Source organism: Gossypium hirsutum, chromosome A06 (genome assembly GCF_007990345.1).
Source record: "Gossypium hirsutum isolate 1008001.06 chromosome A06, Gossypium_hirsutum_v2.1, whole genome shotgun sequence".
Classification (NCBI taxonomy): Eukaryota; Viridiplantae; Streptophyta; class Magnoliopsida; order Malvales; family Malvaceae; genus Gossypium; species Gossypium hirsutum.
This window is the reverse complement of record NC_053429.1, coordinates 2,247,272-2,349,549: the sequence shown is the minus strand read 5'-3', so window position 1 is coordinate 2,349,549 and position 102,278 is coordinate 2,247,272. Positions and strand designations below refer to the sequence as shown.

Here is a 102,278-nt window from a genome sequence, read left to right as displayed (position 1 = left end):
ACTTTTTGTATATGTAGAAAATTGATTCCATAAATTTATTAATTTTTTTAATTAAATCAAATTCTTGTTAATATCTTATTACTTTTTTATAAGAACTCCAACATAAATCAAGCTTAATTAAAAAAATCGAAAATTATTTTCATTTACAGAGCAAAATGCCTGCTAACAAATGTCAACGGATTATTTAATTAATTGATGTGAAGTTTAGATGATACTATCAATATGGAAGACACCATTAAAACTGGACTTTTATAGTATTAATTTGTAAATATGGGTATGTGTGAGAGGGTTTGGTAAAAATATAGGTCTAAAAATTTAGGTTAGGTAAAAAAAGACCCGTTTAGAAAATAGGCCGAGCCTCGGATAAGACTTTTTTGTCCTCTAATCTGGCCTGGCCGGAATATGCAAAAAAGAAAACGATTGTTTTTTTTATTGTCTTATCGCTATTTTCTTGTTGTTTTTCACTATTTTACTATCATTTTACTATTATGTTGCTACTATTTTGTTGTTATTGTATAACTCTTGTTTTATTGTTAATTTTGTTACTATTTTATAGACACCTATCTTAGTGTTATTTAGGTATATATATTTTTTAAATTTATTTTTAATTTGTTAGAAAACATTTATTTTAATGTTTTTAGTATTTTCGATGTATTATATATTTTTAAAAAAATTATATAAAAATAATAAAAAATTAATACAGGCGAGCCAAACTGGATTTGGGTTTTAGCATTTTTATCCGAGTCAGGCTTGGATAAAAATTTTAGGCCCATTTTTTAGGCTAAGCCTTGTAAACGGGCCTAAAATTTTATTTGGGCTTGGCCCGGCCCATGAGCACTTCCACTTTAGACCATTTGAAGCTAATTTCTTTATAGCATTAAGTGCTTGCAATTACTCCAATTACGTTGTGCTTGAGTTGTGACAAAGCTAATTGTCAACGTGTCATAATGTTCTATTGATACTGATACTGATGCTGATGCTAAAACTTTTATTGTGTTGATTGAGCTTACATTTCACACATGAATTATATGATACTATACATGAAATGAATTGATAAATTTTCCTTAAAAAAATTCTATAGAATTAAAGCAATTCCATAAGAGAGTTGTTTGGTAGAGATTTAGTGGGACTTTAATTGTTTGATTCCATTCATTATTTTATTTTATTATTTTGAGTATTTAAATCCACCTTTTAATTAAATACATATAGATGAGTCTTTTTGGAACAATATAAAATTGGTAGAACCGTTATACAGAATTGCTTACTTTTATTTTATTTTTATTTAATAATTCGTCTTTTAAAGAATTAATTTCTCTTTAATTTTCTAATTAAATATCACCAAAAAATTTTCTTTTAATTTTTTCTCTCCCTCTACAGATTTCTCCTCATCTTACCATTTACCCCAAAAATTGACACCAAATTACCATGCAGGCCACTGTCAGCACTGGTCGATGAACTTCAAAATAGTGGTAAAATTAGGAACTGACAGGCCCCGATCCCCTTTATAATTTATAATATTTTAAATTAATAAAGTTAAAATTATACTTTAACCTCCCAAAATAATAAAATTTTGATTTAATCCTTTAAAAACATACAATTTAATTCCGATTCCTCAAAAAAAATTTCCGACTTTGCCTTACTTCAAAACTCTTACCCAATCTCTTTTTGACCTTTTGAACATAGATGCAGAGTTGAATTCTCAAAAAATTGCCCCGAAATAGACGAATGCTTGAACATTCAAACTTATCATTGCCCGATATCAAGAGAGTTTGATGAGGGGTGGTTAAGAGAAGAGCAAGCTTTTTGTTTCTAGAAAAAAGGATGAGTTAAAAAATATATATTAATAATGCTTTTAAAAACTATTAAAAATTAAAATTTTAAGAAATTTTTTTTAAAAAAAAACTCTATACAACAATTAAAAACCTATACAACAATGCTGTATAGATTTTTTTAAAAATAATTTTCTTAAAATTTTAATTTTAATAGTTTTTAGAAGTATTATTAATTTTATTGATTGAGTCTTAACTCGATTGGTATGGGTATTATTGCTAATGCAGGAGGACGTAGGTTTAAACGTGCTGAAGCACATTATCCTTCTATTTATGAGTTGGGGAGAGATTATGGGTAGTTCTAAGTATTGTGTAAAAAAAAAGATATGATCAAAACTTATAATCAGATTATTAAAAAAAAGGTATTATTATTTTTTCTTATTTTTTTAATTTTTAATTAATTTTAATTGTTTGTTAACTTGGTATATAAGGCAAAATAGTACCACGTTAGTAATAATGTACATATGTTGTGCCACATCACTGAACGTTGTCAACCGTTAGTCAACTAACAACCGCGCCAATAATTTTGTACAAAAAAAAATCAATTTGACCAAAATTGAAACAATGAGGGTTAAAATACTTAAAAAAAAAAGAATAAGGGCCTAAGTGATTAATTATGCAAATGTTAGGGATGATTTTTGGCATTATGCCTAAATTGAAACTATACGAGTCTTAATGACTTAAAGAGCTTTGACCCTTGGTCATTGGTTTTCTAAGTTTGCCCAGTGACCCAACATAGCCCAATCCAAATCCACACATTGAATCCGAAGTTTTCAATTTTTTCCTTTATATACCTTTTTTTTTTACTAATATATGTTTGTTTCTCTAATAATATACATATATGAGCTCTCCTATTTGGTCTGATATTCAAGGATTATTCGTACTTAGAATTCACGAGGGTTTAAGCTTGCGATAAAATAAATGATAGGTCTTTATTTGAGCAGTTTCCTTTACTCACTTGATTAACAAAAAATTTTATCGTTGTCAATTGTACTTAAATTATTAAATCAAAAAAGAAGGAAAATGCAAATCTTAAAATTAAAAATAAGACTAAATTTTAAATATACAAAGAGTATAAGGGTTGAAAGTAGAAATAATCTGCTTAATTATAATAAAATAATGCATTGAATAAATTTGTATGCTTTTTTTTTCTAAAAGGCTTACAACTACAATCTCTATGTATTAATTATAATTTTTTTAACATTAATTTTATTATACGTTTTTATCATTTTTTTATGTAATGTGTAGAATTTCCCATAACCCCTCCTCAACCCTAAAATAGGAGGATAATGTATTTTAGCACACTCGAACTCACATCCTCCTACATTAGCAACAATATCAATATTAATCGGTATCGAGCTAAGATTCAGTTGACTAATTAATTATAAGTTGGTATATCTGTTAGTCAATCTGTTAAGTTTATTTTTTTTTAAAAAACCCCACAAATTTGTACTTAAACTATGTCTTTGTTCTTTTTTTTTCCATTTTGGTACCTAAACTATTTTTTTCTAAGTTGGCCTTTGTTAATTCAATTGTTAGTTAAATCATTAATTTTATTTTTAAAAAAAGATGACCAATTAAAAGTTGATATATGACCCAAAAAAATATTATTTCTTCTTAAATATATTTTTCTTTTTTTGTTTGTTTTATGTCTTTCTTCAAAACTAGGCCAATAGTCAAACTAGTTAGGCCATCAGTTCCCAGTTTGATCAATTTATCCGGTTCAATCAAATAAATTATTTAAAAAATTCATAAAATTAAAAATAAAAAATAAAGAAAAGAAAATCGGTTCAATTATTTTTTTAGATTGGTTCAATTGATCTGTATTGGTTCACAGGTCAAACATCTCAACCCATCTTTAGACTAGTACTAGATCAGCTCCTGGTCCAATCGATTCGACTAACTAATCTAGTTCTGAAAATACAAGTTTTGGTTGATAAAGTAGCATTTTCGGTCCCATCAAATAGAGCAAAAAGGTAATGAAGTTCGAAAACATAATTAATTACTAATGTCTCAATCTTAGGAAGGCAAATTTAGCTGGTATTACCGAACATTATAAATGAAGAAAAAAATTCAAAAAAAAAAGATGGAGAGAAATAATGCAAAAGGAAGAAAAATAGAAATTAAAAGAATTAAAAATTATATTCTTAGGTTTAAATGATGTCGCGATATTGGTTAAAATTTTTTAATAATATAACATTTCGGTATAAATGGGTAACAAAAGAATAGTTTGAATATGTCTTATGAAAAAAAATTAGTATCAACTTGAAAAGGATGAAATAGTTTAAATACTAAGGTATTTTAAAATTGACTTAACAAATTGACTATTAGCTATACCAGCTTGAAAAAAATATAATTTAGGTATCAACAAAAAAAGAAGTTAAGTACCAAAATGAAAAAATTGGTATAAATTAGATACCAATTTGTGAATTAAACCCAACGCATTACCAAGAGTAGGAATTTAATTATAGAGTAAACTAGACTCTATGTCACTAGATTTTTAGTAAGTTCATATTTTGGTCACTTAACTTTATAAAACTATAAAATAAGTTTATATTTTAGTCACTTAACTTCATAAAGCTATAAAATGATTATTGTATTATTTAAAATTTTTAATTTAAGTTATTAAATTATTCAAAAAAATATTTAAATTATTAGACTATTAAATATTTATTTTCATTAAATTTAACTATCAAGTGATGATTCGACGATGTTATACAATTTTCTTCGATGTGTCTGAAAAAAAAACGAAATAAATTTTAAATGAATTAACAAATTCATTATATTCAAATTTATTTATTCAAAAAAAATAAACAATAACATTTATTTGAATTATTTTTTAATTCAAATAGGGATACTAATTAAGTCCATAATCTCTTATTTTTCTCTTCCATAATATGAGGGATTGTGTCCCAATAATATCGCCTATCTAACTATAACTAACCTCAACTTAAATATTATTGATATCTTTTGTCTTCCTTATAAAACCCAAAATTATAATTTAAATTCCAAATTAATCCTTAAAACTTTAAAAGCTTCTAATTAAACCCTCCTTTACCATTACTTCAGAAAAAAAAATGAATACTTGCAATATCAGTTCATGGAAAATTTGAGCCTTTCTTTCTTCAACCTTTTTCATTCTCATTTCCATTTTATATTTATTTTCCCTTTTTTTTAACTCCTAATATTTCCCCTGTACACTACCAAAATGATTATTTCTATAACCAAAATAACTCAACACCAATTTAAAAAAAGAAAGAAAAAGAAAAAGACAATTTTTTTCTCTTCTTCCCCTACTCGATTTTGCTAATTCCAATACGCTTAACAACAGCGTTTCTAATAGCTTCCGTTTGTAAACAAAGCTCATTTTGCTCAATCCCCGCCATGTAACTCCTCACTTCTTTTCTTATCATCTCTTTCATTACTGCAAAAAACTCGGCACTGAAAAACTGCTTCTCCACCGGAGCTGGGACCGGTGCCGAAGCCTGTGTGGTCACTTGGGTCGGGTTGAATCCGGGTGGAGAAACAGGTTCGGTAAAGTCAGAACCGGGTAACGAGAGGCTGAGTAAAGTAGGTGGGTCCGTTGCCGATGAAGCTGTTTCAACATGTTGACTCAAAGGGACTAAAGAACCCGTTTTGAAAGCCGGTGAGGGAGCTGGTAAACTCGAGTCACTCAAATCGGACCCCGATGGACTACTTGGATTGCCGGTTCCGAGACTGGCGGATCGTTTAAGCGGCTGAGGGGAATCGTCGTTAAAACCTTCGGTCATCGACAAGCACTTTCGCTTTAACGTCGAGTTCCAGTGATTTTTAATGGCGTTATCGGTACGGCCGTTGAGTAAACGAGCTATGGTAGCCCATTTGTTACCGACTCGAGCATGGGCTCGGATTATAGTATCATCTTCTTCGGGGGTAAAAGGCCGGTGTTCAACTTCCGGTGAAAGCTGGTTACACCATCGTAACCGACATGATTTCCCGGATCGACCCGGAATTGATTTGCTTATCAAAGTCCAATTCCTTGGTCCGTACGTTTGTACTAAACGTTGTAAAGCTTCATCTTCTTCTGGACTCCATGGACCTTTGATCCGATCCATATCTTTCCTCGTAGAAGCCATCGGAAAATTTAAAAGGAAAAAAAAGAACTGATCACAAAGACGAAAACCCCAAAACCCCCCAAAGAAATTTTAATCTAAGCTAATTTCATATCTGTACAGAGGAGAATGCTGCGGCGGAGGAGGGGGGGGAAGGTTACAACGGGGGTTGAGGCGGAAGAGTGGGGAAGACAATAAGTAAGAGAAGAGGAGAAGGATAAATATATATATATGGAAAGGGATAAGCATGACTGGTTGAACCGGTGGAAGAGGATTCTTACAGGGAAGACAGTTACTAGTATACAGCTGTCATGGGACACGCGTCAGTTTCTAAGTTTATATAACTTACACGTATATAATTGTAAATGTCAGCTCCTAAAATATCAAAATATATTGATTACGTGCTGTTCCCACCTAACTGACTCCGTCAAGTTAACGCTCCCTAATGGCTAATTATGTTACGGAAGTTTAACTGTCAAAATTCCTAATCCTCAATTAATTTTTTCAAAATATATAATAAATTGATTTAATTCGATAATTATTAAATATTAAAAAAATAATTTAATCGCCAATATAATTAAAATATTTTAAAATAAATCGGAGTTGAATTATAAATATTTTAGAAGTTAAAATATTATTATGTATTAATTTATGATTACATTATTTTTGAAGGGGTTTAATAGAATATTTTTATTTTTGTGACTAAAGTACAATTTGTTCATATATTAATTTGTTCTCGATCAAATCAGTCGGTCTGATCTTAAAAATATTGATTTTGGTTATCGGTTCGTTCAATTCAATTGAATAAGTTATTAGAAAATTCAAAAAGAATTTGGGTTAGACAATTTTTTGTTTAGTCCGCATCGATGCTTAAATTAATCAACTTAATAACTTTCTATAAACCGATACCCTAATCAATTTCTAGTCTAATCAACCCGAAACAGTTTTAAAAGTTAAAATTTGAAAGAATTAATTTGATCTTATCCGATAAAATAAAAAGGGGGAAAAACTTAATTATGAAAGAAATAAATGTACGGTTGGGAAAGGGATGACTTTGACTATAGCCAGGCTGGAGAGCATATTTAATTACATTAAAATTTTATTTTAATTTTATAAATTTATAAAAAGAAAATATCATATGCGAAATCCACACGACACGCGGGAGTGCTGAGCTGGCGCAGAACACGACAAAGTTTTGTATCAGAATCGAGGGTCCTTCACTTGATTTTTCTTTCTCTTTCTTTTAGGTTCAGTTGAGAAAAATATTGAAAAGTAAATAAAATAAAATTCGATTTTAATTTTAATTTTTTTATTCTTTTAGAATTTATTGTAATAAATAAAATTAAAAAATAAATTGATCATTTTTTATAAATTTTTTTATCTATTTCTACTATTAAAACTGACGTAGTTAACAGAATAATCAGACAATTACATATAATATATGATATGTATCTCATGTTTATTTATACAAGAACTAACTTTTACGAGTCAATATAGATAAATTTTTTAAAAAAATAATCAGTTTGTCTTTAATTTAATAATATAATTAATTTATTATTTTTTTAATATATAAAGTAATATATAATTCAACTTCTAGCATCATAGTTTGCATCGTAATTTTACCAAATTATTGGGTTTATATAAGAATTTAACAAATCTAACGAAACGTTATAAAAATAATCAGGTACGAATGAGACTACAATTGTGTCTGTCCAGCTTGTCATGAAAACCCAAACCGGACCCCCCACGCTTAAAGAGTAAAATTTCTACCCTTAACCGACAACTCCAAAATGACCGACACGTGGCCATAACGCTCCGGTTTGCACCCTCGTTTTCTAATACGTTCCGTAACTGCCAAATGGTCCCGTAACCGACTCCACCGACTTTCCAGCTTAATTTAATAATTTTTTCATTAGTTTTTTTTAATATTTCCTAATTATATTTTTTTTTCTCAACACTTATCGAAATTAGGTACGACTATATTTCTTGCCAAAATATCTGAATTAAGTTTGGATTTACATAAAGATTTTGTTGAAAATATAGTTAAATTAATTATAATATTTAAAAGATTTATATTTTTATCGAATTTTTATTTTAGTTACTCAATTATCGTCAAATTTAGAAATTATTTCCATATAATTTAATCATTTACTTTTATAATATTATTAATTAATTTAAATAATTTCAGTTAAAATGTTGATGACCATTAATTCTAAACATAAAACATGAAACATATACGAACAATACCAAATTTTTTTTTATTTTAACATAATGAGATACAATTTTTAAGAAAGATTCATGTTTGTAGTTTAATATGAATTAGATTATGTGATACTTACGTTGAGAGTGAAATCTTTTTTATTTATAAAAATCAACACTAATACCAAGAATCAAACTCACACCAATTTTTTTTTCTTTTAAAAAAATTAATTTTTTAACTAAATTGATGTCTGATTAACTCGTAACACTAACTTCTGATTAACTCGTAACACTAACTTAATTAGAGACTTTATAAATGATAAGAATAGTTAATTAGTAGCTAATAATATTATAAAAGTATAATAGTTGCCGATGATGCTCTTGTTATGTCGGCAAGGTTGAGTCCCTAATATCTTGAACGTTCAGGTTTCAAGTCTCATTGTGTGCAAATTATATGTTTACATAAAAATTTAAAAAAGTACAGGTTTAAATTGTGTCAAATTAAAATATAAGAGTTACAATCTAAACTTGAACATATTAGAGGGACTACAATCAGAATTTAACCTAAAATTTGAAGTTATAATATTTCCAGTTCCAATAAATTGCAAGTGGCCGATACCGTGGGGTCTGATGTATTTTTTATTTGCATCGACAACCAACAACTCTACAATAATAAAAACATTTGTGGCCGAAAGATTACGTGCCTTGAATTCCGTTATAGAGACAAAGTATAAATTATTGAAGGATTAAAGTGTAAATTGTAATTTTATAAAAAAAATTAAAGAGTTAAATGATAAATTTATCATTTTTGGAAGACCAATGGCACTACCTATCCTCTTTGCCTTTGTCCCTGACCTCATGTCGTCTTACACGTTTTGTAGATAAACACCAAAAGCAGTTACCACATTAAATCTAATTTAAGTAGGAATAAATATTAAATGTATATATGAATTTTGGTTTAATGTGTAATTTGATATATGAACTTTGATGTGGTGCAATTACATAAATAAAATTTGAATTGCGGTTTATATATATACATGAAACTTTGATTTTGATTCAACTGTACACATTTAAAAAAAAAATTCATATTGAATTAATATAATTTTTTATGCATGCAATATATTAATGGAAAATGATGATAATTTAATAATATTGTTAATGGTTTGTGAAAAATGAATCAAATCAAAATTTCATGTAGGGTTGAGCAAAACGCAATTCGATTTGAAAAAATTGAAAAAAGTTTCGAATTTCAAGTTATTCGAGTCAACTCGAATAAGTAATTAAAGTTTCGAGGTCGAATTAAGTTAAAATTTATAATTCGAATAACTCGAATATTTTGAATAATAGATTACTGTAAATTGGTCTTTCTCAACAAAAATTACAAAAAAAAATCAGTATACTTTTTAATATTCCAAAATCTATATTTAAAAAAATTTATAATAGTTTTTAAAAAAATTCTAGAGAATATATAAAGAAAGTTAAAATTTTAAAATTTTCTAAATAATAATTTCGGTATTTAAATAAGTTAATTAATGATTGAAATTTATCATATTAAAGTATCTTATTTATTATTTTTTTTCTTTGAAAAAGTTTTCAAATATATATGGTTTTAAATTTACGTGCTCCAATGTGGAATTAGTTATATTGTAATAAGATTTTAATTCGACATGTTTAATGTTTTAATTTAACTTGAATAATTTCATTCGATTCGATTCAACCCATTTTACTCGACTTGATTTGAAAATTTTCAAATTGAGTTAGATGATAAAATAAGACTCGCCAACTCAAATAACTCGAAATTTTTTCACTTAATTAGACTTGATTTGATCGAACACTCACCCCTAATTTCTATATATAAAATTATATAAACTTAAAAGTTACGTGTAACATTACACATTGGATTAAATTGAGTTTAAATTGGACTTTACCAAAGATGCGGTCTTGGAGATAAAGAACCATTTCAAACTATTCTTCATCTACAAATATTGCAATATCTTCTAAGACGGACATGGATACATTATAAACTATATGCCAACACTCTGTTCAAACACCTTCTGAATTTAAATAAACCATTATTTTCAATGTCTTTCCGCATCATCTTCAATGTGAATTACTGTTATTATCAATCTCAACACTTTATATTGCATGAGAGGTGAAAAAGATTAATGTTATAATGTTAAAAATGAAAAAAAAAATCATATTTTAATATTTTTAAGAGATAAATATCAAAATTATACATGAATTATGATTCAATATGTAATTTGATGGTTAACTTTGATTTGATGTAATTATACACGTGAAAATTAGATTGTCGTTCAAACGTATATATAATACTTTAATTTTGATTCAATTGTACATATTTACAAAAATAAAACATCAATTTATTTTTTATATTAGATAAATTTAATTATTTTTGTATGCAATATGTAAATGTAAAATGATGTAATTTTGATAATTGTATTAGCAGTTTGTGAAAATTTAATCAAATTTAAATTTTATGTATGAACTTGCATAAAATTAAAATTTATATATGACATTGCACGATATTAAATCAAAATTCATATATATTTTAAAGATTTATCCATGCTTTTGAAATTATAAAGTTGTAATTTATTAATAATCTCTAAAAAAGAATACCCAAAATTTATACCCTTAAAAGAAAATCAATGGCAAAGCTAGCAAACAGACAAAGAGCTTCACCCTTTGGTTAAATAGAATAATTTCAATTTAAGCCCCTTACAATAATTTATCATTCAATTTAATCCATTCTAGTACTTTGATTACTAAAAAAATACACTTTTAGCCCTTCCAAAAAATTATTAATTCAATTCAATACATTTTAACGAAAAATTAATTTTAACCCCTTAGAATTTCATAATTTTCTATAGACCACTAAAAAAAATTTCTGAACAAGAATGTAAGACAATAGAGTTGAAGCAAAATGTTGCAGCAAAAGCAAATAGCAATCATCATTCATCAAGATCAACATGTTCCTTTTGGTATTCTGTATAGAACAAATTTAAATAAATAAAATGAAAAGAAGCCAAATTTTTGTTTGGTATTCCATGCTTTGATATTTTGCATGATGCAAGCAATTATCATAAGTTGGAACTTTAACAGACAAGACTAGTATTTAAAGAAAAAAGGCAAATTATGGACCATAAAGTTTCAACCTAATAAAAAGATGAAGGGTTAGGCCACCAATCACGTAAAAGCATGCATATAATAAAACCCTAATAAAGTTGCCCACCTCTGAATTTGAGAGACCTAAAAGACTACATCATTGGCCTTATGTTAATTAACCCTAAGACTTAGGAATTGATGTGGTTAATCTAAGTTAATAATCTATTGCCAAAAAGAACATTTATACAGTAAAAATAAATAAAGGGGAACGTGTCTTTTGACCGAAAAATGATTGAGCTTTGTTTGTGAGCTAATGAGCTGAAATATGTGTGTCTCTCTCTTGAATTATTGGTGTGGGGGCAGATAAGGAGGAAACGTGATGAAAATCAAGCACCATCCGCTACGGGCATGGCTAGTTCCTTTGTCGACAAGCTTGGGACGTTGGTGGAAAAAGGATGGACCGAACAACTTTCACGTGGACTAAGTAATGATCACGGTAAATTGTCGACTTGTCCATTCGAATTTTAACTTGAATTTAAGATTGATTAAATGAGAGATAGTAATCTTTAATTATCTGTGCTTTGTTATACTTACACCTCGTAAACTTGTTAATCTCGTAGAGTACCTTGTAAGTTAAAAACCCATAAGAACCAAATCCTTCCAGCCAAAACTCAGGGCCCTCCACCTCACGAAGCCACAGCAAGACAAGCACATATTATAAGGACCACACTTCTGATAGATGCGACATATTTGTCTTTTGTATTTACCCGTTGCAGTTGACGTAGAAGTCAAAAAATTGTTTTAGCGAGATTAAAATATAAATTATAATTTTTTTTAGTATATGACACATTGAGATGGACCTATGATATCTTTTATAAGATCCTTCTCATCACCCTCCTTCCTCCTAAGCACTTGTTTCACTTTCTATAGCTCTTCACCTATGGAGTAAACCATCATCAACCACTACGATGCCAACAATTTTTAGAAAGATAAAAAATCAAAACAATTCAAATACAAAATGACGCAAACTCGAAATAAACAAGAAAGAGCAGATTGTGCCACGTATGAAGAGCTAAAGAGGTGGGTTTTGTCAGGTTTTAAAAGATGACATGGCAAGCGTGGTTTTCAGGGATATTTGTGTTTATGTAATAAAAATCAAAGGGAAGGAGGTTACCGAATGAAAAGGATGGGTAAATTGCCAGCTATAAAGCACCAAGGTAACTCCCGAGTTCCAAAGGGAATCATAATCTAGGGATTCGAGGGGGGATGCAGGTCCCATTTCAGCCCCATGATTTTTTATTTTTTTATATTTTAATCCTTTGCATGCATCCATCGTACGACGTGATTACCTGACGTGAGAAAAAAAAAAGGCTGGGGCTGGCTACTGTTTTTGTTCATTTCTTGCTGCAGTTTAGTGGAATCATAATTAATACCAACCATATTTGATTTTTGAGGTTTTTCTTATTATTTAAAATTAAAAGGTCTAATGTTGCTTATAGTCCCCATCTTATTATATATTTTACATTTAGTCCCCATCATACTTTTTAAACTCTTAAATGATAGTATAGATTTTTCTAGATTTCATATAAAGAAATAAAAAGATAAAAATACCATCAAAACAATATTTATTGCTTTATAAAAATAATGATTTTTGGGTCATTTTATAACCGAATTAAGACCTATTTGATGAGTGAAATCAACTCATTCAAACTCTTAAATAACAATAGAATTATGGCACACACGATATGAGTGAAATATAGAATTGTGTAACAAATATATTTACAAAAATTGATATAAAGAACAAATGAGGCTTTGGTTGAATGGTAATAAAATATAAATATTAAAAAGACATAATGATAAATTTAACTCTTAACATATATACTTTTTGTCAATTTGGCTCTTATTTTTGTAAAGCTAGTTTTGATCCTCAGCATGTTAAAAAGAGTCAAATTTGACAATCAACCTTTTAGAAAGAGTCGAAAAATCTTTTTTTTTAACAAAAAAATGACTAAAATATTAAATTTTTAAACATGATAGCTTGTATGACAATTCACGTGTAGTTCATACTAATATTTTAATTTTTATGAACTTTTTTGGATTTGTTTTTATTTTTCTCAATACTTTTATAAATTTTAAATTATTTGTTAACGTGACATATAAGACAAATGGTGCTATGTCGGCATGAAATACACGTGAATTGTCACACGGGTTACCACGTCAACATTGTTAGAAATTAATATTTTACTTTTCATTTTCGTTAAAAAAAGCGATTTAACTCTTTTTAAAAGGTTATAGTCAAATTTAGCTCAAATAAAGAATAAGACCTAAATTGACAAAAAGTGTAAAGGTTGGGGCTAAATTTGTTATTATGTTTATTAAAAATTATGGAAGCTTGGATAAAATCTTATTATATATATTTTTCTGTATAAAAGATATAAAATAACGCCTTCAAAAGAATACAATTTACTTTGTAAAGTAAGGGTTAATGTTCGGTTGATTTGTGATGTCAATTCATGTATAATTTTTTTTATACGATTACTACTATTGTTACTAAACATAAACCACTTAATAGCTCTTAAATCGGAAGATAATACATCCTTAAGTAAATTTAAACTCATCTTTTCTTAATTATTACAATCAGCAACAATTCTATTTGAACTAAGATTGTCTGTTAACATCAATACAAACGAGGGATGCAAGTGGATGAAATACTCGTCAACCTCGTTTAGGTCCATTACCATCCAACCGCTAACGAAAAATCAACTGTTTTGGAATTGGGTTATGGGGGGGTTCCCGGTTTGGCATGGGATGTTTCCGTTGTTTCCAAAGCCACCTGTTAAATGGTCCCAAACCAAGCATGAGATGAACTGAACTCAACTTCAACCCAACTAATCTTCTTCAGTTATAGGCCCCCTAATCACAAAGAATACCATTCCTCTTCTTCTTTTCTTAATGGTGGTATTCGGTCTCAAACTTATATATGGTAAGGTAACAATTTATAAGGGGATTCATATATTTCAACATTTGTTTGTGTATGGTAAATTTTGAATTTGGATATTTAAGACCAAAGATTTTTGTCTTTACCAATTGTGTTCAGGGAAGATGGAATGGGGCTTATAGGGGTCCAACCCTCTAAAACAGTAAAAATATGTTTTGACTATTTAAATTTTATAAAATTTCAAGTTAGTAAATAATAAAATTGTACTTTAATCTTTCAAAATAATAAAATTTTGATTTGTTCTTTTAAAAAATTATAAAAATATAAACTATTAAATTGATGATATTGAATTTAAACTCTTATAAAATTATACAACTTAATTTTAACCTTTCATAGAATTTTTTTTCCGTAGGCTCTAATTGCGTGAACCTACTATCTATATTAAACTAACATAATAAAAATTAGTTGTCTTATCAATCTCAAGAACAGGTAATAGATCTTTAGGTATATCTTCAAACATCTGTATATTTATACTCTTTGTCGTAATTATCTTTACAATACGATCCGCGACTTAATTTTTCTCTCTAAGAATATGTTTTATCTTAACGTATTTTTCAGAAATACAATTTAGAGACTAATATTTTAACAAATGGTTGAAAAGAGATTGGAACCCAAAAACACGAATTTCATTCTTTATATAAAGTTAGTTTAGGAGTTGAAGCACTTTCATTTTCATTCTCGATGTCCCATTCAGGTAGATTGAAGGATGTGTTGTTGAATTTAGCAATAACGTAGTATAATAATGGGTAGAAAAGCAGCTTGTATATGCTCTTTTTTTTTATTTTTTTCTTTTGGTCCTCATTATGTAATCCCACCGTTTTTGGAAGACAAATTCTAATAAACTTCTCTAAGACGGCCATCCACCCCCCACCTAACAACTTTCCTATCACAATCATTCTTTAACACACCCCACTTTCAAATAAAATACATAGAAATTAATATAAAATTTTGTTGTTGTGATGGGCTAGGGTAGGAGACGGCTGGAAAAGGACGAGGGTTGTGCTTGTCGGATGGATTTTTTTCAAAGGAAAAAATGAAATTGAGATAGAAAGCAAAATAACTCCGAGTGGCAAAAAAGTAGGCATAGGTTGATAGAAAGGAAGCCATTGATAACTACTTCTTATGGTAGATGATTTGATTCCACTTAATATTTTTAGATGATTTATTTGTTAGTTTTATAATTAATGTTCTTGAAATTAAATTGAATTAATTGATTCGATAGATTAAATTGATAATTAATATGTGTATCGATCAGAAAAATCCTGCACTGGCAACAACGCCAATGCCAACCCATAAATAGGAGGATAATACATTTCAGTGCACTTGAACCCATGTCCTCCTGCATTAACAACAATACTCATGTCAATAGAGCTAAGACTCAACCTACATGTTAATGTTTTAATTGAATATGGAATGTTTAATTGATTTTTATATCATGATTGTTATTTATATTTTTTAAAATTTTTTTGTTAGCAATTGAAACGGTTGGACGAGGAACTAATGGCCTAATTTTTCTAATTTAGTTTAAAATATAGTATAACAAATATGATCAAAATATGAATACATCTAAATTTTTTTATAACATTAATTATTAAAGAAAACATTACTAGCATGCAATATTTTAAATACCATTATAATAAATTGAGTATACAGATTTGAGTCTCACCACGTGTAATTATCATTTGTGAATCTTCAGTCCCATCATGATTAATTATCCTCTTTAATAAAATAAAGAGAATGCGTTAATCCCAAATAAAAAAAAAAGAATTTTTAGATAAACAAAATCGTACACATCTTGTCAAATATATTTTTTTAAAATAGAGTAATGATTTCGTAACAAGTAATATGAGAGCAATTTTGATTGGCGGATTCCATTTTGAACTCCTGAACAAATGAAGTAAACAAAATAGACCAACCGTGACCGAAGAACCTATGATGAGGGTTTAAAATATTAGGTAGAGAAAAATAACACGTCAAACACTCTTAAAAAGTAAACAAAATGCATTAATTCTATATTGACAAGGAAATAGAAGGTTTTTGAACATATACGGGAATGCACCATAAATTTTATTAATGTAATTAGAAAAAAAGGATAATAACGACATGACACCATTGCCATGTGTTAAACTTCAAACAAAGATGAATTATGTTGGACGATGCTGTATTCCCTTTGGAATGAATCAATGGCAAAGCACCAGGTAGATAGAAGAAAGGTCAAAATTTCCAACATTAGAACCGCCCCCAAATCTTTTATAAGAAAAACAACACCTTAAATGTTGGTCATTGACATGATTGACATATCCACAACTTCACCCTTTTTTTCATTTTCAATCATAGCATAATTTAATAATATAAATTCCATTCCATGCCCTAAATTTTTCTCATTTTCTATTGTGGGTTTTGGCAATACATGTCGACACACACCTACCTATTAATAAATAAATATTTAGTGAAAATCTAATGATTATTTTATTGATGAAATGATATCATATAAAAGGTAAGATTGCATACATAACGTGGTTCTCGTGTTGTGTTGATTAATCCCAATAATTAAAAAAATATGAGAAGATGAAAGGGACCCAATTGAGAAATTGACCACTCAACAAAGTCAAAACTTGCCCAAGGATGGAACCATATTATTAATTATGTATACAATAATGAGACATTTTTCTCCACTTAATTGTACAAAGGAACGTCTTTTATTAAGCAAGTGGAATACATCTAAAAGGAAATTTATATTATTATAAGTTGGGATGATTTGCTGATTTTGCTCCTATTAAAGGCAAAAATAACACACTATATATAATATTTGGCATTGCCAATTGCTTGCCAAAATAGAAGAAGGTATATATGTGATCTTTTAGGTTACGTATTGGGATGTTAATCCAATAACGCAATCATGCAAAATGGGTCATGTCGATTTTAATCATGATTGTTGATATTATATCGATATAAGTTTTATTGATAGATAAATAATGTTTTAGTTTTGAGATTTTAATGGGTTGCTTATGCTTATTTATAAATGATTAATCAACTCATTTAGAATCATTCATATTTTTTAAAAAAATTTTATTTAATATTTAATAATTTTATATATACATTCCTTCTATTACCTTTAATTTCTGTGGCTGGTTAAAGTTCTAGATATAAATAACTTAACACATTTTTTTAATAATTACATTATAGTATAACTTATTTAATTTTGATATGATTTACACTACATATTAAATAAAAGAAAAGAAAAACACTGCATTATAAACTTGAAAACAAGCTTAACTGGGTTGAGTTTGAGCTTTGAATATTGAAATGCAAACTCGAGTCATTTTTTTAAAAGGATTTAATTTTTAGTCAATCCCTCCTAAATATGGGGCCGACCTTCGTGCATGAGTGGGTAGCTCGGTCTTCGAATACGTTCGGTGGTGAGAATAATTCCAGTGAGATTGAAAACATCAGTGTTGGAGTGATTAGTTACTATAATAATTAAATTAAAATTAATGGTGAGATGTTTGTTTGGATTCAAACATAGAAATGGTAACGAGGTGAAACATAGTGAAAAAGTGAAATGACTAATAAGGACATTAAATCAAGGTTCACGTATGACATTACACATTGGACTAAATTAGGTCTAAATTGAACTCTATCAAGGATGCAATCATGCCAATAAAGACCTATTTTAGACCAATCCACATGTACTTCATGCTAATTTTTTAAATTTTTATAAAATTTTTATATTTTGAATATTTTTATAAATTTTAAATTATTTATTAATATGGAATATAAGACAAATAGTGTCATGTAAGCACACATGGATTGCCACACGTGTTGCCACGCTAACATCATTAAAAAAAATATTTTAGTTAGCATTTCAATTAAAAAAGTTATTTTAATTTTTTTAAAAGTTAATGATCAATTTTAGCTAAAAAGGGAATAAAGACCAAATTGAAAAAAGATATAAATCAAGGGTGAAGCCAAAATCTTTTTTGGGTAAAATTAAATTGTATATTTTTACGATAGAAAAAGTGTAACTTTACCATTTTAATAACCTATATTTTTATAATTTTAAAAGATTAAATCAAATTTTTATCATTTTAAAGAGTTAATATATAATTTTACCATTACTAATTTAAAATTTTATAAAATTATTGAAAAAGTTTAAATAAACCTGCGAAGCCAAAATTTTCATTATACCTTATTTATAATTTTGGGGTCTGAGTTTTAAAATTGGGCCTCAATCAGGCCTGATTACTTGAGTTTCACAGTTAGTTTTGTACCAAAGCAAAAGTTGGGTAAGAAATATGTAAAGGCAAAGGAAATTATAATTTATGTGTTATAATAAATTTCTTAATAATTTATTTGGGTAAATAATCTCGTTAATTATTTTAAAATAGTGTCGTTTTTTATTTTTTTAAAAATAATTTGTGTTTAAATTACGTAGAAAATAAGTGAAAAAAATTATTGATATAACATACCCAGTTAGTTTTTTATTTTGGAGATAACAATTGAGTGTTCATTCTGAATATTTTTTTTAACTGTAGTGACTAAATTGGCAAAACAATTAAAATAACTAAAAAAAGGGACAACGTTATTTTAAAATGACTAACGAGATAATTTATCTATTTATTTTATATATTTTGACAAGGGTGATTCACACATATTCACACCTTCACAATATTTTATATATTTTAGCTCCTCTAATATTAAATTATTGGCTCAATTTTGTCGATTAATCGATATATTTTTAATTATGTATTATACATATTATATTATAAATTTATTTGAGATAATTTAAAAATAATATATACTAAGTTGATTAAATCGGTCAATTCATTTACAAAGTTAAATAATTGATAATAGATTGACAAAACCATTGTAACCAAGACCAAAACTAAATTAATCAAAATTGACTTAATTGAATGAGTTGGTTAAGTTTATTTTAAAAGAATTATGTACTCCCCTAGCAACAAACTAGCAAAAATAAGTGTTTCAAGTTCATTCGTTCACCAACAACTATACTAGCTTCTTAGTTTATAAAATACATAAAAGACAAAATTTTAATAAAGAAATTAATTTTCGTAAAATTGAGAGAAAAAATATAGAATTAGACTTATTATTTAGAAATACATATATTTGATGAAATATGGTTTCTATCTTTAAATTACGAAAAATGAAAAATGAAAATAAGGTAAAAGTATCATGGAGGCTTCTTATTAAGAGTTAAATTACATTTTGTCATATTTACTTAGAAAATAGGTAAATTAATGTCAAATTTAAGAGCAAATGTGTTATTTCTGTTAAAAATTCCATTCATTTTTACTATTAAAAATTGATGTTGCTGACGAAATAACCATACAGTTACACATGTTATCCTACGTATAGCTCATGCTGATGTATATGGACCAACTTTAAAAAAAAATGAGTGAAATTTTGAACGAAATGATCAATTTATTTTTTAATCTACCATACCAATTTACTAATTTTTTTGAATAAAAAAAAGTAAAATGTAATATCAGATTGAGTACAAGGGACTCAACAACACTTTTAACTTAAAATAATCACATTGAATATAAGAACAAAAAACAAGAAAGTCGACATAAAAAGCCATAGACAAACCAAGCACCTTTGCTTTCAACATGGTTCAAGTTCCTCGGAGATTTAACAGATTGAAAAGACTGAAACTTCAAATTCTCCTTTTGAGTCAATACGGGGCACTGAAGTCCTTTCCCTCGATGCTTTCCTTCATTCTCTTGGCTCTTCTGGCTCACGCCTCACCAATCCAATGTAAACACCCACACCCAAAAATAAACATAATCATCTTAGCCGGGCAAAGCAACATGGCCGGTCGTGGAGGAGTGTTCAACGACACCATAACCGAGACACTAACTTGGGACGGCATAGTTCCACCTGAATGCCAACCAAACCCTTCGATCCTCAGGCTAACCGCAAACCTAACATGGGTTGAAGCCCATGAACCACTCCATGCAGACATTGATTACAACAAGACAAATGGGGTTGGACCTGGAATGCCATTTGCCAGCACTGTGTTGAACAAGGACCCTAACTTTGGGGTGATAGGGTTGGTGCCTTGTGCCATCGGAGGGACTAATATAAGCCAATGGCAGAAAGGAGAGTTTTTGTATGAGCAATTGGTGAAAAGGTCTCAATTTGCAATGCAAAGTGGCGTGTATAGAGCTATGCTTTGGTATCAAGGGGAAAGTGATACAGAAAATCAACAGGATGCAGAATTGTATAAAGATAATTTGAAGAGGTTTTTCAATGATTTACGTTTTGATCTGAAAACACCTAAGCTACCAATAATCCAGGTACTATCTGTTTTTTACTGTTTTTTTTCTTCATTGATTTGATCTTTCTTAACTGGGTAAACTACATCCAAGGTCACTAAATTATTAGTAAATTTACGTTTTGATCATTCAACTTCAAAAAGTTACAAAATGATCACTAAACTATTCAAAAGTTTCAATTTAAGTCACTAGGTTGTTATATTTTTATTTAAAAAAAGTCCGGCTAGTGAATTCTAAGCGACAATTTAACAATCAGTACGATGAATTAGTACCCATCAACGAGTAGAAAAATATATATGTAGATTCATGACATTCATAGTTGTTTTATGAAAAAAATGAATTGTTGAGGAGAAAGAAATAAAGGGTTTCTGATGCAAACGGTGTGAACAGAGAAAGCCATACAATAATAATTTTAACAGTTTAGTGACTTAAATAAATTTTTTTAAATAATTTAATAATCATTTTATAACTTTTTAAAATTAAAAAACTAAAACATAAAATCATCAACAGCTTACTCTCTTAAATTTCAATTTCAACTTTGTTTTTTTTTTTTTGGTTGTTGAATAGTCAGTTCTATAAGTTGATTTAAGGAAGCAATTAATTTATTAAGCCATGAAAAACACTGTCCAATTGCTTTCATATTGTTTAAAAGACTGAAGAGAAGACAGTTGGGGGGCACATGCAATTGGTTAAGGCATCACATTTCCACATGTAGGTGGAGATTAATATATTTTAATACAAGTTGGCCAAAATTATGAATTTATTCTTACTTGCGCCACAAACAAGCAACATTTACGGGTTAAATTATATTTTCGGATAAACTAATATTTAATTTTTGAATTTCTTCATATTTTTTATTTTGATTCTTATTTTTTTTAACTACGTTAGTTTTGAAATTTATAGTATTTTCTCAATTTATCTTTTATATTTGGATTTTATTAAAGTACGATAATATGATATTTTGAAAAAGTACTATTTCATCACTTGAATTTTTTTAAAAAAAATTAAATTAATTATTTTTTTATTTTTATATTCTATATAATTTTTATAAAAAAATTTATCAAGTCATGATGTGATACAATATCAAAGTGTTACGTTATCACACCTTAATGAAATTCAAGTTCAATATTGACCAAATTAAGAAAAGTTGCTAAATTTTGCGATAAATGAGGACAAAAAAAAGTTGATGGATCAAGTTATGAAAAGTCGCCAAGTTTATATTTTTTGTGAATTTAATTTTTTTATAATTTAATTATTTTGAATTCTTTATTTTTTAAAATATGTATCTTTAGTTAAGAGGATAACTTCCCTTTAATTCCATTAAATAATTTGGTGTAGTTTACTTTTTTTTAATAATTAGGAGAGAGGGATGGAGTTGCTTGGGATTAGAGATAAGCATTCGACCGAATCGAGTGAAAAATTTTGAGTTAATCGAGTTGACGAGTCCTATTTTATCATCCTAATTTGATTTAGAATTTTTTTAATCGAATCGAGTGAAATGAAATTCGAGTTGAGTCAAATCAAGTGAAATTGTTCGAGTTAAAAATTAAATATGTCAAATTAAAATCTTATTATAATATAACTAATTTTATGTTAGATCACATAAATTTAAAACCGTATATATTTGAAAACCTTTTAAAAGTAAAATAATAATAATAATACTTTAGTATGATAAACTTGAATAATTAATTAACTTATGTAGGTCCCAAAATTATTATTCTAGATTTTTTTTTAAAAAAATTTTAACTTTCTTTTATATTTTTTAGAATTTATTTCTGAAATTTTTATAAATATTTTAAATTTTAAAAATTATTTTAATTTTTTTTGTAATTTTTGTTGAGAGAGAGACCAATTTGCTCATTTTCAAACTTGAAAGGGATCACAAGGGTATTTATACCAATATGTTATTCGAACTGTAAAATTTAACTCAATTCGAACTCGAAACTCAAATTACTTATTCGAGTTGACTCGAATAATTCGACTAACTTAAAATTCAAATTTTTTTCAATTTTTTTAAAATTGAATCTAGTTTTGCTCTTCTCTACTCGGGGATCAAACCCAAGTTCTCATACCTATAACGTAATTTTATTGTCATTGTACCAAAAGGTGACGTAATTTACTCTTTTTAAACATGAGATGATATGACATATCCACCTTAATAATTTTTTTTATAGTTAGACAAATATTATACAAATTTTTCTTTATTTTTTTAAATGTGTAAAAAAAATTATTCAATTATACAAAAAATACTTAAGTGTATATGACAGGTTATCACATATTTTATATAAAAAAAACTAAATTATTTGATGGAATTTATATAAAAAAGTTAATCTCAAAATTCAACTTCATTTTGAAAAATAAAGAAAGTAAGAAACTACAATAAAAATGAATTATATTTAAAAAAACCCAAATTTATGCTTTTATTTTGTAAAAACTTGCAAGCTAGGCTATAAAGTGGGTGGTTGTGTTGGATAGGTAGCGTTAGCTTCAGGGCCAGGGGCTTATATAGAGGAAGTGAGAGAAGCTCAGTTAAAGACAGACATGCCGTATGTGAAATGTGTGGACGGCAAGGGTCTCCCACTCGGACCAGATGGGTTGCACCTCACCACTCCAGCCCAAGTCACACTCGGCCGAATGTTGGCTCATGCTTTCCTTGGGTATTGAATGATACACCCTACTTTTCTACTTCATTTCCTTAATTGGTTTATGAGAATATTTGCTTCAAAATTTCAGATGTCTACATTTTGTAATTTCTTTTACCCTTCTGTATTCATGGTAAGTATTGATAGAGGCAATGAAATGGAATTTGTATGTCTGTTGGAATATTATCAATCGATGGCAATGAAATGGGCAGTTTGCTTATTAACATCAAAGAATCCATTAACAACTGGTTATTGACAACTAGCAATCAAGTCGTTTTTCGATCTTGTTCAATCGAAAAAAGTAGGTTAAAACTTGTTTTTGAAGAAAGTTGCCTTCTAGTCTTGTTTAATTGAAGAAAGGAGGTCAAAACTTGTTTCAAAAGTAAGTCACCACGACAGTTAAAGCAATCTGAATTCATCCAAGATCAAGTATCAAGTTTAAACAACTATTGGATCAAAATTCTTCCAAATTTGGTTGCACGGACACAAAAAATATAAAACCTGTTATTCAAGATCAAGTCTAAAGGACTCTTGAAGTAAAACCATCTATCCAAAATAAGTCTCAAAGACTCTCGGATCCGAACTCTCTCCAAACTCGTTTTCAAGATCAAGTCTTGAAGACTCTTAAAGTGGACATCATTGATTGAAAATCAAGTCTCAAATACCCTTGAATCCAATTAAATTAAATTCTCAAGCAATCATCTCATTAAACCCAATTTCAAGATCAAGTCTTGACACCTTTTGAAACGATTTAGATCCATCCAAGATTAAGTCTAGACAACCCTCAATGTTTACATGTTTTGCTAATTTGGCCCTTACTCATTTTTTGAGTTAAATTTAGCGATTAACAGTTAAAAAGAGTTAAATTATTTTTTTAATGATATTAACGTGACAACCTACGTGGTAGTCCACATGTACTTTGTATTTATATGATATTATTTGTCTTATATGTCATGTCAACAAATAATTTAAAAATTACAAAAATATTTAAATATAAAAAAATCAAAATTCAAAAAATGTATATTTCATGAAAAATAAAAAAATAATGTGAAGTACAAGCGAATTGCCATGTGGGCTGCCAGATTTAAAAAATTAACATTAGTCAATATTTTCATTAAAAAAAATCAATCCGACTCTTTTATAAAGATTGATAATCAAATTCAACTCTTGTTATAAGATTAGGGCTGTAACATCCTCAAAACCCCCTTTGTAGTAAATGATATGGGATAAAATCTTAGCGAAAAAATGCATAAGATCAAAGAAAATGAAAGTTGTAAGATATAAAAAAAAAGTTAAATCAAGAAGCAAGACATAATATATTAAATTAAGGAATGGACTAAATTGTAAATATGTGAAAAGTTTTGTGGTATAAATATAAATATGGAAAAGTTTAAGTGAAAGGACAATAGTGAAAATATCTTAAAGGTAGAAGGATGTAGAAATTAAGGAAAATGGATTAAGAAGGACCAAATTAAATAAGCAGAAAAAGTATAAGGGACTAAAATATAATTTTACCAAATTAAGTGATAATTTAAGGATAAAATTTTAAAAGATCATAAAGGGAAAAATGATCAATTATTTAATTAGATATTTTGATGATATTTTATAATTATTTAATTAGATAAATATTACTTTATTAATATTTTAATGAGATATTTTATTAATATTTTATTATAAATAACTAGTATAAAAGGAGAGAAAGATGAAGAAGAAAAAGGAGGAGGACCCTCCCATCTTTCCAACGTGAGTGAGGGAGAGAGAAGAAGAAAACTTTGCTTTCTTTACAATTTGGTCCTTCCACAAAAATTCCACCATTTTCACCTAGAATTTCAAGGAATTTTCATAACCATCAAGAGAGAAAAGTGATAAGGAGACTATGGAGAACAAGAATATCACCTTGGATTCAAGAAAATAGAAGTTTGAGGAGAGAGAAAATCAAGTTAAAGTTTGAAATCAATAGAACGAGGTAAGATTTCAATATATTTTAAGTTTGATATTATTGAAAAAGTATGAAAATGTTGTTAAAGTAAAGTTTTCTTATATAAAGTTTTATGTTCTTAATATGTTAGTGAAGAGAAATAAGAGGAATTGATGGGAAATATTGTAGAGAAAGGAAATGAGGGTGTTATAAACTTGATTATCAACATTTTGCACTAAAACAGTTTTGGACAATAGCAGTAGACTTTGAAAAATCACCAAAATTTTTATAAATCATATTAGAGGTTAATTAAACTATGAAATTAAATTATATTAAGTCTATTTTTACATAGAAGAAACGGTGTATGCAAAAAAAAATTATATTATTAGATATATGAATTTTTGTGAAACAAGATCAGATTGATTTCGGATCCCCTGTTCTGACTTTGAAATATCATTATAAATTGTACAAAAAATTTTAGGTGATGAATTTTACATTATTAAAATCTTAATGAGTCTATTTTCAAGGGAAACAAATGGTAACATGATACGAAATTTGTACTAAAAGAAATTTAATTTTTAGTGAAGAAGGGTTAGAGTTGTCAAGCAGAAGAATAGGGAAAATTTTAAAGAATTTAATGTATTAATTGGAATAAGTAAAAATTCTAAAATTTTTATGGTAAATATTTCATCGAGTCTAGTTTCAAGAATAAACAACAGATCCTAATTTTGAATTGTGTAGGCCGAGATATAAATAATTTAGTGATTGGCACTCAAATGGACAACTTTGATAAGAGTATTGTATAATTAGAAAAAAAAACCCTTAATTAATGTCACACATAGGCATGATATGTGTAGCGACGTAAAAATTTAGATTCGGTCGCTAATCGTGGCGATTTATTGAAAATTTGAAAATGGAAGTTTGATTTTGAAATAAGAAGGGAGTCGCCACCGATCCTTTTTCCTAGGTGTGATCGGGCACCTATTAGATGATTTCCTTTTTTAAAACAAAAAGAAGGCCAAGTTTAGGTCTACGTGAAAGTCCAGAGGAAAATTAAGGTTCGGGAGTCGGTTACGCTCGAGGAAGGTATTAGCACCCTCGCGACGCCCAAAATTGGTATCTTATAAACACGTGTTACCTTGATTTTCAAAAATACGAGCTCAATGTAACATTTAGCCGTGATCAGGTTAAAACACAAGAATTTTCAATTCTTTCGATTTTTTTGAGAAGGACATACCATTTTAACAAGAGCCGACAAATTCCATCCAACATAGCGATGAAATTCGATGACTTAATGTTAAATCGGTACATTGCCTTGATTATTGAAATTAATTAGAAAACAAGAATATGATTTTCGAGATAATGCAAAGCAAACTGATATGGAATAAAAATAAATAAGAGAGCCAGAAATATATTGAAGCAAATAATAAATATGACAATAATATTAAAAAAATAATAACGGTTCATGCGAGATTAAATGTAATAATAGTATCAAATACTAGAAAACAATGAATATATATACATAAAAATGATATTAAGAACATGTACGTCAAAACACACACACATATATATATAAAAGTAGTGATAATGTTAGAAATACACTATATATATTATTTGAACTATACATGAAGTGATAAAAATATATATAACTAGTAATGTTAAAGTATATACATAATAATAAATATTGAAAGATGTACGTACATAGCGTATATAAAAAAATATATATACATGATATAATATGTAAAAAGATAACATAATATTCGAAATATATGCACGATGAAAATACAATATTAAAAAGTATATACACGAAAAAATGCGAATGTAATATAATATTTAAATATTGACATAATATATACATATTGGGAATAATGATATATATAAAAAAATCCTATTACGTAAATATACACCTATATATATCAAATATATACATATATAATAAAACAGGTACTAAGATTAAGGACAATAAATAAGGATAAAAATATATACATGAAGTAGTGTGAGAAATATACACATAAATTGGTATATAAAACTAACTAATAGAGTATAGACATATACATATATATAATATAAAAAATGTATGCACATAATGTATAAAAGGGAATATATGCGTGTAAATATATATACATAAGATCGTATAAAAATATATAACAATGATACTAAAGTGTAGATGTAATATATATCAAAACATAACATAATATTAGAAATATACATGCATAATATGGGATTATTTACATAATATAAAAACATATATAATGTAGTATTAAAATATATGCGCAATATATATACATATTAAAGATAAAAAGAACTATCGATACTACTTCACAAATATATACACATATACTAAAATATACATAATAATATATAAAGTATAATATTAAAAAAACATGTATATGATATATGAATAATATATATATAATATAATATTAATAAAAATACATATATATGTAATACATATTAAAAGAATACATATAATATACATATATTTCAAAAAAGATAATAATAATATTAAAGAGTAACTATTAATTATGTTACATAAAGTATATATATAAATAATAATGGTGCTAGGAATATACTATAATAATATAAAGATACATAAATATTAATGCATGTTCATAATAATAAAATACGGTATTAAAAGCTTATATACATAATAGTATATATACATACATATAATATAGTGGTAAAATAGCTATGTAATATATACATAATAATAAAAATATATACTTAACATAATATAAAAATTTGTATATATACAATATATATATTATGAATAAGAGTGTTATTAAAAAAAACTATAAATATATAAAAGTGTGCATATATATATGTGAATATTAATTGAAACTAAAATAATGTTAATTATAGTAGAAATATACTTAATAATAATAAGAATAATAGTAATAATATAATAATAAATATATATAAAAATAGAATGATGAAATTAATTATTAAAGTACCAAAATAATAAAAAAGGACTAAATCGAAAACAAAATATAAAGCACAGGATAGATTCTAAAATAAAAATAAAAGAGAAGGACTTATTTGAACATGCGTGAAACAAAGGGGGATCAAAAGCGTAATATTCCCAGTTATTAAAACGCTGCGCATTGAAAGGGACCAATTTGTAAAATCGATTAAATTTTAGGGTCGATCTGTAATCCAAAGATAACTTGATTGCGAAAGATAAAATTGCGGAAGGACCAATTGCATAAATATACCATTGAGTTAAAAACACGCGGATCCTGAGGAGGGTTCGGGTTGAACGGGCCGGGCATGGTGAAACGACGTCGTTTTGGGGCTTAAGTACAGCCCCCAAAACGACGTCGTTTCGGAGGGCTATAAATAGGCCCATTTTCAGAAAAAAAAATTCATTTGTGAAGGGGGGAAAGAAAAAAAGAAAAGAAGGGAGAGAAAGAGAGAGGAGGGAGAAGGGAGGGAAATCTGGCCAGGGGGCCGGTCACCGGCCGATCATCGGCTGCCGTCTGTCGCTAGCACCGGCCACCGTACACGGTGGTCGGAAAGGTAAAAATTCGCCTCTTTTTTTTTATTTTTTTACGTTTTATAATATTATTTTTATTTATATTTATGTATTTAGATATGGAAAAAAATCGAAAATGAACAGAAAATAAAAAAGGAGATTCACCTTAGGATTTGGTCTGATTCGATGATGTTCCACTGTTTTGATATTTTGGAATTGTTTTTGTGTTTAATTCACTAGTATTGATTAGAGGTGTGCATGGGCCGGGCGGCCCGGCTCGGCCCAAAAGCCCGCCGGAAAAATGGGAGGGTTTGAGTAAAAATATAGGCCCAAAAAATGGGCTTGGACAAAAAACGAGGCCTGTTTAGAAAATGGGCCGGGCCTCAGGTAGGATTTTTTTGGCCCGGGCCCGGCCCGATTTTAATATTAAATTATTTTTTAAAAAAATTATTTTTAATTTTAAGTAACTTTAGTATTTTACTTTACTCTTTTTCTTGTTTTTAATGTTATTTTAATATTGTAAAACTTTTGTTATTAATATAATTTAGTTCTTAATTTAATTTTAATTTGTTTCAATTTTTCAATTTTAATATAATTACTTTTTATTTTATTTTTAATTTATGTATTATTTTAAGAATTATTTTAGTCTTATTTTTTATTTGTTTTTTGCTTTAATATTTATTTTTATGTTTTAAATGTATTTGATTTATTATATTTTAAAGTTTTTTATTTAATAAAAAAAAGCAATTTTTTTAAATATGGCCGGGCCGGGCCGGGCCGGGCTCGGGCCTATCATTTTTTCCCGGGCCGGGCATGGAAAAATTTCTAGGCCCATATTGCGGGCCGGGCCCGAGCCTTGAAAACGGGCTGAAATTTTTTTATGGGCCCGGCCCATGCACACCTCTAGTATTGATGCAAAAAATAAAGAAAAATCCCTTTTTGTCTTGATAGCCAAAATCCCTTTATTTTTTACAGCCTTTTATTCGGGTTTTATAACCCTTTTACAAATATTTTTTTATTATTTCTGTCTCTTCTTGCAGGTATTGGGGCGGTGGAGCAGAGCTGGTGGCACCAGGGGATGGTGACCGGTGCTGGTGTCAGAGGGCAGGTGGGGGTAAGTTCAGCTAAGGGGTGATTAGGGTTAGGTGTTTTTTTGTTTCTGATTTGGGCTTTTGGGTTTTGGGTTAGGTTGGGTTAGCTTAGGTGGGCTCGGGTAGGTTCGGTTATTGGGTCGTATTTGGGTTTGGTTGTTGGGCTCCGGGTTTTGATGGGTTTAGGGATTGGGTTTAATGGGTTTAAGTGGGTCTGATGAGTTTGTAAGGGGTTGAGGGTGTAAAATGGGCTATTCGGGTTTGGGTAATTGGGCTAATGTTGTAAACGGGCTTGTAAAATGTAAATGGGTCATGGGGTTAAATTGGCCTACAACAATATGTTAAGAGAAAAAGATTTATGTATATATAAAAAATATATTAAGGATATGGAATGGAGAGGAGGAGGCAAAATAATAGAAGAGTGATATAATAAGAAATTGTTGTAAATAATGGACTTGAAAATACATAAAATAAATTCAAATGCTTTGTTAGGTACTAAGTATGTTGTCCTAATTAATAAATTAATAGGTATATATATATTGACATTAGTCATGGTATGTAGAAAAAATAAATTATATTTGTAAGCGTGAATCCTCTAATAGACTTATTTGTAAAACTTTGATAATTGTGTCAATTTTATACGCCTTGTTATTTTTGATTGAATATCATGTTATATTATGTGGACTTGAAACTATAAATACTTAAATGTGAATGATTTGCCATGTGAAATGAGTTGGATTGATTGAATTTTGAGCTTTGAAAAAGGACTTGGATGTTAAAAACTTAAAATATGGTAAAACATGGGAAATAGAATTCTTGACGTGATGACGGAGGAACCACGTCACGACGACATAAGTCAATTTGTAAAGTCGTAATGAGGAATCCTCTGATGTCGCGATGTCACCCTTAAATTTTGAAAGCCTTTCACTCTAGTTCATATTTCTCTTTAGACTATTTTAAAAGCTGTAATAAACCCGTATAAGACTCGAAAATAATACTAAGGCATATTAAAAGCTTAAATTGATCAAGGTGATTAAATAAGTATTCAGAATGAAACAAAATTGACTATTGTTGCTTCAGCAACAAATATAGCATTTCGATATATTGACCTGACAGTCAGGTTGGGTACAGAGGGTGTTACAAGGGCCAAATTTAACTTAAAAAAAAAGATTTAAATAGACAAAAGGATGTAAATATTAAAGGTTAAATTTATTATTTTTGGTAAGGGGATTAAATTTATTATTATTCCTTGATTTAAAAGCATATTACAAAGGTGAATTTTAAAGTTTGTTGGCCATTTAATATGCTTTTTCCTTTACACCCATGATTAAAATTTCTAATTTTAATTCTTTCCAAAAAAAAAAAGAAGAAGAAAATTCCAATTTTAATTTGTCAAAATAATAAATACCCTTATTGAAATCCCTTGCCTAAATAAGGCAAATCACATCTGTCTTTTTAATTGTTAAAAATCCTATCAAATTTATTATTCCTATAAAAGAACAAACAAAGCTTTACTCTTTTTTTTTCAGTATCTTCACTTACAACATGTCCAACATGTTCAAGTTGATGACATGGTTCTCTATGTTGTGTGTTACCGGTTCAACTTTAGTTTTAGGGCGAAATAACACCGCAAAGGACATATTTATCCTAGCAGGACAAAGTAACATGGCCGGCCGGGGTGGTGTCAATCATGGGAAGTGGGACGGTAACATCCCGCCTGAATGCAAACCAAAGCGGTCCATCCTCCGCTTCACCGCGAACCTTGATTGGGAAGTAGCAAGGGAACCCCTACATGTAGACATTGATATAGGAAAGGTTTGTGGGGTTGGACCTGGGATGGCATTCGCTAACGAGATCATTCGATCACACAGGTCCAGAACCGGCATCATCGGCTTGGTCCCTTGTGCTGTTGGTGGGACTTCCATAAACAAATGGGGAAAAGGAAGCCGTTTGTATGATCAATTGGTGAAACGAGCCAATGAGGCATTGAAGGATGGTGGTGGAACCATAAGGGCCATATTGTGGTTTCAAGGTGAGAGTGATACAGTTAATAAAGATGATGCTGAGACATATAAAGGGAAGATGGTGATGCTCATTGAGGACTTGTGTTTGGATCTTAATCTCCCCTCTCTACCTTTTATCCAGGTCTTTGTCTCTCTTCAATTGTTTACTTATGCTTGATTTAAGGTCAAATTCTTGTTTTGGTCCCTCTATTATGTTAATTGGAGATTTAATCCCTATACTTAAATTTAGCATAATTAGGTCATTCTATTTTTATAATGTTATTATTAGTTAGTTCAAACTGTTAACAACTGCGAATTCAAGGGGCATACATGGGTCTTGGCTCCCAAAAATGGAAACTTGGTTTTTAATACTTCTATAAATGATGAAATTAAAAGTTTATATAGGTAAAATTGCACTTTGGTCTAAAAATGAAAAGGTTTCTATTTAATCCCTTCAAAAATGAAGAAATCATAAGGTAATACATGATAAAATTACATTTTGTTCTCTCTAAAACTTTATAATTCAATTCCGACTACACTAAATGAATTTCTAGATTTGCCCCTAACACTATTAATTATTTCCATTAAAGTTCTAGCGTGATGTCCAATTGACATGTAAATTGTTTTTAGAAAAATTGCGCGCAAACAATTTAACGGGAACAGTCAAAGTTGGTAAAAATTTGAATTAACAAAAAACATCATAAAAGTAGAACGATAAAATTATGCTAAAATAAAGAGTTATATCTTTCAGTTTAAATATAGTAGAGCTACCAAAGTCAGAATGAATCGGATTATTGATTGGTTGAAGTTAATATCAGGTCGTACTTGCCTCCGGAGAAGGTACAATTACAAATATAGAGATGGTGAGAAAAGCTCAAATGGGGATAAAGATGAAGAATGTAAAGTGTGTGGATGCCAAGGGGTTGCCTCTAAATGCAGATAATCTTCACCTTACTACCATGTCAGAGGTCAAGCTTGGTCTCAAATTGGCTTATGCTTTTCTCCTTTCTTTTTCCCATTTTCATTGATCAAATCACTTTGTCAAATTACTACTAACACTAGTAATTAAAGAAGAAAAGATCAATCTCCATTTTGCATGCATGTTGAATAAGTTCACTGTTTGGTGGAAGTCCCAATCAATCCAATACATATCCTTGACTACAAGGGAAGAATCAAAACTGGATTTTGGCACAACTTGTTAAACGATTTCTTTCCTTGCCTCGTTTCACTTTTTCAAAAGAAAAACACATTTCATTTCACATTAAAAAACTTTAAATAACCCAAAATTTGTACAAATCCATGCACTCACATTAAAAAAATTATATATTGATAGTAGATTGGGTTTTGATATAAATTTGTAAATCCGATTTAATTAATTTGAATATAAATTTAATAATCTGATTTAATAACGAAAATCGCTATCCCGTATTCCCTTAACTCAAACTTAAAAAATGATTCGAAAATGTAATCCAAAATGGTACAAATTAAAAGTGTCAAATTTGAATGAAAAAATCCAAAACTGATCAAGACTTAGAAATGTCCTGGCAAAAAACTTAAGTAATTCAAATAAAAAAATACCCTAAATTCAGAACAATTCAAACTGAAATTAACTCGAATTTAAAATGATTTAAACTCTCGTATGATATGAAATTGAAATAACTTGATTAAAAATGCTCGGCTGACAAACTTGAGTGACACAAATTAAAAATAACCCGAATTCAAAATCATCAAAATTAAAATTAACTCAAACGCAGGACGATGTGTAACTCAAAAAAATTAAAATTAACTCTCAACTTGAAGCCAACCCTATCTTTCAATTGACAAACGTAATAACAAGACGTTGGCATTTCACTAAAAGTCCTTAAAAAATAAACAAAAATATAAGATAAATTACTTTTAAGGTCATTAAACTATTAATAAAATTATATTTTGGTCACGAAATTTTAAAAAATTATAGAACAATTATTTAATTATTCAAAAATTTTCATTTTAATCACTAAAATTTGAGATAGTTGAGCTAAAAAGTTTTATTTTAAAAATCAAAATAACATACTTAGAAACTAGTAATACAAAAAAAATTAATGCAAAACTAAAACAATTTGACGGCTTGTTGGTTTGACTCGTTGGATTAAAAATTATTAAAAATTTTAAAAACTTAATTCAACCTATTTTTTGACATATTCAACTATTTTAATTCAACCGGTTTAATAATAATTTTTGGACCGATACTCGACAGGTTTTATCCCATTCAAACATCATTGAATTTATTTAATTAAACCGAATTCACATGTGATAACAGAAGTAACGAACTGAAACAGCTGTTGGTTATTAGAACATTGCTAATTTTAGAACCTCAAATTCTTTTTTTTTTCTTTTTAAATTTATCCATCTGAAAAGGGGGTCAACGTGTCGTGAATACAACACTGGTACACACTGAGAGAAAGTGAGGGGAGAGCCAATAAGCAATGTCTGTAATATCTTCATCGAACCTGACGATCTCCCTCAACACAACTATCTCTCTGTCATGGCGCTCTTCTCTTCCTTCTCGAGCCATCTTTCCCCGCCCCAAAAAACCCAAAACCCTCGTAGTCCTAGCCACCGCTTTGGGCGCAAAACCCACCGTCCTCGTGGCTGAAAAGATCGGTGACGCCGGTATCCAACTGCTCAAAACTTTCGCCAACGTCGACTGCTCTTACAACTTAAGTCCCGAAGAGCTTTGTACCAAGATTTCACTTTGTGATGCTCTGATAGTGAGGAGTGGAACCAAGGTGACCCGAGAAGTGTTTGAATCGGCTATGGGTAGGCTAAAGGTTGTGGGCAGAGCTGGTGTTGGGATTGATAATGTGGATATATCGGCTGCTACGGAACATGGGTGCCTCGTTGTTAATGCGCCTACAGCCAATACTATTGCTGCTGCGGAACATGGGATTGCTTTGCTTACTGCTGTTTCCAGGAATGTTGCCCAGGCTGATGCTTCTGTCAAAGCCGGTTTGTTTTGTTACTCATTTAATTTCATTCAGGCATTTCTTCAAACAGTTTGTGTGCTATTCTTTGTTTGTGTGTGTTTTAAAATTTAGAATTTGTTCTATAGTTATAAATTGTTACTTGTTTATTGTATTAGTATGACTGTTGGTATTTCATAAAGAAGCTTAAAACTTGAAAGTTAATATTTTGTCAATGGTTTTAAATTGTACAGGGAAATGGGAGAGAAACAAGTATGTAGGGGTATCTCTTGTGGGGAAAACACTTGCTGTAATGGGGTTTGGGAAAGTTGGTTCTGAAGTAGCCAGGCGTGCTAAGGGACTTGGAATGCAAGTAATTGCACATGATCCTTATGCACCAGCAGACCGTGCTCGTGCCATTGGTGTGGAGCTAGTGTCATTTGGAGAAGCATTAACAACTGCTGATTTCATCTCCTTGCACATGCCTCTCACTCCTGCTACATCCAAAATGTTCAATGATGAAACTTTTTCTCGAGTGAAGAAAGGGGTTCGTATCATCAACGTCGCCCGTGGTGGTGTTATTGATGAGGAAGCTTTACTACGAGCCTTAGATTCCGGGGTTGTTGCTCAGGTATGTGTACATTTTCAAGTAAGTACTACATAATTGGAGAGTTGGTAATGTTTGGTTCTTTTTGCAGGCAGCACTTGATGTATTCACTGAAGAACCTCCTCCACAAGAGAATAAGTTAGTGAGGCATGAAAATGTGACTGTAACTCCTCATCTTGGTGCTAGTACCACTGAGGCTCAGGTACTTGTTTGAGGTGGAGTCCCTTGTACTAAAGTCAAGATACATTTTTGTACTTTTTCTCAAAAAATGGGTAAATTAATATTTGAACGTTAGATGAAAAAATAAACTACTCCTTTTTGTTAAAAATTTTATTTATTTTTACTGTTAAAAATGATTATTGTACACTAGCATACGTATAGATAAAATTTTTAATAAAAAGACCAGTTTACTAATTTGCCCATTTTTTAAATATAGAGAGTAAAATACAATCCGACTAATATAAAGACTTTATGGTAATTATACCACCTGCTTGACTATTTAATTTGGCTTCTACCCTTTTCTTTACCTCTTCCTTCTATTGGTTTTATTGCCTTATATTATGACCAGGAAGGTGTGGCCCTTGAAATTGCTGAAGCAGTTGTTGGGGCTTTGAGAGGGGAACTTGCTGCCACTGCTGTAAATGCCCCAATGGTTCCTGCTGAGGTACCATTTCTCAATTGTCTTTTGAGTAACCATACTAGTATTTACCTAACAATTAATAAATTTCTTTTTAGTAACTTAATTATGAAAAGTTACAAAATGGTCACTCAACTATTATTAAATTCTTTTTGAGTCATTCAACTATGAAAAGTTACAAAATAATTACCCAACTATTCAATTTGTCTTTTTTTGTCATCAGTAGGCTAACTGTGATAACTTTTAAAATTGATATAATAGCAACTTTAACCTTTAACATTTATACATTGTGTCAATTTAGTCTTGATTCTAAAAATCTAAACCTTCAACATTTGCACATTGTGCAATTTGATCTTTTTTGCAGTTTAGCTTTTCTTTGTAACCCTTTCACTTAAAAAGCTAAAAAAATAAATTTAACAGCTAATTTGATTAAAAATATATATAAAAAAGAAAACACTCAAAAATCCAAGATAATATTTTTATCTATTCTCATTCTTTTAAAATTAACCCTCATCGTTACAAAGAAAAATAAAACTGCAAAAAAAAGATTAAGTTACACTTTGTGGGAATGATGTGGGTTAACTGATTATAGAATCAAGATTAAATTAGCATAATTTTTGAATGTCAAGGGTTAAAGTTACTATAATGCCAATTTTAAAAATTGCCCTCGTTAGTTACGGGTGATTAAAAAAAAGAGACAAAATTGAATAATTGAGTGATCATTTCGTAACATTTCATAGTTGAGTAATAAAAATTGAAATGGTAACTACTAGTGTAGTTTACCCTTGTCGTTTCTAGGGAATCATATGTTGCATTTCAACTTTTCTTGTGCCAATATTACAGGTCCTGTTAGAACTTTCACCATATGTTGCACTCACTGAGAAGCTAGGTAGATTGGCAGTGCAATTGGTTGCTGGTGGAAGTGGTGTGAAGTTTGTAAAGGTGACTTATGCCTCAACTAGAGGTCCAGATGATCTTGATACTCGGTTGCTCCGAGCTATGGTTACCAAGGGTTTAATTGAGCCTGTATCTAGTGTTTTTGTCAACTTAGTGAATGCAGACTTCATAGCTAAACAAAGAGGACTTCGGCTAACTGAAGAGCGTATAGTATTAGACGGTTCACCCGAGAAACCACTCGAGTTCATCCAGGTTCGAATAGCCAATGTCGAATCTAAATTCGTTAGTGCCATTTCAAACTCGGGTGAGATCACAGTTGAAGGAAGGGTGAAAGATGGGAAACCCCATTTGACCAAAGTTGGATCCTTTGGTGTTGATGTAAGCCTTGAAGGAAGTATTGTACTTTGTAGGCAAAGTGATCAACCTGGGATCATTGGAAAAGTGGGGAATATTATAAGTGAAGAAAATGTAAATGTAAATTTCATGAGTGTTGGTAGGATTGCACCAGGAAAACAAGCTGTAATGACAATTGGTCTGGATGAGGAACCTAGTAGAGATGCATTAAAGAAAATAGGAGAAATTACAGCTGTGGAAGAGTTTGTCTTCCTAAAGTTGTAAATACATGGGTCACACATCATGATGGGTTTTTGACAGCCATAAATCTCAAAAGAATTAGTGTGTAATTATCTTCCGGTAAAATGAATATGAAGATATCTCGATTCCGTACCATCATCATGTTGAGATCTTCGTTACTAATACTGTTTAGATAATGTAGTGTAAGATTGTAGTTGACATAATTCAAATATCACCTTTCATGTAAATTATATTACGGGTGCATTTGTTTCACATAAAATATTTTTTGTATTTTTTCGAGTTTCTTTAAAATTGATTTTTTTTAAATCAGTTTACTCTTATAAAAAGCACAAGTCATTTAAAAAAAAATCTTTTACGAGGAATTTTATTTTTATATAAAAATTAGTTTGAATTAAACATAATATTATTATATTAATAATAAATTTTTAATTTTAATTTTTTTAATATTTAAAATATTAAAATATTAAAATCACATATTATAATGTTGAATATCATTAAACATATATTTTTAATAATATAATAAATTATTTAATATTATAATTTTATTTTAATAATATTTTTAAATTTTAAATAATATTCTTAATATATTATACCATTTATAAATATTTAATAATAAATGTTGTATAGTATAAAATATGAATATTTTAATTATATAAATATGAGTATTTGTTTAAATTAAGCTTTGCTTTGTTCAACTCTTTAAACTCTAATGTGTCACTGTCCACTCTCGTATATGTAATATATATAATTTAAATTAGGTTTTGATTAACTATTGTTTATTATTAATTTTGCATATAATATTATTTATTATAAAATATTATCTTATTTTAAAATAAATTTCTATTGTAAAAAAAATGCTATTATAATCTTTTGCAACAAATATATTTATGTTAGATTTGTTTCACTAACAATAACTTTTTAAAAATTATTTTAGAAAAATTTGTCAAATAACAAAAAATATTCTATGAGCTTTTTTAAAACATATTAATCTTTTCTTTAAAAATCATTTTTTCAAAATTATTTTCAATGAAACAAATGCAGAAGTAATACTTCTGCTAATCTTATGTCTCACATTTAGTATATCATGGATGTTTCTACTTCATCAACATACATGCATATTAACATTTAGGGTAAATTATACCTAATGTCATTAAATTATTACTAAGTTTATGTTTTGGCCATTTAATTTTAAAAATTTATAAAATGAGCACTTAATTATTTGAAAATTTTCATTTAAGTCATTGGACTGTTAAAATCGCTATTATATGGCCTCTTCTATTCACACCGTTTGCACCAATCAAAAGCCTTTATTCTATTTCTCTCCTACAGTTCAATTTTTTCATGAAATAGCTTTGAACGTCACAAATGTACAAATCAAAACTTAAACAACTTTATTCTTCGATTTCCATCACTAATTGTCAGATCGGCTTGGATCTAAGGTATATTTTTCTACTTTAAATGTCACGCATTTGTGAACTAAAATATGAATAACTTTGTTCTCCAATCTTTGATACTAACTATCATATCAATTTGGATCTAAAGTGTGCTTTTCTGTTTATCAATAGGTACTTATTTATCATAACAATCGTTGAATCGTCGCTTGAAACTCACTAACTAAACTTTTTAAAAAAACTTAATAGTTTAATAATTAAAATAAAATTTTTTGAATAATTCAGCTGTTTAAATTTTTTAAATAATTTATTTAATAATTTTTTAAAACTGAATTACCAAAACGCTGAATAAGTTTATTTGTAGTTTTATCTTTTCCGAGTCACTGGAATCAAATAAGTTCAGCAATTGGTAGCTGTCCTTTCAGCCAACAAGGGGTGAAACAAATAGGCACCCAAGAGGCACGTGTTTGCCTCACTCACAGCAATATTGCAAGCTGGTACTGCCACCACATGCCAGACATGAAACGTGTCCCAACTCAGTCTCTCTCTTTGCCACTAGTGCCAACCAAATCCAATATTTGAAACCCAAGTTACCATTAATACCAATAAATATCCCTATACCTTTGTTGTAGTACCACCAAATACCTCGAATTTACATACTTCGATTATTGCAACATGAACACCAAGGTAAAAAGTTCACCTTCTTTGATATCTTCCCTTCAATTTTTATTAACTCCATGGCTGTTAAATGTAGGGAACTGAAAGGGTAAATGAAGAGGGAGCAATTGAAACCAAGGTGGATACTATAGATATACAATCACCACCGGGGGAAAACAAAGAACCCAAGGTGGAGAACGTGGGAGTGGTCCATTTGACTCATGATAGGCCCAATACTGGCAACAAAGGTGGTGTTTTAGCTGGTGCAGCTGAGGCTGCAACTAAGGCTGCTCAGGCTGTCAAGGACTCCATGTCAGGCAGCAACAAATGAAAAACTATATACGCATATATGTGTATTCTCTATGCCTTTTATGTTAAAAAATAATAAAAACAAGGTTCATTAGGTGATGTGTTTTTTAATTTTATCTCCATGTTCTTGGTTTGAGTTCCCTTTCTTTGGAGTATAATGTGTCTGTCTTCGTTGCGAATTTGTATTCTCTTTATCATCATCGTGATCGGTGCGATGGGTCTTTTCGTAAGGGCAGTTTGAGTGCTTTTCCCTGGGCCATAACAGACAGAAGCCTGAAAATGATGACATGTTCGGCTGTCCCATTCAAGATTCTCTTCAAGATTTAGTTCCATTCAAGCAATGATTCTCTTTAAGATTTACTTCCATTGAAGTGTTCCATTTTTTTTAAATTCATTTTTTAAAGCTAAATTTCATTAAAAAATATATTGCTACTTTAAAGGTCACATGAGAGAAAGAAAGTGTGAAGACAAAAGTGTTAAAAAGAACATCAAACTTGTCATGATTCATTGATATTGTAGAAACTTAGACCTTAGAAGACACTCAAGATCTTAACATGCAATTATTACATTTATTGCTTCACTTAAATATAAACCCAGCATCTAAACCAAACACAAATTTACCAGACACCAACTTCCAAAAACCCATCTTCAGTAGCACAACCCCTAAACATACCAGTAGTATTAAACCCACAAGCCACTTCCCCATTCTTTGACACAGCAATAAGACCAGCTTTGCCTTCATCTAATCTAGTTTTAATCACATAATCCACCGCTTCATGAAGATTCAACCCTTTATATTCCATCACCGCCGCTACTTCCCTAGCCAAAGTGCTTCGTATAATGGCTTCACCTTCACCGGTACATGAAACAGCCACTAAGTCACAAGCATAAGTCCCTGAACCAATCAGCGGTGAGTCACCAATCCTTCCGGTCATCTTGTTCATTAATCCACCGGTGGAAGTAGCGGCAGCGCAATGACCTTGTTTGTCAACTACAACGCAGCCTACTGTTTCTGGGACGTAGAGACTGATTGGTAAGCCGTTCATTTGTAATTGATTTTCCATGGCTGCGCCGCCACCGCAGGTGGTGAGGGTTGGGATACGGTAATCGAACTGGTCAAATGATACAAAAGTGGGAAAAATGAATATTGTCAGGTATGGGGTACGAAAGACCATGTGAGTTGCCCAATCAATGTTTTTAGGGAAAATTAATGGAGGAATATAAATGTACCAGGATTGAGTTTGCTTCTTTTGCTAACTTAAGCATCCCCACATTGTCTTCTGTAATGAAATATTCATTGTCCACCAACTCCACACCCTGCCAAAAATTTCCACGTACAAATATAATCCCATATTAATCATTTCCAAACACATTTCTCAAAATTAAATATCTCAAATTTCTGAGTAAATTTTTAAACTTAATCTCGTATTAATCATTTAAACTCAATGTGAGTTTAGATAAGCAGTACGTTTACATACTATTAGTGTAAAAAAATATATACGATTAGTGTAAAAATAATGAATAGGATGAGACAAAAAAATAAATTAAATACATACTACAGCCAATTCAAACTCACCCTCAATTCCTATCTTTTTAAAGTACAAATAACATGAATGGCAAATTATCAATTTAATCCCTTAAAATTTTTAAAATTATATATTAGTTTTATCATAAAAATGCTCTCAAAGATAAAAGGAAAATTCAATTTAAACCCTTTCGAAAATATACTTTAATCTCTTAAAAAATTATAATTTAAATTTGAGTCCAAATAAAAAATTAAGAAAAATGACGTGACCAAAATCAACTCAAAAGTCACGTGTCAGAAACCATGCAAGTGTGTAACAAATCTATTCAACACGTGACAAACCAGAATCGAAGATTCCAAAGAAACAACAAAAAACCCGAACCTGTTTCCTCGCAAACTCTTCGGCGCCGGCAAAACCCAAATACGAATGTGGTGTTTTATCCATAACAAGTCGAGCAAGAGATATCGGATTCTTCACCGTCGTTAAACCCGAAACAGCACCGCATCGTCTCTTCGGTCCATCCATAATACTAGCTTCCATTTCCACCGTCCCTTTCTCCGTAAGTGCTGATCCACGCCCGGAATTAAACAAAGGATCCGTTTCCAATTCCCTCACCTATATATATAAACCAAAACCCATATTCATAATTTAAAAAAAAACCATTTTTGACCCATTTTTTTCCGGTTAGAGTTTACGTACGACAAGTTCAACGACGTCAATGGCGGAGAGGTTAGAACGAAGAGCAGAGATTCCAATATCAAGGCAACGAGTGAGGAGTCTTTTAGCTTCCTCTTGCCTTTCATTAGGGAGATTTGGGTCTACACCAGCACCACCATGCACTGCGATTGCCCAGCCTCCCATTTTTATTTCTCTGCCGGTCGTTTCTGCCTCTGTTTTGCTACTGCGGTGAAGAACTGAAACCTTGGGGGCCTCTTTATATAGAGGGTGACGGACTTGAAATTGAATTGTGAAGTGGATTGTAATGTGGGTTTTAATTTCGGTAGAATCAGGGTAGGCTATTTACTACGGCTAAGAATCTTTTTTCCTTTATGATCTCTTAATTGGAGGATGGTAATGTGAATTAAACACCCTTTTGTTTTGTAATGGAAAGTTGGGAAACATTATGGGGCACGACAGCCTTTTATAGAGTGGTTTGATCTTCTTCGAGTTTTTGGTTTAATTTTTTTTGGTCCTTTTTGTTATGCTAAAATTTCAGATTTGACTTAGTTTGGTGTCCAAATTGATAATACCATTAGTTGTGGTCATGAAAATGATGATGTGAGGGTGAGGGGTGAGGGGGGATTCACATGTAAAATTTATTATTGGCCTTGATAAGGAAATACAGGTTGAATGCAGGTTGGCGGGATTTTTCATATAGCCTTGATAAGGAAATACAGATTGAATACACTTGACTGGATTCTGAGAATTTGAATGAGATTATGGAAATGTAGTCCTTCGCTCGATAAGGAAATTGATGCAGCTCTACTAGGAAGTACATGCCAATAGAGAAGGCAACCTTGTACCCGACGCCATGGCTGCTTGGGCTATGAAAAACAACAGTTTAGGGTTTAGGGATTACATATCTGTGACTCTCCACCAGATGAAGTCCATCATGTTCTGCATGCTAATCTGTATTTGCTTACAAAGTAGATGCTCTACCATTAATCTCTATTACCTCTCTAACGGCAGTCTTATGTAAATATTAATTTAGATGTCCTATGTGATAATTCAAATTAAATTTATTTAATTAAAAATTTGTTTTCATCCCAGCAACTGGACATTCAAGTTGGCATTTAAAACCAAATTTGGACTGCCACGTAGTATTTCCGTTAGGGAGGTAACAGTAAAATGGCCACTTCGTAACAAAACGATAACGTAAGTGATTAAAACGTAACATTTTAAAAATAAGTGACTAAAATATAATCTGAGGTAAACAAAACTGACTACTTTTATAGTTTACCCCTAATAGTAACGGTTACGATTAATTTGAACTTACTAATAACATTATAAAAATAATAAGTATGACAGTAAAGGATTGGATCTCAAATTTAGCATAGTAAAAGGACTAAAACCAAATTAGACCTTAAACTTTTATCAAGTTTCACGTCTCACGTTTTCCGATAGGTGGAACACGATTAAACCAAAACCATGAATTAATTAAATTATCAAATTGTCAAATATTTGGAGTCAATTCCCCTTTTTCTTTGTTTGTATTCAAAGTAGATACGACAACATAATAACATAACGTAATATTAAATTTAATAGATTTATTCCAAAGTTGGGGTCTTGGAAATTCTCCATTAATGATTTGGTTTTTCTAAAAATTAATTATTTTTAGCCATTGATTCAAACTCTCAACTTAATTTTTTTTATAATTATCTTTAAGAAATTGTTATCCTAATCAATTACTTTTTTATAATATTTGATAAATTATTCGTATATAATTTTATGCATGATAAATAAATCAAATAATAACACCTTATTTAATTTTTTTAATACAAATTACTTTATTTTTATTTCAAATAACATATCTTCATCGATTCATAATATTTTATGTAGTACCATTACATTGAATATAAATATTTTTTTTGTTACAAAAAGAAAATTGAATTGCAGTATTCAACAGAAAAAAAATTAAAAGTAGACTTACTTAATATTTATCTTGTAAGATCGCATCATACATTATCGGGGGTGGTTGAGTAAATACAAACAGCCCCATTATATCAATTACTATTTTTACTATTTTTGGCATAAATCAAAGCTTAACATACCGGTTCTCCGTCATCCAATTACAGGCATACAAATTCCATAAAATTATAATGATGAAATAAGCGTGGTACATTTTTTTTTTATAAGAAAGGACATTTTACGATTTTTCATGAGGCAAAATTTGAAAAGCCTCAAGAGGATGCTTAATTATTAATATAAAGTGGGTGCTTAATTAAGCTGGCATTTGCTTAAGCAAGTTTGCCTCTTCTACCATTTTCTTCTCTCCACTCATTTTTTCCTATTCTAATTGAACAAAGTTTGACAATTTTTTATTAGGGATGCAAAAAACATGAAAAATACTAAAAGGGTAAAGCTTTGTCTTGAGAATAGGGATGATAAAAAAAAACTCGATAAAATGGAACAGTTATGGTAAATGTTTGATTCATCTCGCTTAAATTTTAAAAATATTATCTTACTACTGATTGAATATTAATTTAGTTAGAACTATTGTTGTTGCAATAAATAAAAAGATTTGGGCTTAAGTACACTTAATTACATATTATCTTCTAATTTAAGGATTTAAGAGTTATGGGTAGTAGTAATTATATAAAAATAAAATTATCATTTTACCTATTTTCAACATTCTATGTATCATTTTTATTTTCTTATTATATGTACTAAAATAATATATTTGTGAACTAACAAGTGTTAGATGGAGCAGTAGAGATAAGTATAGTTTTAAACATTAGAAATGACATTATTAGAAGCGACAATTATAAATTTCTCGAACATAAATTTTAAAAGATAATAATAAAATTGTGAATATGTTATAAATACTATATATTAAATATTAAAGAATTATATTACCAAAATTATGTTCATAAAAAAACTTAAAAATATATTATTAAATTAAAAAAATCATTAAAAAATAAATTGAATGAAGTGGTGCGAAGGAGTAACTAGTGATAATTATGAATATAATCGAAATTCACGTACAAATAGAACACAAATAAATAGGATAATGATTCTTTCATCTCATTTCATTACCATCCCATTAAAAGAAAAAGACTAATTATTTGGTCTTCGCATAGACACAGATCAAATAATTTTTAAGTTTAAAATAGAATTATTAAAATCGAATCAAATTAATCGATTAAATTGGAAATTAATCATACACTAATCTGATCATTGGTTTGAAAAACACACCAACGACAAACACCATAAAAACCGCCCTGGGTTAAGGCTCAAATGAACTTTAAAGTTGGTGTAGTTGACCGACCACCTTACCACCTTGAATACATCTTCAATCAACATTATATTTATCATAAATATATATTAAAAAAACAAAACATATATCAAAATCTATTTATAACATCACAATCTCTGTTCAAATCTATGTTCCACTTACTATACTAATTATATTTTAACCCAATCTTCAATGTTCCAAGAAGCTGGTTTATAGGCGGCGCACAGCCAAAAATGGAAACCAAAAATGGCTGCCGGTCAAAAGGTTCACCTGTTCCTAGAACTAAGGGTACCTTCCAAGCAGCATCATCATAATAATATCTTTTAGGATAAATTATACCTAGCTCACTAAATTATTAGCAAATTTATATTTTGATCACTTAACTTTAAAAAGTTACAAAATAGTCATTGAACTATTAGAAAGTTTTTATTTAAAAAGTCCGGCAATGAGTCGGCGGTTGGTATGATGGATTAGTACCCATTGATGAGTAGAAGAACATACCTTAGATACAAATCGATCCGACGATCAGTGTCAAATAGTAAAGAAAAAAGCTATTTGGAGATGTTTAAAGCTATTTCATGAAAAAAAATTGAATTGTAGAAGAGAATAGAACAGAGATAGGCCATACAACAACAAATTTAACAGCACAACAACTTAAATAAAAACTTTTGCATAGTTCAATTACTATTTAGTAACGTTTTGAAGTTGAGTGATCAGAATGTAAACATAGTAATAGTTTAGTGACTTTAAATGTAGTTTATCCTATATTTTAATCTGAAATGGAGATAAGGCTGGTGATTGGTTAGATTTGCATGAAAGTTGATGACTAAGTTATTGTATCATCAGATATATATGTGCCAAATAGACCTTGTTTAGATATACCTATTAAATTCGATTCAAACTTAGCTTGAAATTAAATTAATATACGTAGAAAAATCTTTTAGTGTATATATTTGACAGCCCTGAACATTTAAAATAAAACTGATACAGAAAGGGACGGCACGTCAGCTACACGATATTGCTTCACTGTACATTTATATATATTTGCAAGATTTCCCCACTAACTAAACGTGATTTATGATACACAAATCAAATGTTAGACTTGGTTTGATTTCATAAAAATTGAATTGAATTCTCTGTAGAGTGGTAAAATACTTTATATTAAGGCTTCGTTTGTTTCACTGAAAATGACTTCCGAAAAATAATTTCTGGAAAATGATTTACTTTTCTGGAAAAGTTAATATTTTCTAGTGTTTGGATGAATCTGTGTAAAATATTTTCTGTTGTTTGGTAGATTTCTTAAAAATATTTCATAAAAGTTGTTTTCAATTAAACAAACATACATTTGAGATTTTCTTATTTTTTCATTGTTTCATCGAATTTATTTTTATCTATAATTTTATATTTTGCATTGTTTTTGCATATATTAAAAATATAAATTCAGATTCATTATAACGTTATTTTTAAATTACATGACTACTAAGTGAGTATTTTTTATTTAAAAATGTGACGTCAACAAAATTGACAAAAAATAATTAACGATGTCAACAATTGGACTTGATTTTCAAATTTGAAAAGTAAAGGGACTAAATTCTTGAAAATAAAAGTACAAAGACTAAATTACAAATCTATGAAGCGTACATAGACTTATGACATATTTTAACATTTATACTACAAAGCATTTATTATTAATATGTTTATAATTGTAATAAACATATATTATTAAAATATTAATATTGAATATTTTCAATAATATGTGAATAATATTATTTAAAATTATTATTTTTAAAATTTATTATTAAAATAAAATTAAAATATTAAATAATTTAATAAAATAATAAATTATATTTATTATATTAATAATTTATTATATGACTAAATATAAATAATTAAATATGTATGTTTAATAATATTGAAAAATATAATATTTTAAATATTTTTAAAAATAAAAATAAAAATTATTATCAATATAATAATATTAAGCTTGATTTAAGTTGATTTTTATATAAAAATAAAATTATCTATAGGTGAGCTCTTTTCCGGAAAATGACTTACGCTTTTCAAAAGGGTAAGTCATTTTACAGGAAAAAATGGCCTATTTTACCTTGACATGTAAGTCGTTGACCAAACTATTTTCTATGAAACAAACACAGGAAAATATAGAAAACATTTTCCGTAAAACCTTTTACATGTAAACAAACGGACCATAAATCTTCGGTTGATATTTGTTTGAGGCAGTGGTGAAGTTAGAAAATTGTTTTAGGGAGGGTTAGAGATGAATCATATTTGAAGTGAGAGGGGTAAAATGCAATTTTAATGTTATACTAACTTATAATTTCATAAATTCAGTTGAGATAGTTCTAGGCAGGGGCAAAATTGGGAAATTACTTTAGGGGCTAGAGATGAATCATAATTTTTTTGGAGGAGTTACTTCATAAATTTTGAAGGGATTAAATAACAGATTTATCATTTTTGAGGAGCCAAAGTCACTACCTACTTCTCGTTTATGCGCGTGGTTCTAGGTTCAACAATGAAGCCCGGAACTTTTGTTAGAGTTCGGATAATATTACAAAATTTGAGGGGACAGAACTCAAAATCTTATGTTAAAATTACTTAAATTGAATTATTAATTTTTTAAAAGAATAAAAAATACGGAATTTATATTTAATAATGAGCTAGAATGAATTAAATTAAATTGTTTACGTTTAAGAGAGACTAAAAATGCAATTAAATCATTTAACCACGCCTTAACTTTGTATCTAGGTTCCATCCCTAGACAAACCCTACCCCTTCCTTTATTTAGTGCCAAGGTTGAAGGAAGGCACTAGGGAGATAGGCAGGGAAACTTTTCTCCCTAAAATAAAATTTATAAAATTTTAAGTTGATATATGATAAAATTATCGATCCCACATATGTAAATGATTTTTCCAAAATTGCAATTACGTGACAATATTAACATAAACATAAATTACTTGATTCCACCCCTCCTTTCTTGAATTTTGCATGTAAAACAAGCTTTCTAATTATGTGAAAATTACAATTCAAAAGAATAAATTTTATATATTTTATATATACAAAGGAATCATAAAAATATACGAGAAACTTTTTTGGGTTTTAAAGATTCTATTTGTGACCACCTATTTATTTGACAATCAAACAAATTAAGGCCCCCTTGAAAGATCAGTTTCACATACCTCTTTTCTGTAAGCAATTTCAGCAATTTTTGTTTTTTTATTTTTGTTTTCCACTTCCGATGGAATATGCATCATGAATATAGGTGCTAACCCTTTTAAACCAAAAGTATTTCATCTTTCATGGATTATGGATGGAAGAAATTTGATAATAACTTTGTGGTGTGTAAATGAAAAGCAATCTACAAAATCTACTTTATGTATGAGGTTGTAATTTGTGCATTCATCTTCCTTATCCAAATTAGAATAAGAAGAAGAAAACTATTATCCCAATTGTTATAAAAAAAAAAGTTAAGTATATCTTAATTAACATATAAGGCCTTGTTTCAAGTGTAACGGGAGATTCCAGATTCAAGTCCTAATATGTGTAAATACGTGGATAAGTATATAAGATATGTGCTTAAGTATGCTTAAACCCACGTCTTGTATATTTTGCAGCAACAATAATGCTAGCTAAATTAAGACTCAAATGATAATTAATTTAATTTTTTTAGTTTTATTTTCTATCCTAATTTATAATTTTTTATTAAAAAAATTTTACTCTTCACCATCTACCTTTCCAATATAAGAAGTCTCGCAATACTGGTAAGATACTGGTTGAAACGGCAACAGTCGTGCTCTTGTAAGAATAAAATACATTTTATATTTAGATTATCTCTTAAATGCGCCCACAAATATGATCTCATTGGAAACCTACTCACTGCCACAATTCATTTGTTGGAATAATTTTCACCAAAATGTTCATTTTGGGATGAATATTATTCAAAGTGGCATATAGCTAAAACCATGCATATCATTTCACTATAATTAATGTGGCATGAAAATTGAGTACCTATGGTAGTAGTGTAATGTTCATTGGACTATTCAGGTGAGTGACTCAAAGCACGTTCAAGGTTCTTGGATGTTTGCACTTCATGCGGGCCACAACTCAACAACATTAGGACCACAAAATAACTAAAGCTTAAATTCTCTCGCTCTAATGCTTCACATTATCGTTGAATTTTTAAATCATGCAAAAGAAATTTGGAATCGAGCCTCGAAAAAGAAATTTGGAATCAAGCCTCGGCCCAGTCATGGACAACTCTAGTTTAGACATTAAACATCAATTTTTTGCAATAGAATGCATAAACTAGGCCCCATAAACTTCCTTTACTCGTAAATCGAAGAATAAAACACGCTTAAATATGCTTGAACTCATGTTTTTCTTGCTGTTGCAACAACAATAATACCAATTGAGCTGAGGCTTAATCAACCTATGTCACTAAAAGGAGGTTCAATCTTCTTTTTTTCTTTTTTAGTTTATGCTGTATATATTCACATGTTTACAATTTTACCCATATGTTTTAAGCATGCTTCACATCAAGTTTGAGCTAACATTTAATCTTTAAGCTAATTTAATGGTGAGGCTAGAGGAAGGAACTTGATTAATATGATATTGATACTTTGGCAACTCAACTAAAATATTTTGAACTTTAAAGATCAATTCAAAATCTCACAATAATTTAGTAACATATGGTATAATTAACCTAAATAACTATGTCAACCTACCAAGTTTTGCTTCTAAAAAAAAAGAGATAAAAGTACCACGGAGGTCCTTGTAGTAGGAGTCAATTTGCTTTTTACCCCCTACTCAAAAATGGGCAAATTAGTCCTTGTACATTAGATAAAAAAGCAAACCGATCATTCTTTTAAAAAATCTATTCATTTTTACTATTAAAAATTAGTCCATGTATATTAGAATAAGGTGCACGTGGCACGCCATATATAACTATTTTATTATTTTGTTAGTCATACCAATTTTCAATAATAGAAATGGATAAAACTTTTAACAAAAAGAACCAGCTTGCTATTTGATTTAACGTACAAAAACTAAATTACTTTTTTTTAATCAAAAGGATAAAATGCAATCTAACTGCTAGTAAGTACCTCTACCGTACTTTTACAAAAACAAAAAGTAAGTATTTGTAAAGCTATGTATTGGAACCCACCCATTGTTTGAAAAGTCAAAAAGGGTGGGCACCGAAAGTAGAAAGTAAAATTGGTTGGCAAGTTGGGTTAAAAGTTGGCATGGGATAATTGCAATTTTGGTCCCTAATTGTATAGGGACATTGCAAGTTGATCCTTGAACCTCAACTATAAATAGGCCTAACCATTTCTTACTTTCTTCATCCCACACTTGTCATTCTCTACTTAAGGCAATTGTTCTCTCTCCCTATTTGTAAACTTTCACTTGTATTTTTGGAGTGAAATATATTTGGTAGTGCCCGAGGACGTAGGCAAAATTTGCTGAACCTCGTTAAAATTCTAGTGTTCTTTATTTTTTGTTCTGCATATTTTGCAAATGTCATTGTAGTGATTTATTGTGCTATTAAATTACGATAGAGGGATATTCTGGCTAGGAAAGATCTGGTATGTAAGCGATCCTCGTGATCCACCTCTCTTTCCTGGGAATTGAACTTAGTGTGATTTTGCAGTACAATAATTTTACTCTTTCACACGCTTCCGCGCAACAATTGGTATCAGAGCCAGGTTCGTACTTGGGGAATACGACCGTTTACGGTACTATTCATGTATACGGCACGATTCACGTATACAGTACTATTCACGTATACGGCACTATTCACGTATACGGTACTGTTCACGTATACAGTAGTTGGGATTGAGGAGAAAAATGGCAGCAGCATCGTCATCAGCAAGGACTACTGTGACAAATGCAAAATTTGAAGTAGAGAAATTTGACGGTACCAATAATTTTGGTATGTGGCAGTGTGAGATCCTGGATGTCTTATGTCAGCAAGAGCTGGATATAGCCCTTGAAGAAAAACCTGACAAGATGGATGACAAGGAGTGGGCCAAGATCAATAGACAGGCGTGTGGTACAATCCGCCTATGTTTGGCCAAAGAGCAGAAGTACTCCGTCATGAGGGAGACATCAGCGAAGAAGCTGTGGGATACATTGGAAGAAAAGTTTCTAACGAAAAGTCTTGAAAATAGGCTTTATATGAAAACGAAACTTTTTCGGTTCACGTATGCACCCGGTATGTCGATGAATGACCATGTGAACTCATTCAATAAAATTTTAGCAGACTTGCTAAATTTGGATGAGAAATTTGAAGATGAAGACAAGGCATTATTGTTGTTGAATTCCCTTCCTGATGAATATGATCATCTTACCACCACATTGCTTTATGGGAAAGATTCAATCACATTTGATGCAGTCTGTAGTGCGTTGTATAGATCTGAGACTCGAAAGAAAGATAAAAGAGATCACAGAGATACAACTGCAGAAGTCTTAACAGTAAGAGGTCGTTCACACAGCAGCAAATCTGGTAGAAGGGGTAAGTCCAAAGGGAGACCCGCCAAAGATGAATGTGCCTTTTGTCGTGAGAAAGGGCATTGGAAAAAGAATTGTCCTAAGTTACAAAAGGGCAAGTCTATTTCTAATGCATGTGTAGCAGAGCATGATGAGGAGTCAGACTTTAGCTTGGTTGGCATGGCAATGGCATGTCAAACGGATGAGTGGATATTGGATTCGGGATGTACTTACCATATGTGTCCTAATAAGGACTGGTTTTCTAGTCTTGAAGAACTAGAAGGTGGAGTTGTTTTTATGGGCAATGATAGTGCCTGTAAGACAATGGGTGTAGGTACAATCAAATTGAAGAACCATGACGGCTCAATCCAAGTTCTGACAGATGTTCGCTATGTACCCAGCTTGAAGAAAAATCTCATCTCATTAGGGGCCCTAGAATCTAAAGGGCTCACAATCACTTTGAGAGATGGATTACTAAAAGTAGTAGCTGGGGTATTGACGGTGATGAAAGGCACTAGAAGAAATAACTTGTACTATTTAAATGGAAGTACAGTTATTGGATCAACATCAACAGCTTCTGCGAAAGATGCAGATTCAGAGGCTACCAGGTTATGGCATAGGCGATTGGGACATGCTGGTGAAAAAGCTTTGCAGACTTTGGCGAAGCAAGGCTTGTTGAAAGGTGCAAATTCTTGCAAATTGGAATTCTGTGAACATTGTGTTCTGGGCAAGCAGACGAGGGTAAAATTTGGTTCAGCAATTCACAATACAAAAGGAATTCTTGACTATGTTCACAGTGATGTGTGGGGACCTACCAAAGTGGCTTCTTTGGGAGGTATTCACTATTTTGTCACTTTTCTTGATGATTATTCAAGAAAAGTATGGGTGTATCTAATGAAAAGAAAAAATGAAGTTTTGGATGCATTTCTGAAGTGGAAGAAGATGGTGGAGACTCAGACAGGTCGAAAGGTCAAACGACTTCGATCAGATAATGGTACTGAGTACAAAAATGATCCATTTCTACAAGTATGTCAAGATGAGGGCATTGTGCGACACTTCACTGTTCGAGATACACCACAGCAGAATGGGGTGGCAGAACGCATGAATCGGACTATACTGGAGAAAGTTCGATGTATGTTGTCCAATGCTGGATTGGGCAAGGAATTTTGGGCTGAGGCAGTTACATATGCGTGCCATCTAATTAACCGATTGCCATCAGCTGCAATAAATGGAAAAACTCCTATGGAGATGTGGACTGGTAAACCTGCTACTGGTTATGATTCTTTACATGTTTTTGGTTCCACTGCATATTATCATGTAAAAGAATCTAAGTTAGACCCAAGAGCAAAGAAAGCATTATTCATGGGTATAACTGGTGGTGTAAAAGGATACCGTCTCTGGTGTCCTGATACAAGGAAGATTGTTTTCAGTAGAGATGTAACTTTTGATGAATCAACCATGATGAAGAACGAGGATTCACAAAAGGATGACAAAACCAGTAGTACTTTGCAGCAGGTGGAGTTTGAAAAGGTTAATGATGATCCAGCTAATATTGAAAGAACAAATGATGAAGAAGTTTCGACCCAAGAACTTCTATAGCAACAAGATTCAATTGCATATAGGAGGCCAAGAAGAGAGATTCGTAAGCCTGCTCGCTTTGACGATATGGTGGCCTATGCACTTCCAATTGCAGATGATGATGTTCCTTCCACTTACACAGAAGCAATAAGTAACTCTGATGGTGTAAAGTGGAAGCAAGCTATGAATGAAGAAATGCAGTCTCTTCATAAAAATAGGACTTGGGAGTTGGTGAGACTGCCCAAGGGAAAGATGGCAATTGGATGCAAATGGGTATATGCAAAGAAGGAAGGATTTCATGGTAAAAATGAAATTCGATACAAGGCTAGATTGGTAGCAAAGGGTTACGCTCAGAAAGAAGGAATAGACTACAATGAAGTGTTTTCTCCAGTTGTGAAGCATTCGTCTATTCAGATTTTGCTAGCCTTGGTTGCGCAATATGATCTTGAACTAGTTCAGCTTGATGTGAAGACAGTATTTTACACGGTGATTTGGAAGAGGAAATCTATATGACTCAGCCTGATGGATTCAATGTTGCTGATAAAGAAAATTGGGTTTGCAAACTGACAAAGTCGCTTTATGGATTGAAACAATCTCCGAGGCAGTGGTACAAGCGATTTGATCAGTTCATGAAAGGGCAAAGGTACACAAGAAGTAAATTTGATCATTGCGTATATTTTCAGAAGCTACAAGAAGGAACTTTCATATACTTGCTCTTATATGTTGATGATATGCTGATAGCATCTAAGAGCAAAGTTGAGATTGAGAGATTGAAGACTCAACTCAATCTCGAGTTTGAGATGAAAGATCTAGGTGAAGCTAAGAAGATTCTTGGCATGGAAATATGTAGAGATAGAGCTCATGGCAGAGTTAGCTTGTCTCAGAAGCAGTATTTGAAGAAAGTACTACAGCAGTTTGGCATGAACGAGCAGACCAAACCTGTAAGTACCCCGTTGGCTTCTCATTTCAAGCTTTCTGCACAACTATCTCCTTCGACGAATACGGAACGAGAATACATGTTGCAAGTTCCGTATTCTAATGCAGTGGGTAGCTTGATGTATGCAATGGTGTGTACAAGACCCGACATTTCACAGGCAGTTAGTATAGTGAGCAGGTATATGCATAATCCTGGAAAAGGACATTGGCAAGCTGTGAAATGGATTCTACGGTATATTCAGAAGACCGTGGATGTTGGATTACTGTTCAAGCAGGATAATACACTTGGTAAAGGTGTTATTGGGTACGTTGATTCTGACTATGCCGGTGATTTGGACAAGCGAAGATCAACCACCGGTTATGTGTTTACACTTGCTGGAGGACCAATAAGTTGGAAGTCTACACTACAGTCTACAGTTGCATTGTCAACCACAGAAGCCGAGTACATGGCTGTAACAGAGGCTGTAAAGGAGGCTATTTGGTTACAAGGTATGGCTAAAACCTTGGGGTTGGTTCAGGAGCATATTAACGTGTATTGTGATAGTCAAAGTGCTATTCATTTAGCAAAGAATCAAGTCTATCATGCACGTACAAAATATATCGACGTACGATTCCATTTTGTGCGGGAAATTATTGAAGAGGGGAAAATTTGTCTTCAGAAGATCAAGACTGCAAATAATCCCGCAGATATGATGACCAAGGTGGTAACAGCAACCAAGTTCGAACATTGTTTGAACTTGATTAATATCCTGCAAGTTTAACAGTTGAAGAAGGCACTATCAAGTATTGTTGTCAAAGGCAGAAAGAATTGTGTGAAGATAAGATTATCCTAATCAAATCTTCAAGGTGGAGATTATTGGAACCCACCCATTGTTTGAAAAGTCAAAAAGGGTGGGCACCGAAAGTAGAAAGTAAAATTGGTTGGCAAGTTGGGTTAAAAGTTGGCATGGGATAATTGCAATTTTGGTCCCTAATTGTATAGGGACATTGCAAGTTGATCCTTGAACCTCAACTATAAATAGGCCTAACCATTTCTTACTTTCTTCATCCCACACTTGCCATTCTCTACTTAAGGCAATTGTTCTCTCTCCCTATTTGTAAACTTTCACTTGTATTTTTGGAGTGAAATATATTTGGTAGTGCCCGAGGACGTAGGCAAAATTTGCTGAACCTCGTTAAAATTCTAGTGTTCTTTATTTTTTGTTCTGCATATTTTGCAAGTGTCATTGTAGTGATTTATTATGCTATTAAATTACGATAGAGGGATATTCTGGCTAGGAAAGATCTGGTATGTAAGCGATCCTCGTGATCCACCTCTCTTTCCTGGGAATTGAACTTAGTGTGATTTTGCAGTACAATAATTTTACTCTTTCACACGCTTCCGCGCAACACTATGTCAAGATAAAATTACCTAGTAGGAAAGCTGTAATTACACCACATTTCAAAATTTAACCACTCAGTCGATTTCTCTCGAAGGTCTTTAGGCTAAAACCTTAATGCAAAGGCCATTTGTCTGGAGTGATGAGGCGAACCATGGCACAGAAAAAGGAAATTTTACCAAGAAAACGAGAAAGAATTAAATGCATTGAAATTGAAATAAAGAAAAAATATATATAGTGACTGGCAACCACAAGTAAAAAAAAAAATCGTGCAGAGGCACAACTGTAAAGTTTGATGGCGATGTATACTAAACATTTTCTTGGTCCACCCTTGGACTCAAGGCCTCGTAGAGAACGACCATTTTAATATTTCTTTTTGGTATAATAGTTGTACCCTATACTAACTTTCGAGTACATGTCCTTTTTAATGTATCCCACATTAAAATTTAGATTTGTAAAAAATAATTTATAGGCATCAACTTTCACCGACGACTTCATGTAATTCGGAAGATGCATGAAAGATTAGCAAAACAAAAATCAGCATAAATAATGATTTCATTGAAACTCACTCTCTAAACGAGTCTAACATATTTGCACATCGATTGTTTTCTCGATAAATATGTTTGAGTGAGGCAAGTTGGAGTCTATACATGAGCAACCATTAGTCATTAACAAGCACAACAACAGCCTCTGATCCAATTATTCATTAGTATTCAGTTTTTGAAAAAGACATGGAGTTGGTGATTTTCATTTAAACCCCAAGCATTTGAGGGAGGGGTCTTTGTTTTTTATTACATGTCCTTTCCTTTATGGAAAACCCACAAATAATGGAGTTAGTAACCAATTCAAGAAACCCCAAGATTTTAAGAGAGAAAGTTATGAAATTCCAAATAGATACTAATATAGTGAAAGAGATTCCCTCACTATGTTGGAACTTGGAATCCATAAAAGATTCTTGAAAGTTGCTTTTAATAATCTAATCGGTTAGATAGTTGATTTTATAGCATGGACAATTCAATTAAATAAATTATTAAAAATTAATTAAATTAAAAAAATATTAAAATCAATTTAATCACCTATTCAACTGGTTTTTTAATTCGATTGAATTAATCTATATTAATTTCCGACTCAATTAATTTAAAGCCTTTTCATGTTGTTAATCTTTTTTACGATTGAATGAAATTAGATCAAGTCTAAGTTAAATTAATATGATTAAAAATTTAAGTTCAATTAACAAGAATAAACCCGGAAAATTGTACGATTTGATGGCCATCACATGTTGGTCATCTGCAAGGCAGGAACCCATGGAATCTACAAGATGCTTTGATTCAGTCTCTCTCTTCTTTTAACACTCCAATAGGACAGAGACAGACGTTGTGCAGTTCAAAAGATTCAAATCATACATTGGACGTCAGTCGGAATCTCCCCCCTTCTCATGCTTATACCCACTCTGCAACTTTGCCAGCAATACTCAAATTTCAAACAATAATTTGAGTTAAATAATTGAGAGTTCTCGTAAACTATTGAGCTGAAACTTTCTCACTGTTTAAATTTGATTCGACTCGATTATAATTCTAGAGTAGTCTAATTGAACTCATTCTATCCGTCGTTTTGAATCCTGTCTAATTCTCTTTGTATGTTACATATTATTTTTCTTTTTTGATACAATTTTAAAATTACCCATAAATTTATCTACATTTAAATTGAAGATTTAAACATGCTTAAACCTATGTTATTTTAATTATTATGATAATAACGATGTTAGTTGAATTAAGACCTAATCGATTTTTGAGTTTAATAATATTTTGTGGGCATGATAATGTGTTGGTACGTTGGAAAAATCTAAAATAAATAAATTAATGTCCTATGATATGGGAACAAACAATTTGTGATTGAGATGAATCCACATTTTTTAAATGTCATCATTGTGGATGTTGGGATGTTTTAATCAATGTGTTTTATGATTAGAAGTTTGTGCAAACAACTATAGAGAAATTCATCGTTTACTTACATATGTTCTTGATTGGAAAATTGTAACTAACCTTATATTCCAATTTTTTTATAAACGAAATTTATAACAATCTGATTGGAAAGTCGGTTTCTAATTGAATTTTCATAAAATTACGTGTGATATATTTGGATAAACATTATAAAATGTAACTAAATATAAATTAAAATCATAGTTTTTAATTGTCTTGTTGATGGTAAAAATATTATAGAGACTCTTATACTAGGAGTCATTATATTTTGTCAGTTTTACTAAAAAAATAAGCAAATTAGTCCATGTATGTTAGATCAAATAGCAAATTGGTTCTCTCTATTAGAAATTTCATCCATTTCTATTATAAAAACTTAGCGTGACAGTTATACGTGATGTGCCACATGTACCTCATGTTTACATACAAAAACTATTTTTTAACAGTATAAATTGATGAAATTTTTAATAAGAGGATTAATTTACTCTTTAATTTAATGTATACAGACTAATTTTTCTAATTTTTTAATAAAATAGTAAAATAAAATCTTATCGTACAAAAGCCTTTATGGTACTTTTACCTATTGTTGACTCTCGACAACAAACTTATGAGGTTAGTTTTGAATTAGAAAGGTTTTTTTTTTTTAAAGTTATTGGAAGGTTTGGAAATTAAGTTTTTTTCTTATTGATACATAATTTCAACATTGAATTATTATTTTTTATTTTAATAATTACACATGTGGATTAAAATATGCCATGTGTCATGTTTTAATGTGGCATGGTTAATTTCAGTCCTTAAATTAGGAGATTTTTTTTTCTTATGTTAGATTAAAAAATAAATTAGTTATTTCTGTTAAAAATTTTATCAATTTTTATTATTTAAAACTAGCACGACTGACGAAATAATCAGACAATTATATGTGATATGCCACATATACTTCATGCTTACATACAAAAACCAGTTTTTAACAGTATAAATAGATGGAATTTTTAATAAGAATATAAATTTGTTCTTTAATTTAATGTACACGAACTAATTTTTCTTTTTTCAATAAAAGAGGCAAAATATAATTTAACTCTTCATATAAAGGCCTCCGTAATACTTTCGTCTTTTGTTTACTCTCAACAACAAACTTAAAAAATGTAACCTTTTTTTAATTGGAATTTTTTTAAATTAATGAAAAGTTTAAAAATTAATTTTTTTATTAATTGATAATTTCATCATTGAATTATACTTTTGTTTACTTTAATAATTCCACATGTGGATTAAAATATATCATGTGTCATGTTTTAATTTTCAATGTTACATTAATAAGTCTATGTTTTATGCTTTTAAATTACCACATGTGTTTTCTTTGCTAAAAAAAAATTAAGAAATGTTTTTTTTTATTGTTGAATTATAAGAGGAAGACAATATTCTAATAGTAATGTGATTTGCATAACTCGACTCTAGGTCACATCTGGACGATAAATTCCCTAACCATCAAGGAAAAGTAATTTGAAAGAAAATTTTATTCCATAAAATTTGTTATTATATTTATATGATTAATTAGGATAGAGTATTAGATTATTTTTCTTAATCTACTTATAGGATTTACAAAACTATTAGTTTTTAGTTCAATAAGTTTAATTGTCTCGTTCAATTTAATTCTAATTATAATGTATTCGAATTTAAATTAAATAAATTATAGATTGGGTTTAATTTGGTCAATGAATTTTAAAAGGATAATCTTGGAGTCAGATATTCTAGATGCTGTCAGGGCGTTGCAAGAAACTTGAAGAGGCACCAATTAGTGCACTTGTTCGAACAGCTCAAGACATGCTAAGTCATCAAAGGCGAGTGCAGGTAGCTCATACACATATCGAGGGGGAAATCATGCGTCAAACCCCACCGAGCAGGGAATGGAATTTCAGATGATCAACATCCGCCGAAGGAAATCTTATGGATACTATAGGGAAGGTCGTTCAATGACCAGAACAGTCTTAATGTAATATTTGTGTCTATTTGAAGTCTTTTACTTTTTTATTTGTCAAAAAAAATTAAAAATTAAAGTGAATAATAAATTTTGATATTCAAGTTTGAATCAATTATCTACAATATAAAGTGGATTCAAATAATGTATATCAAATCTAAATTTATAATGAATAGTGATTAGAATATTTGAATTTAAATATTAATATCAGGATTTGAAGAATGGGAGATAGAGGTTGCATCCGATTGCATTTATATTTGTCCATAGGTTGAGTTACGTCTCTAGGTTTAAAGGCCAGCTTGAAATTTTGGAGGGTTTAGGCAAAAAAAGTTAGGCTCGTTTAATATATGGATCGGGCTCGTGCTTGAACATTCAAGGCCCGAGCCAGGTTTGACCCGACCCATTTTTTATGTTTGTTATTTTTATTTATAACAAATAAAATTAAATCTATAGTAATATATAAAACTATAAGCATTAAAAATTGTTAAGATAATTATATATAAAATTTTAGTAAATAAAAAAATATATGAAATTATAAGATATTAAATTAAAATAATATCTTTGGCAGAGTTGTACTTCCGCAGTTGGCATGATAAAATGTTTGAATAAGTGGTTCTTGGGCTGCTCGGTGAGGCCCTTCAAGGAAAATTGTTGGGCTGGACCCCAGTGAGGGATTACTGTGGCTTTAGCCTTCACAAAATATGGGCTGGTCTGGGTCAGAAAATCTTTCAAGTACCTTAAAATGGCTAAATAGGTGGAGTAACAAAAAGAAATTGTGTTCAAGTCCTCAATTAAGGCGAATGTTTTGAGTTTTGAGTATCTAAGTTTGAGATCTATCATATACAATTATGCTTGTAGATCTTCAAGTCTCACTATATGCGATTGTCATATGTGGGTTTTAGTCAAGTTAGTTCAGTTTATTAGCTTTAGTCTAAAGTGTACCAATTCTTATTCTGGTTGTGCTTTAACGATTGATCTACTTTGTGATTCTTCGGATAGTCCATGCTATAATAATTTGATACTTTTAGTTCCACGAACATGTGTAGGTTTTAGTCAAGTTAGTTCAGTTTGTTGGCCTTAATCTAAACTGTACCGATTCTTATTTCAATTATACTTTAATGTTTGATCTATTTTGTGATTCTTCGAACAATCTATGTTGTAATAATTTGATACTTATAACTCCTCGCGTTATATTTATATTTTTATTGTACTTATAATTCTTTTAAAAAATTCAATTAATACTCGTTATGAACTCAATCTTTAAAACACCTTTGACCTACCTTTTAACTAAAAAAAAACTAGATACACATCAATGTTAAGGTTTTGTTGTATTTATTGCATGTATCAAAGTCGATCACATTTATTCTTTTTGAAACAATTCTTATAGCCCCCTAACCCTTAAATAGGAGGATGATGCGTTCAGCATACTTGAACCCACATCCTCTTACATTAATAACAATACCTATGCCAATCGAGTTAAAAATTATCTAAAGAAAATATCAAAGATATTTTATGATGGAGATGTACTTATTACAACATGTCATGAGAGAAAGAAAAGGAAACTTTTCTTTTTCTTTGAATTAGAAAAAGGTAAGTGTTGCGCCGTGAAGGAAGGTCTGGTTTGAATGATAATTTAAAATGATATATTTAATTTATTTGTGATGTAAAAATTATTTTATATTTTTTAAAAAATAAACTTTATAATCTTTTATCTATGATAATATATATAAAAAATGCTAATTTTTTTTGGATCAATCTCATTATAGGTTTTGATCATATCTGTGTTTTTTCTGATACAATATCTAAAACTATCAATAGTCACTCCTCAACTCATAAATAATAGGAGGATAATGAATTTCAATCCATTCGACTCCTTATTTTACTATATTTGTAACAATGGCCATACCAATCAAGCTAAAACTAATCGACAAAACATATCAGTTTTTTAAAACTACTTACAAAACAAAAATCATATATTGCAAATTTACCAAATACAAAATCGTATATATTATACAATAAGATAGTTCGCATGGATGAACTCTTTGAATAACAAATGGATAGGGTATTTAAATGTAACGTGATGAAAATCAAAATTCCTTTTAAGTTAAAAAGAAAGGGTAAATTATTAAAATAGTCACTTTTATTTCCTTTAAGTTATATTTTAATCATTTATGTTTAAAATATTACGTTTTAATCATGTTAACGTGCTATAACATTTTAGTCATTAAGCCGTTAATTGTTGTTAATGATGTAACAGTAAGCTGACTGGCACGTTAAATTATTATTTCAAACAAAAAAAATGTTAAACTATACAATTGATTCCTATATTTTTTCGTTTTGAATACTTTTTTTATGTTCTTTAACTTTCTTTTTTTTCTTTATTTTCTATTCTATTCTGCTTTTCCCTCTATTTTCCTCCCTTCTCCATTTCTTTTAATGTAAAAGAAAAAAATAAATTGTTCAAAACGAAAAAATAGGGACCAATTGTATAATTTAATCTAAAATTTGTATTTGAAATGATAATTTAACATGACACATCAGTTTACCATTACACTGTTAGCAGTAATTAACAGTCAGTGACTAAGATATAACATTTCAAATATAAGTGGCTAAAATGTAATCTGGGAAAAATAAAAGTGACTATTTTAGTAGTTTACCCTAAAAGAAATTAATAAAAAAGCAAAATATATAGTTGGCTGACTATTGAAGTTTGCCGTTAAATAAAAAATAAAAAGTAGAGAGATTAAATTTAAAATTTTATGAAAATATAGGGACTTACAGCGCATTTTAAGGAAATCAGAAAGATAAGATTGGAGCGCATTTAAGCTCCTATTATTCTCAAATTTAATGGAATTTAATTAAAAATTATGATTTCAGAATTTTCATTTTCTAGAACTCTGACTTCGAAGACTTATTAGGAAGCAATAGATCAACAGAATTAATAAAAGCCAAATGAAATTTGACATTGACAATTCCAAGAAGAGCAAAATTGAATTGAAGAAGATGATGAAGAGAGCTTAAGAACATGTTAATGGTAAATCTCTCCTTTTGCATTTCTCTACGGTTTTGCCCAGGATAATTTCCTGTGGCTGTTTTTTTTTTCAATTTTAGGTTTAGTTAGTTGCCGTGGATGGGACAGTCAGTTTCGTCGGCGAAACTCACGACTCGTCGGGATTGTTATCATAGTCAACGGTCTTACTCCAGATCAACGGTTCTGATCTCTCCGATGAAAACCGAGGAAGCTGAAGTGATTGATGAATTATCCGATTTCATATCGGATCTACCGGACGAGTGTTTAGCTTGTGTTTTTCAGTGTCTTACTCCGGCTGATAGGAAACGGTGTTCCCTTGTTTGCCGGCGGTGGTTGAGGATTGAAGGTCAGAATCGTCACCGGCTTTCTCTCAACGCTCAATCAGATCTACATCCTTTGATTCCTTCAATCTTCTCTCGTTTCGATGCTGTCACGAAATTGGCTTTGAAATGTGATCGTAGATCTGTCGGCATAGGTGACGAAGCACTTGCTTCGATCTCGGAACGTTGCCCGAATTTGACTCGTCTTAAGCTCCGAGCTTGCCGTGACTTAACTGATGCAGGTATGTTGGCTTTCGCTAAAAACTGTAGAGGTCTAAAGAAGCTTTCGTGTGGATCTTGTACTTTTGGAGCTAAAGGCATGAACGCCGTGCTCGACAACTGTCCGGCTCTTGAGGAGCTTTCTGTGAAACGACTTCGTGGCATCATCGACGGAGCTGCAGCTGAGCCGATAGGGCCAGGGCTGGCGGCGGCATCGTTGAAAACGATTTGCTTAAAGGAGCTTTATAACGGACAATGTTTTGGTCCGCTTATTATTGGTGCAAGGAATCTGAGATCTTTGAAACTTTTTAGATGCTCTGGTGATTGGGATAAGCTTTTCCCTCTTATAATGGATCAGGTCACGAGTATTATAGAGATCCATATGGAGAGGATTCAGGTCAGCGATGTCGGTCTTGAGGCTATATCGAACAGTTTAAACCTAGAAATTCTTCACCTTGTTAAGACTCCGGAGTGTACAAATGCCGGACTAGGAGCTGTTGCAGAGAAATGCAAATTGTTAAGGAAGCTTCATATTGATGGATGGAAAGCAAATCGAATAGGTGACCATGGATTAATCGCTGTTGCGAAATCTTGTTCTAATTTACAAGAATTAGTTCTTATTGGTGTTAATCCGACAAAACTGAGTTTGGAAATGTTAGCTTCGAATTGTCAGAATTTGGAACGGTTAGCTCTATGTGGTAGTGATACAGTTGGTGATGCCGAGATTTGTTGTATTGCTTTGAAATGTATAGCTTTAAAGAAGCTTTGTATTAAGAGTTGCCCCATATCAGATCATGGAATGGAAGCCCTTGCTAGTGGTTGCCCTAATTTGGTTAAAGTGAAGGTGAAGAAATGTAGAGGAGTAACTCCGGAAGGGGCTGATTGGTTAAGAGCAAATAGAGGTTCACTCTCGGTTAATTTGGATATGGGGGAACATTTAGATGTGACTGCCAATGATGGTGTAGTACAAGATAATGGAGATGGAATTCCTCCTGTTGTGGCTGGTCAAATTGGAGCTCCAGGCATTGCTTCAAGCAGCACCGCTCGTTCAACATCCTTTAAGCTTTCAGGGCTTTTGGGTGGGAGGAGTTTCATGGCTTGCACTTTGAGGAGGTTGGCAAGTAGTAACGGCAGTTCCCGGAGTTAACTTGGATGGACGACATGAAGTTGCAATGAAAATAGTGGGAAAAAACACTCTGGGTCTTGAACTGGTTACATTATATTGTATTGTAGTATCTGATTCTGTTTCTGTGTATTTTTTTAAAATACGTTGTGCTGTTGATGGCCTTTAGAATTGAATCTTCATCTTCGTAAGTGATAGGTTCTCTTTTATTTTCCTATATTTCTGTTATTTAGCAAGCTCGCACAAATCTTTTTTCTCCGTATATGATCAATTATCGATACATTAGTTGGATTTGTGCAGTATATTGCTTCCTGTTCTTTTTATGCATACTGAATAGGATACATTTGCTCATTAGGTAGGATGTTTGTTCGTATTGGAACCACTCGACTGCAGTTTTCTGCATCAAATAGTTAAATATGAGATGAATCCAGATATATCTATGACATGTTGAATCATTCAAACATGATAACTGCTATTAGTTTTTTTTGTGGGGCATTTTTTCAGGGTTTATGTTTGTGAATTCTTTCTATCTGATTGTAATTGGTTAGAAACTGCATTAGTATCATTCGTTGAGCTGTCTGTGAATCTTTGAATAGTTAACTCATCCATCTTTTTCCTAGAACTTCTTTTATCAATTCTATAAGCATGTAATATATTTATATTTTGTTTCTATTGATCGGGACACGTACTTGGTTTCTGAAATTGTTGACAGTTTCTGGTTTTAGCTGTGCTTGTATAAATCTAGCTTGGACATATTGCAATTATCTTGATTTTTGTCTGGGTTATATTGTATCTCTGTCTTCTCACCTACAGGAAAAATTACACATCAAAAGCAAAGCAAAGCATGCCAATCGTAACTTCAAAATTGAAGTTCCAATTTAACCAGGTGGAGAGGTCTTCAACTCCTTACGTGGTGCTTGTTTTAGTTGTTTTGTTGCCGTTTCCACCACTGAATCCGAGGTACGTTTAACTAGTTATCCATTTGTATATTATAGCTAAATCAGAATGTCAGTTTAGCATTTTGCCCCATAACTTGCTTGCTTCATGACGATATTTTTAGTATTTGCTGTAACATTATCCTTCAGGCTGCAACAGGGTATAAGGGAATAATAACTAATATATCAGTGGCAAATTTGTTATATATCTTTGTTTGTATATGAATGTCTGCGTGCATGTGGGGCTCTCATACTAGAATCAAATTGCATTTTACCCGCTGTACGGGCAAATTAGCTATTGTGTATTATATCAAAGTGTAAATTGATTTTTTTTTTTGTTAAAAATTCATCTATTTCCTAACTAGACAGTTACACCTGATGTGTTACGTCTACATATAGAGATCAAATTTTAACAGTAAAAAATTAGATGGAATTTTTAACAAAAAGATTAATTTGTTTTTTGATTTAAGATACAAGAGTTAATTTGCCTATTTTTTGACGAGAGAGGGTAAAATACGACCCTACTCTTAATACAAAGTTCTCGATACTTTTACCCGTGATTATACTTCTGTATATTTCCAAATTGATGGAAAATTTTGGGGAATTTCCCAAAGTGTTAATTGTGATCACAGATTTCAGGCCTTGTTTCCATTTTCCACCATTGTTGACTTCCTTGCCTTCATGCCATAGTCATTGAAGCTTTGCCCCACTTGAGTTATTAGCTTTTCAGATGAATTTATTATGTAGCCCTTTTTCTGCAACTTTTTCAAACTTTTTTTATGTCACTTGTATAGTGGATCCCAGCCAGGCTTGTTTTCTCTTTTAGCAAATTGCACTTTTGCTTTTGCTTTCTTTAATATGCATGAGCTCATAATTATCTCAAACTAGTATCCTTCTCTATCCACTCTTTGTGTTGGGATAATTACCTATGGAATTTAATCACTCTTATTTTTAATCTTCTATTAAATTATTGGGTAAATTAGATAGTCAATTGAATATTTTATCAATTTGATCCTAATTTTAATACCCTTCACATTTATAAATTTTATCAATTTGATTCTTAAATTTTCCAACAAAAATTTTCAGCTACCTATAAATTTGTAAAATCCCCCCCCCCAAATTCTCCAATTGTTAATAAATAACACGAGCAAAGCTTAGAAATCAAATAGTAGGATCACCGCTGAACATTCAAATCTAAAGAACTAAGCTAATTAATTCAATAAAATCCAGAATAATTGACATAAAAAGTGCGGTTCTTCTTTATAGATGATTTGGCATATAAAATAAAATCAATTAACAAAAAAAAAATTCTATTTTTCATTTTTTTCCAACAACAAAGAACCTATCTTTGAGCTGTGGATTAAATTGGATAACTGAGCTGTGGATTAAATTAGATAACTGTTAAATACAATAAAAAGTAGAAATTTAAATGACCCAAAAACTAAAATCCTGTAAAGTTTAATTCTCAAGAAATCCTGTAAAGTATGTTATATTTGCACAATTGGAGAAGTTTTTTCCCCCTTTTTGGGGTTTGGAATGCCTATGTTGTCAAAGCTTTCTATCGGTTAGGAAATATGAGTATCAAATTGATCGAAATTGTATATGTGAATGGTTAAATTTATTAAATTATTTAAAATTAGGATCAAATTGATAGAATATATAAGTATTGATGATTAAATGTGTTATTATACTAGTTAGAAAAATGCTATGTCATTATTTCCATTATCAATTGAATGATGGTTTATCAAAATAGGAACGAATACAAAGTTTAGTGCCTAAATTAAAATTTTTTAAAGTTAAGTGACTAAAATGGGAACGCAAGAATAGTTGAGTGACTATTTGTATAATTCACCCTAAATTATTTGATGTGATATTTTGAAATTAAAAAAAAACTACTTGATAGTCATGTAAGTAAAAATAACATTGAAACTACTTATTAGGATTTTTCTTAAAAACAACCATTCAAAATCATCTATTGGAATAGTATTCTTAGGAAAAATTGACGTCAATATTTTGATTGAAATAGTTAACAATATTAACTATTTAGATTAACTAATAACATTATAAAATTATAGGGATCTAATTATGTTAAAATTTAAATTATATCAGTTAAATCTCAAATTTTAACATAGTCTAGAGATCAAAATTGAAATTTGATCATTGTTTTATAACGTATAAAAAGATGATGCACGTATTAGTCTTTAATATTTAGGATATTCAAATTATATATAACCACGTAACGTTTTAATTGAAAAGTTAATGATATTAATTATTTTACTAACTAATAATATTATAAAACTATAAAGATGAAATTATGTTAGAAATTAAAGTATATAAACTAAAACTCAAATTTAAGTATATTATAGAGGCCAAAATTAAAATTTAGCCATTTTAAAAAAGTGGTGGGTGTGTCACTTGTCCTTTTATATATGGTTATATGGATATTGTCGAAGTTTTAAAAGAGTGGCAAAATTAAACTAGAGTTATTAGAATTATATTTAAAAGTTATGGGATTGATTGAGTTTTACCTTGATTGACATAGGCATTGTTGCTAATGTAGAAGGATATGGTACGAGTGTGCTAAAGCGCATTATCCTCCTATTTATGGGTTGGGGATAGGCTACGTTGTTAAAAAAAAATTTGATGAATTAAACTTAAAGATTATTAAATTTTGGTTTAACTCACAAATAGTACTAATCTTTTTTTTTCATAAATGGTACCCAAACTACTTTGCTTTTCCAAGTTGGCACCTAAACTAATTAGGTCATTAGTTCCTGATTTGATTGGTTTGTCTAGTTCGACCAAATAAATTTATAAAAATAAAAAATATTTTAAAAATAGAGAAAATCAATTCAGCTGATTTTTTAACTCAATTCGACCAATATGTATCGGTTCTCGAGTCAATCAATACAACCCCTATTTTTGGACTAATATTTCAACCGACATGACCACCCAATTTGGTTCAATATGTATCGAATTTTATCTATTTAATTTTTTGTTTTAATATAATAAAATAATTTTCTTATGTTTGAGTAAAAAAAGTGTAAAATAACTAGAAATTGTATCACATGCATATGTGTGTGAAAATTAGCATTGATGTTAGTTTAAAAGTAACATACAATAAATAATGAAACTAATGACATATGAATGAAATATGTACAATATTAAAATAAAAAATAGATTAAACACCTAAATACATCATATTAAGAATACCAAATGTACTACAATTGTGTATCATGGTGCTGTCATTAATCTTAATTTAGTGTCAAGTCAACTTGTGACACCAACTTGATCAACAACATTACTAATTATGGAAATACATTTCCGTAATTTTTTAATCGAGTTGGTATTTGGTTGACTCGAGCACCAACTCAATCAGGAGCTTAAATAAGAGTATAATATACAATTGATAGAGGTAATAAAGTTTACATAATAAAATTAAAATGTAAATATTATATTAAAATAAAGTTTTAATTTAATAATAAAATTAATATTTTATTGATGTAAATAGTACAGTCAAATCTAATCACATGAAAAGTTTTTATTGGGTTTTGTTAAAAATTAAAAAACTAAAATACTTTCAAATAATATAATTTATTTTTCGGAATGGCATTTTCATAATTTTTCTAATCGAGTTTGTGTCTGCTTGACTCGTGACACCATTAGTCAAGGACTTAAAAATAGTCTAGATAAAATATTATTTATTTATAAATTTGGTGTATTTCAAAATGAATATAAAGTGCAATTTAATATTTTATTGGATTTTATTTATTGAATTTTTTATTTTTTTAATTTAATACTAAAATTATTGCAAGTAAAAAAAATTTAAAATAACAAAATATTACTTATATATAAATTTGAATAGTTTAAATTACAATAAAAATGTAATTCAACATGAATATGAAGTGTTTTCAATATTTATCAGACTTTAATTAATTAAATATTTTATTTAATTTAAGTATAATAATATTTTCTTATATTTAAATTTAAATGCTTGTTGAAAAATAAAAATTAATTTTTTATTACTCTAAATTTATTTATTTTTAACATAATAATATTTTTTTTAGGTAAATAAGTTTTTGATTCATAACCGATAATAAGTGCCCTAATATTTGTTTTGTTAAGGCACTCTTTTTCTATAAGCCTTTAAAATATCATCCATTCAAAGTCAATAATTTTTTTAATGGGTCGATATTATTTCCGAATCGAATCAAAATTTTATCTCTTCATTTTCAACAAATTTAAAACTCCATTAATATTATTGCTCTTCACAAGAAATTTGGAAATGTTCCTTTATGAAGCATTAATTAATTAATTAATTGAGCTAAGAAAAAGGCATATTTGACCAATAAATACATTCCCTAGAAATCTTAATCACATCTTGCATATATAATAAGATAAATTATTTGTTCACCATTGATCTCCCACTAGTTGGTCACCATTATTGATACTTGGTCAAAATGCTACAAATACCTACTTGAGAGAACCACCATTTTTTATTATATAGAAATCGCAGAGAAGAGTAGATTACAAGAAACCAATTCATCAAGAAAAAAGGACATAATGTTGTTTGAAATACGGATCAAAAATCCAATGTAATGAAAATTTCTTCTATTGATGGCTCAGACAATGAATTGTTGCACCTTCTATTGATGTAGTAATTTTATGTGCTTGAAATAGCTCAATAGGGTGGTGAAGGATAGATTCCGGTCGGAGCTGCACCAACAATCAGAAAAGTTCAGATCAAGCAATTGATAAACATGGACTATATATATGTGTGTGTATAAATGCAGCAATAAGAATGTACCTGGTGGATAATAAATTGAGGCCTGTGGGGGTGGTGGTGGGTATGCTTGTGGTGGATAAGGTGCAAGAGGGGCCTGGTGAGGGTAACCTACAGCAGCAGGGGCTGCTGTAGGACATGACTTGTAATGAGATGGAGCTGCATATGACATTGTTGGGTAAGGAGCTGCTGATGGTGCTGGTGGGTAACCATATGGTGAGACTTGGCTGAAAGGTGCAGATGGTACATATGCTTCAATTGATTTTGTCTTGCATTTTGATTTTTGTGGTTGCTACATTTGAATACCATGGTTACTTGGTCAGCTATGCATGTATTTATATATATAAATATATAAGGTCAATTGCACAAGATGTTCCAAACTATGATACATATTCTAAATTGGTACCTAATTTTCAAAACATTCTATTGAGTCCTTATAGTATCATTATAATATCAATTAGATCTTTCTTTCAACATAGCAGTAAATTTGGACATCTAGAACATATTTAAAACGTATTGATCAAATTTTAAACACGTTGCATGGACAACATAATCTAACGTATTAGAAAAAAAAATTGTGTCATTCAAATTTATGAGAGCAATTTTTTTTCCTTTTAACATGTCAGATCCAATTTGTCTATATTATAGGTTCACACCTGTTTAAAATTTGATCCACGTGTTTTAAATATACTTCATATTATATCAAAGCTAATATCTAACGCCTAAAGTAGTAGAAAAGATCTAATTGATATGATACCCATATATTAAGGACTCAATTAAAACGTTTTGGAGTTTGGGACCAATTTAAAATCCTTATCATACAATTAACCCATATAACATAATATACATAATATATATGTATGTATTCTACATTCAGGATTGATGGAATTTTACAAATATGTGGAACTTGGTAAGTGGGTAATTAACTTACTGGGGCCTTGGCATTGGAGTAGTGCAATATGAGCCTTACTTCCCCAGCATGCCTGTTTTGAAATAAATTTATCGTAGATTAGGTTTAAATTGTAAAACAGATAAATACACAAGTGATTATACTAAAAAAGAGAATTATACAAGCTTTCCTATTTAGCTAACCTGCCATATTTGCTTTGAAGTGGCCAAGTACAATCATCAAAACCTTGGGAAAGGACTTTATGGAGTTGAACCCTGCAACACAAGCAAGACAAACTCAGTTCCTTGAACCTTAAGTTAATGTTTTTTTCTTGGGGATTGTAGATTTAGATCATTTACCTTCCAGTTCCGATATGATCGTCCGCGACGATCGTGTTGCTGTTCCAAACGACCACATTTAGTTCCTTTAGGCCTTCGATAAGCGTAAATACGAATTTCTCCTAAAAAGTAGGATTCTTCCCTCCATCTAAACCAAAAAAAAAAATTTAAAAATGAAATCCGAACATAAATTTAAAAAATCGGTTTCGTAAATAGAGAAAAGAAAGATACCAGTGCAGGTTCTAGTCCTATACTTAGCACTTCCATATTCAACACAAACATAAGGATCTTGTTTTGATATCCATTCCTTGTCCTCCAAGTTATAGCATCCAACAACTGCAAAAATGGATAGATATGATCAAAACATAGCAATGACAACTAGGAATTAGGTCAGTCATATATCTCTATACATACAATGTATATAGATATGTCGTACCTGTAACCTCGAACGGAAGGCCTTGGATCGACATGAATGCGAGTATAGAACAACTTTATAGCTTGATGAGAAAAATGCTGTTCTTAGTATGACAATATAGAAGCTGCTGCAACTAGTATTTATAGGAAATGAAGGGAATATAATTATCTCTCCTTAATTGCTAAGGGTTGACAGAGCCTGTTTTAGTCATCTTCTTAGCTGTATCAATCATGGGGTGGTTTTGAATTGTTTATGAGAGAAAACCCATCAACTTGCTTTATCTCCAACACATCAACCTGTTTGAATTGCCATATGTGACTGAAATGTTCTACTACATAGAGTATATTGTTAATGGAAATTTCATTGAAACTTGCTCACCTAAATATCAATAGAATTTTATTTTTATATTTATTTGGTCTAGTTATGATTTTAAGTCCCTCTACTATCTTGAAATTTAGTAAAGTTGGAAATTTGTTTAATTTGACATAATTTAGTTTTATGCATTTTGTTATACCGGTTCAAGAGAATATACCTTAAGTCTAGATAAATTGGTACTTGCCAAACGCCAGAGGGTAAGATCAAAAAAGGGCCTGAGGCATAGTCCTATTGGATCAAATATACTAGCTTTAGCCAATTACATGGAAGGAACAGTTTTATCTATCATTATTCTGCAAAAATATTCCCTTTAGCTTTCATTACCTTTCCCTCACTGGCTTAAGCATCGAAAAACGTCCCGAATCTCAACTTTTGGTGGCCCTATAATTATTCCTATATCTTGTAGGATTGAAGATGTCACGAACCCAAAACCAACCTTTGACCCATTTTCTTCTCAAGAAGACTTTTAACACATTTGTAATAATACTAATAGATGTAAATTGATAACATTGTTAGTGTTATTAAAGTGATGATGTGAATTAAATAAAAAAAAATTTTGAGCATTCAAATGACATAAATTCATTATCGATTGTAGATATAATTAATTAGATTTTTATGCGATTTTGATTATATGACTAAAAGACAAAACAAAAATCATGTTATCACTTTAACAACAACAATTAAAGTTGTTATTAATTTGGATCTATTGATAATATTATAAAAATATATAAACTAAATTATATAAAATTAAATTATAATAATTAAATTCCAAATTTCTAATTAAAAACTCAATTAAACCTATCTATTTTATATGTTTTTAGTTGGAGAATTATGGGTTTAAAATTTAACTGACACTCTTGGAATTTCGTCGTATTTGGTTCCCTTCATGCTGTGTTCACATATACAGTCATTTAAGCCTATAATCAAATGCAGTTTCATGTGCAGAAATAGGTAAAGTCAATGGCTAAAATTTCAAAGACTTTGGATCTAACCACAGATTAAAAGGGGGTTCATTGCTTAATAAACTTCCATTAAAGTTGACGTTGAACTCATTGGGGGGGGGGAGGGGGAAGTCAAAGGCCACATTGTCAACGTGCTGACTCAGTTTTGTTTGTCGATTTTGGTTTTGTTTGTGCTTTGACTTGAGTGATGTTCGTGGCAAATACCTGGTTCAAATGGACTGTTTCAAAAATCAAATTGGCTTTTCATTGGGCAACGAAAGAGCTTGAAATAGAAAATTTGGCAAACAAGCCTTTTATGGATGCATGTTTTCATTTCTGCTGCATTTAATTTAAATGTTATAAGTAAATGCCTCATTGAAGTTCTCGAAGAAATAAAATAAAATTTGATTGGTGAATAAGTTTTTGGATTAAATTGATAGAATTTGTAAATATGGAAGATTAAATTTGTTAAATTATTTAATATTAGGACCAAAATGATAGAACGAGTGAGTATTTAGACTGAATATATTATTATACCAATTAAAAAAAGTCGCATCTTTATTTCCATTAACAATTTAACAGGTGATCAAAAAGTGACTAAATTAAAAATTTTCTTTGTTGATTGACCAAAACAAAAACGCATTAATAATTAAGTGATTAATTGTAAAATTTACCTTATTTTTTTGTTTTATTATTGGAACCCACCATTGTTTGAAAAGTCAAATGGGGTGGGCACCGAAAGTAGAAAGTAATATTGGTTGGCAAGTTGGGTTAAAAGTTGGCATGGGATAATTACAATTTTGGTCCCTAATTGTATAGGGACATTGCAAGTTGATCCTTGAACCTCAACTATAAATAGGCCTAACCATTGCTTACTTTCTTCATCCCATAATTGCCATTCTCTACTTAAGGCATTATTCTCTCTCTCTATTTGTAAATTTCACTTGTAATTTTTGGAGTGAAATATATTTGGTAGTGCCCGAGGACGTAGGCAAAATTTGCTGAACCTCGTTAAAATTCTGGTGTTCTTTATTATTTGTTTTGCATATTTTGTGAATGTGATTGTAGTGATTTATTGTGCTATTAAATTACGATAGAGGGATATTCTGGCTAGGAAAGACTTGGTATTTAAGTGATCTTCGTGATCTACCTCTCTTTCCTGGGAATTGAACTTAGTGTGATTTTTCAGTACAATAATTTTACTCTTTCACACGCTTCCACGCAACTTTTATTTAGAATAAAAATTAGACTTATTTAAAATACGCGTAAGAGAGCCGAAATTTAATAATTAATACGAAGAAAATATAAACAACATTACATGTTGACAAATAATCAAATTCTTAGAAGCCATTAATAAATAATGAAATGGAATACAGAGGACAATAGAAATTAACAGCAACCTGTTTGTTCACAGATGCTCTAGCATCATACATGTCGGTTTTCGATTTAAGCACTGCTTTTTCCGACTACACTTCCATCTCCCCGGAACGGTTTAGCCGGAGTCCGCTTCATCGCCTTCACTCCCAACGGATTATCCTTGCTCTGCGTAAACGAATTCGAAAATAAGACAATGTATATACAAACAATAACAATTTTTCAAGAAAACGAAACCGAAAATGTCACTACCATCAAGCAAGTTCCTTCATTTATGTTGCAAACAGGGTAGTCATGTGGACAGCAGCTATAGTTGTCTTCACAACAAGTAGCAGCCTTAATCGAGCAACATACCCACGCGAGGCAGTAGCCATATTGCTCGAAGACGCAACAAGAAGTATTGCTCTCGGGACAACTATAATAATTATCACAAACAGAAGGAGGCTTTACGGGAGACGGCGGAGAAGGACTGGGATTAGGTGGATTTCGTCCCGTTTTGATAGGATAAGAGGCTTCCATTGCAATTCCGCATTTACCGGTCTTGGTATCGACCACGTTTCGTTCCATCCGGACATAGCCTGCCTCTCCCCAATTATCACCCCATGAATTCCTTACAATCCAATAGTCTTTACCATTTTCAGTACCATATCCAACAATAGTCACACCATGGTCTAATTGTGTGCCACATTGACCATCAAATATACCCTAAAATACAAACAATGGACAAAAACACACATTACTTTGTTGTTTCATTGTCAATTATAAACAAAGCATTCAATCCATAGACAAAACTTACAGATTGATATAATTGGAAAGCCCTGCCTCCGGCTTCGATAGCAACACTAACCGGTTGATTTGAGACTGCCTTTTTCAATGCACCCTCGTCGTTTTCCGGAACATTTTCATAAGCTTCAATTGAAACAACCTTGGCATTCTTCTGCAAATCACAAAACACCATAATCGTAACTAGCGATTTAAGCTTTTAAAAGTGGTATAATAGTAACTTTAATCCTTAACATTTATACATTGTGTCAATTTAGTCTTAATTCTAAAAAATCTAACCCTCAATATTTACATGTTTTGTAATTTGATCTTTTTTATGGTTCTGCTTTTCTTTATGATCCTTTCGCATAAAAAGATAAAAATTAAATTTATCAACTAAATTTGATTAAAAATATATAATGAACTGAAATACCCAAAAATCTAAGATAATAATTTTCATCTTGTTTTATTTAATTAACCCCTCAATGTCAAAAAATAAAATAAAACTACAAAAAAAAATTAAATTACATAATGTGTAAATGTTGAGTGTTTAAAAATTACCATATTAACCGACTACTAATAAAAATAAAATCAAATCAAATAATCAAATAACAATTTTGTAGGTAATTACTAATGTGTTCGAACACTTACCCTATAGGTGTCACATCTGCCATTATGATTGGTATAAGGGTAATCTTCTTCAGTGTCAATGCCACCATTTTTTATGATGAATTCAAAGGCATAATCCATAAGGCCACCATTGCATCCTTCATTGTAGGATGTATCACAATCCACTAATTCTTGCTCTGAGAGAACTATGAGGTCGCCTGTAATGATTTTGTTTATCCCTTCCACTGCAGCAATAGTTGAAAAAGCCCAGCAACTCCCTGTAGTCAACGTTGAATGGTCAATTAAAATAATCTTATAAGATAAATCACCTAAAATTCATAAATTTTTATTTTTAAGTATTGAAAATAAAAAAATTGTAAAAAAGACATTGTCATTACAAATTGTTTTCATTTTGGTTACTTGTCGCTAATTTGGGGTAACGCAATGTTATTGTATACTTATTTTAGTTATCCAATTTTAATAATTTTTTATTATGATCACTCATTTTATCTTTTTTTTTTAAATTTCCTTTTTTAGAATTAATTTTATTTTTTATAAAAAAAATAGATTTTAGAAATTATTTGGGTTTTTTATACAGAAAACCCTATTTTATATTTCCAATTTCCTTTATGGTTTTCTATTTTTTAGAATTAATTTTAGTTTTTTTTACAGAAAAACCTTAATTTCTTTTATAAGGAATTAAGTTACAAGAAAAAACTTAAATTTTATCTCCATAACTAAATAATTCAATTTTCATAAAACTTAAATTTTTTAAATAAAATTAATTCTAAAAAAAATGAATGATTAAAATGAAAATTCATTAAAATTGAGTAACTAAAATGAATGTACAATAATATTCCCTAACCCGAAATTAAAGACAGGTGATCAAAATGAAAATGGCCACAATACCTTTATATATATGTATATATATATATATTAGTTTTGATGTGTAAAATAAAAACTTCAAACAAATTTAAAACCCAACAAAGATGAAAAAACAATGATGATCAATGCAACTTACCACAAGAACCTTGATCTTTAACCGGAGCCACAGCACCTTTTGTCCTCCAATCAACAGAATCCGGCAAGGCCGCCTGGCCGAGGAGCTGCACGTAACGATCACTCCTCTTGGAAACCTTCTTATTAGGTTTCTTAACACCCAAGTAAGTAAAACGGTACTCCTCGTTGGTCAAGTCGGCGAACTGGTTCAACCCAAGCTTGAAACTATGTGTCTCCTCCGAGTTATGTTCATCGATGAACCTGAGATTATCTTTGAAAATCTGGAACCTTTTCTCTTTCTCTCCTAAACCATTGTAAACTTTGCCATGTTTTACAAGCCAGTCCTCATACATTGCCATAACCTCGTCGAAGGTTCTCCAACTAGACATCGACCGGTCGGGATGGGATTTATCGTAGGATACGATTGACATGTCGAAAGTTGATGATAAAGTGAACATCATCAGCAAGAGAACCGCCATTGTTGATGGTTGTGAATCCATATAGAGGATTTTGAATGTGTGGGGTGGAAGAAAGTGTAGTGATGTATGAGTTTATAAAGAGAAAAGAAAATAGGTTGAACTAAGCTATTAGTCCATATACTGCATAAAAGTTACGAATTTAATTATTAAACTGTAATTTAGTTATTTTTAGTCCCTATACTTTTTGAATTTTAAAATTTCAATCCTCATGAAAGTTATTAAGTTAAATTCTTTTTTTTTTCCAAAATCTAATACGCCTAACATACTATTATATGTGTAATACCATGTCACCTTGTTATTTTCACACATTACTCATTAAAAATCTTGTTAATAGATTAACGATGGTCATTTGTATAAATATTAAATTTTCAAAATTTGAAAAGAGAATATAGGAATTTAGAATTATCCAGATGGAGAATATTGACCATATATACAATTGCACACATAGTACATGACGAATAATCGGATTTAACCAAACAAATTTAACTGCTACGGTTTGAGTTAAGATTAAAATTTTAAAATTCAAAAAAGTGTAAAAATTAAAATTGATTAATTTGAAAAATACAAAGATCAAATCATAACTTTTCATAAAGTACAAAGACTAAAAGTAGAATTTAACAAATATATATATATATATACCAAACTTGAATGGTAATGGTAAATCCAATAAAATAGTAGCCGGAGAAGAAACAAAAATGGAAAATAAATAAATGGGAATTGTTATTTTATCTTAATATTCAACATCTAAAATCTAGATAATTTGTTGCAGATTGAGTTTTAGTTCGATTGATATGGGTATTGTTGTCAATGTAGTAGGACATGAGTTCAAATGCGCTTAACTGCATTATCTTTCTATTTATGTATTGAGAAAGGGTTATGAATAGTTTTAACTATTGTGTCAAAAAGAACATGTACAATCAGATCTTATAATCAGATAGTTTAAAAAAGAATCTAAATGATGTTGAAAGATAAAAGATAAAGTTAAAAAAAAAAAGATGAAGATAAAGTGATAAAGGAACTGTGACAAAGAGAACAGCAAGACCAATAAATATATGGATAAGATGTTCTGTGATAGCCTCCCTTTGGGTTGAGTTAATTATTTATTTTTTAATTAAATTATAAAGTAAAAATTTTAAGGTTATAATATTTTTAAAGTTTGTGAGTTTTTCGTATATTTAGAATTTAATTTTTATATTTTTATTTTTGGGAATTTAGTCTTTATACTTTTTAAATTTAAAAATTTAGGTCTATTTATTAACACTATTATAATTTTTTTGTTAAATTTACTAGCGTGACATTTTGAAATTAAAAAGATACTTACTTGGTATCCTTGGAACCAAAAATAAAAAATGACATCGTAATGGACCTGAATGTAATAAAGAATTTTAACGATGTTAACAATCCTTAAAAATTCACATAAACATTCTAATCAGAATAAAATATTTAGATTAACTAATGACATTATAAGAATCGAGGTGACAAATTATGTCAAAAGTTAAATATAAAAATTAAATTTTAAATTTGAGTGAAATATAGAGATCAAAATCGAAATTTAATCATTCTTATATAATCTCAAAAAAGGTAAAGAGATTAAAGATGAAAATTGACCATAACCTTTTTTATGTGAAAAAAAGAAGAAAAAGATAGTGTCATGAAAGGATGGCCTTAAGGCGTTCCGTTTAAAAAATAACTCAAAGTATGCATGTTAAGCAGGTGAAGGATGGGAAATTTTAGCTTTAGCTCCTTTAAACTTTGTTGAATTTTAAGTTTACACAAGGTAAAATTATAATTTCTCCTTTAAATCATAAATTTTTCATTTAATCTTTCTAAAAACTATAAAGATATGTGCCTATACTATGGTGAAATTGCATTTTAAATCCTATAAAAATATATAATTTAATTTCACCCCAAAAAATTTTATGTCTTCCCCATGATGTTAAGGTAACTTTTACACTAAATTTATTGGGATGAATATCAAATTTATACATGACATTTGGTCCAATGTGTAATTTGATACATTAAATTTGATTTGGTGCAATTATAAACATGAAACTTGAATTGTGGTTCATATGTATGTATGAAACTTTGATTTTAATTCAATTGTACACATTTAAAAAAACGGATTTATACTTTTATTTTCATATTTGATTAATATAATTGTTTATGTATACAATATATCAACGTAAAATGATGTTAACTCGATAATGTTGTTAGTGATTTGTAAAAATTGAATCAAATCAAAATTTCATGTACAAAATGGCACCAAATCAAAATTCATATGTGAGTTGTGACATTGCACATTGAATCAAAATTCATGTATAGTTTTAATATTTATCCCTAAAATCATTTGATAAAGTTAGCACAAGTGATTTAATTTGTTTTTAACAAAAATTCAATAATATAATTTAATGAAATTAAAGCATTGCGACCCACACAAGAATTGATGTTAAATTTAGAGACCCAAAATGTAAATTACCCAATATTACACTATTGTTGTTACGACTTACAAGCCTCCAATGTCTTTGATTCTTTAACATTGTCTTAGTTAAGTTAGTATCGGTATTAATGTCAATATAAGAGAATATAGGTTTTAGTGTGTTTAAATACGTTTTATCTTTCTATTTAAAGATTCAGAAAGGATTAAGAATAGTTCTAAATATTGTATAAAAAAATAGCTAAGCAATCTAACTACCAAATTAAAAGTGAAAATATCTAACTATCTACCATATTCAACTTCTAATTATCTTTTCCAATCAGCTATACCATCAACATATAACTTAGGGGTCTTCATGGTCACTGGTTATTGCATGTGATGTTAGATTCTAGCTAAGCTTAATTGGGTCCACACAGTTCACATCAGTGTTAAAAAACACAACTAGAATCAACTCACAAGTGAACCATTTGAACAGTCACGTTGTAGTATTTTTGTAATATTTTATGCCACTTGTATAATTTGTTGATAATGTATATATACATGTATGCAAATTGTAGATAAAAGACGATAAGATACCAAAAGTAGAGGATACATCTTTAGTCTTCACTTGTATTCTCTTACTCATTTGTTATTATCCCAAGCTATCCATTGCGATATCCACTTACACAAGGGGCAAGACCAAAAAGTTGTTTAAAGGGACCAGAAGTGAATAAAAAAAATTTTAAAAATAAAATATAATTTTATCATTATATTAATTTATAATTTCAAAAATTAAAAGTGAATTATGCCCACATTCGATGTTGATGAAGCATATTAATGCAACCTTTGGTGTTTCGTTCATGTATTTGTTTAACAAATTATTTAAAGCTGATTTTTGTTTGTTTATTATTATTCATGAATATTTTTTGTGAACATGTTAAATTATATGATTTTAAATAGATGAACATAAACATAATTTTGAAATTATTAACGAACATGAACCGATCATGAACAAGCTCAAAAATAAACAAATGAACTTGAACAAAGGTTTGTTCAGGCTCAGTTCATTTACAACTCTTATTTGGGTGTGCTTTAACTTAATTCTAAATGTATGGCATTATTTGATTCATTGATAGTATATAGAATTTTACACTATTAGAGCATCAAATATTAGAGCATCGAATGCATTGAAACACATTATCCTCTGAATCAATTCAATTTTAAATATTTTGCTTAGTTGCAAATCAAATTTAGGAGAAAAAAAAAGGTTAAAAGAAAGATTTATTGTGGCCTTTTGTCTAGACTATTAGGCCTTGGCTGATTTATTCATTTTATTGACAATTTTGAATTCTGCTTCTTCTGTTTATGAATGGGCCATTTTGACAATCTCAAAATTGGGCCTATTTTCTTTGTTAATGTAATCAAAAGCAAATATTTTTACTTTGAACTTTTATATTAATAATAGACTTTTCTTTCATTTGATTTTTGAAATTAATTTCATAAATAAATTTATTGTTTTATTCAAAATAAAAAAATATTGTCAATCTTTGGGTTTTAAGTATCCATGCTTAATATTCACATTAATGGGTGGTCGAGTTTTATCATGTATTGTTATTATTATGTAAGGGTTTTAGTTCGATTTAGTTTCTATTAATTTAAATAGTTTGTAGTTCTTAATCTTATTATTATTTTTGTTAGTAGTTTTTGTACAAATTTATCTATTAAAGCTACCGACTGAATTTTTTTATTAAATTTACTGGTGTGACATTTAAAAAAAAAAGTCAAATAGTAGCTATATAACAAAAAGAATACAACTGTAATAAACTAAATTTAACAAAAAAAATTGTCTCATCTATAAAAAATGAGCAAATTAGTCATTGTACGTTAAATTAAAGAGAAAATTAGTCTTTTCTAGTAAAAACTTCATCCATTTGTACCGCTGGTATTGTTGATAGAATAAATAAACAATGATACATGGCGTGCACTCTAACGCTCTCCCACATATAATGTTGGATTTGATATCGTGACTTTATAGTCCAAAAATACCTTTAATCCTATTATTATTATATATTTTGGTAGTTTTAATAAAAGATTGTCGATTTAACATGTATATTTTTTATCAATCATATGTCACATCAAATAATAGCATTATAATCAACATGTTAAACTGATCAAATTTAATGAAAAGTTCTTACGATTTTAAGGTTATAGTGAAATTTTCAAATCAAAAAAATTAATATCACTTAAGTTTTAACTTTTAAATCTAGAGATTAAATCCAATTTTTTTATTGAAGTACAAGGACTAAAAATAAATTTAAACGATAAATTGAATTAATTGTTGAAAAAGATGAAAGGTTTGAACAATTAGAAACAAGCTATCATGATTGTTTTGCTTTATCTTTTTTCCTTTATAATGTCACACTTTGACCTAAAAAAAAAAGAGCCTACTACTTTCCTATAAACAACAATTAATTCTAAATGTATGGGCTTTTTTTCCATTTTATTAATTATAATTGTTGAATAATTAGTACTAAATAATAATTTTAAAAGAATGAAATTCTTAGTTTTCCCATTATTTACCAAATATTTATTTATATACTAGACACATTTAGCACTCATTTTAAATAAGGTTTGAATCGATTGATTTAAAAATTGTTTGAAATTAGTAAAAATAAAAAAATGAAATAAAAATTGACATTTGAATTGGGTTAATTTTTACAAATTTTTAGTTATTTTTTAAATTATTATTAGTTTGGCAATCAAACCAATCGAATTGGTTAAATAAAAAACTAATGGCCTGACCTATTCAATCATCATCACGATTATTAAAATATTGAATATGACACTTTGAGATTCTACCATATCATTACCTAAAATTTCATATAATCTTTTTAATTTTCAAGTGATGATATGGTACAATATTAAAATGTCACATTAATACATCATTAAAGGCCAAAACATCAAGTTCAAATTTTAAAGTGGACAAAAAAAATACATGTATTAAAATAAACTTAATTGTCATATTTAGGGTCCAAACATTATATTTACCCTAATCAAATCATAAAGTATCATTATAAAAAAAAAGTATATTCAATGTGTTGTTTTTATTGAATTAATAAAAAAGTGGAATTTAAAGAATAATGTTTTTTTTTTTCAATGTCCAGCTGTAAGCATCAAAAAGCTAAAGCGGCTATAAGGTCTAAACCTAGTCATATCAGAAAAATTCAACGGCATGCTATCATACCAAATGATTAACAAAGACACCTAAATCCAACGGCTGATATTAATTACGAGAGTTAAAGTAAAACTATATAGGTTTCTTTTATTTTAATTAATAGTCTAGAGTTTAATTTTTATTTTGAGTATAAAATAATTTTAAAATTTTTTATTAACATTTACCTCTTAATAAATTAATAAAATACGAAAAATTAATTATTAAATTTACCCCAAGAAATAATTTAAAATATAAAAAAATTCGAACTGTTTATATTAAATCAAAATGGCTAAGGGTTCCACTTTTTTGAGGAAAAAAAAAGAGAATCCCATGTGACTTGTGGGATGAGACTTTGTCACATTGACCGCCGTTTCCAGTTTCCGGTGAAAAAGTAGATCGGGGCCCCACTTTTTATTGTGGGTCCCACTAATAACTTTAAAATTTATTATTGTTTATTAATTTTGTTTTTAAGGTCAACTCTAATCACTGTCTCCAACTCCAACCTAAAATAAATAAATAAAAGGTTTAATTTTTTTAAAATTATAATAATAGAGTAAAGTTCGAATAACAAACACGATTAGCTCGATTTAAATATAGGCTATACTTGAGGCGGTGAACACCCTTAGCAATCACATGGGATTCAAATAAAAGGTTTAATTTTATAATCCTATTTTTAAATTTTAAAATATTATAATTGAGTTATTAAAGTATGAATTTTTTTTGTCAATTTAATCATAAATTCGAGTATTAAATGTTATTTTGAATGTGACGTGGAATATAACTAAAACACGTAACATAAATTATTAAATGAAGTTTGATACGATTGGTAAAGAAGAAGATTCAAGACCTACCACATGTAAAAGTTAAATTCGAGTACTAAATGTTATTTTGAAAGTGACGTAAAATATAATTAAAATACGTAAATTATTTAATGAAGTTTTGGCATGATTGGTAAAGAGGAAGACTTACTGCATGCAAAAGTTAGATTTGAGTATTAAATGTTATTTTGATTGTGACGTGAAATATAATTAAAACACGTAAATTATTAAATGAATAATTTGCACGAATTTTTGAGTCTCATGGTAAAGTTTTAGTCCAGTTGTCAGTTTTAGCCCGAATCGTATTAGCTCTTAATCTACTTGTGTTGTAATAATTTGATCCTATTTTGTGATTAGTTCATAATTGTATTGTATTTGTAATACTTAAAAAAACACGTAATTTAAATTGTAGGCAAGTGTAAAATCAACCCATACTTAGATCTAACCTGTTAAAAAAATTTAACATCAATAAATTTTAAGAAAATTATTTATTTATTTTTGAACACGATATATTCAAATTTTGTATGTAACTGTTTTTTCGTTTTTAAAATGTTTTCAAATATCTTTCGTGTTAAATTTAAATTGGCATTTAATATCTACATTAATTATTAAGTTACCAAAATGATGGGACAACAAATTAAAATTATGACTAAATAAGAAAAATTAAGAAATCAAAAATCGATACAAATTAGGTAAAATTACTACAAAACTCCTTATATCATACACACACTAGATGAGTTAGCATAACAATTTATCTGTTAAAATTTGGTGTTTATATATAAAGTATAATAATATATTTAGCTATCAACTTTTACATATTTATAAAATTTAGCCTATACTCTTTTATTGGGTCGATATTATTATTTTAACAGAAGATTGTTTTACTCACGCATCCAATGTAAATAGAATACTTTATTTATTTTTTAAATAAAGAAAATAAAATGCAATTCTTGGTACAGTTTTTAGAATACAATTAAAAAGAAATCAGAATTTATTTATGAGAAATTAATATTAAATATTTTTTTAGAAAAAAAATCCCAAATTTACAGAGTCATCAATTTCAAACGGCTAATCCCCACCTTTTGACCTTATCTCTTGTCAGTGACCCAATGAGAAAGGCATCCCTTTGACGAAAACTCGAATCTCTTTCATCATAAATCATAATCAATCTTTCACTTTTTCTTCGTAATTAAATCTCAATTCATTTCAGTTCCCCCTCTTTGTTCTGCTTCATCTATATAATAAACTCTGCTTTTATTTGGGAGTTTCTCAAAAGGGCTGGGTGTTCTTTGTTTTCGTATGAGCAGAGATGACGGTGGAATTGATGATGGGTCACGGCGGCGTTGGCGGTGGAGGCAACAGTTTTACAGTCAAAATGGAGGAAACTGCTTTGAAAGAAGCTGCTAATGCTGGGATTCAAGGTTTTGAAGAACTGATAAGATTGATGTCTAAAAGTCAACAGCTTCGCTCGCAAGATGTTTGTTTTAATGCCCCTTCAAGTTCAGAACCAGCTATGGAAATCCAAGCTGTTACAGATAAGACTGTAAGTTCCTTTAAAAAAGTTATTTCGTTATTGGGTCGACCTAGAACTGGTCATGCTCGGTTCAGACGAGCTCCTCTTAATCATCTCCCACAACAACAACAGATTCAAGTGAGCAAAGATGAAGAAGTATCGACTTTTAAGCCTTTATGTTCAACCCCAAGTTATAAGTTACCTCCTTTGCCAACCAAAAGTAGCCATGTTTTAAAGACTGGTGTTTTAGAGCCTGGGAATTCTGTTATGTCTTCATTGACTGGGGATACTGATAGCATACAACACCAACCGTGTTTCTCTATTGGTTTTCAATTCACTAACCCTTCTTCTCATGGCAAACCTCCTTTGTCTTCAAAAAGGAAGTGTAATTCCATGGATGATGTTGCTAATCTCAAGTGTGGATCATCATCCTCTGCTCGTTGCCATTGTTCCAAGAAGAGGTTGGTCCTTGGTGCTTGGTTCTTCACTTTTTGATTGTGATCTTTGATGGTTTCATTTGATTTTGATTATGTATGTGTTCATGTAGGAAATCAAGAGTGAAAAGAGTCATTAGAGTCCCAGCTGTTAGCAACAAAATGGCTGATATTCCTCACGATGATTATTCTTGGAGAAAATATGGCCAAAAACCAATCAAAGGTTCTCCTCATCCAAGGTGTGTTTTTTCGATTAAATTTCGAATGGATTCTAATAGAGTGAATTCTACACCAAAGTTTCAATTTTTTTGAAGTTGACTAAAGGGTTCCAAAGTTTTCAAACAATAATTCATGTATGTATTGAATGCCTTTTTGTTTGGTTTTCAACTACAAACATTAATCATATTCTATTTGGCAAAAAATTAATTGTTAATTTGACTTTTTGCGGGGAAGTGCATGGAGACTTTTGAATTAGAAATTCTTTTTACTAGAAAAATAGATAAATTAGTATTTAGATTAAAGAGTAAATTTGTATGGGATGAAATTTTTAATAAAAATAATTAATTTACTCTTTTATTTAGGACTAATTTATTAAATTTTCATAATAGAGATTTAAAATACAATAGTATTTGTATTATAACATTGAATTATTGCCTTACTACCGAGTTGGTTCATTGAGTTCGCTTTTTTAACTCAGTCCCATATGTTTTAACAAATTTCAGGGGCTATTACAAATGTAGCAGTGTCAGAGGTTGTCCTGCAAGGAAGCATGTAGAAAGAGCTGTCGAGGATCCAAGGATGTTGATTGTAACATACGAAGGTGATCACAATCATAGCCATAATATCACCACAGATGTCCCATCGGCGCTAGTTCTTGAATCATCATAAAGATCATCCCATCCAACGGCTAAAATATCTATAGGGTTGTTCAGATTAGTCAATTTAGATCCATAGGTTCTGTCTCCAACAAGACAAAAGAAGATTGATTAGTGGGTAAGTTTAGCTGTTTCTAAAAAGAAAAAAAAAAGACAAAATAGGATTCATTGTTTTTTTGGTATTGGAGGGGGGCATATAGAGTAGGAGATTATGGTGGATTTGGTGGTGGTGGGAGTTGAATCATGCATAGTGGTGGGTATTTTTTTTCTTTTAATGTATTTGTTGATGTTCTTATACTCAATTACTAGAAAAAATTTTCCTTTTTAATATAATATATATGATATAGATAAATGGTCTGAAATTTGATTTGTTATTCTTGTATTTCAAGGCAAATCGGTATTGCAGTCAATGAATATGAAGTTTCTTCTTTGTGTTGAGTGCAGTGGGACAAAAGAAAGAAGAAAATGTGGAGCTTTTTTCTTAAAAAATGTGATATTGTTTAAGATTATCTATACATTATTTCGAACTCAAAATAACTCAAAAAATCAAACTTAAATTGCAAATGTCCCAAGCTCAAACCAACCCAAATTATAAATTTGACTCTAAACTAAAACAATCCCAAAATTATAAAGTTCGAATTAACCTTATCTAGCGCAAAACGCACTCGACTTACCCATATCGGTAGTGTTTCATAATGTAATATTCATTTAAAAAATTAGAGGAATAAAATAGGAAGTCAAAGTAAGTTATCTGGCATGTTGATTATTGTCCCTTCTTTTTTTTCCTCTTTCAATGTCAACAGCTGATGTCTAAATTTCTTTGCTTTTCATAGTGTTTTTCTTTTCAGATTAGGAATTTAGAATAAAACATTTTTGTTTTCTTTTTCAACAGTGGTTATTCTATGAAGATAGAGTTGAACGTTGCATCACAAATATACTTTTTCAACTGTTTAGGTCAAACTTAAACTGTAATCCACTCATCTTTTTCTTGTCTACACTTTCTAATGTTTCATTTGAATTTCAAGTCTCTCAAAACATTACTATTGTTGTATGGAATATGGATTCAAAGAAAAGTACCCTTTGATTACCTTATTATGATTGAGGGGGGGGGGGTGGGGGGACCAATTTTCCAACTAGTATTTTGGATTTGGAAATATTTTAATTTATGGGTTTGAATTTATGTACCATTAGTGTATGAACTGTAGGTTTTTTTCATCTATTTTATGGTTTGAATTTAATTCTATTTTGGTGTTAGATGATATTTAAGCAACGGAAGAAGTTAATTTAAATACCCAAGGAAAAAGTTCAGTGCCACTTTTTTTTAGTTACTTATTGATTTTATGTATCGTATGTTGCGGAAGCGACGATAATATTAATAACAATATTATCAGAAATATTTAGATAATTATTATGCCAATAATTATACTAAGAAAATTCCCAGTTAAATTGGAGGGGTCACAAATGGTCCCGCTTAAAACCCAACAACTAGACAGAATTCACTTAGATATTTATAGCAATAATAACTAAATAAATATAACCAACATAAAGCTATTAAATATAAGCAAACAAATAAGAAATAAAATACCAGAGATTTAACGAGGTTCGGCCAATTTAGCTTACGTCCTCGGACACTACCAAATCAATATTTCTTCTAGAAATATTACAAAGGAGAAGATTTTGGGATAATACAACCAAAGGGGGAGGGGTTCTATATATAACAAACCAAACCCCCTCCATTTCTATCTTTTCCTAATGTGGGATATTGCCAATATTCAACAAATCTCCACCTTGGCGATATTCCACATCTTCAATAGTGTCTTCAATTTTGCAACCAATCGCCTTCTTCCCTTTTGGTAGTTGTGCCAGCTTCCACATCTTGTTTTTCTCTAGAGATTGCATTTCCTCTTCCATTGCACCTAACCATCTATTATTCTCTAAACTCTGAATGGCTTCGGTGTAAGTGGATGGAATATTATCAACAACTGGAAGTGCATAAGCTACCATGTCAGTGAAACGAGCAGGTTTCTGAATTTCTCGTCTCTGCCTTCTGACTGCAATTGGCTCTGATTGCTGTTGAGGTTCTTGGGTAGAAACCTCTTCCTCATCTGACTCTGCATCTGCCAATGAAGAATCACTAGTGGTACCTGTACGAGCCCATTTTGCCCGGGCCCATACCAACAAAATAACTCAAATAATAAACCCAAAAGTAACAGCCCATTTACAAACCCAAACTCTGACCCAAAATTTAAACCCAAACAAATCAAAATCCTAAAGCCCAAATGGCCCAAAATCTAAAACATTTTTCAGCAAAATTCAGCAGCAAACCCTAGCTGGCCGCCGCATGCCTCACGTGGCCTCCTCGTCTGCCACGCCCAGCTCTCCATGCCACCATGTCGGCCACCTGCTCCTCCTCCACTACCAGCACCTCCATACCCTGCAAGATCAAGACAAAAAACAGGATAGAATAATAGAAAAAGGATGTAAAATGGGTTATAAAACCCGAAATGAAAAACGGAAACAGGGGGTTTTTTTTTTCTTTGGGTTCTTCTTCTTTTTTTTGTTTGTTTTTTTCGGCATTTGAATACAAAAAAAACAGAAGTTAGAGTTTAAAAAAAATACATAGATCTCAGTACTGAGATAGCAAGCATTCGAAAAAAAGGAAAGGCAAACGGAAAAGGTTACTTTTTTCGATTTCTATATACATATCTATACATTTTTAAAGTTAATATAAACCTAAAATCTATATATTCTAAGACCAAGAACAAATAACAAAAAAAATAAAATAAAAATATTTTTTTACCTTTTCCGGCCACCGCGTGCGGTGGCCGGCGCCGGCGCCGGCGAGCCTCCGGTGGCCGTCCGGTGACCGGCCCCTGGCCGGATTCCCCTCCCTTCTCTCTCCCTTCTCTCTTCCCTCTCTCTTTTTTTTTCTTTCCCTCTCCCCAAATGATTTTTTTGGTTAGTTTAGGCCTTATATAGCCCTCCAAAACGACGTCGTTTTGGGGGCTACACTTAAGCCCCAAAACGACGTCGTTTTGGCCATGCCCGACCCATCCGACCCGACCCGCTAGAGGATCCGCGTGTTTTCATTTGAATGGGATATTTATGCGCGCAGTCCTTCCGCTTTTCTGATGCTTCACAATTAAGTTTTTTATGGTTTTCAATTTGGCCCTATAATTTCTCGCGCTTTTCGATTTAGTCCCCGCCAATGTGCTGCGTTTTAAAGGAAAGGAATAATCGTTGTTTCGGTCCCCCAACGCTTCACGCGCGTACAATTAAGTCCCTTTTCTTTGTTTTCCTTTCAAATTGGCCCCACAACTTTGTTTTTAATTCAATTTTAGTCCTTTTTTTGTTGATTTTTATATCTTTATTAAATATCCTTGTTATTTTTATATACCATTATTATTATTATGTATTAGTATATATTTTTATTATGTACGTGTATACCTATATATATTCTCATATTTAATATTTTTATTTCACTTTATTTTAATATTTTATTAATGTTATGTTTGTTTCTTTTATATTCCAATGTTATCATTATTATTATTCTTATTATTTTTATTAGTTTATGCTTTGTTATATATTTATATATTTATAATACGTATATATACTTGATATATTTGTATATACCTCGGTAATATTATTACTAGTTTTCAATATACGCATATATTACCTAAATATTTTAGTATTATGTAAATATTTTAACATTATATTATATATGTATTTATATATTACGTATGTACATATACCTTTTAATATTATATTTTGTATTACGTAAATATTATTTTAAATACTGTATTGTATATATATATATGTCCTTAGTACCACGTTACATATATATTGTGTATATACTTGTTTTCTTACCCTTATTATATTCATTGTTAATACATTTATTTTTTTTATACATGTATATGTACCCTTTTTTTTATAATATTATTTTTTACACATATATGTATATATTTATCTATGTTTTCATATTCTATAATTTATATGCATTTCTTATTTTATGGCTTAAAATTATATATGCATATACATTTTTACATAATTGTATTTATTGTCATCATTGTTATTTGGTGTTTGTTTATTTATTCGTGTACACTTGTGCTTTTTTTTAAATGTTAGTTCTATTTATTTATTTGTATGCTTTGTTTATGTAATCGCCTCGTCATTTCATTTTGCCTATTGCATTGTTGTTACTCACTTTACTTTGCTCACCTTTTCGTATTCGTTATTGTTTTGTCAAGCATTGACACTAAACACCAAAAGGAAAATTTTTCTAAATAAGGCAATATTTCGCGTTTGGAAACTCGAGAAAACGTGCCCTAACGTGCTGGGTTTCGATTTCTCGTTTGACTAAATAGCCAAATATCCTCTTAAAGCTTCAAAGTATGGTTTCATTAAACTATAAGGTGATCTTGGTTTCGATGGTTTAGAGTATCGTGTCCTAACGTGCTGGATGTGATATTCCTTCGGAACAAGAGAATCTTATGTTTCAATTCACGATATCAGATTTTCTTTTAAGAATCGTATTTTTTTTAAAACTCTTCAAATTTTTAATTTTCGACACTAAGACACTAATTAATCAACTAGGTACCAATTTTGGGCGTATCGAGGGTGCTAATCCTTCCTCGTGCGTAACCGGCTCCCGAACTCATTTTTCTGAATTTCGTAGACCAAAATCGTTGTTTTAATAAAATTAAATCATTTATTAAAAACAATCACTTTTTTGAGGTGACCCGATCACACCTCGTCAAAAAAGGATTGGTGGCGACTCCCGTTTTCATTCTTTTTTAAATCCAAGTCGACCCCGTTTTCATTCAAAAAATGGTGTCAACAGCTTGGCGACTCCGCTGGGGACTATTAAATAAGAGAGTCAAGCCACGAGTTGATTGCTTTTTGTCTTTGTGTCAAAATTGAAAACTTGCTTTTTGCCTTTATTTTGGCTTTTATTATTTGTTTATAATTACTGCTTTGTTTAGAATTTAGATGTATATTTCTGCACATTCCATTGCATGACCGTTGGTCACACCTTTTAAGTGGGAGTGAGAAACTACGCCTTCGTGAGGTTTTCACCTCCGCATGGGATAGTGAATTGCTTCCGGGATACATCCGTACCTATGTCTTCGTGAGATTTTCATCTCCGCATGGCCATAGGGAAATGTATTCCCCTGAACTGAACTCGGTCCATATGAGCCTATAATGGGTGAGGATCGAGGAATCTGCTGGTTCAGGTACCCTTACTTTAGAACCAAACCACACATAGCGAGCCATAGGAACCCACCGAGGTAGAGCTATTCCAGACCCTAGTGCTTACCGAATAGATGCTTTATTTATTATTGTTTACTTTAAATCATAGATCTAATTTGCTTTGTTTGTGATTGCATGGCATTTTCATTTCAAAAGAGGTGTCGATTCACGTTCAGTATAGATAGAAAGCTTATCATGGAAAAGAGGTTTCTTGATAAAGTAGAAGACAATGCAGCTGTACGATTATGGGCTGAGACGACGTGGAGAGAGAAAGGCGATAGTCTTGCAGAAGGGTACGTATCAGAGTTATGGGACTTCACCCGTATCAGCGTAGTCCAAAATGATCTGCGAGAAATGAAGGAAATATGGGACCAATGGGACGACGGGACCAAGCAGATGTTTTACTGTGATTACGGGGACTTACCTCACCTACTTGGTGTCAAAGTGGACAAGCATTTATTCCGAGCCCTAGCCCAGTTTTGGAATCCTGCTTACAGTTGTTTCACTTTTGGAAAAGTGGACTTGGTGCCCACCGTGGAAGAATATACGACCTTGCTTCAGTGTCCAAAGATTCAAATTGAGAAAGCCTATTCTAGAGCTGCTAGTGTCCCGACATTATTAAAAAAATTGATGAGCATTACAGGGATGAGCGAACAGTGGGTCACTGCCCGGATCCAACAGAAAGGAGACAGTAAATGCGTTCCTTGGAAAAGCTTGCGAGATTTAGTATTAGCACACCCTGATGTGAAGAAAAGAGTGGATGTCTTCGCTCTAGGTATCTATGGTTTGGTAATTTTCCCTAGAGCTTTAGGGCACGTAGATGAGGCCGTCTCTGATTTGTTTGATCGGCTTAGTAAGGGAGTCACGCCCATCCCGGCAATCTTAACAGAAACCTTCAGATCTCTAAGCGCATGTCGAAGAGCAGGGGAGGGAAGGTTCATCGGATGCGCACAGCTACTATTGGTGTGGTTCCATAGTCACTTTTGGAAGGTGGAAAATGTCTCTTATCGAGTCTTCTCAGAAGGTTATTCCCCGTTGAAGGAACAAGTTGCTACACCAAGACGAGACGACATCACGGAAGAGAAGTGGATGACGATTCTCCAAAATCTTCAGGAGGATGACGTTGAATGGAAAGCTCCTTGGATGGTACCCGACGAGATCCTGTATTGATGTGGTGATTTCGACTGGGTCCCTTTACTCGGAATTTGGGGAGCTATCGGTTATGCCCCTTTACTCGTATTAAGACAATATAGATCGAGACAGTTCATACCAGCAACACAAGGGTTGGCTCAATGTGAGTTTTCTTATAAGGATGAAAACTACAAGAGAAAAACTCGAGAAATATCTAACGCTTGGAAACAGGTTCACCGAATGAAAAGATTTACCATAGGAGCGATGGCAACTTCAGAATATTATGGGTGGTGGAGTAAAAGAGTCAATGACAACATCCCTAAGCCGAGGGAAGATTGCGTTCAATCTATAGAAGAGCATCTACAAGTAGTTCCATCAGAATTAGAGATCATCAAACGAGACTTTGAGAAAAGAAATTCTGAGTTGGGAAAGAGGATAGAACAGTTAGAAGAAGAAAGAGTGCATTTGGGATTAGACATCGATATCCACAAGCTAGAAGCCGAGAAATTAAGGAAGGGAAAGAACAAAGCTGAAGAGGATTTGGATAGTCTAAAAACAGATTACAAGAAGCTGCGATTGTCGATGAGAACTGTCGGTCTGGGCAAAACGTCAGAGCAGTGGCGACAAGAGATCAATGAGGAAAAGAATAGGGCCGATCAGTGGGAAAAGAAATTTCAAGATGCTCGAGCTCGAGAAAACGCTTTGGAAAGGAGTTTGTTAGAGTGCCGAAATGAGAAGGCAGGATTAAAGGCCAAGGTGACAGAGCTAGAAAAGTCACTTCACTCGTACCGTAGTCGCAACTCCATGATCGAATTAAGAGCAAGCTTAAATAAGATCGAAGAACTGAAGGAAAAGGTAGAGGAGCTTGAGGACGCATTACACAATTCTGAGCTACGAATGGAGCTTCTTGAGAGGAGTAATGATCAATGGCAAGAGCAATTCCATCATTCTCAAAGGCAGATTAGAGACAGAGATTACGTTATGGGCGAAGCTGTGACTCAAGTGCGGGAAGTGGCTGATCATCTGCAAACATTAGCAGTTCAGGCCGATGTATTGAGTTTAAAATATGAGTCAGAATCAAGCCGAGGTCGAGATTTAGCTTGGCTTCTTAGGAAGGTTAAGGCCTTGGGTATAAAGGCGAAGCCGTATATGTAATTTATTTTATGTAAAGAAATTTGCTTTCTAATTGAGTTTTCTAATGAAATTGAATTCGAATCAATGCCTCTTTTTGCATTCATCTCATACATTTGCATTACATCATATGCAGTAAGTTTCATAAAATGACCCTAATAAAATTAAATTATGACAGTTACCCTGGAAACCAACAAAAATCTAATCAAATATCACTACGGTACTCGTCGCCAAACAAAAGTAATGGATCAAAGGTTGGAAAGATTGGAACAGTTGCAACGAGAGATGCAAGATCAGATGCATGAACGACTGGAAAAATCCAGCAGGACATGTTAGAATCCCAGAACACTGTGATGAACCAATTAAAGCAGTTATTGGCTGGAGGGAATAACAAAGGAAAAGACCCCGTAGTTGATGCTGGGGAGGATCACGATGACCCTGTTTATCCTCCAGGTTTCACCCCAACTAACATCCAAGCACAACCAGAGGTGTACCCACAGAGGGTACCGGTTACCATTAGACCTCAATATCTGGCTAGTGCCTCGGTACCAGTGCATTTTCAAATGGGCTCGGGTTCTAATCCCGGGGATAATCCCACTAATCCTGTGGTCCCGGACCTCGATGACGTGGTAGAAACAGAAAAAACAAGAATGAACCTGCCAAAACAGCTGGAGGACCGATGTAGATGGTTAGAGGAAAAATTTAGAGTCATGGAGAACACCGACTACCATTGTGGAGTCGACGCCAAGGACTTGAGTTTGGTACCTGATCTAGTACTCCCTCCCAAATTCAAAATGCCGGACTTTGAAAAGTACAACGGGACTAGTTGTCCTGAAGCTCATATAACTATGTTCTGTCGAAGAATGACAGGATACATCAACAATGATCAACTGTTGATCCACTGCTTCCAGGACAGTCTGATCGGGTCTGCAGCTAAGTGGTACAACCAGTTAAGTCGCGTCAACATCCATTCATGGAAGGACTTAGCACAGGCTTTCATAAAGCAGTACAACCATGTGACAGATATGACACCCGATAGAATCACATTGCAGAACATGGAAAAGAAGCAAAGTGAGAGCTTTAGGCAATATGCCCAAAGATGGAGAGAGGTCGCGACATAAGTCCAGCCGCCCCTTTTGGAAAAAGAGGTCACCATGTTGTTTATCAACACTTTGAAAGCCCCGTTCATCAACCACATGTTGGGGAGTGCTACCAAGAGCTTCTCGGATATGGTAATGTCCGGTGAAATGATTGAGAACGCGGTAAGGAGCGGTAAGATTGACACGGGGGAAAACTTCAAAAGACCAGCCCCAAGGAAAAAAGAGGGCGAAGTAAACAACGTAAGCACATATAGCAAGAGCCATTCAAAACCAATTACTGTTGGCCCTCCAAAAATGATAACCACTAGTCACCAAGCCCCCTCGAGGCAGGAACCCAACACAAGGCCCAACACAAGGACTAACACAGAGAGACTTCAATTCACGCCCATTCCAATAACATACGGGGAACTGTATCAGAAGTTATTTGATGCACACATAGTATCTCCATTTTATCTCGAGCCCATGCAACCTCCATATCCCAAGTGGTATGACACGAATGCCCAATGTGAATACCATGCAGGGATACCAGGACACTCAATTGAGAACTGCACTGGGTTTAAAAAGGCGGTGGAAAGGTTCATTAAGATGGGGATTGTGAAGTTTGACAACCCACTAGGACCCAACGTAGCAGCGAATCCGTTACCCAACCATGCTGATAAAGGGGTAAACGCAATAATCGAAGGTGAGAAAAAGAGAATCAAAACCGACACTGCAGAGATAAAAACCCCATTGAGTTGGGTCTGGAGACAAATGATAGAAGGAGGTCTCATCAAACAAGATGCAAAAGAAAGGCCCGAAGGAACGAAGACGTACTGCGAGTTTCATGCTGAACAAGACCATGACATTCAAAACTGCACTGAATTCAAGGCCATGGTGCAAAATCTGATGAACAACAAAGAGCTAGAATTTTATGAAAAGATCAAAGGACTTGAAAATGGAGAAGTTTATGCCTCGGAGGAGGGGCCTACGGGAAAGGCCCCAAATCACCCAGTGGTGATTATTTCAAGGCCAACGAGTACAGGATCTGGAATACAACTGGCGCCAAAGGTCATAATCCAAAAACCTGTAGCTTTTCCTTACAAGGATAGCAAAAAGGTTCCTTGGAATTACGACTGCAATGTGATGATCACGGGAGAGGAGAACCCGATAAATGCTTCAGAAGAGGGTAATGACGCAGGCTTCTATACGCGTAGTGGAAAACGTTACGACCTGGGAAATACAAAAAGGGAGCCTATAAAAGGAAAAGCCTTGGCGGTTGAACAAGATAAAACGAAGACGATCGGAATTGAACCGCATATTAACACACCGGTGACTGAAAATGAGGCTAGAGAATTCCTAAAATTCTTGAAGCATAGCGAGTATAGCATGGTGGAACAATTGCATAAGCAACCCGCTCACATCTCAGTGCTCGAGTTACTTCTAAGTTCAGAGATACATCGTAATGCGTTGGTAAAAGTGCTAAATGAGACTTATGTCACTAAAGATATCTCAGTGAACAAATTGGATCGCCTGGTTAACAATATAAATGCCGATAACTTCATCTTCTTCAACGATGATGAGATCCCGCCAGGCGGTATGGGATCTACCAAGGCCTTGCACATCACTGCCCGTTGCAAAGGGTGTATACTACCGGCGGTACTTGTTGACAATGGGTCGGCCCTGAATGTTCTGCCCCTGTCCACATTAAACAGGCTACCTGTGGATAGTTCTCACATGAAATCATGCCAAAATATAGTGAGAGCATTTGATGGCACTGAGAGAAAAGTGATGGGAAGAATCGAGATACCTCTATTGATTGGTCCAAATACATACGAGGTGGACTTTTTGGTAATGGATATTAAACCATCTTACAATTGCCTATTGGGGAGGCCTTGGATCCATTCTGCAGGAGCTGTACCATCGTCACTTCACCAAAAGTTAAAATTGGTGATGGAGGGTCGATTGGTGACTATAGATGTAGAAGAAGACATCATTGCATCAGTCACCGATGATATGCCATACATAGAGGCCGATAGTGAAGCGATAGAATGTTCATTCCGATCATTGGAATTCGTAAATGCCACATTTGTCATCGAGATGAGCAAAATCCCAGAGCCTAAGATATCCAAAGCTACGTCAATGAGCTTACAGCTAACGATGGGAAAGGGAGCATTGCCTGGAAGAGGATTGGGAAAATACCTCCAGAGAAGGGTCGGGGTACCGATCCTAGTTAACAAACAGGATCGTTATGGTTTGGGATATAAGCCTAATGCGAGGGAAAGGAGGAAAGAGATGGAGAAAATGCAATAAAAGAGAAGAGCACATTTGGGCGGGATAGAAGTCAAGTGGGGACCGATAACCTTTCCCCATATATCTAAGACTTTTGTTTCAAGGGGAATTGTCCACCCTGAAGAGAAAGAGGAGGTTACAGAAGGAAGGATTGAGAGGTTGGACATCAATGCCATATCCGCGGAAGAAAGGGTGGAAAGGAATTTATCGGGCATTCGTCCTTACGAACCTGGAAGTGTTTTGAATAACTGGACTGCAGAAGAGATCCCTGTAACATTTAGAACTAATTCAGAGTAATGTTCAGAACACTTGTTGCCCTAAGCCTGGGGGTGATAAGAATCTTTTGTAAAAGGCACATGTCCAAAATCTAATTTCAGTAAAAACTTATCATTCAGTTTCATCTTGAGCAAATATTCTTTCATTCTTTTCATTCCCTTTATAATCATAGTATGCATACAAGTATTCTTAGATTCTTTTATTTGGGCCTCCATTTGTTCCAATAACAGGTCTTCAGATATCAACGAGATGAGCGACTCTGTTACTAATTCAGAGTCTCTATTTGAGCAAGACATGAGTATAGATAATCCTCAAGATTTTGAAGGTGACCAAGACAGCGTTTTATCTCCGGATTTGTTAAGAATGATGGAAGAAGAAGAAAAACAAATTCTACCCTATAAGGAATCAGTAGAAGTCGTGATCTTAGAAGAGGGCAGAGAGGTAAAAGTTGGCGCTTGCATTGCCAAGGAAACAAGGCGAGACCTTGTTGAGTTGCTTCAAGAGTTTAAAGATGTCTTCGCATGGTCCTACCAAGATATGCCAGGTTTAAGTACTGATATCGTGGTGCACCGATTGCCTATAAAGGAAGAATGCAAACCAGTCCAACAAAAGCTTCGAAGGATGAGGCCTGATGTCTTGCTAAAAATAAAGGAAGAAGTCAAGAAGCAATTCGATGCTGGTTTCTTACAGGTGGTCAAGTACTCAGAATGGGTAGCCAATATAGTCCCTGTTCCTAAGAAAGATGGGAAGGTGCGAATGTGTGTGGACTACAGAGACTTGAACAAAGCCAGCCCAAAAGATAATTTCCCACTGCCTCATATCGATACCTTGGTAGACAACACGGCCGGATACTCACTGTTCTCTTTCATGGATGGTTTCTCCGGGTACAACCAAATTAAGATGCTTTCTGAAGACAAGGAAAAGACCACATTCATAACGATGTGGGGGACGTTTTGTTATAAAGTGATGCCTTTTGAATTGAAAAATGCGGGAGCAACGTATCAGAGAGCCATGGTAGCATTATTCCATGATATGATGCATAAAGAGATAGAAGTTTATGTTGATGACATGATCGCAAAATCCAGAACAGAAAAGGAACACGTGCAAGTTCTGAGAAAACTGTTTCTGAGGTTAAGGAAGTTCCAGCTAAAACTTAACCCAGCCAAGTGTACTTTCGGGGCTAGATCAGGAAAACTGCTAGGATTCTTAGTCAGCGAAAAGGGAATTGAAATTGACCCAGACAAAGTTAAGGCCATACAAGAATTACCTCCGCCAAGTAATCAAAAAGAAGTTCGGGGTTTCCTAGGAAGACTGAATTACATCGCTCGATTCATTTCACAATTAACTGAGAAATGTGACCCCATATTCCGCCTTCTTAGGAAACACAATCCAGGTGTATGGGATGAGGAGTGCCAGGAAACTTTCGAAAGAGTTAAACATTACTTGTCCAACGCCCCAGTACTGGTGCCACCTTGCCTTGACAAACCACTGATACTATACTTGGCAGTATTTGAGAATTCCATGGGGTGCGTGCTCGGCCAACATGATGAGTCAGGACGAAAAGAAAGAGCGATCTATTATCTCAGTAAGAAGCTCACTGAATGCGAAACGAGATATTCGCCAATTGAAAAATTATGTTGCGCATTGGTTTGGACTACTCGGAGATTGAGACAATACATGTTGTACCATACGACTTGGTTAATCTCAAAGTTAGACCCTCTGAAATACATGATGGAGTCAACTGCTCTAAACGGAAGGATGGCCCGATGGCAAATTCTACTATCTGAATTTGACATAACCTATGTGAATCAAAAGGCTGTAAAAGGGAGCGCGATAGCAGATTTTCTAGCAAGTAGAGCCCTGGACGATTATGAGCTTTGAACTTTGACTTCCCAAATGAGGATCTGATGTATGTGGCAACTACTGAAGCGAGCACACAAGAAGGCAATACTTGGAAATTAAATTTTGACGGAGCCTCAAATGCCATGGGCAACGGGATTGGGGCAGTCTTGGTATCTCCAAACGGTGATCATTATCCTTTCACCTGTAAACTAGATTTTGATTGCACAAATAACATGGCAGAATATGAAGCATGTATCATGGGAATCCGCGCGACTATGGAACGCAAAATCAAGGTACTTGAGGTATATGGGGATTCGGCATTGGTAATTTATCAGCTCAAAGGCGAATGGAAAACAAGAGACCCTAAGTTGATTAGTTACCGAAGGATAGTCCTAGAATTGATTGAGGAGTTTGACGATATCAATTTTTGTTATCTCCCACGAGACGAGAATCAGATGGCCGACGCTTTAGCTACATTGGCTTCCATGATCAAAGTAAATAGACCAGAGGGTGTGAAGCCTATCCAAATGAGCATTTATGATGCTCCAGCCCACTGTTGTAATATTGACGAGGAAGAAGAAAAGGACGACAACCCTTGGTATCAGGACATATTGCGATACGTGAAAAATTGTGAATACCCGAACCAAGCAACTGAGAATGACAAGAGAATGTTGAGGAGGCTGGCCAGTGGTTACGTCTTAGATGGGGAAATCCTGTACAAAAGAGGAAAAGATCAGGTGCTGTTAAGATGCATAGACGCTGTGGAGGCCAAGCAGATCTTGGAAGAAGTCCATGATGGTATTTGTGGAACACACGCTAACGGTTTCACAATGGCCAGACAGATCATGAGATTTGGATATTATTGGTCTACCATGGAAGGAGACTGCATCAAGTATGCTAAGAAGTGCCATAAATGTCAGATTTACGGAGACAAAATTCATGTGCCTCCATCACCTCTTCACGTCATGACTTCCCCATGGCCTTTCTCCATGTGGGGCATGGACGTCATTGGGCCGATATCGCCAAAGGCTTCAAACGGACATCGTTTCATTTTTGTAGTGATTGACTACTTTACTAAGTGGGTAGAGGCTACTTCTTACGCCAACGTCACAAAGACAGCTGTCAGCAAGTTTTTAAAGAAGGAAATCATATGTCGGTATGGAATGCCTGAAAGGATCATATCAGACAACGCATTAAATTTGAATAATAGCACGATAGCAGAGGTTTGTAATCAATTCAAGATCAAGCACCACAACTCACCGCCATATCGTCCGAAGATGAATGGTGCGGTGGAGGCAGCCAATAAAAATATCAAAAAGATTGTGGGGAAAATGACTGAGACCTATAGAGATTGGCACGAGAAGTTGCCATTCGCCCTCTATGCTTATCGAACATCCGTCAGGACTTCTACCGGGGCAACACCATTCTCTTTGGTTTATGGAATGAAGGCAGCGCTACCAATTGAGGTTGAAATTCCCTCTCTCCGAGTTTTTTCAGAACTAAAGTTAGACGAAGCAGAATGGGTCCAAGCCCGATATGATCAGCTGAACTTGATTGAAGAAAGGAGGTTAAGAGCTATCCGTCATGGTCAAATGTACCAGAAACGAATGATGCGAGCTTACAATAAGAAGGTTCGTCCTAGAAACTTCCATGAAGGGGACTTGGTACTGAAGAAGATCCTTCCCATACAAAAGGACTTCAGAGGAAAGTGGATGCCAAACTGGGAGGGACCTTATGTAGTAAAAAAGGCCTTTTCAGGAGGGGCATTAATTTTAACTGGGATGGATGGCAAAAGCTTGCCCAATCCTGTGAATTCGGATTCAGTGAAGAGGTACTTTGCCTAAAAAAAAAAAAAAAAAAAAGGGGGAGAGGCCAAGGCGAAAACCCGCAAAGGGCACCTTGAGACCAAAGGGGCTTTGAATTGAAAACCCAGGAATGGGCAATTCGAATTTTCGATCAAAGTTGAGGCATAGAGTAGTTTTGTCTTCTCCGAATTAACAAGAAGGAGAGATGCTACATCTTGGGGCATCAACAAAGTCTTTTAGGATTTCTAAACACAGAGTTTGTGCAGAGGAGCTCATGCTGCGATATCTGGAGCACCTGTTTTTTTTTTATCTTAGCAAAATTTGCTATTTGTTCATTTAGAGCTCTGCTCTCAATAAAATTCCATCTTATTCATTGTGATAATCTTTTTCATCATATCTCAGCAAAGTTTGCTATCTTGATTGATTTATTCATTTCGAGCTTTGCTCTCAGCAAAATTTTATTTTGTCCATTTTGATAATCTTTCAAGCATTTTTCCTTGAAATAACGATTAATGGATTGACAATACACATGCAGAAGGAGTTCTGCATATTACTCTGAAAGTTTCTAAATAATACGAGGACCTGAAACAGGACTATTGTTTAGAACTAACCAAACCTAAGGGTTGGAAACATTTGAGAAATGATAGTCTAAATAGCGTCTATTTCTTTGGGTTTTCTGTCAAACTGGCTGAACAAGAAGGCATCAGTGATAGAACCTTGATGAACAATGAGGAATGACAACCTAAGCATTAAAAATGGATCATTCTCATGACATTCTACAAATATAATACATACACATCTAGTTAGGAGCATTTGATTCATTCTGATCATGTCATCCTAAACACTAGGCGTAAATAGGTCCTATCTTCCTATATTGGTAGGAAGTGGATCAAAGATACAAATCTTGTCTTCCCATATTGGTGGCGAAGTAGATCGAAGGTAGCAGATCCTATCTTCCTATATTGGTAGGAAGTGGATCGAAGATGCAGATCTTGTCTTCCCATATTGGTGGCGAAGTAGATTGCAGAAAGCAGATCTTGTCTTCCCATATTGGTGGCGAAGTAGATCGAAGGTAGCAGATCCTATCT

The 102,278-nt window shown here is 31.4% G+C and overlaps 8 protein-coding genes and 1 pseudogene across 8 annotated transcripts; 5 read left to right on the top strand and 4 right to left on the bottom strand.

The window, feature by feature from the left end:
- Positions 1 to 4,868: 4,868 nt before the first annotated feature.
- On the bottom strand, positions 4,869 to 6,164 carry LOC121230290 (transcription factor MYB73). Its single transcript, XM_041114838.1, has one exon. It carries the CDS (start codon positions 5,942 to 5,944, stop codon positions 5,123 to 5,125), a length of 822 nt encoding a protein of 273 aa, XP_040970772.1. The 5' UTR covers positions 5,945 to 6,164; the 3' UTR covers positions 4,869 to 5,122.
- A 13,503-nt stretch (positions 6,165 to 19,667) lies between these two features.
- Positions 19,668 to 23,367, top strand: LOC107930532 (probable carbohydrate esterase At4g34215). Its single transcript, XM_016862203.2, has 2 exons — positions 19,668 to 20,560; positions 23,015 to 23,367. Exons 1-2 carry the CDS (start codon positions 19,871 to 19,873, stop codon positions 23,201 to 23,203), a joined length of 879 nt encoding a protein of 292 aa, XP_016717692.1. The 5' UTR covers positions 19,668 to 19,870; the 3' UTR covers positions 23,204 to 23,367.
- A 7,672-nt stretch (positions 23,368 to 31,039) lies between these two features.
- On the top strand, positions 31,040 to 32,846 carry LOC107930588 (probable carbohydrate esterase At4g34215). The gene is made up of 2 exons (XM_016862253.2): positions 31,040 to 31,810; positions 32,487 to 32,846. The coding sequence occupies exons 1-2, from the start codon at positions 31,211 to 31,213 to the stop codon at positions 32,694 to 32,696; spliced, it is 810 nt and encodes a 269-aa protein (XP_016717742.2). The 5' UTR covers positions 31,040 to 31,210; the 3' UTR covers positions 32,697 to 32,846.
- Positions 32,847 to 33,959: 1,113 nt separating this feature from the next.
- LOC107930587 (D-3-phosphoglycerate dehydrogenase 3, chloroplastic) lies at positions 33,960 to 37,477 on the top strand. Its single transcript, XM_041114837.1, has 5 exons — positions 33,960 to 34,656; positions 34,865 to 35,241; positions 35,309 to 35,419; positions 35,786 to 35,881; positions 36,698 to 37,477. The coding sequence occupies exons 1-5, from the start codon at positions 34,134 to 34,136 to the stop codon at positions 37,367 to 37,369; spliced, it is 1,779 nt and encodes a 592-aa protein (XP_040970771.1). The 5' UTR covers positions 33,960 to 34,133; the 3' UTR covers positions 37,370 to 37,477.
- Positions 37,478 to 40,178: 2,701 nt separating this feature from the next.
- Positions 40,179 to 42,339, bottom strand: LOC121230289 (probable isoaspartyl peptidase/L-asparaginase 2). Its single transcript, XM_041114836.1, has 4 exons — positions 41,928 to 42,339; positions 41,610 to 41,843; positions 40,933 to 41,019; positions 40,179 to 40,814 (listed from the first exon to the last, which is right to left on the bottom strand). Exons 1-4 carry the CDS (start codon positions 42,087 to 42,089, stop codon positions 40,320 to 40,322), a joined length of 978 nt encoding a protein of 325 aa, XP_040970770.1. The 5' UTR covers positions 42,090 to 42,339; the 3' UTR covers positions 40,179 to 40,319.
- Positions 42,340 to 62,376: 20,037 nt separating this feature from the next.
- Positions 62,377 to 64,512, top strand: LOC121203648 (putative F-box/LRR-repeat protein 8). Its single transcript, XM_041114835.1, has one exon. It carries the CDS (start codon positions 62,659 to 62,661, stop codon positions 64,243 to 64,245), a length of 1,587 nt encoding a protein of 528 aa, XP_040970769.1. The 5' UTR covers positions 62,377 to 62,658; the 3' UTR covers positions 64,246 to 64,512.
- Positions 64,513 to 69,518: 5,006 nt separating this feature from the next.
- LOC121230288 (protein SRC2-like) lies at positions 69,519 to 71,679 on the bottom strand (annotated as a pseudogene).
- A 2,471-nt stretch (positions 71,680 to 74,150) lies between these two features.
- LOC107930551 (probable cysteine protease RD21B) lies at positions 74,151 to 77,237 on the bottom strand. Its single transcript, XM_016862217.2, has 5 exons — positions 76,664 to 77,237; positions 75,685 to 75,920; positions 75,068 to 75,208; positions 74,524 to 74,976; positions 74,151 to 74,439 (listed from the first exon to the last, which is right to left on the bottom strand). The coding sequence occupies exons 1-5, from the start codon at positions 77,139 to 77,141 to the stop codon at positions 74,344 to 74,346; spliced, it is 1,404 nt and encodes a 467-aa protein (XP_016717706.1). The 5' UTR covers positions 77,142 to 77,237; the 3' UTR covers positions 74,151 to 74,343.
- Positions 77,238 to 84,880: 7,643 nt separating this feature from the next.
- LOC107930620 (probable WRKY transcription factor 7) lies at positions 84,881 to 86,453 on the top strand. The gene is given in 3 exon segments (NM_001327317.1): positions 84,881 to 85,539; positions 85,626 to 85,751; positions 86,235 to 86,453. Coding segments are annotated over 3 exon segments (942 nt in total). The 5' UTR covers positions 84,881 to 84,889; the 3' UTR covers positions 86,401 to 86,453.
- The last annotated feature ends 15,825 nt before the right edge of the window (positions 86,454 to 102,278 follow it).

Excerpts from the sequence above, each read along its gene's own strand:
- LOC121230290 (XM_041114838.1), bottom strand. The coding sequence starts at position 5,944 with ATGGCTTCTACGAGGAAAGATATGGATCGGATCAAAGGTCCATGGAGT.
- LOC107930532 (XM_016862203.2), top strand. The coding sequence starts at position 19,871 with ATGGTTCAAGTTCCTCGGAGATTTAACAGATTGAAAAGACTGAAACTT. Across the intron at positions 20,561-23,014 it reads CTAAGCTACCAATAATCCAG|GTAGCGTTAGCTTCAGGGCC; the intron begins GTACTATCTGTT and ends TGTGTTGGATAG.
- LOC107930588 (XM_016862253.2), top strand. The coding sequence starts at position 31,211 with ATGTCCAACATGTTCAAGTTGATGACATGGTTCTCTATGTTGTGTGTT. Across the intron at positions 31,811-32,486 it reads CCTCTCTACCTTTTATCCAG|GTCGTACTTGCCTCCGGAGA; the intron begins GTCTTTGTCTCT and ends AGTTAATATCAG.
- LOC107930587 (XM_041114837.1), top strand. The coding sequence starts at position 34,134 with ATGTCTGTAATATCTTCATCGAACCTGACGATCTCCCTCAACACAACT. Across the intron at positions 35,242-35,308 it reads ATTCCGGGGTTGTTGCTCAG|GCAGCACTTGATGTATTCAC; the intron begins GTATGTGTACAT and ends TTCTTTTTGCAG. Across the intron at positions 35,882-36,697 it reads CCCCAATGGTTCCTGCTGAG|GTCCTGTTAGAACTTTCACC; the intron begins GTACCATTTCTC and ends CCAATATTACAG.
- LOC121230289 (XM_041114836.1), bottom strand. The coding sequence starts at position 42,089 with ATGGGAGGCTGGGCAATCGCAGTGCATGGTGGTGCTGGTGTAGACCCA. Across the intron at positions 41,020-41,609 it reads AAGAGTTTGCGAGGAAACAG|GGTGTGGAGTTGGTGGACAA; the intron begins GTTCGGGTTTTT and ends AATTTTTGGCAG. Across the intron at positions 40,815-40,932 it reads AAGAAGCAAACTCAATCCTG|TTCGATTACCGTATCCCAAC; the intron begins GTACATTTATAT and ends TCATTTGACCAG.
- LOC121203648 (XM_041114835.1), top strand. The coding sequence starts at position 62,659 with ATGGGACAGTCAGTTTCGTCGGCGAAACTCACGACTCGTCGGGATTGT.
- LOC107930551 (XM_016862217.2), bottom strand. The coding sequence starts at position 77,141 with ATGGATTCACAACCATCAACAATGGCGGTTCTCTTGCTGATGATGTTC. Across the intron at positions 75,209-75,684 it reads GCAGATGTGACACCTATAGG|AAGAATGCCAAGGTTGTTTC; the intron begins GTAAGTGTTCGA and ends TGTGATTTGCAG. Across the intron at positions 74,977-75,067 it reads CTTTCCAATTATATCAATCT|GGTATATTTGATGGTCAATG; the intron begins GTAAGTTTTGTC and ends TTTGTATTTTAG.